This window comes from Prorops nasuta, unplaced genomic scaffold (genome assembly GCF_024137725.1).
Source record: "Prorops nasuta isolate Cenicafe-Biocafe unplaced genomic scaffold, Cenicafe_Pnas_1.2 PNAS00067, whole genome shotgun sequence".
NCBI classification, from domain to species: domain Eukaryota; kingdom Metazoa; phylum Arthropoda; class Insecta; order Hymenoptera; family Bethylidae; genus Prorops; species Prorops nasuta.
This window is the reverse complement of record NW_027116864.1, coordinates 34,227-156,122: the sequence shown is the minus strand read 5'-3', so window position 1 is coordinate 156,122 and position 121,896 is coordinate 34,227. Positions and strand designations below refer to the sequence as shown.

Sequence of the window (121,896 nt, the reverse complement as noted above, 5' to 3'; positions counted from 1 at the left end):
TTAGTACTTATAAGCCATTTTATTAGTCGTCGGTAAAAGCAAACACTGCTAGGATCAAAGCTTTCAGTAATTTTAATGTTTGAAAGTAAAAATATGGAAAAAGAGATACAATCAGAAGAGGATCAAGTTTCACAAAAGAGACTTATATATATAATAAAAATATTAATATATTCATAAACTAATAAATCTCACTTATTTTTTTTTTTTAACAAAAATAACGTAAATGAAAAAGCATGGAGAATAATTTGTCTAAGCTCTACTGACATGCTGAAGAGATTCAATTTGAAAACAATTGAGTTTATAATTATAATATTTTAATAAAAAATATAAGATCATTAATAAGAAATTTACTTTTAGTGATTATATAGTTTGTCGATTATTATTAATGTCTCTGCCATATACTTAATTTACTAAATGATTTAACATTTAGAGAAAGAAACTGATTTATTAAAATGATTGAAAGGGTATTGCAAATACATTATTTATAGATTAGTTTGCTAATGGCACGAATTTATCAAAAAAGGTAACCACATAAAGAGGAATATATGTGGTATAACTGACTTTTTTTCAGTCTCTGAAAGAAACAAGTCTCAGTAGGTGGCAGAGTGGTACGAGGAAAACCTTTACAGGCAATTTTGAGATGCCATTATCTCACTCCACGCTACATCTACCTACTGATTGACTTCCAATGTTACGCAATCGACTACGATGTGACTACTTCGAAAATACTCGCTTCTGAAAATCGGCCCAGCATATGATATGTTATCAATCTCATTTCTTTAATAAACTCTCTATATTTTTCTCTACATTGCTATCCCCCAAATAATGTAAATAGCATGTTTCTCAAATTTTTCATCTAATTCCACATGTGCAAAAATTACCAAGTATAGCCTGTTTTTATAAGAATTTGTTAAATTTTTATAGTACTCTATAATCATGTCTAATTATGTTAGATAAAAGGAGGGAAAGAAAAACAGACAAATTTACGGTAAAGGAGCGATATTAGTTTCTTTATTTTATTATTGTTTTTTCAAATTTTACGGCTGCTCTTTAATAAATATCATTTTCGTTATCATTAGTTAGATAGTGTAAAATTGTTGTAAGAGGTTTTTTTTTGTTAAATAAATACATTTATAAATAACGATTAAACTTCTAACTATAATATCATATACTAAGACACACATGTCTCATGTTTTTAACACACGTATACAAATGTATAAATGTGCATTTATAATAAACGAAACATTTTTAATTGAAAATGGTTCTGACTCTAATCAACTGCGGAAACATGTAGCGACACCTACAATGCTCTTCCTACCTCTTGAATACACTTTTCAGAATTGGTAGTAGATCTAAACTAAACTAGAACTTGTTGCTTTATCTGACAAGAATATATATATATATTACACGTATTCATTCCACCGTTACACGAATCGTTCGAGACAATGCTGGAAATAGAGAGAAATAGGGGAAAAGGAGTACGAGATGGCACAGAGTCGTATAGCGAAACCATATGAACTCGACGATATAAATATCCGGTTATGACAGAACCCGGAAGCTTTTGGCTTCAATTGTGAGACGTTGCCATAACGGAGAGATCGCTATATAATATCGTATAAGACTGGAATCTCGATATAATTGTTTGCTACTCCAATACCTATTGCGAATTTTCTATACCCACGCACATCTCTGGCTTGAAATAAAATTCATTGCAGATACATTATTCCTTTCCCGATACTTTAACGATTGCAACCATAAATGATTCAAGAGTTTTACGAGGTGCACGCGTTTCGATATAGTCAATATTTTAATTATAAAGATTTCTTGAATATAATAATAATGTAATAATAATAAGTAAAAAACACTACAATTCTCTCCTCCTTCCTATAATGTTTATTCCGTTTGTCTCGTCGTTTGCCTCGTTCACTAGAAAGTAGTATATATTTTAAAAAGGTTGAGCAAAGGGGAAAAAATAGTTATATATAAACTTTTTTATTCATTAATTAATATTACATGAATTTAATATTAATATAATATTGACTATCGAAACGCAAACAGCTCGTATTAATTATATGTCCGATAAAGATACAGGATAGATTTATATAGTTACAAACTCTCTCTCTCTCTTTAGTATCTGTATAGTACTTTCAAGGTTTATCTCAAAATGTAGCTCTGTTTAACGAAGCGCTGTATAACTTTCTTTAGGCGTTCCTATATTGTCTCACAAGTTGCAACAAATAGCTGGTGAAAAATCTTACTCATATTGGATTCGAGTCCCGCAACAGTTCTAATTACTACAGCAACAACTAATTATAATCAGTCAACGCCGGGTCTTTTTCTATATACCTTCCTTCCGACAAGAGGATCTTAGACCCGCGACTTGAAACATTCGAGGCGTCGGTTAGTTTACATCACTTTTTTAATTCTGGTCCTGTTGCCTTCTGCCAACGTCAGAATCAATGAATAATGCTATTGCGCGCAAAAAGTATATATCTTTATACATACATCAACTCGATGTAAATTTTTCGTGTACACACACACACACATTAAGGTAGATAATAGTTTTATTCACAGATAAATCACACATTGAATAGTCTAATTGGAAAATTCTATTGGATATTAATGAATTTTAATTTAAACGGATTAAACTTGGTATGAATTAATTAATTTTTCTTTTAATTTGGTCAGCTATTTATTTAAATGAAGAAATTTATTTTACTGGAAATATTCATGCAAAATTTATTTGAATCGAGTAATTTCTTTACCTGCCTAATCGCACTAAGAGATTGTTTATTATCAACTTGCAGTTAAACATGCATTTTTTGCATGATTAATCATATGTTTGTATCTATGTAGATTCGTAAATTATTATATATTAAAATGTAGGTAAGAGAGTATTTATACGGGTGAATGCGTTGATAATTAGATAATATCATAATGTGTGTACTCATGTGCATATATGTATATATTTTATGTGCAGAAACAGTGCCATACACACATACCCACGTAGGGGAACAGAAGGTAAATAATTAAATTCTACCTTTTTAAAGATATTGTGTGTGTGTGTGTGTGTGTGTGTTCAAAATTGATACGTATTAGTGGAAAAGGATATTTCATTGCATCATAAATATATTTTATTAATTCATAAACATTTAAATTAATTCGTAAATCAATGCCTGATTTACTTCAACTAAACAATTGAATTGCTGTTTTAAGCTAATGTAGATATCAGCAAATTAAAGATGTTTTATTAATTTCAGTAATTTTCTCGTTATAAGGTCTCGTACAAAGCACCCTTAAAATCAATACCCAATTTACTGCAACCAGTCAATCGAATTGATTTATAAGTAAATATATCATCGAGTTACACAAATATTTAATTACTTAAGTAATTGTCGTCTTATGAGACCGACTAAGAATACTCTGAAATCAGTATTCGGTTAATTTTAATTGAACAATTGAAATCTTTTAAGCTATTCGAGTTGAGCAAAAATTTTCTTTATCATCTCAACTCTTATATATTAATTTAAAACTGTACAGATCTTTTAAATGGTTAAAAGAATTCCTTGTTTTAAGTATTATATATAGGTACCTACTTGAATCTTTAAAGAAAATGTATTCAAGTTGAGTAATATTTCATTGTTTCAACTAATCTTTTGTTCTGTGTGTGTGTGTGTGTGTGTATGTGATAAAAAATACTCTTTGTCGTAATTAATGATTGGCCACTCCGGCCAGCCGTAATACGAAACACTGATCCTCTTATGTAATTTCATCTTGAATTTTACACGCGTCCAGATTAAGCTAATTAACTAATAAATAATGCTAATTAAGAGTAATTACGTCACCCTGCGTGAATCTTTTATCACAACTTTTTCTAGCGATTATCCATTGTTTCTTAAAATTTCGCTGGGTATAAATTTAGCCTTGTGACTAGTCTTGCCGAAAATCATAATCAAAAGAAAATAAAGCGTATGAAGAGATAATAGTCCGACGAAATAATTCGTCGCTTGTATCTTTAAATTAATTTTCACGATTGGAATTCCGCGTGCTACCTCATAGAGAACTTACACAAATTACGCTAACCCGTGTGTATATATACAAAAGAGGTCGTCAGCTAGTAAAAAGATACGTTTAATTTGTGCTCGCAGGCCCTCTATTTTTATGTTTACAGATATTATGCTAAAGTTAAAATGAACATTTCAACTGTTGAACGGAGCAGAGTAATTATTCGATCAATGAAGCTCATTTTATTCAAGTGAATTCTTTCTATTTTTCTTCAATATTCCAGTAGTCTTTAAATCTTAAAGTTTGCACAAGACTTTTAAGGTGTATATATACTCTATTTTCTTAAGCAGCGAGAGAAAGAGAGTGTAACCTTAGCTACGACTAATTCAGACTTGATGAACCAAGATAATTCGTTCAAGCTGCTAATTAATTCCTAAAATTTTCCAGTCCCTCGATCCCCCTGTTCATATAAAACTGTCTTAAAGCAAGAGTCAATTGATATTTTCTGTCAGACTTCTGAATTTACGTAAGAATTACCCGATAAGCATGTTTGTAAACCGCGTCTATTATGTTTCAACCAACTAATTTCTTTCTCTCATCCTTAACATTAACGACTCTTATTAAATATTCTTATAATTATTGTTAAAATTATTTTTTATTTATATTTTAAATACTAATTTCACCGCGTCTCTTTTATATACACATAAAATCATGTAGACAAACCGTTATATATATATATCTATATGTATCTATCAACGTTCTAGCATCATCCATATACTATACATGTTTTCAAAGCTTAAAACGTTCTCGTCTAGTTTGATAAGAATAAACGTGCTAAAGCAAACATTGAAAAAAAAAAAAAAAAAAAAAAAAAAATAGAACAAAGTCAAAATTGCATTGAGTCCAGCTGTATATGATATCCAGGATTCAGGACGACAAGGTGTCACCGACTGCTCGTCATCGATAAGCTTACTCGTTGAAAAATTATTGCGCGTGTAATACCCACACATGTAACTGATTATTATTAAATTATTCAACGGATTGCATGCTTCTTTGAAAATACGGCAATACAAAAATTCAAATTGGATCGTAGCCTGACATAAACAAACTGACGCATGTTAATATACAGAGAAAACGTGACGTAAGGGAGCTACGACCAATAGCGTGCGTTAATGTTCAGTATAAAAAAAGAAGGTATAAATATTTAAAAGATATGGAAAAGGATTTTAGAGAGCGCGTTACGGTAAAGACACGGGATGAAATAATCGAGAGAGAAAAAAGTGATGAATTTTCAGAAGAAAGAGAAGAAAATGACGAGGGTAGTTTCTTAATGATTAAGATTTAAGATTGATTGGAGTCGGGATGAATGTTTTCAGTGGCGAACGGTGCGACGTGTATTATCGGCGCTTGCGTCGGATTGGCATGCGTACGCGGTACACAGTGCTAAGTACCAGTATATAGGAAGGCAGCCAGGCTACCGGTCCGTCACATCTCGCGCCTTTCCGATCCTGCAGACTGCGTTCTTCCTTGCTCCCTCACGAAACGAACATCATTCTTTCGGTGTGTGCTCCGCAAGCTGTCCAACCCTCTCAACATCTTTAACTGCATATAGCTTTCAGTAAGAGACTCGTCGAATCATTTCCATGCACGACCAACGAAAATACCTACTTTCTAATGCGTATAATCTCCTTAGAAATAATTTGTGTACTATATATATACATATATATATATATATATATATGTATGTTGTCGATTGTTCCTCAGGGAGCAGCAGTGAACATTTTCATTGGATCGGCCGTCTGCGAAAATTGTTTGAAATTAAAGAAGAATGGTCATCAGGATGGGCAGTCCTCTACTACTCGTGGCTATGTTGGTTTTGCTCCCGGTAATCCTAGCTAACCCCGTCTTGCATAATATCGCCAAGAGAAATGCACTGGATAACGACGCCGATTACATCAACAGGAATGACGAGGATCAGGCAAGTGGAATTTTCTATGTTATTTCGATCTATCGTTTATTTCCTTTGGTATTTTCTCCCTATATACATGCATATATGTCCTGCAGCTTTGCTCAATCACGTAATTAATTTATTATCGCAAATATAAAGAGACAATTTTCATTGTGCGTTATATGTTTGCTTTCAATAATAATGTAATACAATTATTTCTTGGAACGAACGGTCGTTGTGTACACATTTAAAAAAACCAAGCACATATGTATCAGTATTTTTTTAAAATATGCCATTGTTATTACGGGCGTAGATATACATATATCCATTCGCGAAACACTCTTCTGAAATAGAGTAAACCATTTTCTCGTACCTGCTTTAATTGCAAAGAGTGAAATAAAAATAGTATGGCTGAATACAAGTTGAGAGTCCGTAATTACACATTTCAAGACTATATAGTCTCTTGATATAGCGAGCATTCCGAAATCGTTAAATGTCCGATAAAAGTTGTTAATTAAATTAGATGATTCTACGAACGATTCGTTTAGCAGAGAAAATCTTTAATTACACGCTCAATCGCCGAGCTGATTCAAGGACATATTAAACTTATTTCAAGCAGAAAAAATCAATCGAGTTATTTAGTATTAGGAGATAATAAAATTAATATTCCATCGAGCACAGTAGCTCGGTCGAACGATTAATCGACACTACCTTATGATTATCAGTATACAAATTACTCGAGCAAAGCATGGCTCTTATCATTGTTCGTGAATCTGTTGCGAAACTTTGAAAATTTAACTTGACTAATCTAAGATGTAAGATGTGGGGGTGAGAGAGAGAGAGAGAGAGAGCATGGATCCAGTAGAGTTCTAGATACACGTATATAACAAGCAAATACAGAAGTGTCAGCTCTCTGCTGACACTTTCTATTTCAATAACGTTATCTCAATTCTGTTGGTTGGTGCGACAAGCGTTGAAATCTCTAAAAGGAAACGTCACTGGAAACGGCGTACTTCACCAAACCCAGCAAATTCTATAAAGCAACAGTTTTGCCAACGAAAAGCTCGAAGAAGCGCTCATAAAGACGCAATATCCGCTCCTTCTTATACGCTTAAATTTCCTGAACTAGCCAAAAAAAAAAAGAAACATTTACCATCACATTATAGATATAGCAAATAAGAATAATAGATCTCGATTGAATGAGGATTAAATGGATCGATCGAACATGGGGCTAAGAAGATTTGAAGCATTTTATCGAGGCAGTCGCGCGATTACCCTTCCGTAACTTTGATGGAACGCGTCTATTGTTATAATCGAATAGAATGGAAATTTGAAAATGCGCGTGTGTCGTCGAAGGGTCGTGGAAGCCAGCGTTACGGCCTGGGCTATTTGTCGGTCGTTCAATAATTGGAGAAGAAATAAACGATGGAATAGTTTCACCTTCTCTCCTGATTGGTATCGGTAGTCTCGTTTGTTTCTTTTCTTTCCGTCCCCTCGTCGTTCTATTTCCATCGAGACCACTGAAATCGCTTTTGCGGATGATTGTACGTCGCGACAAAGTAATAGTTTAGTAACGCGTCGTTGGCGTCCGACTCTCGCTCGACCGTGACTACTACTTGTTGCGCGTATATATCCAGGTTTCTCTTCCTTGATCATAGCCAGGGCAGCAGTATTAATAATTGTCGCAGCAACAGCAATAACAATGCGTATCAAGCACAATTGCCATGGCAACGCGTTATGCAGTGTATGTGTATACAATGCATACATACTCCAGCCATTTATTCAGTTTACACAGGACGATTAACACGCACGCACCCTCTTGCCCATTCGCTCCTACTTTCCCTCGAAACTTTCATTTCAGCCATAATTTGATAGACCCCCCTGTCATCCAGGGTACGTGACTCGATCGTGTCACGAGCATTGGTCGAATATATATAGTATTCCGAAAAGAGGCATGCAGCCACGTTTGCTCGCTCGCTATATATTTATTCGAATTTTTAAGGAGGATCCAGCATCGCACGTGCAATGGAAAAATTCCAATTTCACTCGATCGCTTCCTCTCCTCGGGACTATAGCTGTGTGTGCCCACTAACAATTTACAGCTCGGCTAATCGAGTGTCTCGTTGCTGAAGAAAAAATAGAGATGGAATATCGCGGGCGCGTTGTTGATAAGAATTGGCTTTTCCGTGCTCTAGATCGTTGATTGTAGTTTGTTACTGCAGGTTACTACGCAACGTTTCAGTGAAACTGGCGTTGATCGAACAAATTGATGTAATGGCCGGGAGGAGAAGAGATGAACCGTGTGCTAAAACGATACAAACGAACGTGCTCGCGTAAATGTGAGTGAAATAATAAAGAATATGCCAAGTAGGCTAGCTCCGTCTCTTCCAATGAACCCCATGACGCCTTCTTTTCTGTAATTGGAACGGTTCTCTCATGAATTTCACGCGCACGCTTCATCATCCCTTCGACGAAAGATATCTTCGTATATACAAAATAGACATTTATATACCTTGATATTTTATCGTCGCGTTAATATATATGCCCATATAGCTTTTCTATACAGATTTTGTTACACACACACGCACATTTGTGTGAATATTTGCACGAATTCAAATGGACCGCTGAAAAAAAAAATTATATCAAGGGAAGAGAGGGAGGGAGAGAGAGAGAGAGAGAGGGGGGAGGGTGATAAATGTTGGGAGTCACGTAGGTGCGTTCGTAGGCAGATGAGATTTGCGTATAAATCCACATACTAATATAAATGGATTATTCGTCAACACGTAAATCCTTGGGCCGACCCATTATAAATATATATGTCTATATATATGTATATATACCCATCGCGTTTAACGCTCATCCTACACGATTTAATTTTGACGCGTTCTATTGGCTTCTTCGTGCCTATAGACGCAGAAAAAACGTCAATCTATCCATTGCAGACATAAATTAAAAAAAGGTTCATTGTAAAAATATGAATAATGAGGAGTTTGGATTATCCCGGACGCGTTCGAAGAATCTACGAAGATGCGTACTGCTGTCGATGATGATCAATTTATGTGTTGATGACACTAATGACAATGACAGACCTGCAGGGGGCTGAATCGTTTAATTAGGTTACTGCTGTGTGATATACAAAGCACGGTAATTAACGACGGTTGCGTTAAACGCAGTGCCTCCAAGTCATCCCCATACGTATATGTAGATATATATATATATATATATTTACAATGCTCTTTCAATTATAACTCGACTCTTTGGACTTTTCGTCGATCGCATCTTCGGTAATTGATATTATCGAAGAGAAATAATATTTTATCGTAACGCATGCACACATTTGAAGGATTCGTACCTGTATTATTATGCGGTATCTCATCTATAATTCTGCCAGGAAATTCTTGTCACCGTCAGATCTCTGAATTTTAATGAATTTCTTGAAAATAGTTGCTTTAATTTGAAGATAGTAAATGAGCTTGGATGCGATTAATTGACACGCATTTCTCCCGCTCGCTATAATTAAGCGGGGGCGGGGACTCTCTTTGCGAACAGGAAGCAAAGTAGAAAACGAGCTTGACGTAGAATAAAGTGTCTTTGGAAACTAGAAACTATCGAAGCAATTGGTACGAGCCGTCCTTCCTTCTGGTATTAGCTTACGCGCTATTACTGCGTCAAGCTGGATGCTTAATCAGACTAATCGAAAAAGGACAAGAAATAAACGTGCAAATTTCGCAGTTTTCCATTGCACACTGGACGCGCGCGCGGACTTTTGGAAAATCGCTCGAGGGCAATTTGCTCGAGCACGCCGGTGCAAACACTCTGCAAGTTTTTCCTTCGGTATACCGAAAACCTGTTATGGCGAATCCAGTTGAAAGCGATTACTTTGGAAAGTGGAAAATGAAGTATTTGATAGGCTTTCGGCTGAGTAATCATGACCAGCGCGTGCTGGTGTGTTGATGGTGTGCTGCGCCAACCCAACCATACAATTCCGCAATTCGCGAGAGTAATTTATTTTGGCCCTTGATAAATACTCGGTTCTCGACCTCCTACAATATATATATATATATATATACAACTTTTAAAACCTCGTTAAATATACGCTCGCTTAAACGAAAGCTCTAGCCAAGTTTAAGAGCACCGCGCGAGACTCGATCGACGATCCGCAACGTCTAACAATAAACACAGTTATATATTATATACCTCAAGTGGCAACCTTGTCCCAGCAATATCTCAAGACTTGCGAGAAAATTCATTTCGTCAGCTGCTTGGCTTCATAATCGACAGGAAGCTCTCTCTCTCTCTCTCTCTCTCTCTACGCAATAGTAAAACGGAAACCAAGCAGTAATTACATCCTAATGTACCGAAATAACTAGCAATATTTCACGAACGTTATAACGATCGAACACAGAACGCAGAGGGAAAACAGTTTTCCGGAATATTGTGTTAATTCTAGCGTGAAAATCGTAAGAAAGAATTTATCGAAACACGAGTGAATTGACCTCGTTTCAAAGCGCTCCATTAATATATACAAGCTGCTTCCGGAATGCTTCTTTCCTTCCACACATATGTATATTATCATTTATTCAGCAGCAGTGTTAAGCAATTTGAGCAATTAGTGCGTAGATTAGACCGAGAAGAAGGGAATTTTTTGTTGCCAATAAGAGTGTCTGCACGCTCTATATATATAGGAATAAATGCGAAATCGTGCTTCGAAATTAACGAGCTGCCTCTTATATTTATCTTCTTTTCAACTTTGCATTTAAACTTGACGCTAGTGTTCTTCTACGAGAGATGGGGGACTATCTCTAAGGATACTTCCCACGCACCCAGTTGAAAAATTCACAAGCTCCTGCGAGAAAGAAGCGTGCAATAAACGCGTCCAGCTACGCCAAAGCTCTTTTGTGTCAAAGCTCTATTAACCGAGCTGTAAGACTGGTTTTGTCTTTATACATATATATAGACTCGTGTTTTTCTCGTTTCTGCCCTCAGCTATGTATATATATATATACATATAGCCACGCATATTCGCTTATAATGCTCTCGATATTACAATTTCAACTGCTGCTATGCACGCTACGTATTTTCATCCTAATTTTCTCAATTCTTTATTCCTTCCTGCATGCCAGCAATCTTGCCTCTCCAATCATCGGTCAATTCTCCTTTCTTCCCTTTATCTTTCAACTCGACGTAATTCTTTTGAGATTGGAAGAAAAGGCTCTGCTATAGATTCCAAATGCATGGTTATTCCTTAAATTATTAACCATGATATATTAGCGATTTTCACAAATATTTAACAATCATAATATTACACCGTTATTATTATTGTTTATTCAAATAAATTTGGTATACAATTGATACTGAAGAGATGACTCATGGGTTACTCGATGAAATTGCACAAGAGTTTTCTCAACCATTGATTTTCTCTGGAAATGAATATATATATATATATATATATATATATAAGAGAAAAGGTGTAGTTATATATATACTTGTGGAATATAAAGGTGGAATAATAGTTGTTGTTTCGCGTTAAAGCGGACGCCCTGGCGAAACATTGTGAATCGAGCGAAATATCGAGGGAAAATTGAGCGTCAGTTTTAAAACAATGAGGGTAATTCGTGAGAAACGTTGAATATCGCAATTAAACCGGAGCTCGGCACTGTCGTTTGAAATTTCGCGCCAACGCTTTCTGTACGTCCTCTCTACCCGGCTCTCCCCCACCCCCTACACCAACGCACTTTTCTACTCCTCTAGAAATATGTATGTACATGTCTACGTGTCAGAAATTTCTCAAATCCCACTGGGGAAAAAGCTCTGCGCGCTTTAATCCAGCCCCGATAGTGGCGTTCAAACATTCGTCCGTCCATAGAATCAATTCATTCTTCAATAGCGTTTTTAAATGTTTATTCCCAATACGCCACCTTTATAAGCTTTGAAATTTTAAACGGTCTCCAATAGCAAACACTCGCATACCGCACTTTTATTACTCGCGTACGGATGCATTTACGAAAAATCACTTTTCTTTTATTTATTGCGTAATAAATTTTCGCTTTTTCATGACAGATTAAAAACGACTCGATTTATATATATATATATATATATATATATATAGGATTTCGTCTTGCGGGACGTGAAATGTGATTTACTCTCGAGAAGGAGCACTGCAGCATTTTTGTCGGATTTATGCTCGAGCGTTACCACATAACGGGAAATTGATTCGTGTGCGGTCCGGCCCCAACTCGCCTCTCTATACTTTCTCTACAGCTAAATGTATATGTATATATACGCTCGCGTTGTAGCCAAACTACACTAAACACGAATCAAATTCCCGCAGTTTACCATTGGAAGCTGATGCAGGACGCGCTTAAAAAACCTATATTAAAATAAATATTAAACGTCAGAGAGTTGGAAGAATAAGGCGAAAATAAAAGTGGCGAAAAAGGCTGCTTCGCTTATTCGTCAAGAACTCAATAATAAGGGAAGCCTGCATGCTTTTCCTCTACTTTTCGTCCATCCGATTTGACTAAATGGACCATTTAGAAGTGCATGCATCTCTCTCGCGTCAGGAAAGATTTACTCGCGATAAGTCGATCAAAGCGAAAGAGAATAAAATTGCAGGATTAATTAAGGCGCGATTCAAAATTCTATAGAATATATGTATATAGGTTTTGAGCTATATATTTCCCTGTGAATCCTATATACGCGTTCGGTATATGCGATAAGAGAAGAGAATATCTGCACAAGCAAGGGATTTGGCGGTCTATAATACTTATACGCGTCCATTTCTGCACCGAGATATAACGTTACATTGATTTCTCGCTTCTCTTTGAACGGAGCTTAATTAAATTTGGATTTCGGCTAAAAGGGCCAATCCCCCACGCGCGGGCCGACGTGCTTTCGCCGCCATTAGAAATCGCGCTGCCTCACTCGTCTTTCGTTCTCGCATGGTATACATCACCGTCACTTAAATCCCTACAGCTCCTGGATCAATCAGACATTTCACCTTTCTCCAACCGAAAAATCGCGACCGAAGCAATTTATCGTGCACGCTCTCTGCAGATTCATAGGATTTTGCGCGCGGCGGGCGGCGGGCGGCCAAAGTTTATTTAGCTTCGTTCGGTCGTCATTTCTTTTTCACGATTTTTCAATTATCTCGGCCAGCTATAGAGTCAACAGCAAAGTCCATGTTTATTATGTGCCTTTACGCACAGCCGAGCAGTAATTGCAACGGTATATATACTATAAAAATTATTCTTCCTTCCGTTGGGAAATTTCTCTCGGTTTTTTTTTTTTTTTTTCGTTCTTTCCAAACAAGCACTTGGACATTGATGGATATTCATGAATTTTTCATCCTGAGACAACGAGTATAACATTGTTGCAAAAAAGCCAATGCTGGGGGCATGCGTGTATGTATTATATATATATTTATAGAGACAGAGGGTCTCTCGAAAACGTTTCGAGTTGGAAAGATTTGCTTGGAAAGTAGACTCTCTCTTCTGCTAGCTCCTTCCTCTTTGAAACACCAATACAAGGAAACTGTCTTATTACCCAGCGAAGATGTTGTAAAATCGCTAAACTTATGCTCCAAGGGAAGCTATATATACCTCTGCCAATTTACTCGCGAGGTTTGATCGACTGGCTAAATTGGTTTATAGCGCGAACAATTTATCATCTTCCTCTATTCATTATTTATAAGACTATACACACACACGCACACACAAATATATATATAAAGGTAATTTGAAAAAGTGACCGATTCATTTCGTCAGAGTCATCGAACTCGATCAATTTGGAAATACGTCGACGGAAAACTCCCTTATCAGCCGCTTTAGCCTCTGTAATAAACGATGCTTCCCCAAACACGGATACGACAGAATCCTCATCGAATCCCCAATCTTATCAGGCTAAAAGTAAGATCGTTGAGGAAGAAAAACGTGGTAGATTCTATCTCTCTCTCTCTCTCTCTCTCTCTCGAGAGAGAGAGAGAGAGAGAGAGAGAGAGAGATATACAGGGTGTATAACCGAAGACGCAACAGAAATCGAAAATAAAAATTCATTTATCTCTGTAAATATAAGAGGGATTAATTTTTTGTATATAACATGTTTAGAGTTCCTTTACATTTACTATAAAAACTGTTCTATACAAAAAATTAATACCTCTTATATTTACAGAGATAAATGAATTTTTATGTTGGACCTCGGGTGCACCTTCGGTGATACACCCTGTATATAGCATAAATCTTACTATTGCAGCGCTTGGAACAAGACGCGATAAGCCTCGCGGACTAATCGATTCCGATCTTAATTACAGCTGTTAATTATAAAATCAATTTAAAATTATTGAAAAGCTGTCATTATTCTTCTCTGCATGCAATTGTTTCTCGCTGTTTTCAATATTTCCCAAATTGTACCTATACCTCGATTTATCTGTTAATTAAATCTCGGGGAATGGCACCTGTGGTTACCACTTGAGCTTCGTTCAATGTTTAAATAGCTCTTTAATACGATTATTCCGCTTTTAGCTCGCATTAATTCAACCTGATAAAACCTATATTATTGTTTTTATCTCACAATATGCGCGCATTTTTCAGAAATTCCCGCGTTATTGTTGCACATTTGCCAGTTACTATATATATAGTTACACGGTGCCCTCGTTTTGCTAAGGAGAAACGCGGGCAACGCGACGGAATAATAAAAGGCACGTATCTATACTATATCGCTACAATAAGATGGTAAAATGAGATTTTCTCCCGACTTGTCATTATTTTTATCGCTGGCATATCGCACCTTGTGCTATCGCATGCAGCAAAGATGCTTTATATCCTATATATACATATAGCACATTCTCGCGAAATTATTCCAATGAGTTTATCGTTAAATACAAAGAGGCTTTTATCCGTGTATTTCTTGCAGCAGGGCGAATCATCAACGCACAATCTTCTCTGCACCACATTATTCTCTCTTAAACTCTGTGCAGACTATTTTTAAATATCAAGTATTTACTCTAACACGCTGTAAGCTCGATATTTCAAAAGTTTTATTAATGAAACGAGAGAGGCGAGTAAACATTGGAATGACAATCCTCCGTAAAGTTGATCTCATTTCAACAACGAGATATATATATATATATATATATATAGTTTGCTGCATACTAGATGTATTCTACGTTTTGCTTCATCATTCGTTTATCTCTGCTTCGAACAGTTTACTCGAAATTAATACTGTTTCTGCAACATAGTCGAGATATAACTTTTCCGCGTTAGAGAAACTGCTCTTGTTATAATTAAAAATATATATGTATAATAATTGAAGATTTTCAGGTCGCGCGCTGTCATCAAGTATATATATATATATATATGCATGGGAATAAAATGAAAATTTGCCTCTTCAGATTTTCATGGAAAACTCCCAGACTAGCAAGGACAAGAGGGCAGCTTTGTTGTTGGACAGACTGATGGTGGAGCTTCAGAAAGCCGTGGATGGAAACGACAAAAATCTTAATAGCAGAAGACCAAGTACGCTATCGCTGGGATCGAACGAAGCATCGTTCGTAAGTGAATGTTTTCATTACTTTTATTCAATCTTACAATTAGTTCCGATCAATGGTTATACAAATTTAAATACCATATACATATATAGGTATAGCTCTCTGATCGAATCAGTTTGTGTGTTCCATTGATTAAAATTCAACTACTCGTTCGTTATGACGCAGGAAGATTGTAGATTTTGTTGGATTAAATTAGATTACGTACTCCACTTATAGTTGGAGCTGCGTAAAGGGAAAGGGAAACTTTTAGTACATGTGAACTTTTTAATTAGCTTATGTTGATGATAGGAGAGGATAAAATTCATCGGAGGTCAAATGTCATTTTTCAGCCAAAGGATCTTCAACGACGTGGCCAACCAAAGAACAAAAATTACTGGCGTTGCTACTTCAACGCTGTCTCGTGCTTCAAAAGGAAGTGATAACGATTCTGGACACTCTCACCCCTTCCCATTTCGCACAGTTATAATATCACACACTATATATAATTATATCGGCAATAGTGAATTCATCACACACACATCCCTAATTCGATCTTGAGAAAACCTCCTATAAAAAAGAATCAAATACCGATCTACTGGCACTTTCCAGCGACAACTCTATTTCAGGCATTGACACCCCGAGTCTTCTCGCAAACATCTTCTCCTTTATCTGGATTATTATAAATTTTAAACCCAATACCTGATCAATTTGTTTCTCTCTTCTTGTGTTTTCTGTTTCTTTTCTTTTAATAAGACAAAAATCACTTATTAAGGCAATATAACTTATTATTACTAAATAAGTCGGTACATGAATAATCCATCATTTTTTACTACTATGTATCATATATTTCTGTATTTTATGCAATGGGAATGGCCATTATTTGAAAAAGAAAAAAAATTATCAATATATGCATTAAAAATGCGTTTATATTAAATTCAGTATTATTATCCCCTGCATGTAATTAAATAAAATTATTGTTCCCCGGAGCATTGTACGATCAAAACATAACAGGACAAAATCATAATGCTACAAGAAAATATATATATATTTCATATTTCTCAAAATTTAACTTTTCAATCGTAGACGACATTCGTCAAAATTTCTATTATTTTACATCTCGTTTACTAAAAAACCATTGTTAAGTATCGTTGCATATAAAAAAAAGCATTTTTTTTTAACACGCTCTAATATCACCTATTTTTGTATTTCGGTATTCCAACAATTACGTATATAGCTTCTGTTTTGACTAGCATTCCTGAAGAAAAGGTTAAAACGGTTTAAAAAGCTTTGTTTGCTATTCCAATTGCAAGTATTTACAACGCTACAATCCGCGCTGCAACCATTTCAACCATTAAATTAACTGATTACAACGCAAGCTCGTTGATGAATATCTCTTGTAGATCGGTTCTGTAGTTTCTTTGGTTTCTTTAATAAACTTTACCATTGAATAAATCAAGTAAAATAATAACGTTTAGTAAAAATGGATAATGAGGATATTACTCCAGGTGATGAGCAATTTAGTGTTTTATTGGAAAGCTGCTTGCTAGCAGAAATTCAACGCATGGAAGAGGAGAAAGCAGGTGATATTCATAACAACATTAATAATTTTAGTTGTATTTAATTGAATATTTAACTGTTTTAATAAATTGTCAGAGGAAAATCGGGAACTAGCAGAACTGAGGGAAAAATCACAGGAAGAATTAAACGAACGAAAGAAATTAAGAGAAATGAAACACGATGAAATTAATTCATTACAAGTTTTAACGACTACTCTTTCACGGTAATTACGGAAAATCATGTATTGTGAGAAATATTAATTTAATTATCGCTATTATTGTTACAATTAAAGACTACACAGAGATATTAACCGAATTAACCATCAGATAGAATTAGTGAGGAATAAAACCGACCCTGAAACTCAACTGGAAATGCTAAGAATAACTAGGTTTCATGAAATGGGTGACAAATTTGACAAAGTGTGGGAGAGTTACAAGGTAGGTGCCATAATAGCAAAGATCTTAAATCATTTTTAATTTGAATACTTTATCTCTTATGTTTATTATCCTTTGTTAACTGGGTAGAAAAGATATGAGGAAATACCAGAATTTGTAATGATGAAAGAATCTGAAATAGAGTTGACAAAAATTCGTATTCAATATCAAATTCTAAAGTATAAATGGGAGGAAGAACAGAAAAGAAAAAGACTGAAGAATCAAATCGATTGGAAGAGAACTTGTATAGCGATTGTAGAGTTTGCTCAATCAATGTTAAAGCGAGAACATGATCAAAAAGAGTACGAAGAAGTAAAGAAGCAATACTATGAGGCTGAAATCGAACTACAACAGATTATTAAAAAAGTTTGTTGCATTCTTGTTTGTTTTCTGTATTATAAATATAATAAGAATTTTTATTAAATAATTTACATTTATATGTGTATATGAAATTATAAAGAAACACTTTGCGCTTCCAGGCTGAATCCATGAAAAAATTGCTTATACAAGAGGAAGAAGCAAAAAATGAAGAAGCCATATTTAAGAAACCATTACCATCAGTGAGCTTGAGCCAATTTAAGAAACGACGCGTTAGTGTTGATCAAGCCACTAAATTTGAAGGTATTTAATAATAAATATACTATGAACCAAAATGTTTTTACTATTAATAATTCTTTCACTTTAGACGTGATATCATTAAACTCCACGCTCCTTCAACAAATGTGCTCGAAAGAGACAGATTCAGTAATATCATCCTCTACGATAGAAAAGATTAAAGAGTCTGAGATGGCTATAGATGTTGAAGGCTCTAGTAGCCCACAGTCTACTATTGTGCTAGAAAAGACTGTTGCTACAACTGAAACCATCAATAACGTTGAAACAAATGTAGATGCGAATATTGGTGTCAAGAATAATGATGAAAGGGAAAAAACTGTCCCACTGATTAAAAGCAATTTTGCAGTTGAAGATAATAATTTAATTACTAATATAATACTTAATCAAAGTGATACAAATATAGCAAAGATTAATAATAAGACTGCTTATGTTTCAAATTTTGCTGATAGATCTGTCAGTGAAAATATCACATTTATTAGTCAAGAAGCACTTGGCACAAAGAATAGTGATTCTGTAATAATAAATGAAAGAAATGACTTTCACGATAGTTGCAGCGAGAGCTCAGAATTTTCTTTGAATATGAATGTAAAAGCTAAGAAACAGCAATCCAGCAGTCAAGAGCAACTATCGCAAACTTACAGCAACAAAGAAAATGAAAATACTGTAGAAGTTTTGCATTTACCTAAAGTTAAAGAAATTAAAAGTGTTAAAATCAATGTGTTCCCTGTACAGTGTAACTTCGATAATAGTAGTCTCTTCAGTGGCTGCTTTTCAAGTAACTATGAATTTTGTGAAAGCGAAATTTCCATGGATTTAGAAGATAATCAATTAATGTTAAAAGGTAAAAATTACATTTTCAATTTCTATCAAGTTCTATAAATTTCTGTTTTATTATATATTACATAATTGCATCAATGCAAAAATAACGATTACTGTAGATGAAGAAACATCAAAGTGCCCATCAAATATATCCTCCATTGATGATATCTCTGATAATGTTCAACACAATTTTAAGAATATTAGCAAAGCTATGGACACAAATAACAGTGATATAAGTGTTTCAAATTTGTCAGGTAATTCTTAGTTTTCAAATTTATTTTACACTCTCACCAAAAAGTTATTCAATAATATTTTTACTGTTACCATTTTCAGAAAAGTTTAACAAACATAATTTGTTTTAAGTTACAAAAGAAATAATTTTTGTTTATATGTATTTACTACTCAATAGTTGTTTCTTAAACAATATTTTATAATACAGTATATGGTTTTAACAATATAAAATATAATTCAATATAGTTACAAAGATGTTTCTTTTATTCTATCAATAAAAACTCTAGTCGCCATTAGTAGAATCGTTTAACGGTTCCATGGCTTTGGAACACCTGTCAAGGCATATTATCAGCTCGCAATGATTCGTGTGTGGAAACATATCAATTGCTACTGCTTTTACAGGTACAAAAGGTTCTCCAATGTATTGTTTTGAGGCTGGCCTTGCAAAGTCTACCAAATTTCTCATCGCCGCACGAGGGTTACAAGAAATATAGACAATTCTGTTTACTTTTTTCATATTTCGTAGTGTTGATAAAGCTTTTTGATCTACAATTGAGAACATGTTCTCTAATTAAAAAATAATAAGAAATTTAAAAACTAAAGGAATTTTCAACATACGCAAGCCAGCTCTCGGAGGATCTACGACTGCAATAATAGAAGACTTGGTAGCTCTGTGAATAACTGCTGATAAAATATCTTCTGCTTTACCAAGAAGGAATTCGCAATTTTCTATCTGATTTTCAATCGCATTTTGTCTGGCATCTTGGATAGCATCTGATACCACTTCGAGACCCAGAACTTCTCCACAGTACTAAAAAAAATTATTCCAGGGTCACTATATAACATCTATAATCAATAAATCTTACAGTTTATTAGCGAACAAACTTTTGAAAAGCTGAGGCCAATTGTTCCTGTGCCACAGCAAATATCCAAGACTGTTGTGTCCATGGTTGGTTCTGCTAACTCAATGGCTGCTTTATACAAAACTTCAGCACCTAATGTATTGATTTGAAAAAATGCCAGGGGAGATATACGAAATTTCATTCCTAAAAGCACCTCTTCAATAAATTTTGCTCCACTTATATGTTCTATATTACTTTCACTTGACCCATTAGTACTTCTGTATTGAAAAGAAAAAATATATTGAATTGTGCATAATACATTCTCAACTGTGCATTGTAAGAAGTTTTTAACAGAATTACTTTTTATCTAAAGTATGAAGATACAGAGAAGTAACTTTTGCTTCAATACCCTTTCCATTTTCAAAAAAATGTTGAAGGTCAAATTTTAGCTTGTTCAAAACCTCGCTATTTAAATTTTGAGCGGATATACCTAATATTAACATTAGATGACCTCCACGTGTAGACCTTGCAGTAATCTGGCGCCAATGTCCGCTATGGTCTACTGGATTATAAGCTTTTAATTCATAATTTTGTACAAATCCTTCAAAAATCTATTAAAAAACATCTGATTTCAATTATCATAAAAAAATTTTAAATGAAATGTTACTCATATGGCAAAAAACTTTACTTTTACTGCTTCCTTCATACATTTTGGAATATGACAAAGATGATCTATTGGACCCACAGCTGTACATCCAGCTGCGTAACTAGATAAACGAAAACCAATTATAATTTTATCACCTTTCACATTATACCCTGCATTGAAAATATATCCATGATAAAATTGATTAAAAATAATTAATATAAGACATTTAAAATTCAAAATTACCAATTGTAAATTCACATTTATTTCTGTATTCTTGTGTGGCATCTGAGTGAAGTATAGGTTTTAACTCGCAAGGTAGGCCGTCATATTCCTTTGTTTGAGTTTCTAACCATTTTGATAAATCTTTATTTTCATTAAAAATTTGTAGACCAATCTTTCTTAGAATTAACTTCATTTCATTTTGTTTTTGCTCTAACTGTAATTCAGGAAATATTTATTCAAGTAATTAAAATAGTGTTTTAATAATAAACAATCTTACTTGATTTATATATGATACATTGCACAAAGGAATAGTAGAAATTTGAACTCTTTCTGATGGAGACAATCCTTCCTCATTTGTATCAGTCTTTTGACGCTTATTTGCAGTCTCTTCCTCTATTTTTCTTTTTAGGAATGGATCAGCTGCTGGCTTAGCTGGCTATAAAATTTGGATTATCAAAAACAAGTTATATAAATATTAATAAAAAAAAACCCAGTAATAAGACACTGGCAAGTACAGAAAAAAAACTTAAACCATTCCAAAGATAATACTGCATATACTGGAAACAACCTAAATTAAAAAAGATACAAAAGAATTAAGATTTACCTGCGCTCTAAGTGTTTTACTTTTCCATTGAATTCCATTAAGTACGGATATCGCTCGCAGTTTATTTTCTTCATTTCGAAAACACAAGTACAAAATATTGCAACCTTTCTTTAGAGGTTTTATTTTACAAGATTTCAGATCTAATTTTTCATTTATAAACCTCTTTAATTCTCCAACTCCATAATACTTAGGTAGACCTCTTACTTCTATTTTATACTTTTCTGATGTAAAGTCATCTCTATCCAGATATGCATAAGGATCATCATTCTTTTTAACTGTTTCATCACTTGACACTGGTTCGGGCTCTACCTTATTCATTTTTATTAAATACAATAAGGATAAGTATTCGGATGTTTAAAAACTTTTCTAGTACGTCCGGTACTGAGTATAAAACCACACGTTAACCTGTAACTCTTGTTCCTACCTCCTACTTCCCAGACTTCCCACTTCCCAGCAGTGATGCCAGAACTCAGAAGGTAGACCGTCGGTCTGGCATCACTGCTTCCCAGAGTTCCCAGTTCCCACACTTCCCACTGCTTCCCACCCACTAGTGATGCTCAAATCTTCAAACTATATCGATATTTCGTATCGATACGTATAGCGCAGCATAACATCGATACGTGAAAAATATCGAGCTCCTTGTATCGATATTTCGATATTCATCGATACTTATAGAATATGTCATGTATGTAGTATAATAATAATATACGCACAGTTGATTTTGTTATTACATGTAATTAACTATATAAAGTGAATTTTTAAACAAATTCAATACAAATGGTATGTTAAATTTTCAGTTTTTTCTTTGTAAATTGTTTTAAGTGCTACTATGTATAAATAAAAGCTATTATATCTATATTTATTTTTTCCTTACTTTTAATTAATTCTTCAAATTTCACAAAATATAATATATGATAATTATTATACAACTATATAACATAACGTAATATTAAGACAGCTAGCAAATGATGTCACCTATAGATGCTTAATTAATATACCAATAGTTGACGTAACCTATAACAAAACTGACAAAAGTAAATGAAGAATTCTTAATATTTACTGTAAAATTTATAGTTTGTGAACTAATATGTAGTTTATATTAGCTTTCTTTAACTTAATAGATGAATAATTATCAAGTTAACCTTAGGCTACTGCATGAAGTATGAAAGAGCGGTAGAGTACAAATCATCACAGATTTCATGTTACGTCCTGTAGGCTCAGGCTTACTCCAGTATCTATAAAAATTATTGTACAATTGAGATACAGTACATATGATATATGATAATTAATATCACTAACACAGCTTACCTAATTAAGTAAGATACAAAATCTTGACATTGCTAACTTATAATTTCCAGTCTTCCAAATGTAGCGACCCTAAGAATAACAGCTGCTGTAAATGTGTACCATTTAAGCGGTTCCTACTTTCCGTTACTATCCTCCCAGCTTTCGAAAATAATCGTTCGCAAGGAACAGATGATGCAATTGTTGCTAAGTATTTTCTCCCTAATTTATTCAACGCAGAGTTATTCATTTTCCAATAATTTATGGGACAAGCATCTATTTGTATTGGAGGTTGGTTTAAGTAGACCCTTAAATCTTCTGGTATATTATTAAAATTATCTTTCCCTTTTGATTTTATTTCATGCACTAATGTTTCATGATAATACCAAAAATGATTAGTATTCATATTAATATCTGAATAATTTTCATAATTTTCATCATTTGAAACTGAATCATTTAAAATGGTTGCTAATTTATTTGTGATATTAGTACAAGCAATTTGGTCCATAAAATGAATTGACTTGAACCTGGGATCAAGAATTGTTGCACAAGCCAAAATAAACTCTTTTTCAATATTGCAAAATCTCAGTTCAAATTGTTGAATTAGCTGTTCTTTCATCTTATTTCCTGCTGCTGTTGTAGGATTTAACTGATTTAATTTCTTTTTTAATGTACTTATTATTGGTATGACTTTGCTAGCCGTTAAGTAGAATTCACCACATATTATTTTAGTTGCTTCTTTAAACGGCTTTAAAAGTTCTATAAATTCCTTTAATATTTGTAATTCTGTAGCAGTAACCATAACTGGAGCAGCAGGAAATCTAAGAAGTATTGATCCAACTTTATCAGACAATTCTATAAATCTTTCTAGCATGTCGTGGGTCGAATTCCACCTTGTATCAACAGACTGTATTAGTTTCAAATTTGATACAGCTCGTAAAGAATCCATTGCAGTTACAGATTTTTTAAAATAAGTAACAATAGATTTAATTTTTTTGCATATCAAATGTATTTCATCACATTCTAATATTTTTGAGGGTACTAAATGAAGGCTATGTGCAAAACAAGAAAGATGCTTATCTGCACCAAATGCATCCTTTATAGCCTTTTTTATGTTTGCCCCATTATCAGAGACGATGCATATAATACTATTAAAACATATTTTCCACTGATCTACAGTATTCAAAAGCCACGCTTCAAGGTTTTCAGAACTATGCTTATCATTCAGTTCAGTTACTCCTAATGCCACTGATTTATGTTTGTCATCATATATGTAATGACATGTTAACCCTAAATAACTTTTAACATTTAATAGATCGGTCCAGATGTCAGTTGTAAGCGATAAATATTCAGTCTGATGGAGATATAATTTTATTTTCTCTGATAAAATTTCATACTTCTGTTCGAGAAGCCTCGTTAGTGTACTTCTGCTAGGAATTCTATACAAAGGACATAGCAATCTGATAAATGCTTGAAAGCCTTCCTTTGCTACGGTTAAGTATGGCATATTGTCTTTTGCAATCATGAATAACAATGAGTTTGTTATTTCTGTTTCTTTGTTACCTCCAGCTAGAATAATATTATATATAATAATGATTGATGTTATACACATATATAGTGTTCATTTCGCTGAATGAAAATTAAAAGCTTTTGTCATTTTTACTTTACCTTGATATGAATTCTGCTTGTACAATGACATGTCTATTCTTGGTTGTTTTCTTAAATATGGACTTTCCATTACGGATAAGGAATCTGATGATATAGTGGCGCTCGATGAAGATGAAATTAAATTATTTAAACAATCAGGTTCATCAAGATTTTCTAAGCCAACTTCATATTCAGTCTGTAATTTTAAAATGAGTGAATAAACATGTGATATTAGAAGAAATGGAATGCAAAATAATGTAGATCATTTTTACCATTGTTATATTTCTTTTCAATGATGGTTTTTTATTAATAACAGAATCAGGGTTCAAGTCCAAATCTGGGTGGTATCTTGTTAAATGAGTTTTTAAATTGGTTGTGTTCCCACTTCTTTTTACTTCTACTTGACATATCTTGCATTTTCCTCCAGTAGCTGTTTTTATAAAATACTTCCATACAAGGCTCGGCACTATAAGTTAATATAATGTTTGGAGAACACTACTTATACGATAAATCAACTTTACTAAATATATAAATATAAAAAGAAAAGGAAAGAATAGTAATGATAAATAATGGAAAGGATTTGCACATACTGATGAGGGGAATTCTAGTACTTCTGAGATTAAATTAATTCTTGTGAAAAACATTAATTAAAAGGTCCTGAAAAATGTGTTATAAAAATATATAATTAAAATTGCTTACAATAAAATCGTGTTAAACATTTACGCTTAAACATAATATTAATTTTTAATTGTTAACTAAAAAAGAGACTTATACCTTCAATTTTGTTTAATCAGATTTCAACGAATTTTTATACCGTTAATTCTTAATTTTAAATTGTGGTAGTTGTGAAGGAAATTAAATTTTCTTCGCATGCTTCGATTATGCATTCATATAGTTTTACCAAGAAAGTTCAGAGTGAATTGAGCTTAATTAGTACAAATGCAGTTTCGCGCAAGTCAGTATATCGAAATTCGATATCGACATCTAAGTATCGATAAACCGATATATCGTGCAACGTAAACTTGATACAAAATATCGAAATATCAATGTAAAAATATCGATATTTCGATATATCGATATAATATGGACATCACTACCACCCACGTGTGCGCTGCGTTTTTTATCATTCAGATTACTTCAGATTCGCGATCTCAAGTAAATTCAGATGGCAGCACAGCGATGTAATACTAACATGGCGGAATCAATAGGGATAATAAAAAATTTAAAAAGATCTTTCATAGAAAGACAAGCAATATTAAATGCTAAGCATATTATTTCTTGTGGATTATTATCATATTGTGAAAAATGTGTTATAATACAAGCACAAATACGAAAACTGTCCATATGTCACTATACAATCTATAGAAGTATATGTATATCCCACAAAAAACAGACTTCGCCTGTATAAAAAGGCGGCAAGTACATAAACCATTTAGCATAAATAATATAGTAAAATTATCCAATTAAAAAAAGTAGTGAAATCCAAATATTAGGCAAGTTTATTTTTTCACCTTAGCAAAAGTTAAATTTTTGAAAAAAAAGGAACAACAAAGTTACTTGCCGGGCCCGTAATGTCCATGCACAGTGAGAAATAGAATCGCTGTGTTTCGGCTAACTTCACTCTGTATTTTAACATGACATTTGCTATACTACGCTATAGCTGAATCTCACACACGATTCAATTTCCCACTGTGCATGGACATTACGGGCCCGGCAAGTAACTTTGTTGTTCCTTTTTTTTCAAAAATTTAACTTTTGCTAAGGTGAAAAAATAAACTTGCCTAATATTTGGATTTCACTACTTTTTTTAATTGGATAATTTTACTATATTATTTATGCTAAATGGTTTATGTACTTGCCGCCTTTTTATACAGGCGAAGTCTGTTTTTTGTGGGACTTCATAACGTTTTGTAAGAGTATAATATTTAAAAAATTAAATAATTCTTTTAATTTTTCTACAGAATTTAAAGAAAATTTCCATACTTCTCGTTTTTTGAAACAGCAGAGCTTAACTAATAAAATAATATATATTAATATTGAAAAAATATCACAGTCAACGCATTGAGTTTATTGATATTTGTAATGCATTCTGCATAAATGAACTTCATAATTAATGCCCCGGCTACTTGTTTAATGTTTTCAGTTTCACTATAATAAAAGTTTGATTAAATTTTTCATAATCAATAAACATACTTTCAACATATAAAAATAATTAAGTAAAATGTATGTTTTAATTAATTTACATTTTCTGTTTATCAACATTTGACTTTTACCACCATCTGACCTTGCCAGACTTCACTAGTTTCATCAACTACTTGAGTTGATACTGGGGCAAGACTAGACAAGCAATTCGCAAAGCTTTGAATAAGCTACAATCAAGCATATATTCAAAGCTGACTATGTCGTTTTGCATACCACGTTTCTTTTTAGCACCAGTTACTATCACATTTATGCTGCTAATTCTTGACAAAGGTGATATAGGAGATATATTAGCGAGTCGTCCTTATAACATTTCCTGTGCCAGAGTCCTCAAATGTTCGTTTCGCTAATTTCTATACACTGTTGAAACTGGTCGGATTTCTGGTGCTGCAAAATGGAGTGGAAACCATTAATTTTTGGACTGAGTTTCAATTGAGAATAAACGTGCATTTTTTCATGCATACCAATGACTAGTATACTGCCTTTGGCCTAGAATACTAGCATAGGTAACAGAGGAAAACAATCAACAGTTATTAACTCAATTTTACAGAATTTCATCCAATGAATCTCATCCTTAAATTATGGCTGAGCAATGGATGACGATTATCGGAATATTGGCTTATTCTTACTTTGCCAATCTTTCAATGCTTTCATCCTTGCCTGTTTCAAATACCAGAATGCAGGAATGAAAAGCCCAATGTTTGATTCAACTCCAATAGTCAGTATGTGAGCGAACCTTCTTCCTTGGTTTTCTAATTCAATTGTACCAAATGTATTTAAGTCAAAGCACAAGTATTACTATTTGCTATAATAAACTTGCACAGTGACTGTAAAATACTAAATGATAACACTATGCGTAAGCCTAAAATCAAATTCATCATTTAACAATCTTAATCTTCAAAGAAAATAAATATTTGAAGGAACATGAAACATCTCAGTTACTTACCAGTATTTGATTTTGCCCCATCTCCATTTTCTTTATTGCTTGTTGACCTAACTTCTGTAATATTTGGTTGTCTTCGCATCTTTTGTAAACATCTACTATCGTATAATTTGTTCAAATCCAAATACTGGTCAACTTGTATTTTACGTAAATAAAGATTTTTTGGAATGTTTCATATCTTTCAAATTAGCATTGCCATAATTTAATCTGAAATATTTGTTTATATATATATGATATAACCTATCGGATAATTACAATCAATATCAGTTTAAAGAAAACAAAAAGCAAAACATGCATTTGATTAATGATTTCAATACCTGAAAGTTTAGCATATGATTATTAAGTACCTTAACAATTTCTTTCAATTAATATCCTCCTGATAATGACCGATGCACATTACTGTTGAAAGTATATTTCTCATTGGCACAGACTTGTAAATATTAATTTTATTTAATCCAGTCAGCTCTATCCTCATCAATGAATATGAAAATATTCTGTCTTAATTTATCTGCAAAAAGAAATACCACAAAGTACCACAAAGTATATACTACATCCTGTATTGTAAAATATAATATTATACTTATCTAATTCGCGAATCCTTCAGTCACTGTTAATTGAATTATTTGTGATTGTAGAAATTAACAGATGCAATATCGCAACACGATGAATAACCTCACTGCATTAAAATAAAAATAACCTCACATTACAATTTACACAGTTCAATATAGTCGCCGAATTGACAGTTCACAACCATACATAGTTTGATCGTTGAGTATATTATGTTGGAAGCGTTGTGAAAATGACGTCATTTTTCTTAGCGACCAACTTCAGCCCGAGACATACACTCTGGCTGGAGAAGAAGAAGATGACGGAAAGAAATTAAATTCGTTATATATATAGCTAACAGATTATGAGATCTCTGGATTGCGTGAACCAATTTTGATGTTTATGGGCTCAAATAAAAGCTTGTTCTAATCCATTTCAAGAAAAGCTTTACTGAAATCATGACAGTGTTTCATTGACGGAAAAAAATCGATTTAAAAATTGAGACGGCCAATCTTGCTGTATAAGATACAGTAGTGCCTGGACGGCGGTATAGACACGTCTATACCTACTTTTATGTACTTGCCGTCGAGACACTACCGTGTCTCTTGATCAGTAGAGGGAGAATTTTCTCGGAAAAATCCCTAGGCCAAAATTTGCTCGTTTGACATTTCTGTTTGAATAAACGTATATGTCAGTTAATTCGTAATTTGTATGCAAATAGCAAACATTAGTAAAGATATTGCCGAATAAGATTGTAGTCTGCATTCTGGTTTTAAAATTTTCTATGTATCACAAAGTAAAGAATTTAAATTGTTTTTTGCTTGTTGTGTATGATTAATTACCCAAGAGCATCATATAGTATATTCAATCCATCTAAAAATAAGTTTTTTTTTATTTTGTAGTTTTAAATGGTACATTTTGAACAAATTGAATTTTTGTTTTGGGTATTTCCTACCTGTTTATATCTAATTAAGGGGATCTACCACTGACGAAAAATTTAATTCAAGTTTATCTCCGAAAATAGTAAAAATATGAAATTTTTAGTATAGGTTGCATTTACTCGTTTAACAGTACTTAAGAGCGCTACAGGCTCAGAAACTCATTAAAAGCATTTTTTTTATGAAAATTATAAACAATAATATTTTGGAAAATATTAATAATATTGAAAAAAGGGCGCTGTAGCGCCCTCAAGAAGAGTTCTATGAGTAATTTAAAACCAAACAGAAGTAAATACGTCCAAAAATGTCAAAGGCTCTTTTGAAAAACTAATGCAGCTATTCGAATATAAAAATTGCCTGTTTTACCGACCGAGAAGAGTCGTCACGCGTTAGACAAAGACACGTATTATAAGTTCTCCCGCTTTAGTAGGGCTATAATTGCTCTGAAGTACTGTTAAACGAGTAAATGCAACCTATACTAAAAATTTCATATTTTTATTATTTTCGGAGATAAAGTTGAATTAAATTTTTCGTCGGTCGTGGATCCCCTTAAGTTTAAATGTGTCCTTTGTACTATCTACAGATCCCTTGTGAACAATTTTGTACGCGGCTTGTTTCCTATAAGAACGAGGTTTTTTTATGCCAAGTAGGTAATCCGAGTTCGTTAAATACTGTGTTTTATTTGTAAATTGCCCTCGCCAATACATGTTTCATATTAATTTCTGTCCAACCGATCCATACTTTCCTTATACAATTCTATGTACACAGTAGGAAATTTAATCGTGTGTGTGGTTCGGCTAGCACCACTCCACACTTTAACGTATAAACTGATATACTACACTATAGCTGAACTACACCCGAAACAATTTCTTGTTGGGTACTATGAATTTATTGCTGAAGGGAAGAAGAATAAATGCACGAAATATTTTCATTTAAACAATGTCCATTATATTATATATATATTTAATCCCACATACACACGGCACGTTGTGAACCTTCTCTTAAATATTAATGTAGCAATTAATAGCTAATAATAATAGTAGTAGTAATAATAATAATAATAATAATAATAATGGTAATGGTAATAATAATCATGATAGCTGTTTTGCTTTCATCGTAATAATTTTAATTAATTATCACGATGTTTATGATAATGATGATGATGGAGATGATAATAATAATAATAATAGTAATAATATTAGTAAAAGTAGTAGCAGTAATAGTAGTAGTAGTAGCAGTAATATAAAATAATAATCATATATATATATATATATATATGATAATAAGTAAACAATAATAAACATAATAACGTGAACTTATAAATTATATGTATATTTATGTATATATATATACTCATTATAATTATATGTAATATATGAATATGATATATATATATATATATATATATATGTATATATATAATAAATCATATAGTAATAATCATTGTTTTATAATATATATTTTATATGTACAGAGGGGTACAATATTATTATTTTTTATCAGCGTAATATTTATAATCGCAATGTTATATTTATTTTTGTCTGTATACATTCACAGTTAATTATAGATTACCGGCTCTTACTTGCACCAATTACAGTTAATAATTTCTCGTATCCCAAATTTCTGTAAGAACTAAACAGAGATTATCCCTTTTACATGATAAAACATCCCCGTTATCGTGCTCAGTTTTCGTACAGAAAAGAGCCAAGCTGATCGATTATTCGAGAAAAGCGTCGTTAAAACAATTCGAACTAATTGGAATAATCGACTGCAGTTTTTCTCGAAAATCACCCTAATACTCTGGTAGTCGTTTTGCTTTATTTTACAAAACATCCATTATAGTCTGGCCTCATTTGGAAAGAGAGTCGTGCGTTCTCCAAAAATTTCAATAAGCTTTCCATTTTTAGTTTGAATTAACCAATCTCAATTTGAAAATTATTTCTTCTCGTTCTTCTCCGGTAATATTGTAAGATTCTCAGCTTCAGACTCGCACGGCTCTTTCACCAGCAGTAAGCGTATCATAAATATTCTGTACAACATTATAATTACTTTAAATCATTATGCATCTTAAATATCCTTATCGTTACTGTTATTATCGGTAGTGTAAAATTGAAACTTTTACGTACTCTTATGTAGATTAGATTATTGCCTGCCCACTTGCGCGCATGCAGACCTTTTTATATTTATTTATCATTTTTTTTTGTTCCTTTAATCGATACATGTTCGTATAATTTAGTATGTCGCTATACGTATTCAGTTATGATTAGTAAGAATATGTAAAATTGGTATTTCATCTTATTTTTCTGTTTGCTTGTTTAATTCAATTAATCTCATTAAGCATCCACATAATTATTTAATATACATGGAATTGAAAGTGACTTATTTATTGCTTGTTATATTGCAAATTTTTTATCGCAAGCTGCGCCAAACCGTTGAATGTTCAGCTACTCCCTCGCGCGTCCCATTTTCTCGTATGTATCCCAATACTTCCATACGTTAAATTATAGAAATTTCGTATTTTTCGCTTTCCTGACTTTAGGTAGTTTATTATTTTCGTTTATATGTACGTGTGTGTGTGTGTGTGTGTGTGTGTGTGCCAATGCAAATGTCAAGTCATAAACTCCTATACGCTATTATAGAGTAATGGGTTCTTCAAGTATTTGGCGGATTTATGACGCGTTATTCGAACTGTAGTGTGTGTGTGTGTGTAGCGGACAACAAAACTGCTTTATTTCTACTAACGATGTCTCTTGTAAATGACGCGTATCATAAAATAGAAAGTCATATTAACGACAAAATTTAATACAGATTTCTGCGCTAATAATAATTGTCTGCATCTCTCTCGAGCTAAATTACTATCTCTATTATTTTTTTTTTTTCTTTATTTCTAGCATCACTCAGAACTCTTACTTATAACAATTTTAAATTGACTCGTGTATTATCACCTTTCATTGAATGATATCTTTTCTCGTTTTAAATCGTAAGGAAAGAAGATTAGTTGCTTCTACAAAAATAAGCTCATTATTATTGCAGCTTATATCTTTTAACATAAATTACAAGTATATTAATGTGTACTATACCAAAGAAAGTATAATAGTTTTTGAGCCGCCAAGTAAAATCCATTTTCAATCAGCGTATTAAGAAACTAAGATCTTATATAGATCAAGCTGATATGTCAATTTAAAAATCTATGATAATTGAGTAATTTAGCTCTCGAGAAACTGCACAAGGAAAGCTTTTAAACGAGTCAAAGAATCCTAAGAGATTTGTACACACAGTCTTATTAAAATATGTATCTAGATTCTTCTCTACATCGACGGTATAAGATTATTAGAGCCGTGATCGTGGCTTAAAGCTTATAAGCGAGTTAAAGAAAAATCTCAAGTTTTATTTGTATTTATACGAAAAGAGAACATTTTACACGTTAGCATTCTGATGCGACTCAGCTTTTGATTGATTTAGTAATACTTGTAATATGCAATTTTTAAATATTTGCTGCAGCATGGACCTTTTAAATAGAGTAACTTTTTTCTTTTTAATTAGCGTAATCGTTATCTAATAACTTATGTTATATAAAAACTTACTGAAGAGTAGGGACATGAATTTTACTAAATTATTATAATATAATAGAATGTGTAGTAATCCTTTGGTTTAAAAGAACGACCGCTGAACAGTTGATTTCATAGTCGTGAGATGTTGTATAGGTAACAGAAAAATAACATATGTAAACTGTTGAATAGAAATTCCTTAAACCATCAGTATTTTATCGCTTTTATAAAATAAATGTAACACACATTAAAGGAGTGACACCTTGAGAGGCGATATTTTCACTATCAATTATACTTTTATAAAACGCGGGGAGTTTCTCTCCTACAAAATATGTACAAAATCGAATTAATGATAAAATTTGAGTGAAAATATAGAAAGAAAATATTTGAATTGCTGGAAAGAAATTTAGTAGTGTCACTTGATATAAGCTTGCAGGACGTGATTAGTTAACAAAATGCTATTAGATACTTTATGCATTATTTGTTCCTCTCGGGAAGAATTAACAATTGTTAATTATACGTGTACCTGCGTATCTGAACGTGTGCATGTGTGTAAATTACATTATTATATAGCTACAATAGTTATACATATTCATTTTGTGTGTGTGTGTGTGTGTGAGAGAGAGCGCATCTGCGATCGCGCGCCTGCCTGTAAATGTCTGCATGTGCATATAATATAGATCTATATGTACATCCATATCGCACGGAGTAAGTTTTTCCTTATACGCATATCTAATCCCCGTAAAATCGTTAGGTTCTGCCTATGGTTTCGATTAGAAGATTGTGATTATGTTTCGCTACATCTGCTGTTCTTTTAGAGAAACACTTTGTTTCTCCGAAATAAATGATTGAAAAATTGTCCAATTTAGCAAGACCTCTCCTAATATTGGCAGTTAATTTTATAAGTAAACACTGGCATTAACGAAACGAGCCTAACGACTTTGTCGGGTCTCTTCACGATCAAAAAACTTAATAATATATATACCGAGATTATCTATTATCCTTCTTAAATCAGATCGATCAAACAATAACATACGCTTTTTCTTTTAGACCGTGTAATGAACGACTGCGATTAGTATCAATATGAATAATATGTATAATTAGCATGAATAACTGATATTGAATTGATGAAAAATTAAAGACTTTTACATGTCGTTTTCAATTTTACATTCTTGCATGCGTACAAAGCACGTTTCTATATCTTTGCTCATTGTTTGCTTTCCTTTGTACAATAGTTTAAGGAAGCCTGCAATTCAATTGGTTTTACATCCTACGATGTAATAAAGATGCCAATTAAATAAATATGACTAATGCATTCATTTGTATAACCGTCGGATTTTAACAACATTCCGAATTTGTTGTTTGTAACGTGCGGTTTAAAATGAAATTTTAATAATTGTGTCTATCTAACCAGCAATTACTCTTGCTCGCGCGCATCATACCATTTATATATCGCGAAGAAGCAACGGGGGCTTCGTGTCTCTTTAAACATTTTACTTATTCATTTCAATCGTCATTTTATCCATATAAACTCGTAGGATGAACAGAATTATGCCTTTTCTTATCAGAAGCGGTACAATATTGAAATTAAAGAAACTAGTTTTACGTGAAATGTCTGTGTGTATATAGCAGTTAGGTCAATGCTTTCCCGAGTAAGTTTCATGGATATTTACGTTTATTTCGTTACTCGTAAAATTATAATAAAGACTATTGTTTTGAAAAAATGTTCTCGCGTGTATAACAATATTCATTTGTGCGTACGTAACTCCATTTTTAATCGTGTAAATAGCGAGTAAGTATGACCGTAAAATAATTTTATTCGTCGAAACAATGGAAAAGCTTTTTGCGAAAAGTAATGCTTGCTTTATGACAATAGATACGAATCGCAAACAACTTTAACAATATTTTATCCCGTACAGAGGGAGGCACCCGAAAGATTTATATTAAATGCCTCGTTAAAAGCAGTTTTTCTTCTTTTTTTTTCACAAGAATGACTAAACGCATCCGAAGCTTGGTAATGTCAATAAATTTGCAGACGTTCGAACAATCGTTCAAACTCCAATTGCATAAGCTGTTTCTTCAATCTTCTCTAGTCCAGGGAAATTGCATTTTTAATTCGGCATTACATATACTCGTATAGTGCTGTTAGATTTGCGTAGTGAGGTATTTAATGAGAGATTTATTAGATATCAATAATATACTTAATTTTAGTTAAGTAGAAGCTGCTGCTGCATAACTGACTGACTGACTGGCATACGTTCAATTTAGTAATAACGCTTCGTCTTAGACTAATATTCGATATTGCTTGCTTTTTTTTAATGTTATGTCAAATGATTGAACGATGTAGGAATTTTCAACATTATATCGCGGTGAAAATGTGGAAGTACATGATCAGAGTTGCAAAATCCCGTTATAGTATAATAACTCGAATAAGTATTATCGGACCCTTTCGCATACTGATTTATTTATACGTCTACTAATTATATGTATATGAGAGAAAAGTACACGTGTATACATATTCCGTCAAGTCTTACTCAATTGCCTTTAATATTGCCAATGCACTTAATTTTATTGAATTTTAATAAGGTGTAATTACATTATTATTATGAGACAATTGATTCGTGTTTTTAAAAAATGGACATGGTGAGATAAAATATTAGGCATAATCGTTCGAATTTATCCATGTGTATGTGCGATGCTGTTGTTACGTCTGAAAATTTTTATATTTCTTAGTAAATTCTGATCGTCGTATAACGCTTCCATGTGTGGAATAATAATGTAAAATAATTAATATCCCCCGTAGACTCTTTATAACACGAAATATCTCTCATTTTACTACTCTCTCTCTCTCTCTCTCTCTCTCTCTCTCTCTCTCTCTCTAATCCTTCCCTTCTTCGACAAACAAGCACACACACGCACAAATACGCATGCAGCACGCACACACGAGCACGCACACACATATCTTTCTTTCTCCCTTATCTGTGTTATACGTTTCAATTTCAAATATTGTATTTATTATTTATTTATACGTGTGTGTTTAGTATATTTATATATTTATAATAGCGCGTGAAGCGGTCGAACTCGACAATGAGCGATCGTTTCGTACCTCCTTTTGCTTTTCTCTTATTGAAATAATTAACTCATTCTTCTCCGCGTGAATTCATATTTCACGTTTAATGTTTTTTTTCTTGAGTTTTGTAAAAAAAGTAGAGTAAACGCAGAGAGCTTGAAAGCTCCATTCATGGCAAGCTCGTTCCAACCACGCCTCGCGCATCCTGCTTCTCTCACGATCGGTCTTGATCCAAAAATTACAATACAATAGTAGTATATTAGCTTTAAAACATCAATCATTATATATATATACAAATGCATAAAACAATGTCTTAATATCTCTGTTATCTCTTCATAATCCTTGTATTTCGTCTTAATTGCTATGTATAGCCATAATATATTTCTTGTTTTCTTACTCATTCAATATGTATATTTATATATATATATAATTTATATATATATATATATATATTTTTTTTTATATGCTAGTTGTAGATATAGACGTAATATTTCAATTTTTATTTATTTTTTATATTTATAAATATAAACGCGTGGACTGTACTCATATATTTTTGTTTCCTTCCGTTTTCTCTCTCTCCCTCCCTCCCTCCCTCTCTCTCTCTGTCTGTCTGTCTCCTTCTCTTCCTCTCTTCACTCGCTCTACCTCTATACGTCTCTTGCATCTTACGTCGGCGTTTTCCTAAACTTTAATCTTCATCTCACTTTATTATTATTCTGCCAATATTTAACTATGGTTTCTTTGTATTTAATAATAATTGATCGAATTACTTCCTCAATATATATGTACATTTACATATAGCTAATCTCATCGGAGGATGTGTGTGTGTGTGTGTGTATATATTCCGGAGAACCATTGGCAAGATGGTAAAAGTCAAATGGTTTTCCAGTGCTCGTTACAATTCACGCAGTATCAAACGTAAGCTAACTACTACTGAACGGCAATGTTTTGCATCTCGCTGGCCTGAGAATCGTCTGATTCGACAAGGAGCAACGCTCCGTCTCGGATCGAGCGTATTGCCTTTCCAAAAGATTGTTCTCTTTTTTACGCGAGGAAATGTTTATAACATAGGTAATCCCGTTGGAGTGCGCGGGAGGGATTGCCTAAGGATCGAGTATGGAGCGATGAATGTCGATTATGGAGAGGGACAAGCATGTCCCGTTCTTGTAGCGCCCGCGAGTTTGCTTCCCGATCATCCGCATCCACGGTGGGCCGAAAAATTTCCTCGGATCGCGCTTCTTTTCCCCCATAGATGTATACGTTGGAGCCACACCGAGCGTTATTATCATGCTAAGAGCGCGTGATCGCCTCTCTCTTACTTTTCCTCCATTGCCCCATACCTTGCCTTTTCCAGTCTTAACTTAAATCTATATGATGAATCGCGTTATATTTTACATTCTTTTGAGCTGGTGTTATATCCTTAGTGTAATGTTCACTTTTGTAAAGATCATCACCGGTGCGCGTTATTCGATCCATCTCTTTTCTTTCCTCTTATTTATTATATGTACCGCGATTGATACGTGTCGCTCCTTAATTTCGTGCTGTAACTGGTTACTTTAATTCAGCTGGTGCAGGCTATTTAGCTTTCTCAGCTATGTTGATGCACCGATCGTGTGTAATTCTTATCGAAATATAACGAAATAAAAGCGAGAACATCAGGATGGTGAAAACTTTTGAAACGGTATACAGAACTATAATTGCCAATTTTTTTCTTGTTGCTATATAATTAATGTACTCGCGCGCGAGTACTCTTTCACAAGACTGCTCTACCTAGCAAATGTCACGCGACATTTTCTTTCTTTTGCAATTGCCAGGGTTTTCTGGTAACCACGATTGGTCCGGTGCAGGGAATTTTTGTCTTGTCTTTCAAAGTGGAGCGAAACAGTTGCTACTTGTTCAGTTCCAAAGAAGGGAGAGAGAGAGAGAGAGAGAGAGAGATTGCATAAACACAAGCCTATATGTATACCTTTTACCCAGCTCTTATATCTCATCTCCAAGATTTTCTTCTTTCCCTCCCTCTCTCTCTCTCTCTTTCACGTATATATTATATTGTAGAATAAAATAATCTCGCATCCTTTATACGCACCAACCTAAGGAGACAAGGTGTATCGATTAGCTACGCTGTTTTACGTGCTTGTAATTTTTCTTATTACTCGCCGTTACATTTTTGTGGTCGTGTTAAAATATTGCTAACCTTCGTAAGAATTGACTCATTTTCCAACGTGCACGTCCACGCACGCATTAAAAAACAAAACGGCCGCTGTTCGACACAACACGCGTCCCAAATTTAAACACATCTTTTTTATTTACCCTGTGTTGTTGAATACAATAATAACCGTACTATAATTGTCGTACATATATCCGTTCTTTATAGTAATAATTTATCGCACGATGATATTCATTAGCAAATTTAATATTAATAATAGTTTAATAACGAACAGTTTAATTAGCGTAATAACAAAAGGCGAATATCTGGTCGAACGAGTCGTGTAGATTAACAAATGGATTTGCTTTTCTTGTGGAAGCAGATACGGCGAAGAACAGTTAGACACAGATTGCGAAGCACTGCGTAAGATTAGTACCTCTCGTGACCGGTATTACACGGAAAATTATTGAAAATTCAGCAAGAAGACATCTGTACTTTAATCGGATTGCTCGATTATGCGTAGGAGTGATTAACTTGACCCTTCCAATAAAATGTTTCCGATGAAAATATAATGTTATACTACACGAGGTCGATTTTCTCTTTATCGCTCCATCTGCCGTTTTTATCTCGGCACGAACTTATCCTAAAACAATTGGAGAAATCATCGCGTTAGAAGAGTATGTATCTATACGCGTCCCATTCTTTTTCTTCCTTTGATTCTCAAACTTGACATTTTTTCTTGAAGAAAACAAGGTAATTATATATACTGTACTGTACTGTACCGACTTCCTCCTCCTCCTCCTCCTCCTCTGTAAAAATTACATTTAACAGTTGGTTCTCACGTTTGCGTCTTTCCTTTCTGGGTCTTGTGAGATTTTAAAAAGAGTGTACAATGCTAACGTAGCCGTGTGCGTATGGCTAAGAAGTGTAACTCTTCCCTATTTACTTATCCCTCTCGACACGAATTGTATTCCTCTCCCTCATTCGTATATATAGCATTCACACACGCAGGCACTCGCACAGGCAAATTCACATCCCCTTCGATCCTACTCAAGAAAAATTCTTTCCGCACATCCAAACCTCTCCGCCACTTCCTCATGACACATCCAATTATATACCATGTCATTATACGAGTTTCCAGTTTTCTTCAAATATCGGCGCAAAACCAGCATTTCACTGGTCACCCACCAATCAACTCTGTCATTGACTAATGCTCCTAGTGTAAACTGCGGACGAACGATGTATATATATATATATATTTATTTCTTTATATATATATTTATTTATGCACGTACGTTTCTTGTATGTATAATTAATTAATAGTTTAGTGTGTACATTATTTCTCCGTGTATGATTTCGAATCACGTGGTTCATCTGCGGTGTTTATTACACACACAAACACACACACGCACGCACAAATATATATATATATAAATATGTATAAATGTGCGTGTGCGTGAGCGTATGTATGTATACATATACGTACGAATTTCGCTCGATGCAATATGTGTGTCGATGTGTTTGTTTGCGTGTGGCTTTAAAGAATCAATACACGTACAACGTACGTGAACCTTGTCAAGATTTTTTCATTGGTTCTATATACGCATTGTAATAATTGAATCGATAATTTATTAGCGTGTAAGATGTATGGTATGGTGGGTTAATGTAAATAGTTGATCGAGAAGCTATAGGTTGCCGACTATTCGACGGACATCTTTCGGCGTAAGTCGGGCCATAATTTCAACGGTATTTTCGATCAGACGCGAAAACGAGCAAATCGGCTTATTAGATCGGAGACTGTTTCAGCCACACACACAAGGAAGAATTTACACGCGCTCCACTAGCGCTGCGACCTCCCACTCGATGATCTCCACTGATTTGAAAAAGCTCCTTCTTCTCCTTGCTATTTCGCACACATTCTCTTCTATCTACTGTTTAAGGCCAGCCCTTCGGCTCTATCCCCCCCCCTCCCTCCCCCCAACCAACCTTCTTTACCCTCGGCCACTCGTATAGCTTCTATCAAAACTCTTACTTATGCGGATTTAGCAAAGTTTGCGTGGCTGACTCTCCTTTCCTCGCTTCGCTATCTTTCTTGTAGGCTCGCAAACATCGCGCAGTGCAAAAGAAGAATAGAAATGGTGTTCTTTTTGGGCCCGCTATGTACGGCGCAGCGGTGGAACAAGAGGAAAGGTACTTTGCCAGTTTCTAGCTTAACTTATTGCCATTCAAACCCGAGGAGCACTGTGTCCTTCCGCATACGTTGTAGCCTTCGCGAAACAAAGAAAAGCCGAATCCTTTCAGCTAACGCCTAAACTGCCTCTAAACTCTCTTCTCGAGCGATCCCTTCAATCTCCCGCTCTTTTTTTTCTTGTTTTTTTTTTGTTTTTAATCAACCGCTCCTTTGTTTTCCCCTTCCCCCGACTAAATTATATTGCTTTTTTGCTAGTCTATCCTCATAAAAATCTCTCCGCCATCTTTTCTCTTCTCTTCTCGCGCCTGATCTCGAAAGCCGAGGAAAAAAGGCTCTACCCTAATATAAGTGCATTATGCGCTTGTATCGGTGAACAATGCACCGTCATTGAATTAGTTAATTATAATTGCCATAATAATCGTATAATAATAATATTCGTATCTGAATTGGTATCTTTCCTGCTTCCATTTTTATCTTAGATCCTATGGTCATACATTATTGTTTGTTCAGTGTTTGTGTGTGACTATGTTTGTGTGTGAGCGCGCGGTCGCGCGTATGTAAATATCTGTTATAATTGTTCGATTTTTGTCTGTGTTTTTATATATTTATATACATGTATATATTCATACACGTACATATATTTATCTTTTCTATACGGAATATATAATACGTACCTATGTATTTATTCATATATGTACGCATGTATCATATATATATATATATATATATATATATATATATAAATAAATAAATAAATAAATATATATATATATATATATATATACGTGAGAGCGCGCGTGTGTGTGTGTGTGTGTGTTCATATATACATGTATATTTATATATATATTATATCTAGATATATTTATGCTCATTTATTTATTTATTCTTTTATTATTTGTATAGCCTAGACTTAACCGCTTAATTATTTAGCAAATCATAATATTAAGTTAATTCATTATTATATTATTATTCTTTTATTAATATCGGAGAACGGGCTGGCGTCAATACGCAGTTTCGGTCGCAGCTAGTCTAAAGTGCGCAGCTTGTATATTTTATTCATCTTTTTTCTTCTATCTAGCCTTCTTCTCCATGCATTTTCAACTTTTTACGAACTTTGTCTCGTATGCAGCTCTTTTCTAAGACCAGGCATACTCCGTTAAAGCTGGCTTCCTGCGCCCCCACTTCCAACTCCCCACCTTCTCTAACCGTATATCGCATCAGTGTTACCTTTATCGAGCCTCTATTTACTTATATTCTATCATTCGTGTCATTTCGTCGTTTGAACGCTCCGCTGATTCTGCCTGGTACTCGAAAAATCGATCAACCTTTCTCCAGCATTTCACCCCTAACTCTTATTAGCCCGTTCTCTTGCGCCTTTAGAATTCTCTCGTGCCCACAACTTTAGTACGGAGAGTATCCTACGTGATCGGTTCCTGCAAGGCTGCCACAATGCTCGTTGTAACGTCAGTTGACCGTGCTGCGCTCTGCCCTCTCGTCCATCCTACATATAGACAGAAAACGGAAGAGATATACTATATGCGCACACGTGACCATTCCATCTGGATAAATCGTTCGTCTCGCTCTTGGCGTATTATATGTGAAAGAGACGCGTGTGACTAACATGAAATAATATTTATAAAAAAGACTCACCTGTTATTAGGTCTTAACAAGGCTCAATGGTAGCCGTTGGTGAACGCCGCTGGTATCAGAGGACCCTGCGAACAGTCGATACCAGTTATTAAAATGAATTTGTCAATTAATATTTAACAATGTCCATATTAAAGAAAAATAATACACGTACGCGTATCGATTGAACGACGATTAACATTCGATCATATGGCGTATAGTAGATCATAAATCAACATATATGATTAATAATGCAAAAGAGAATACCGCAATAGCAATGGACCAGTTGTTACACATGCACCTTTATGTGATACGCCATGTTCGATAATTAAATTCAATGTGTCGAGTAAAACTCTTACAAAGGTTATATGTATAGGTATATGTGAAAGGTTCTCGTAGGACGATGGGATAGACTTACGGGACTATAGTTGAGCGGGGCGCGAGAAACGGCGATTGCGGGGAAAGGAGTGGTTGGGGGTTGTGGGCTGGCTGCAGCCTGGACGTAGCTAGCGACTGCTGACGATTCCGCGGCGGCGGCTGCTGCTGCGGCTGCTGCACTCGAACTGTACATATCGATAGGCCCTGGCGAATTGGCAGCGGGGAAAGAACGACCCTGCGGCCCACCGTGACCTCCTGCTGCATGCGGCGACGCTGGTGGAAATCCGGCCTGGGCTGCTTGATAGTTGTTCATCACTGCAAACAAGTCCACTCTGAGCGTCGACCTTCTCAATCTCCATGCATTAATCAATTTTCACACAAACAGTCCAAAAATATCTCCAATCCAAATCAATTAAATATTTCTGCATCCTGTCGCAACAAATATTCCGTAGAATATTAAACGCAACATTTATTGCTTCAATTATACATTTCTGAGAGTGAGAAATGTATAATCGAGCCGACAAATTTTCCGTGCAATATATTCTACGGAATATTTGTTTGCGACGGAATAGAGAAATACTCGATTTATTCCAAGATAGTTTTTTCTCAATGTCCTATATATGCATGTGTACGTTACTCTAAATGAGATATCGATAAACTGCGCACAATAATATATACATTTTTCGAGTACGTAAAATGAATGAAAATTTTGCTTCTGCTTTACCTCTACTTGTACCAAATATCGTATAAATATCGATCTCTGGAGCCGCACCGTAATAATTATGCGGGACTACGAGTCTCATGACGATCCCTCCCGATTTCAAAGAATTTCTACATCGATGCTACGATTATTCCATGTATATATAAATATAATCGCTTAAGAGCGCCGCAGCAGATAGGTGCGATTTACCGATGACTAAATGCAGTATAGGTATATAATACTTTTATCTGACAAAGCACGAAAAGAAAGGGGTATTGTTGTATTTGAAGGAAGTACATTTTTGACGTGTTATATTACATTTGAAAGAAAGTCAGCGCTCGGATTTATGGTTAGCACGATAGGGGTAGAATAAGAAGAGAGTGGGGTATAAGAGCTAGCGAGCGAGGGCAGTGAGAGAAGACGAAGGAGTAGTTGCGGGGTGCTATAGCTATAGGAGAGGGTCGGAGGTAGGGCCTTCCGTGCACGGGAGGAGGAAGCGAGGTACGCTAAGAATTCGAAACTCGCTCGGCGAAGAGAAGAAAAGGAGGCGAGGAAGTATGACAAACCGAAAGTGCTCGGCGCACAATCTAAAAACCCATTCAGCTTTTAAACTCTTGACAATGGCGGCCGGCTACAAAGTTTTCTGCCGTTCCTGCAGGAGGAGGAGAGTGAAGGTCGTATAGGTGGGGATGGGGTAGGTGGATGTTGGATGGTTCAGAGGGGGCGGCACGATTCAAAAGTTTGATTTATTTGAGAGGAGATTGCGAACGGCACGGGGCGCGTTGTGTGCGCCAAGAGGATCCGAGCAGATTGTGGATGGGGAAAGGGAGTAAAAAATAAAAGAGAAGAGTTGCCCGTCTCTCCACCACCACCAGTGCCGCCGCCACCCCCCGTCGTATTTCGCTGCCGGCATCTCGGCGCCCCACATGTGTGACACTTTCCAGTCCCCCCTCCTCCTTTTTCCTACCTTCCATACCGAACCCCCGTCTCCTTTCTTCCTTCGCTACCCCCCTCCCTCCCCCACTTCCCGCACACACTATCTCGATCACCAAGCTTCATATAGGGTTGCAGCATGGTTCCTCTCTTCCCGCTCGAGCGATGCATCTCGATCTCGACTCTCAAGCTTCTCAACGTGTCTTCCAGAAATTAGACGACGCGCGTTCTGGCTCGAAGCTATGCAAGAAGCTGCGCGGCGACCGACGTCGCGACGATATATCGACGAAAGTTCGAGAGAGAGAGTTTCCTCGTCCAAAGCTGCGTACCCCAAACCGAAATTCTCGAGGAGAGAAGGAAATAAGAAAAGCGGTACTCGCGCGCGCGTCTTATCGGAGGAGAGAAAATAAATGAGCGCGAGTCCGACAACTTAATTGTGCTTTTTCAAACTTTCAGCGCCGTGGCATCTATTGTACCTTCGAACCTAACTTAAATATATTAATTATTAGGAGAAATGTACCAAGAAACACAGTATTTATAAACCCACACGATTCTCTCTACTCCGAAGAACCTGTATAATATGATTGAAGAGAGAATGGGGGAGAGTTTATGCAACGAGTATTATTATAGTTCAGAAGGCGTGAAAGTTGAAGAGACATACCAGAGAGGGCTTGCGTAAGCAAGGGCGTGTTGTTGTTAGGCGTAAGCTGTCCGTTGGTAAGGTCCACTGAAACATAAAAATCTCATCACAACTAATTCGCACTGAGACAAACGAGCAAGATTACTTTTCATCGTTAAATTCTTGTTATTCGTTATTATTCTCGCTGTTAATGAAAATGATAACGGAAATATTCAAAAGCAACATAAATATAAACTTATGATAACCCGTGACTTTTCCAATGTGTTGCTCCAAGCTTTATCGACAGATTTGACCATTTTTAGCTGCTCGCTATCGAAAGCTTCTAAGATTTAGCCGAGGCAGCTAAAGTGGTTTACCGGAAATGGGGCTGATTGCCAATATCGACCTGTCCAAATCTGAATAAATATTAATAACAATATACTTGCCGATCATTCGGACAGGATCGTTTCGTTGGTAAATTATATCAATTGCTCGCGCAGTTTTCCGACCTTTTTATTGCATTATCTCGACGAAGCGTCTATATTGGCTATTTTTATCGGTAACTCGAAAATGATGTTAGACTTTAAGGATATATAATATGTGTGTCGGCTATTCGAGCATGGAACAAACGATCGATGACTGCTGGAGTGGTAGTCGAGAGCGTAGCACTTGTAGCATCGAAATGCAATTCGCCCTAATATCCATTTCCAAACGTGGGGACCAGCAAAGCAGGAACGTATATGAATCGAGGTAAATTATGAGGAATGAGCACGTATGGGTAAAGGACAAATAAAGTGTGTGTTGTCAAGTGCATATATATATATATATAGAGAGAGAGAGAGAGAGAGAGAGAGATAAAAGAGCCCTGAATAGATGATGGAAAGTGGAAAAAGACAGAGAGAAAGTGAGAATGCCATACTTGGACGATTATCCAGTTAATATATATAATTATCGACCTTTTACGTTTTTCTTGTAAAGCAGTTTGCTGGATTTGTTGGACTGGAGTGTCGGTATTCTCACGCCCGGAGCCACGATATAGTTTACCAGCGGGATCCCTGGCATCAATAATAAATAGGAGCAGAGCTTAAAACTGCATTATAGAGCAAGGGGAGACTGATTTCGAGTCGCGATCGAGGCTTAACGTTTATTCGAAATAATGCAATGCACTATTGAAAATATATGCGATCCAGCGGATATATGCAGCTGCGCTAATACTTGTTGTTGTAAATGCTCTAATTTCCAATGAACACAAAACTCGGCACCAAGTTTTTATACCCTGTGCGTATATACTTGAAGAAATTGTGTAAACCAGTTCCAAAAGCATATGAGATATTTCTTACTCAGGGTAATGTGAAATCATTGATTTTTCCATTAATTCAATTACATGAAAAAAGCTATTGGTTTAAATAAAAAGACATTGATACTTGTTTGATTGCTCATCAAAAATATAAATAGAAGGAAGGTGTATGCGTGTGTATATAAATGGAATAGATTTATTAGTGCTTATAAGCGATGAGAAATAAATAAACGATTCGGAAAATTCGTTTATTCCAGGAGTGGAGTTTTAGCAGTGGCAACGAAGCTAACGATAGCGGTGCTTGAACGAAAATGAAAGGTAGCTAGATGAAGATCTCATAAAAAGTTTAACGCTGCCCGCCAGCCTTTTCGCATGACAGTCTCTCATTCTGCGGGAAATTCTCACGTGGGGAACATCATACAAAAGGTTTTCAAAGGAAGGGCGAAGAGGGGGATGTACACGGGGATACTGCAGCCGTCAGGAGTAAAAGCGGATTATACTCGGTAACTTTTACTGCAGGACCGACAAAGCCGCTGCACAATGCGCGTCAAATGGCAAAATTGCTTTCGTTTCGTAAAATCGTAAAGGAATGCTCGCGCCCGAAACCGAATGGATGGAGGAATCTCCGTGATCTGGAAATGTAAACTCGCGCAGGGAGACAAACCAAGGGCAACTATATAAATTATATCCAAGGATCTTGCTTGAGAATTATGTGCAGGATTATCGGAATGAGTTGAACCAATAAAATTGGAGAAAAGTCGCAAATGGACCCGTATATATGTATGTGCATGTATAATTAATAAATTTAGGATAATATTTTGGCCAAGAGAGCTGCTTTACTGTAAAAGAAGCAAGAGAGTGAGAGTGAGAGAGAGAGAGAGAGAGAGAGAGAGAGAGAGAGAGAGAATATAAAGCCTATTTTCTATACATATACTGCATATATAGTTTGGAGGGATTTTATTTTAAAGCAAAGTTCCTATTTCACAGATATTTCGGAGATTAAACGAATAGAGGTAGGTTATACATGTGAAACGGATTATCCAGGAGATTTATCTTTAGAAATTCGCGTATATATGACGGACAACCAGTTGGGGAAATGGAACGTGTTTCTGATATGTCGTTAACGCGAGTGCGAAGGATAAAGCATCGACTCAGTTGAAACGGATTCGATGCGTTTTCACGTAGGAATCTCGTTTCGGCTGCATAACCACGCCGCTGATAACACGGATACTGCGTGGATAGGGAAGAGGCTTCGATGAACCATAAATCTTCTATCTACGTGATTTGTATGGGGCATCACGGCGTTTAATGGTGTGGTTTGTCTCTACCGTCCTTCGATCATACCGGAACTTCGGACCAACGACTGCGTTCGGCTACAATGCTTTTGCGCGACTGCTGCTCGACTTTTACAACTTTCTCCTTAAAAACGACAAACATGGATACTACGTCTCCTTTATATCCGAAAAAGGGCCAAGATATAAAACTAATCGTACAAACAGCTTTACCACCCATAAAATCATATCGAAAAGCTTCGATCCCTGTGCGATCTTCTCGTTAATTGTCATTTCTATTAGATAAATCCATGCATTCGGCAAATTATTGCACGTTGAGATGTGCTCGTAAACGGCGATCACTTCCGGCTTGTGGGTGTGTGTGTGTGTGTGTACACCGCATTGGTACACTGCACTGATAGTCCTTCAACTTGTATACCCCTTGTACGATTTGCGCATTTCCATGTGCATGGATAATAGATAAGCGTTCTCACATATATGCATGTATATATATATATATATAATACTCATATTGGGGTTTATATACAAGTACAGACACACACTCGCACGCACACACATGATAGAAGAGAAAGATCCTTGCTACTAAGATTCGCCCTCTACCGAAACAGCGGACGCATAGGGATCTAGGCCAAGAGTTCATCTATTTTGAGTGTATCGCAAGCTGACGTAAACGCGATCGAAACCTGGGATAAAGGATTCTGAAGTACAGTTGTAGATTCAAACGCGAACGAGTCAAAATAACGCAAGATAGAGAGAGGTTTTGCCTCCTATCATATCCATAATATGTAATTTGCTTTTCACGAATATCACCCCCGATATAGTCGTATTGCCACTTTGAATTATAGCGATCGTTAGTATAAAAAAGAGAATTAGATCGAGGATCGCCTGAAAATCAAAAAATAGTAGCATTCTGCATCCGCAAAATTGATCAAAATTTATCGCTATTACCGATGCTAGTAAAACCGTTTTATTGCTTCTTGAAACATTAGTATATTCAACTGCTATATCTAGAAATACCTATATTGATCCTGAGTTTACATTATTAACGGATTCTAGAAAATATACTGTTTAAATAAAATGTCTAAAATATACCAAGCGTAGGATATACTTCTTATTTTTAAACTATCTCCAAACTAGATACAGGGCTTTAACGAGGTTTAAGGAAAAAGTTTTATAAGCCTTATTATTTCAAACCTATTATTAGGTTTTCAAATCATACCAATTCCCTCGAAAAATTAGGGATACGCGATTGAAAATTAGAAAGTTTTGCAAAACTTATGCTGTTTTGTCATCGTTAAAATAATTGTGTGAAAAATTGAAGCAACACATTGGACGAATCACGCTACAGAATGGTAAAGATGGTGGTTCTATGGTGAACTGTTCAATAGTTAATAAATTAATGTAGCTTTGGATATTAGAAATAGTTATAAAAAGCTATTAGTGATCACACATGTCCTAGACTACCAACATGATATTAAATATACAATATGTATAATATACAGGTACATATATATATATATATATAGGAATTTTTGGAAATTATAGGTAGATCCGAGCGTATCAGTACTTGTATAATCGATACCATCTATTCTACGTACGCGAAAATCTCTTAATTTGCTATTCTAAACAGCGCTCTAATACTATACGTAGCTTCACTGGCACACATGTACGTGTTGTAATTGAGATAATTAGATTAGAAGTAAGTTCGATAAAATTTAAAGTGCTAATCGCAGGTACAATAGATATTCATCAACGTGAAACAAACATTGGCAGAAAATCAGATAATAAATCTGCATTAAACACACAAACGGGCGGGCGCAACGCCCAAAAAAGGGTACCACTCTCATACTAACTACGATACTAAACTACTGTTCTATTCTCTGTACATACTATTACCTATGCTTGCTACGTTGAAGTTACGAATGACAGACCACGTCTGGTCGCAACTTCTACGAGCGTTTTCGTACACTACAGATTTCTATGACCATGAAAATTAACTAAAACAGTATTTAAACAATGTTAATTGTATATACCTAAAATAAATACTCTCTTTACGTTTCCTCGAAAATTTCTATTTCAATTTCAACAGCCAATCAAGACTGTCATCTCTCATTAAGAACTTTGGGTCATTGGGTTAATCACAACGTTAATAAAACGGAGAAGTGTGATTGTGCAATAATTATACTAATTGAACATTCTCTCAATCTTGATAGCTGTTAAATCAATTTCTAAAAACATTAAATATTACGGTTATTTCAATAACTTATCTTTCACTACTCATTTTTTTAATCACATATACGTACTATTCTCATATTTTTAGTACGACTTGACTAAACTAACTAAATTCTTTACCAAAATGAAACGATAACTTACACAGTTTTAACTTTAAACAACAATTTCAATGTTTTTACTTTGTCTTTTTTTTTTCTTCAATCTTTACTATAGATATGCTTAATACTTGCAAACAATCGTTTAATCATGCAACTGATCAATTGCCTGGATCGTTTCATCACGGAAAACTACGCAGTAACTATGGCTAATTTAACGATAAAACCATTTTATGACGATGTTCTAAAAAACAGTAGGTTAGGTAGATGGTAGATTACTCGCCCCTATGTAACTGCATCTTCGGCTCTTCGTCATTGGTCTCGCCAATAGTCTCGTTCTGGATGTTTCTCTTCCTCATGTGTAATACTCGATTCGAACAATATATTTGTAACTAAAGACCCATAACCGTATGCAGCATACATGTAAATCTACTAATATTCAATTATGAGTGTATCAGATTTTTTTCAAAAAATTAATATTAATGATGTAAACATGTGCGTGTGTGTTTGGGTGACAGGCTTAATCTATTCAATGATAAATAAATTGATTATTTTCATAAGTAATAATATTATTATATGGAAGAGAGTTTACCTGTATGTAAGCAGGCTATAGGTCAATCGCGATTAAAGATGTTTATACGAAATCAGAATAAATTTTCACTAGAATACAGCACAACCATTAAGCTTTTATCATTAGTATCTATACTACTTTTAAACACGTTGATGAACTCGGTAAAGTTATAGGAATATTTCCGAGCAGAATTAATCCAAGTTAATTCTAGTGAAAATTAATGTTAGGTTCGAGTACTCACACGAATAATAAAGTGGAAGTTTTGGATATTGCTATTTACTATGAGCTAGGCAGTCATTCAACACCAGTACGAGATACGGGGAATAGATATGTAGTATTTATAAAGTGTATACAGCGTTTAGTCTCTTGTTAAATTACTTGTAAACTATTCTAATAACTATGAAGGAAATACATATGAGATATAAATAGAGTATGAAAAACTAAACGAAATATCTGCATTACCATATGAGAGACACAAAATTTAATAATTAAATGTTTAGAAAACATGATGAAACGGTATAATAGAGAATACTTGTCTCTATTGCGTACTCTTTAGAGCAGTGTGCCTGCAATAACAAGTTTTCTACTACTTTCATTTCCTCAAAAACCTAGCACGACGATGAAGATGCTGCAAATTTAACATATCCGCGATGATTCGCTCAGTAACACAATTATTAAAAGCAAATACCTAGCTGCGACGCAATAATATGCCAGAGGTTAGGGGCCGGGTATATAGTGCGTTAATGAACTAACGTTTAGAGCAAGATTTACAAATGGAGGAAAACATTAAACACAGTAGTCTGCACTTAAGAGAAGAAATTGCAAAATTTTTATTTTAATATAAATATATTTATCAAATTGAATTAGGTAAATACATGTTTCACTTGTTTTATATCCATGTCTTATGAAGTTTGCATTACTGAGTTTATACGCTGTTATATTTAAATTTATGCGTGTAGTCCCAGTTGAAAAAATTTTATTTACGTATGAATTATTAAACATGCATATAAGCTTTCAATTGTTTATTCGCTAATGAATTTAATGGATAAAAGCGTATTGGATGGTGGTATTCTTCTGTAACGAATAACTATATTGCCCAATAATTGATCAAATATGATAAACGAATGCCAAAACTTTACAAATAATAATCTGATTAACTGATGAACGATTTTGTTGCGAAAGAACAATGAGGGCGCCTAGCTAATAATTTAATATTCGTAGAAAATCGTACCCCTAAGCATTCCATAAGAATATAATGTGTCTGTTTTAAATATTAAACAAACCAATAAATATATAATATATATATATATATACTATTTTAACATTAACAATTGCACTATATAAGTATAGGTATATATGGCTAAACGTCTAATTTCAAACAATTGCAAAGTGATTGATTTGAATGACAGGATCGAAATGAGAGTGTATCGTTATTTGTTGAAAGTTAAAAGGGAGAAGCGTTATGTTATTTGGAAAAACATGTAATGAAAAGTAAATTAAAAAAGAAAGCTACAGGGCACGTTGTAAGTTATTGCTGCAGCAGTTGGATCAACGTGTGCGAGACTAATGTTTGTTTGTCAAGGTAAAATTGAATGAAAAGGAAAAAAAGTGAATTTAATAATAAGCTAGACTTTAGTTTAATTTGAATCGAAAAGAAATATCCACGCGAATGTTCTGTAGTTTGCGTGATACGTATGCGCGCACGTGTGAGTGATGGCAGGCAATCTCGATGCGGTTAGGAATTCACGTGACTGTATGTATGGAGCTGGGTATGTACTACGTACTACGGATTACGGTTACCATCAACACGAGCGAGAACACGAGAACTTGGTGGAACAACCTGGCACTTTGGGGTTGAAGCTTACCGGTGCAACCCCCGCTGGGGCTCACAGACACTCGGCCCACCCTTGGCCCCATTGCGCGGTACACGACCGCTCCTACCCAACAAGAGACATCACCGATCTTATTGTATATAGGCTGAATTTCCAATAATCTTAACAAAGTATTATTATTTGCTTATTTATGCATCTATATTCTCGGTGCTAAATTAATTAAACTTGATCAACGTTGCACGAAAGCTTGGCAACAAAATTTTAACGAATATTCGTTGAAATTTAACGCGGTATACAAAAGTTTGAATTAACCGAGCACTGTAATATCACTTGTGATTATATATATATATATATATATATTTATAGAATATTTATCGTGTACTGATTGTGTTGAGCGACATCCAGCTCATAGTATCCATTTGTCTCTCCCTTTTTCATGATTATTTATTAATTGTTAAGTGACGGTTAACGCGAAGCCTCGAAGGAGTTGAGCAAATGCAGACCTAGCCATAAGTATAGGCTGGTCTTTTTTAGATGCATACATTGATATAGCCATTATCAGCCACTCTTAAACTCAGCACGATATATATATTTGAAGAAAATTGCAGCTCCTTTTAAACGAATCTTTTGAGTGGTATCATTTATTTATTACAGACATTTATATTATTTATAATTCTTATTCATTATAATAATAGAACTTCAGCAAATTGTTACATTATATCAGTAAATATGTACGCACGTGTAAATAAACTTTTTCTGTCATTTTGTTCGAGAGTGATCTCTAATGGACATTAAGTATCATTACATTTTCGAGTAGCCATGAAATCGTTTACACAACTCTCATGCCTGCAGCATTTCTTTATTCACTTTTTATCTCATCGTCTCTCGTTGACATCCTAATTATCGGTCCAGACCCTTTACCGATCGCTCTGCACTTTCAAATAGCCTTTGTATAATTATTTATAAGAGGCATAAAGCAGATATACAAGTTTAGGAGTAAAACAAATCAATGAAGCTTTCGAATATAATTATTACACTTATTGACTTATTTCACTAAAAACATCTGCGTGTAGCGCACCCCTTTAATAGAAAAACTTAATGGGTATTATTTTTTATCCTCTTAAACCGTTTTGAATTATCAATAAAATTGACATATTCCACGTGGATTCTTAATAATCACGTAAATTGAGAGTGAAGCACAAAAAACTGTCCTCCATTCCGCGCAATGTTACATCATGGACGGTATAATTGCTATTTTTATAGTTTTATCCAAATCTTTTTGTTGCTCAATTTTTTCCCGACAATAATAATCATTTCACTCGTTTTCAATAATGCTTGCAAATTGTAACTTTTTAATAGCAAAAGTATATAGTCTGCAGCGTATGCATATAAATGCAGAGCCGATCAGTAAACCTCTATTTCGTGTCGGGCAACATATATTATTTAAACATACGTGCAATCACAGCGATGTAACAACAATCTTACCAATAGTAACATTACAACTATAGTTCGATAACGTTAGCTTTACCGTTAACACGTTGCAAATTAATTTGGCATTGAAAAGTTTTTATTCCTATCTGTTATATTTGATAAAGTCTCAACGGTGAAAATACTAAAATGCTCAAAGGCGTGCAGCTTGTGCTTTTCTCGAAAATGCCTGCATCGCGTATTTATTATGGAACCCGGTAATACTAACGTGAACGAACTGTAATCAGGCATCAAATTATTATTAATATCATTCAAGCACTGTTTCGCATCGGCTTTCGCTTCCCGCGGTTTAATAGTTCAATCCGCATTTCGGTATTCGTGAAACTTACTTATTATACGAGCTCGTAATTGTTTCTCTAACAAATTAATATATTATGCAAACGAGTAACCCATGATTTGTTCTCGTGTGTGTGTGTGTGTGTGTGTGTGTCGTGAATCTTTCTCTCTTCGCACAACTATATACCATAGATGAAAGACTATTCAACATTTGCTGTTCGTTTATTCGTAAATTATCTCATGGCCTGTTAATCGACAGGGGTTACATTGCATTGCCTAACTATTTTTTTCTCTCCTTTTTTTTTTCTTCCAAGAGCAGCAATGTCATCAGCGTTTAGAGAGAGCGTACACAATAACAATTGATAACGTTAGCGCAGCCACGTACATACTATCTATAAGTACTTGGGCAAATTGGGGAAAAGCAAGGATAATCTTTCGTGTATGAATCGTATTAGTTATATAGAAAAAAACAGACGAAGAAACAAAAGGGAACAAGTTTTCTTATTTGAGAATTAGCTATTAATCACTGGAGAAGGAAAACCGTGATTTAGATTTAATTGACGAGAAAAAGGCTTAAACATTTCGAAATAAGAGGCATGGTAGTGTAGCTGGGAGTTATGGAAGATTAAAAATAAGAAAGGTTTTAATTACCTTTGCTTTTTACAGGCTGATATTTTGTCGACGATGAAAAAATTGTGAGTATGGGTATATATGGATGGGGGCTAGGTAATAGGGATAGTGGGTAAGGATAGGTGGATAATGTAGAGGTGTGACGGGTAGAACGAGACAAAAAGCACAATTTTTTCGAATAGCCTCCAGGCGCTTTGTTTCAATGTGGTAATCTCAAGCTCTACAAGGATCGGTACTCTCTTATTCTTGTTTTAGTTTCGCCTAAACTGGCATATGCCTTACTCTCTACGCTTAGCAGTATTTAATTTGCTCTGGATAAGAGACAATGGAGCGATGACGTCAGCAACCTGCCTATACCTTTTTTGGCTGGCTTGTGTCTCGATATTAAACTGACCTTTTTTTGATTAACGTACATTTATGGAAAGGCAGAGAATAGTAGTAGGAAGAAGACGAAGGAATTCATTTTTAGCAGAAAATTCTCTCGGCTTCCTTAAATGATCTTTAATGAAACAGCAGTCGCCAAACTATGCACTTTATGACTTTATTACGTTTGCTTGTCAGTTTATAATCTACCGACCTGTCTTTTTCACAGTGATAAACGACAGAATACGACGTAAAGTCTCAAAATTCTTTCTCAGAATAATTTCAAGTGAGTTTATCTACGTGATATCAAGTAACTTTTAAATTTGCTCATTATTTCATACTTTTCAATTTAGTATGCTACATATAGGTATAGTATTCCTTCGTCTCTCTTGTAGCAAGAAAAATATTTCCAACGTCCCAGTTTTCACTGATGCTGCTCTATCGTATAATGAAACGTTAAATACATTTCTTTAATTATGAGGTAATGGCAGGATGCTTTAGTTCGAACACCCAGAAACGCCTATCGTTATGTCTATACGATCTACACTAAGTGTTTTCGATTAAGGTGTTTAGCTTAGAGTTTACATAGAACATGACTACAGTTTAAACACTACAAAGAACAATTTCTACTTGAGAGAGAGAGAGAGAGAGAGGGAGAGAGATAGGGCGGGCGGTTTGAGGGTGGGAAGATAAGGAAAGACAGAAATAGAAAATAAAGGAAAGAGAATAAAGAGAGGATAGCTTATGGTAAATCATTAGGAAGATAAAAGATTCGAGGAGTTTTAATGTTTCTTATAAAGAAGGTAACGCGCGAAGTAGTTTACGACTAGAATCAAATAATTGATATTCGCTTCTCTTTACATAAATCCATCCTTGAATTACTTCCATGTAATGAATGCTCTTGAATTACTTTTGACTTTAAATTTTATATACCCTATATATATATTTTTTATTAACTATACATATAGTCACTTGCTCTTTACCTATTTCCTTGCTTCCCAATATATTTGCATTGAAGTAGTAATACGAACAATCTAGCAATTGCTTTTTCTTACTTCACTACTATGGAAGAAACACATACCATTGCTTGTTGACAAAGGCTTCCGTTGATTCATCAAGAAAGTCTTATTCGGTGCATTTTTTGAAAACCAATTCCAAACTTTTGAAATTTCATAAAGGGCATTGTTTTATATAAATTTTTTGCACACTGACATTTTTTAATTGAACAAAAGGTACGAAAAACTGTTTGCTTTATTAATCATAAAAATTTCTTGATAAGTTCTTCTCTAACTTGTACTTGGGCATCCTAGACTTGGACACGCATTTCCCTCTAATTCTATCTGATGTCTTTGAAAAATAATTGTGCAGCCACATAAACTGTAGCGCGCGCGTAGGTTTTTCGATAAGAAAAGATGAAGGACAAAATTGGAAGAAGAGAAAAAGATAGAATCTTACATGGAAGTTATTCGCGAGTTTTTTCGAGTATGCTTTGCGCGTGAAAAAAAAGTCAATATGTGATATATGTACCTATTTCGCTAATTTCTCTCTTCTTCAAGAATTTTCCTCTATGCATTTTACAGCTATTTTAAATTATCCTTTATATTCACTTATTTTCACAAAATTTGAAATGACTTAGATGGCTTATCATCGTATGCATAATGTCTTTTTTTCTGCGGTTTTTTGTTAGTGCATTGTGTGGTTGTGTGGAAGATTCTTGCCTTCGCGTTCAATTGTATTTTTCTGGTATTTGGCAGTATCTAATGGAAGGGGGGTAGAGGCAGGCGGCGCTTTGCTTGACGAAGAACCACAGAGTTTGCCAGCCATGCGTCTGTGAACATTTTTGCAACTTCCGATAAGGAGGTTCACGTGAAAAATAAAAGCAATTATTTTCATCAGAGCGCTCTCCTATATCATGTTTGCGAAAACAATGAATTTCATTTGCATTCGTTTCATCATTGTTGAAATAAGAGTGATATCTCCCGCTCTTTTAATGGAAAAGAAAGGTTAAACAGTAATAATAAGAATTTTAAATAAATATGTATGTATATATAATTCATAATGTTAATATATTAGAAAGAATAAGTAATTTAATTGTTTCAGTTCTGGATTCCTAATATCGTATACGTTACATGGTGAGAAAAAAACCATTTAAATCTAAGGATAATAATAATAATGAAAATAAATTTTACTTTTAAAAATATGGTAGATCTTAATAAGGAATATACAGAACTCAAGCTTGTGTTCACTGCCTTAATTAATATTTGGTGTTTTCTTTGACTTGCTTTTCCTCCTAATTATACGAAGGATATGCACATATGTACGTACTATAACGTCTTTACCAATGTCTCTATTTTTTGTGGTTATATCCTTTAACATACAACATCAGCTTTAAAAATATGTTGCGTGATAAAGTATCGTTTTATGAATTTTATTATTTTAATAAAAGTATTTGTGTGTATGTATATCACATGTATAATAGTTATTTGTATATATTTCTTTGATGATTACAGGATGACATGCTTTTATTTATTCACAAAAACGATAAACCCTCGGAAAATTTGTTGTGATTATCGTTGAGACACATAATACACACAATACATACGCTCCTAGTAGTAATAAAAACAGATTCACTGATAGATTTATACTGGAAGAATGTAAAATTGAATTTTTGTTGTTGTTTAAATCTGACAGTAGTTCTGCTCCATTGGCTTCTAGGGTCGTAAAAAGTCACTTTAGGTACAAACGCGCATATGTACAAGATGTTTCGAATGTACATTTTCATTTAGATAAATTGCAGGATGTAGTGTATTGAGCTTGACATGCAAATATTTTCAGAACTTCTGCTTCAATCAATTCCGACTATATTTTAAAGAAACTCCGTGAGTGAATGAGTTTATATTTTCTCTAAAAAATTAACAGGCGCAACCGTCGTATGTTGTACTTTTTTGTTATAAAACGAAGGGCCGACGCCCCATATATTTAGCCCTTTCATAAAAGACATATGTATATTGAAACAAGTGTTGAGAAAAAAAGAATTGCGCAAAATAGTACGAAAAATATAAGTATAAATAATATATACATATATATATATATATATATATATGTATATATTACAAGTACAAAATTACAAAATGAAAATTTAAATTATTTCCAATGAAAATTGAATCGATACATTTCATGCCTTCATAATTAATAAGTATTAATGCAAGCGTTGTAGGCTACGTGTAATTAGTTAATTTTGTAGCAGAGATCTCATTGGTCGAACATTAATGTAGAAATGAAAAATCTGTCACGTTTCAAATTGATGTAGTATGATAGAATTTATAGAATTAATCCGATGCTCGCTAAAGAATTGCTCTTGTGGAAAAATGGTTCATCGTAATTTCAGAACTACGTTCCGGAATAAATGAAATTCAAATTGTTTCCTCGTTGCGCTTTATTTCGAACGACATTTGTGCTGCGCCAGGGGGAATGCGGGAGAGGAACAAAGAGAAAGAGAATGAAAAAAAAGAAGGTCGTGAGGAGTGGGGGAGATGGACTAGGCGGAGGAATCGAATGCGACGCGTGAAACAAAAGCTAAATAAAAAAAAAAAAAAAAAAAAAAGAGAGAGTCAACAGCGAGCCGAACCCCATGGTCAAATGCGTCGACAGGTAATGATGCATGTGCATCGGGAGAGCGTGCTGAGGTCCCTGGAAAAAGCGAATGGATTGAGTGGAACGTCAAATGGTCACATCTTTCCAATGCTAAAAGAATAATGTCAGTGCTTACACGGATCCGAGCTTCGCTAAAAAGATTAGGCACCATTTTCATCAGCGCCGCTGAATCTAATAATAAATTTATCGAGGTATGTGGCAGGAAGGGGAGAAGGGGTGGGGGAAGAAAGGATAGAACTGAAATCTGATATCGGAATAAGGATCGTTCGAGTCTAATTACGTTTGTACTTAAGGATAATAAGCGTACTAATGGAATCGTTTGTGAAATGGATTTTCTATGCAGAGCCGGATTAAACCAAATTGGTGCTTACGCGTCTCTCAAAGCGCGTAAGAAAATTCGAGTTGCCTGGAAAAAATATAGAGGGGGGTGTGCTCGCGCGCGCGCTCTTGTGTATATGTGTACGAGTGTGTGTGAGAGAGAGAAAGAGAGAGAGAGAGAGAGAATTTGAGTAGAGAAGCCGCGGTGTACAGTTGGCTTGGCTGGTGAACTAGCGGCGGCTGGATTGGGGTGGAGGAAGCTCTACAATAAAGCCACCGCGCGCTCCTTCCATGGTAACAGTAACCGACGATTTATTGCATGGAGCAACGAGCGCGCACGGTAACACGTTACGGTAATGACTGTGAAATACGACGGTGCCTGCCGTGCAACTGCCTCCCCCCCCCCCCCCCTCTCACCCCGTCTCTTCCATCAACCCCCCTTCGAACGCGCGTATCCCGCTCTGTAAAATAATCCTCCACGGAAAGATGCTACTTCCATTCACTGCTTACACGTTAATTAGCTCTACGCAATCCCGTTAATCGCCTCAGCATTTCTTACAGGAACGCTGCGCACATTTTTTTAATATATATCTTACATTACGTTATTTTAGGCATATCCCAAAATTGGGTTACGCTGTGAGAATAAAAGAACCCTGGATCCCTGATGAGATCTCGGCCAGACTGCATACTTACATGAGAAAGCAAATTTTCCGCAAACATGATAATGAGAGAAGTGGAAATTTTGCAGAATAGTTCCATCAGGACAAGATCAAATCCGTATGCTCGTTTTCCAGGACAATCACTCGTGGAGGGTAAAATAAATCAAAAGAGACGAACGTTTGAAAGAACAATTGTGTATTCGTAATATTCACGTAAAACAGACAATAAATAGATAACAAAAGTTTATATTTAAATGTACAATTTCTGTTCTTGTTTCATTCCAGCAATCTGGAACGTTCATGCCGGTCCACCCACTCGTAACTTACCACAGAGCCAAGAATCATATTGCACGGTGTGACATATCATGATAACTTAATTAACAAGTACGGTTCTTTGAAATTTTGCACGCGGTCGCACGCTTTTTAATCCCTTCGCGAACACTCGAGCCCGATTTAACGTTTCGTCAAGACAGCTAGAATAGCGAAACGGACCTTTCATTTCAGATAACGATGAAATTTCGCGCCAATAACGTTACAGTAGCAATCGAAATTTGTCAATCTTCTCAATTACGATTGTGTTGCTCGCTATTATATATTTTTGTCAATGGATATATAGGAGGTTTGATTCGAGTGTGGTGTAATCACGGGAGGAAGAGAGTAAATGTGAGGGGGTGGGGGGCTGTAAGAAATACACTGCCAATAAAATTGATTGTCAATTAATATAAGCAAAGGTAGAGGATCTAGTGAAAATTAGGACGGATCGATATGATAGAAGAAAAAGAAAAAAAAAAGAGGGGGGCGGGAAAGGGGAGGGTGTAGCGTGGACAGTCGTCTCGAAATTCTCACCGAATTCAATAATGAAGCTAGAGGCAAAAAATAACCTATCTTACTTGTATACTTTAAAAGAACGAGGACTCGTTATCACGATTATTATTGTTCAACGAGTTTTCGTCGTTACGTAGTCTACTCAAGCGATATTATACTGATATAAGGGGTATATAGTATATTTTATAGATGTAGGTAAAAACGGCGCTTCTCGTTATTTGTCGCAAAAAGACGCAAACGAAAAGGATATGACCAGGAGTGCACTACGCAATTGCAATTTCTTTTCTCGCGAATGAATTTATTTAAGCAGTTTGATTTTCCCTCGCATTACGAATAACGAGAACCGCGAAGCACGAGAGATACGTGCCAAGTCTCATTGGCGATTCGATTCTGTAGTAAAATCCTGCTAGAAATAAACTGATTATCCGAAAAGATAACGCACTTTTGATTTCCGCTCTTCAAGATTAGCGCACAGTATAGCGAAATATTTGGAATCGTGCCCCGTCGACGACTATTTATACCGAGAGTCTACTTGAATATAATCTCTATTAGTCGCTATATGCCAGGTAATTTGTTAGATTCGCGATTACCGATAGGAAGAAGAAGAAGAAGAAGGACTCGCGGTGACTCGGCTGTATACCATCGCATCTTTTCGACACACCCGATCTTTCTTTTTTGCCTTAATGACGTACATATAGTATATATCCGCACGATTCTTTTTCGGATTCTTTTGGCTTTTCTGGGGCTCATTGCTCGGGAATGATTCTGTACTCTGTGGAGTAGCTGTGTAGCGATGAATCTCCGGCAGATAAGGGCGGTAGTCCCAAGGCACCTGAAAGTACCACCAACCCCCTAAGTCCCTAGTCTTAATATATACTCTCTCGTTGTTGTTTCTTTCTCATCGAGCGTAATTGTGTTAAATGATTTAACACAATTATACGATTCGAGAAAAGTCTTGTCAAAAGTTACACTCGAGCACTACGTGTCATGTCATCACACTACTATGCCAAACTATAGTCAACTAGTGCAAGGTGAAGCCGGTGTTTTATACCAAACAAACTGCATGCCCGGTGCCCCGTTTGCCCAGCCTTCATTCTCTTATGCCGTTTCGCCAATAGTGCTTTATTAGTCTTTAAAATAATATTAAATAAATAACGGTGCCAACAGAAGCGCTTCAAGGATATTTTCGTTTTGCACCTGAGAAAATATCGTAGTATAGAAATAATTGATAGGAAAAGTAATTATCGTTCCTATATAGTGCGAGATATTTAATTACCGCGAATGTGCAATTTAATAAGTAAGTAGTAGAGAATTTGGAAATAATAAATTTAACTTTGGACGCTGCTCTAGATGTATTGTCAATAATCCGCAGTACCGTTGAAAGGAGAAAAAATATTTTTATTCGATAAGCGATACGTTAAATCGCGCATAAATATGGTATACCCTCTTATGATATCGAGGGTATTGCCAAGAAATGTTTTTCGGACATTGGGAATATGGACGTTTCGCAGGGTTTCGTCTACGGCTATCCATCATTATGGCGGTGCCTTCCTTTTCTTACGACCATGCCTCGTGAACCATTTGTAATAAGAGACGCAGTAAAGCGGAGTATAATTGCTAATATAATGAATGGGTTTAATTCAAACACGTTAAGTAGCAGGTCACAGGAGGGTATGGGGGAGTGATTTGGGATGTGTCACTTTACGTTTCTCCAAATCGTCGTAGGAAAGCTGCACACAAGCGATCGATGCAGGAATAAGATAAAAGCAATATTTTCAGGAATAAATCAACGTCCGAAAAACATTATTCATTGTTCATATAAGCATACCCCACCCCAAATAATCGAACGTTCTTCCAAGTGGCAAATGGTTCGCGAAAAAACACTGCGTAATAGTTCACGGAAAACAAACTCTTCTTCTTAAATTTATTCGCTCATCTACATTCCTATTGCTGGGCTTTTAGGGCACCGGGTGTATAGTTTGTGCGGTGTTAAGTTGGTATTAGAAGATTTGTTAAAAATATAAATGACATGCTTGGAGGAGTTTTTGTCACATTTCTACCGTTGATGTTATTGCTCGTGCAAGCTTACGAGGTAAAGAAATATTTTAAAAAAAGGTATATTAGCAGAGCAGCAATGGCAAAAGAACAGTAAACTCATAATCTAATGTTACTTTCTGTACGATATGGAAGTAAAGACAAATGGAAAACTAACAGCAAGAGCGCCAAAGCAACTATACGTGTAAGGTTATTATCGTTCGGGAATTTTTAATAAATGAAGATAATGTAAATTTTCTTTAATGTCGATTCTTAACGATCTCATAATTGCATTTCATCTATCGTCAACAGTTATTTCGTGCTTGAAATGTACCAAACATAAATACGAAATGAGGAAGGTAAAAAAACTGAGATTATACAAAAATAAAGTACAGACGTGAATGTTATTCAGTTGGGATCTAGGGCACGCCATTTTCTCCAAGTGCTTTATGTGTATGTATTATTTTTTCTTATATATATATATATATGTGTGTGTGTGTAGGAAGACTGACGGAACGGTCCATCGTAAAATTCGGTTGGAGGCTTGCCAAATAAGAGCTTTCAGACTTTTGCTCGTAGCCACTTGTGGCCTATCGATGATTTGCGATTTTCATTTCGAGTTGAAATCGAATATGAAGAACGCTTGAATCGGCCAAAAGAAAGAAAATAAAAACGGACCTGCCTATGGGTAATTAGCCGTTTCTACCATGATTTTGCAGTAGTGCCCTCCCGAGCTTGCGTGATTGTAAACATTTTGTATTAACGGTTTAATAGCGACCCGGACAATGAGCTTCTCTCACATTGCTGCCAATCAATATTTCCCTCCGTTATCCCTACCTCGTACGAGCACTCTGATAATTATTTATCCTACTCCGCATCCACGCAATGGCACAAGGCCCTTTAAATTGCACGGTCCCGATCTTCGCGTTAACTAAATTTTATTTTACTAGTCCTCCCCCTCCCTCTCCCTACCAAACTTCAACCCCACTTATTATCATTCTAATAGTATTCGAAACTTGGTTAATGCATTTTATTAATGAATATGTATATATAATCGAATAAAAGTATGTAGAAAAATGATATAGAATTTTTCATAACAATAAGTGTTTGTTTTGTTACGAAACCATTATTGCCTGTTTGTCGTATGGATAAGGAGTGGGTTAAGGCGTTAAATTGCACAAAAACATTATAGTTCTTTTTCTGTACTTAAACCTTAAATTGAGAGACGAGATTAAAACTTGGTTTCTTTACATACGCTCTAAAATTTGTTTGCATTTCCATAGGTACTGATGCGAACGACTCCCGAATTTACAGCAATACAAATCTTTAACCTTTCCCTACTCCACAAGGCAACGATGCTTTTATAAAACTCGCTGTTCAGTAGAATCTCATTATGAATGACTCTTATTATATCGCTATTATTTTTTTTTTTTATCATTTTAAGTAATGCTTCCGCATAGGGTTAAACGTGATCAGTTTAAATAGTTGGCTAGACGAGACTCTCGTAAATACGTTTGGGAACAGAGCATCGAATGATAATAACTATACAAGTGTAGTTTTCTCGAGGTGCGCATTTCAATCCCTCCCCCCCCCCCCTCTCTCTCTTTCTCTCTCACTATCTCTCTCGGTTGGTATATATTTAGGCGAGAAAAACATTCTCGCGCAAATATCGAACCGAAAAGTTGGAGGGAGGAAGATTTTGAAGAGAATCGGTAGACATAGGGGGCAGGTGCATGGGTATAGAGACGAAGATCAACCCGAAGCGTAAGAGCGGAACGTGTATAATTGGCCACCGATAGGAGAGGAGGAGAGTGTTTCACGCTCGTTTCTTTATGCAGAAAAAGTGTTTCTAGCAGGTATTCGATATTGGCTTTTGCGCCAGGATCGATTCTGTGAGGTTTCGGGTTTTTAAACGCACCATATATACTATATATAGAATTTTCATTAGACCGTATATATACTATATAGCGTTGCGCACACGAAAAGTATCCCCGTGTCTCCTGCATGGTGGCATCGGAGTTTCGTCATGATTAGAGACGGATGCGACAGCAGAGCAGCAGCACGGTTAGTGAGCAGCGATGGGTTAAAGTGTGCGCACAATTCGAATGATCATCAATCGAGTTAGTTCACAGAGGCATGGCGTTGTAAAGGTCTAAATTGGGATGGTAAAAGAGAGGCGTCGGAGTGGGCGGATTGTGATGGGGCGTGTGCTGCGCCTGTATTAGGTTTAAGTTCAGGTTCAAGGGCGCGATGTGGGCCGCATTATGGTGGTTAAGGTGGTTAAGGCTAAGGTGGTTACCTGTCGGATAGGGTAGTCCAAAACTAGGATACCCAGAATAGCCGCGGTTTGCCGCGTAAGCTGCGTACGCTGCTGGGAAACCTGCGAACAAATCATTCACGCAACATTAATCAAACGTTACTTCCCTCTAGGAGCAATACGCTGCCTAAACCATTCTAGGCTCTAGACCAATCTTAATTTATTTTATACATCTATCTATTATACTTGATAAGTAATAGTTGTCTGCTTTTCTTACATTGTATACAGCTATTAGGTGTCAGCGTGCAGTTTTTGTACTCACCATCTGGTAATGCTCCCAGTGACCACATAAAATCTACAAGGAAAAATAAATTCGTTAATTACTTCTCTCCGCTTATCAGCGAGGTCTTAATTATTCATTAACTATGACGTTGATTCTTCTCCCATTTCTCAATTTCAAGAGTATATTGGTTTTCATCGAAATCTCTGCAACTACGTAAGCACGAAGAAAAGTATTGGTCGCGCGTGAGACATTATATCGGTTTGGACTTGAAGTTTCCTCCAAAAACCAATAGCCTTTTAATCTTCGCTTATTTCACTCGTCTATTTATGCTCTAAATAAAGCTATTGTTTCCAATATCTTTCCTCGGGCAGGCAAAGGATTGCATAGACATTGAATATATTTACATGGAGGTAAGTTAAAAATGAAGCGAAGCGTTGCAGAAATTCGATGGATTGTGCGAGTTGATCATATCGGACGACTAGGTTCAAACGATAAATGGGATAAATTAAGAGGAATAGAAGCTTCCTAGGTTAGACAGAAATAGACAGAAAGATAGAGAGTGAGATAGAGAGAAAAATGAAGATTGAAGAAGAAAGAAAGTAATTAACAAATAAAAGAGGCATCCATGAAATTTCATAATTCGTTACTAATTCAAAAGACCACACAACTAAGACTCTGACTATGTATGTGTTTATACCGTATCGACTATATAGCGCACCGACTAAACTGTGTAATAAAGATACTAGTAACTACGCGCTGCCGAGGTGTTTTCAATCTACGACAAAATAAACCCTCCTATGATCTATGGTTATTGTAGCCTTAAAGGTACTGGTTAATTAGAGTTACAATTCAATAGTATTTGCTAGGCTGGCTATGTAGCTTATTATAAGTGACTAAATACCAGCAATGTGCCAACCAAATATATATATATATATATATATATATACTATACTATGGCGTATAGTGAATAACTTTTTCTCAAAGCTCTATCGGAGCTTGCCCGAGGAATCACCTAGGGGACTCGACATATTTTCCAGAATCGACAATCTTTCCAGTCGACTCTTTATCTCAAGCTTATAGTATATTGGAAATTACGTACACAAGGCATTCACTACAATGAATGGCACAGAGCTGATACTACTACCACATTTAAATCGACGATACAATATTTAAAGAAAACACTGACCACAATACTACACTACTGTCTGACTATTCTAGAGTCCATATCGACGTTGCTCTCACAATATACGCAGATGGAAAAAGTATGAGCATTTATTCTAGCCATTAATATACACTGATACATAATATGGATTAATATTTTTGATTTTCGTACCTAATGTCTCTCTACACAGGGCTGGTTATTGCTAAGTAAATTCAGAGAACTTTCGATCTTGTTGTTCTCTCTTTCTCTCACACTTTCTCTATTATTCGCTCTCAATTTAAAGATAGATTAAGAAGAGCATGGTTCTTCGAACATTACATGCAATTTATTGAATCATCGTTAAAACCAATTAATTAATATTTCACTGATAAGTGTATCGATGCGCATTAACTTTGAACAATCAATTATAGTATACATTTGCAAATCTATAGATTTGCATGTGTGTAGATATACGTTTGGAAATGGGTGCGTTTTTTTGGCACTGTAGCTTCATTCGTTATAATAGATAGACATTGTGTGTGTGTGTGTGTGTACATTATTGTTGTGTCTATTAATATATGCTATAAATGTGCATGTACTTTCTCAGATGCAACAAATCGATTTCATGTAGTAGAGCAGACATTTACGTACGACATTAACATTAATTGTCTTTTACAGCTCGAGGCGAACGTGATGTTCACCTCGGTCGAGTTTACGATCGCTGTCGGTCGATTAACATTTACGTCTCATCAAGAACTTGTCAGCATAGTGTGGAGAAAATATTTCTTTTTAAAATGCTTAATATGTGCTTGCTTTCTCTACTTTCTCATTTGATATTTAAGAAATTAAAAAAACACAGGAAGAAAAATCACGAGGATTTGTGTGATCGGTTAGAGACTTTGGAATTGGCGGAAGAGAGCAATCGACTAAAATGATTTGCTAGGAATAAATGCTTTTTTGTCAAGGCTAATTATACATTTTGCTCATCGACGCCTAATCAAACTCTGGTCTAAAAAAGCATTAAGGCATCGACAAAAGGAAACCTCGTGTGTTAAGATCTGGTCTACTTACGAAACTGACAGTGTTGAGCCTCTCGGGCACAGTACGTACTTTCTAGGACACACGTCTCACGCATTAATATTAAGGTATATAACCACTATGTAGCTTAAAAGTGTTGAATACTATGTACCGAATATAAGTAAGGTACAGAATTGGTATAAGGTATAGGTAAAGATAGGTATGCGCATATAGAGTTAGTATACATATACCCTATAGATATAATAATTATATACGGGACTATTTAGTAATGTAACATAACTATATATAACGTAGCTTGTTAAAAAGTAGGTACAATGTAATAGGTTTCAGATTAAAAGCCGTTGAAAATGCGACTACTTCGTGAAATATGCTTTTTAAAGTTGTGTATCTAATGTTCATTTGGAAAATACATTTGAAAAATACGAGCACGGTAAACTAATGGAGATTTAATAGAAAATACGCGATGGACGCAAGAACATTTGAGCCTTATCATTTTTATAGATACTAGAGGCTCCGATCATTTTCCACGAAGCAGCGCCTAGAGTATATTCTAAGCTAACGTTATTATATAATAACTTCTCCAAAAATTCTAAAATCCACTAGAGATATCAGCATTAGGAACGTACCTATATGGTAATATAAGTTTGTCAAAATTAGTCACTCTAACTAATCGAACCTAGATCTCCTAAATCTTAATAGTTTCTAAGGTCTTTAACAACACAAATATTTACCTAATAGTTACCTAGATATAAATAGATATAAATATAATATGTAAATATAAATATATGTTTCGATATGTATATAATTTATAAGTCTATCACAAAAAACTATAAGGTGTAATAATGCGGCTTTCATAAAATAACAATTTCAACATATATATCAAATACTATGGAGTTACCAAATACGCAGATCAATTTACTGGTGATACGTATAAACCAAAAGATGATTCACGTATACTATTTTCATATATATATATATAGACATATATGTATATACGAATAGTAACCCTTCAGGGATTAAGTAAATTGAAACTATGATGTATTATAGTTGTATTTCTTGACAATGCTTACGAATATCATTATTTTCTAAGAGTGATTATTAACGTCATTGTTATCAACGTTGCTGTGGAGATGGACACTCTTCCGTTATTATTCTTTACGAATTTTATCAACGTAATTGTTGTCACTTTGATTATTATGAAATTTCATGAAGTTATGTGCGAAAAATATGTTGAAAGGCGCGACGTATGAGAGAGGTAGCAGTATGTACCAGGCAAATAATACCAATTTGCTGCAAAACTCTCGACGCGCTCCCTAAATTACCACACCACCGCTTGCTGCTCTTCGCCTGTACCTACACCTACGCCTTCGTCCGGCGTATCAATTTCTCATTGGAAACACAAAACGTGCCGCTACCTTGGAAGCGATTTTCACTCAATTTTCCTACTCCCATTGAAAAAGGAGAGAGCGATCCATTTGGGTTTGCCAAAGGAAATAGTGATGTTTGCGATGACCTTCCGAGGGAAACTATGGGAGCATGTATGCATATAACTCCCCTGGGATTATAAAGTTTGGTCGGTCGTCGTGTATCGTTATAGCCCGATGAATGTGCAATTTCGTTGAGAGCGTTCACTACTACTTTTCTATCTAAAATCATCGCTAAGATCTACCAAGAATTGACAGAGTTCTCACCCGCACGAGAGGCTACAACTACAAAGAGGAATTATCCTTTTCTTTCGGCCGTGAAAGACTCGTGACGGCATGACCGACCATCGGCCTCTGGCTTGACAGGCAAGCCCTGGCACTCTCTTGCCGGAAGCCTCACGGTATTAAGTTCCATAGGATTTTAATTGAAGTGCTTTTAGCGGTAATTGTGATAGACGCTGCGTTTAATTATCGGATATATTAGTCGGTCGACTGACATCGTAAAACTGAATTAGACCTTTACTTTCCGAATTGGCATCTCTTTTCTCAAGTCCTTTCTTCCATTTGTCTTCTCTTTCTTTCTTTCTTTCTTTATTTATTTATTTATTTTTTTTCGGCCGTCTTGTTTTGCCCTGATTTACGCGATAATTCCTCGTTACAAAAACCTATATTATTCTCGTGCAAGACGTAACTTTCCGATGAGCATTTTCGGTTCGATTCCTCTGAGAAATTTGAACACATCATTATTGTCCTAGACAGATTTGCAAAACTACTACCCAGTCTTTATAGCAATAATTGTCCAATTTATCACTACGTGAATTTTCGCTAGAGAAATATGAGGTCCCGTTGGGTCTAGTAAATTTCTTTCGAAATCGCTAATATTTCCATGAATTCTACAATACTTTCCGTTGTAACTATAATCACAGTTGTTCCGAACCGCCCTAACAATGCAACGGGTCAATCGATAATTGCTATCCGCGAGTTGACATTTCTTTTTACAATGCTCCTCGCGATATTTGCATCACAATCTCGAATACCAATGTTTTTGCTTCGGCTTTTCTCGCAATTAAAACACTTGGATAGAATATAAATGAAGGGAACGAATGCTGGAATGTAACGAATTAATTTAGCGATATGCGCGATTATAATGAAATTGGAGATAATTGCTCGCGCAATGAACGGAATTTTATAACGAAGAGATAATATCTTGCCTATACACATTTGTATTAGAATAGTATATAAGGATTTTCCTTTTAGTAACGCTACCATTGGTAAAAAGATAAATATATCTATATGTGTGTTGGAGAGAAAATCGTAAACATCTCCGTGTATATATATATATATATATAAGAGGAACTCTGCAGGTCAGACTGATAGGGAGTATAGCAGTGCTATAGTTGTGAAAATCGATAAAACGAGTACATTCCCAAAAGAATATTTCAGCCATGGTAAGTATGTAGCTTCGAAGAGGGATGGGTTCCGAGAGTTCTCTTATCGATATAGATATCTAATAGAAATTGGTAGAAATAAAAGAGAGAAGAGAATAGAGAAACGGATAGAGAGAGATATGCTACGACTTGACGATGACGATGACGATGATGAGGAAAAGGAGAAGGAGGATGATTTTACTGGGGCCTTGAGAGAGGAGCGAGTATCGTTGGTCATAGACCGATGGCAGGTATGGGGTGATAAACGGTGCTCATGTCCAATCCTTGAACACCGAGGAGATCGCTCATGGAGTAGGTGAGGCTAGCGGCACGGGAGGCAGCCGCAGCGGCGATCGGATGGGGCCTGTAGGAGGCAGCAGCTGCGGCCGCGGCTGCGGCTGCTATGGCCCGCTTCACGTCGTAGACGGCCGCTGTGGTGGCGGCCGCAGCGGCGGCCGGTGCAGCCGCACCCGCGGCAGCGGCGAACTGATAGCTGGCGGCCGCGCCTGGAGCTCCGCTCGCGGTGGCCACTATCGGCGCGAGCAAGTGGTGGTGGTGGTGGTGGTGGTGAGGGTTCCCGGCGTTTACCGCTGCGGCTGCATGTGCTGCCGCAGCTGCGGCCGAGGGGAGGGGGTATGGCGCGTAACGGTACGTAGTGGGGCTAGGTGTCGCGACCATCACCAACTCACCATATGCGCCTCTGTTGGCCGCTCGCGTCTTTGCCAAGTTCGCTGGGAGCATCACTTCCTTTGGCTGTGCCTTCTTGCACTCCACCTTGAACACCCAACAAATCACATGTGTCAAAAATATCATTCCTTCATCTGCTTGGCTTCTGCATGCAAATCCCGCTTCGTTTATCTCCTAATATCTACAACTCATGTGTAACCTTATAAATTTTATTTTATATAATTGGAGAAACGGGAATTTTCCAGAGAGTGCTTCCCAATTTAAATGCATAACTTACTGCATCTGTGCAAGTGATTTTTTATGGATCATACAGCATTACGTGACTTAAAGCGACTTCTTTTGGACGTACTTTAGTCAATTGGATGACTAAAAGATGTCTACGAGACAACTTTCAGTGGAGTGTGTTGTATGGGTAGCAAATAGGTATCGAGGTTTGGCAAGGTGGCATCTTAAGCATTTATCGATCAAAATCTAGCTGTAATGATGGAATTATCGAGGCCTGGTGCAGAATGACGAGCTGCGGTTGCACAAGAGAGGCATATTTCTAATATAGTACCTGCCTTTTTCTACAGGAGCGAGCATCATTCGTCTCTGGCTGTGTGTTCACGTGCTCTAGCGCGTGCGTGTCAAATGCAAATAACGGTAGCAGCCCTTCTCAATTATCCGGAAAATTAATTCCGCTCGACGCCGTGTTCACGACGAAAAGCGGAAAGCAAATACAGTTTGATGCCACCTTTGCGGGTACGTAGGTAAGGGGGTACACACTTTACTTAGGAACGGCCGCTTTGTTGGCCAACCAACAACTCACCATTTTGTTGTTGATCTCGTGGAAATGAATCTCGCAGACTTTGTCCACCACGTCCTCGCTCTGAAACGTGACAAAGCCAAAGCCTGAAACAGAAAGGAAAATCGTTGCTTAAAGATCGGATTCTGCAAATTAGATAGTACCTAGTACGTGACTATTACTCGTAAAATTTCCTTCGAATCTACCATCTAGCGGGATTTAATTTCAATCGTTAATTAAGCCGATCGAGGGAGCATTCCTCTTCGCCTTTATTAAATTAATCAATGTAAAGTGTATTGTTAAGCTATCGGGTATATACCATTAAAAAGTTTTCATTTGGCTAGCCGATTGTAATCTCTCTCTCGTTTCTCTCTTTCCTTCTTTCCTGTTTTTTTTTTTTTTTTTTTTTTTTTACATTGTTCAGCTTGAATGCGTGGCCTAAGAGCATCGCTTAATAAAATCAATTTCTATCGCAGATGGAAAAAGCACGGAGGAAAAACGGCGGAGAGATGAAGAAAGAGAGGAGCCGTAACTTAATCAAGCATCAAGAGTTATTAAAAACTTTGCATTGTTCTCCAAGCGATTTTAATCTCGTCCTCTGCTCGCTGGGTTTCTCCGACGCCACTAATTCAAGCTCGAATTATCCAGCGAGCGGGAGTTATGCGACGAATCCGCGTGCGATGTCGTTTAAGATAACGAGGAGTAAGTGCTTCCGTGCTAAAGCAGCTTCACTCTAAAACTGCGATAGGTGGCTCATAATTAAGCTCGTATAATGGTAACTGGGATATCGCAGGGTAAGCGCAATTCTTTTTGCTACACCTGCCTCTTCTGCCACCCGTCATCTTCTTCTACTTGATTCGTCAAAATTATTACTTTGTATATATTACAAGCTTAGCTTTTGAATTTAATAGATATAAGTGTTTTGTTTCTCTTCCACGGTTAGTATATATATATATATATATAATCTTTAAGCTTCTTAATAGTTGGACGGCTCTTGCAGTTGCAGGTTTCACCAGTAGGATTCTTTGCATTCATTGCACTTGTCTCGACCCTGCCATAAAAAGTTTTCTCTCTACATAGTCTCTTGGTGGCATTCTTTTATTTTATTATTAAACTTGACCAACTTTATACTATAGAAAGCGTGTTTTATTTGCAATTTTACAGATAAGTAAAAAAGAAGCAAACGCCTATATATTTCCTTGGTGATAGCGAAATGCTTCATTGGCCATGCGGGGTTAAGGGATTTAGTCTTTTTATCATTTTTTTATGGTGTCAAAAGCGAGAAAGAATGGCCTAGAGATATGGCCAGTATAGGTGGCGTGGTCAGCATTCTTCTGAGATATCGATAAATTTCAAAAGACCAAGTGACCAAGCTAGCTCGCATTTTCATAAGGAAATTTATTCCCCTTGTGGGATCATGGGGAGCTGAAAAGCCCTATTTTCGCGCAGTGGCCAGAGTAAAAGTGGATAAATGCCCTGTTATCGCGGCTGCGTGGGTCAACCAAGGAGGAAGCAGGGAAAAAGTGCGTCATCAGCTGTCCCTTGAACACCGGATGCGCTTCTTTCTAGAAAAATCGCATCGAAATTTTCCATTTTCTTTCTTCCCTAAAAATTCTTTCCTTTTCCCCAAAAAATCCGAGTCGAGTTATTTGAAAGTGCGATAAAGCCCAACTGCGTATATGACGCACACAGTATATATATATATATATATATATACAGATGTGTACCTGAATTTTAGGGAAACTCTATGCAGATATCTGCATGAATTCCGTTTACAATAATAATAACATAGGATTATGATGTTATATAGTTCTGAAATGTAGAAAGAACCGCGAGAGGGCAGCTTCGCTGGAATGATTGTTTTTATTTAGTTGAACGTGATAAGCAGCTGCTTCTTCTTATACTGTTTTATATATATATATATATATATATATTATCATCCAGCTACCCGCCCCCGTTCCCTACAAAGCTCACACTTGCACGCTCTCTCCTCGGTGCTCGAGAGTATAATGCGACCCCGCCATTGTACCAGCGAGCATGTTAACGTTTAAAAGCCACGCTGCTCGTAAGCGCGTTTCAGAATTTTCCTCTGCATAGAGAGTGGTAAAAGGTTTCTTTCAAAAGGCATGCCAGCAGAACGATTTGAAACTTGTAAATGGATACGGCTTAGACCTCTGCACCCCTCTTGTCTTCCTTTTTCATTTCTGCTCATTTTTCTTAAAATGCGCCGCCGCCGCCGGCTCGGCTTGGCTCGGCTCGGCTTGACTCGACTCGGTTGGGCTAAAATATGCTGTATCTATATATGGTTCCTCAACTTCTCCAACTATATATATGTATATAGGGATGAATGAGGGAGACTGTAAAAAAGACTGTATGGAATTATAATAATTGCAGTACTAATCGAGACGAATGGCCTGGATATTATTATATTAGGCTGGGCTATTTCGATTAATTGGAGAGGAAAACAAGCATCGATTACAGTCCCCAGTATCAGCATCACGATCAGCTACACGCAAGCCAGTTTGTACCCCATTTCTCTCCTCGCCTTACTATCACTCGAAACTACCTAAGCCCTGAGAAACGCAAATGATGCTCCAAGTTTCCCCATCAGCGATTCAAGCGTCTCGATAACAATACTTGCTGCCGACCCTGCACGCACTTTACTCGGAGCCGTGAAGCGAGACACGCCCGTGATTCTCTACTCTGATTATATTAGATATCAATGTAGGTTACGCTGATAGAAGACGAGCCTGCCGAGTATCTGATTCATAATTAGTTTAACCTTTTATATTTTATTAACGCGTCCATAGGAATCCATTTATCACCCTATAATATTATGTAATATTTGACACACTTGTTATTTCTCGATACGATATGTATATATTCATTTCAAATGTATATAATATAAATTTTTGAATTTCATCTTTAATATTGTGTATATAAATATATATGTATATATATCGGGAGTTTCGTATTTTAGTCTCTAGTCTTTGGCTTGATCTAGCGGATTGCGTGTCCACGTAGATTATTCCATGTTGCATATCTTTTAAGTTGGTATTCATTGCTAAATTATTATGTGCATAAACTTTCTGATTTTAAAGCCTGTAAAATTATGAAACTTTGAGATACCGAGGCTGAGATTTCGTTGAAACGAGTATATTTAAATTTATATGTTTAAAGGATTATATTTTGCAATTATTGCAATAAAGTATTTGTAATTCAAGCTGCGAGCATCCTACGAAGACGGTTAATCGATTGTCGCCTGTGTTAGTGATATTAGCCTCGGCGGTCGTTAATAGCCTAATCGCATGATCACCAAGTTCTGGCACATTCTCTCCTTCTCTCTCTCTCTCTCTCTCTCTCTCTCTCTCTCTCTCTCTCTGCCTTTCCTCGCCATACTCTCGCTACTTCGCTAGTCGCACCGGATTGCCGGAACGGATGGTCTAACTCCAGTTCTGCTTCCACGGAGATTAATGTTAAGAAACTTTACGATAATTTCCCATTAAACATCCCAGGAAAGCAATATTCCAAATACTCTCTACCAGCAAATAATATTTTCCTCTATTGTTCGAGTTGTTCAACGTTAATTACCAAAGGATAGCGTATTTCATTGCAGTTTCCCTGGAATTATTAATGATTCGACTGTAACCTATAGCTTTTTTGCGTACCAAGGTATTTCAATATAAACATCGTAATCGATTGATCGCGCGGAACAATTGTAATAATGTTGACTCGGAGTGTTATATAGGGTTTATTGATATACACACACGCCGACAAAGTTATTCCCTGACAATGTTACTCGATTGCACTTGCCCCGGAGTTTTCGTACAAGTTCAAATGACATGTTATTGGTGTAAGACTCCTTTAAAAAAAATACGTATTATCTGTGGGAAAGAAAGAAATTTTGCAGAGAGGAGGAGGAGGCGGCACGCTAAGCTCGGTGCTTCGTTCATACGTCAGTTTGATGATACAAGCATCGCTGATTAAATGCACTGATCGCACTATCAGGTACTTTCGGTACACTCACTTCCTTGCCAACGGTTCAGCCAGGATTACCGGAACGAGCAAACAGACTATGCTACTGCGCTAAATTTCCACGATGATTAATGCGAAGAAGGCTGGCGTTAACTTCTCATTAAGCAGCAGTGTGCAAGTACCTTGGTATCAATTTCGTAAACGACCTATTAAAGTATTTGGATCGATACAGGGGGATAAAGCCCATGACGAAAGTCTTCCCGTCAATATTCTAATGCACCAAATTCATCCAATTTATCTTCATGGCACACTTTGTTTAAGCCACACCTTGAAATTTACGTGCAATTCATGGCACTGAACCGTCGAGTAAGCTCATAGGTTTACTGCAGGCTACGAACAATAAAAGCGACACGCGTTATACTTGTGCGGATTAGGCCACATATACATAAATGTACATATATTTTCCCCAATTACTTTTAGCCTTAACTGTAACAAGGAAAAGCAGAATGGTTTTTCATTCTTTCGAAATGTTAATCCTGTTATATAAGCGCGCGCGTTGAAAACTGTTAATGTAAACTTAATAAAGTTACGCCTAATAACATTGGATGGAATCAATTTGCTATTATCGCAATATGTAATGCTGATGCATTTTCCATTATTTCATTGGAATTTCATTAAGTCTGATCAAGCGATATTTGACAAAATAAAAGTGATTTTCTTTAATACAATTACCGTAATGCAGAACAGATCTATCAAATGTATTTACATTTATTACTGGAATTATAGTGACAGAGCCCAGTGCAAAGATCGTCGAGACACTTTTGGCTTTTAGCTGCTCGCAATTCGACCTTTCAGCATGACATCGATCAGCGAATTCGGAATACTAGGAATAAAACCTCTAAGGACTCTCCGTGCCACCGCGATACCTGAATAATTTATCCGCAAGAACCATCAGAGACGTACCCACTCGACCTTCTATATCTACATACTGAAATGTAACGTCGTCAGCTGATATTTCTATACTGTCGCGGGTTGACAGAGCTTCTGCCTGCTTTTATTGATCACTTTCCTCGGCTTTAACTCTTAAATTATATTTTCCCTCGACTCCACCCATATCTATATACTCTATGCTACACATACCGAAATAACATCGCGATGAATCTAAAAGTTATTGGCAAACTTTACAATCTTCCTTTTATTTTATTCCATTAAGTATCACTCGATAAGAAAATTATATTTCCACTTTTGTAACAGAATTTACCCTCATCGAGATTTTAATACTTCAGTTTCCTTATCGCAATGCAGCGGAGGTATATGAGTATGATTACTATCGACATTGAATAAAAATCCTTCCATCTTGATAAAGACTGTATAAGTGTATAGAGAGTATGTAAGTATAACTTTGGTGGTTAGAACGAATTAGATTAGATAGAACTGCTGCAGCTGTATAAGCTTCTTCGCTTTATGAATCCATCCAAGTGACACTGAAAATCCAATCTTCCCCTCTAACGATCGTGCGAAGCATGAAAAAGAATTCGCGAGTAGGTTGTAATCTCCATCGTTAAAACTGACTTTCGTTAACATCTTGAAATCTTCGAGAATTTATTGAATAAATTAAAATAGATTTTCTCATCTCTACACTCCCTTTACCATACTTAAAATACATCAGATTAAAAATTGCAACAATTGCTCTGACAAATTTATTATATGAAGTAAATTGATAGCTTAAGGGTTTAATTAACTTTTTTTATCCTCTCGATTCCTTCCTCTCGTTTTTTTTTCGGTAGAATGAGTTATTAGCGTCGTAAATCAAATGATTTGTCAAGCGAATCGGCTTTACACTGCTGGATAATATCTTTTAAAACTGATATCTGCGAAGCGCTCATAATTAACTTTTCTGCCCGAATAGCCACTCGGTGAGCCACGTTGGTAGAGACGATTAATTATAAGTTCCCGACGGCTGACACTTCGAAGAGTCGAGCTTTCTTCGAAGCGTTATAAAGGATGCCACACCTATCTATAACAGAGGCCTCCAACTTTCTTGAAAATATGATTTCCTTATTACAGTTTTGCTTGTTATTTGCTTTAAAGTTACTTGATTAATGGCCCATAAAATTCATTCTGATACTAACTTTCCTATTAGATATTTAACGTCAAAGTTTAAAATCACAATATGATTTCTTATTTGCTCAAGTATTAAATTAATTGTTCCGATATGAAAGATCGAAATACAGTGATTTCTCCGGAAGAAGCGAGCAGTCTAGCCTTAAACAGCGAGCTCGTTCGAGTTCAGATTTTGAGTAAATAACATAGTAGGGGTATATGTGTCGATAGTACAATAAATACCGGAGAATCACCGTGACAATTTTTGTATAAAGACAGCTTGTGTAAATCTCTCTTTTACCAGAAATGCAGGGAAATAATAATCGGGAAGCTTGAAGGAAGAGAGATAAGCGCGATAGGAGGATTTTGAAAATGATGGTGAAAAAATGAGAAGAAAGAGAGATCGCAAGGAAGGGAAAAAGTAGGTAGCAGAGCGGAAATAAATTTTCATTTCTGTACTTTGAAGCATTGGTCGTTTGGCCTTAGCGCGGGCGCGTTGAAGGCTCGAAAAGCTTGGCAGACCGATGGCGTTTTTTCGTTGAAAATCGCAAGTGGGATACAACGGACGAACTATTACTGGGCATAACGGCGCCATAAGATATAATTGAACGGATCCCCTCTCTATCACACACAGGTATATAGTCACCATTTGGAGAGGAGTACGGGCCAAAGCGTTCAACTCTCATTTCGGGGGATGAAGCTACCATTCCTAGTCTGATAGATCATGCTCGACAACCGTAGGCTCACTCTCTCTCTCTCTCTCTCTCTCTCTCTCTCTCTCTCTCTCTACTAGCTACTATCCAGCCTGGATCGCCAACATCCAAAAATGCTACGGTGTATCGCATTTGTCAGATGGAGTCTGCTGGGAAGGGCTCCATTTCGTATGTAAGCCGTGCCTCTACTCGCTTCTGCCCAAGAAAATGTGGCAATTTATTATCGCCCCAAAAAACTGGCTTTGCTCTTCAGGAAAGCTTAAGCACCATGCCAAGAGCTTGAAAAAAATCTCTCAGTTTCTTTCTCTGAAATATTTGAGGCTCGCGAATAGATTTTTCCTGGAGTACATAAATATTGGCATAAACGGTTTGGCCTTCTCAAAGTCAACCGTTTTATCTCTGACCCATCTTCTTATATTATATTATAGGGCGCGGAGAAGAATAAGACGATTAATCATACTAGTACTATACGCGCGCGTAACGTGTATACCATCGTATATATACATATTATATATTCGGAACAATTAAGAAATCCGAAAGAAAAAGAAAGCAGTATGAAAAACAAGTGAAAATATATTCAGTTTTGATTACGCTATTAATCTCCCCTCGTTTAAACAGGAGGTTTCGAAAACAATGGAATTCATCTAGCCAAACTAATTTAAAAAGTGCGTTTTCGTGTTCGTTGGAATTGATTATCTTTCGCGCTTTGAAAATAGTTGGTTTTGCTGAAAAGCTCTACCTCGCGAGAGAGGAAGCGGTGGTAAAGTGAAAGAAGCGGAGAGAGGAGGAAGAGGAGGTACGGGAGAGCTAGGGTGGGGGTGTTGAGAGGCGAGCTTGAAAATTTGGAAGGAGCTTCGGGGAGCATGCAAAAGAGGTCGGAGACGTCTCTAGGGTCGAGGGAATTTTCAGGAATGCTTCCTTGTTCGTTGTCCTTTTCCATTGTAGCTCCTTGATTATGAGCAATAATGAGAGAGCCTCCCTTAATCAAGGCAGAGGACACCGACGATTTCGACTCTTGAGCGCGCGCGGCTTCTCAATTCGCAGGCTTGCCGAAATAATGAGTCTCGCAATCAGCGTCTGGGGAAATGTTTACGCTGCAATTACTACCGCCCAGTTCCCTCTCCCTCTCCCTCTCTTGCCAATGAATGAGCTCTGCCTCTTGTTCAAAACACTCGATAAGTACTCTCTTACTTACACAACATGCGGTACCTTATTGCACAATTTGAACATTCTTTCGATTAGTCCAACGCAAACGCTTACTTTAATTAATGCTCTCGTACGTCTTATATTACCACAGCGGTTTATAAAGTGCAAAAACTCGAATAATACCCTTGATGAGACTCTGAGGACGAAACTATTATCATTATCATTTAAACATTGCGAAATTTTATATCCAATTAAATCAAAACACGGTATAGTCTAAAAGTAAATTTTCACAACTGCACTTTTAGACCATTATGTTTACCTAAAATAAGTGGTTTAATCGTATTATGAACGGTGCCAGCACTCAAAAGTTTCTATAAATTAACGTACTGTATTAATAGTTTTAACAATGAAGCTTCGATCGAAAGACGAGAAGCAGTTTGTTATAGGTCACCATAACCAGTATTAGAATACAAATGGTCGTTCAAACTTATCTATAAAGAACAAAAGAAATAGAAATAGACCTTTAAGTCCTTGTTGGAAAACTTTTAAAAGGGTCACAGGGTGATTTATTCAACGTCAGGTATGAGATATTTCATCACTAGCTCCTGGACTATTTTGCTTGCGAGAAATATATCGGCCCCCTTACGTTATGCGCACATTACGTATGACCTTTGTAAAGAAAGCTTTCTAGCCTTCGCACGATAATTTATTTAAATATGTACACTATCATTTTGCCACTGTTAGCCAATATTTTCCGTGACTTATGTTGCGTGGATAAAAGTGTAAGAATGCGAAAACTCTCAAATATTTTCCTTCTATCCCTATATTGCTCGGTATAGTACTACTTGTACAGATCAGATTTGTGTCCCATTTGCAGGATATCTTGGTACTGTGTGCAATATGCACGTTCTTGTGGCATCTCAAGATTGGTGTTTCGGCTCGCCAACCCCTTCATCTCTCACCCTTTACCACCTCGCTCTGCTCTTAGTTTCATTTTGCCTTTCGCTCGAGCTACAGGGGTTTTATCACCAAAGCATATTACACGAATCTCATGAAGTAAAAAACTTGGGAGTTTTCACGAACGAATCGCTAGTCGAACGTTGTACCGCATAACTCGATTACAACCGTAAGGGAAGGGGTGTAGATATGTGGTACAGGATGTGAACAAGTGTGCGCGTGCCTAGATATAAAAGTTCCGTTTGTGCAAAAGCTGAAGGCAGGAGAGAAATAAACGAAATAAGAGACGAAACGAGGGAAAAGAGAGATGGGCACTCGGTTCAATTATCGGTTTGCGGTACAGAGGATTTCCTTTGCCCTCATCCCCCCTCTTGCCTTCTTACTTTCTCTCATCCTTCGTTGATTTGACAAGAAATAAAGTGGACCTCGTATAACTTTACGAAAAATACCTTTTACACTATTTTGTGTAATCGGTTCGATAAAAGATCAGACGGGATGTAGGCATATATACTATACACTTTACAACAGGTATTTCAACTAGCTGTAAAAAAGTTGCATCGCACAGAAATATAAAATTTAAGTCGAAAACTACCGTAGATTCGAAAGACAATGTAAAAGGATGAATTAAACCGAAATGGAGGATTAATAAGAAAATGAAAGTTGGAGGCTGTCATTTGGCAGCGATGTAGGACGCGAAACGTCAATTATTTCAAACTGGAATGCGCAAAGAGTTAGGTATATATATATATATATATATAGATAAGCTCTGTGAGTTATTCGGGGAACAAAGAGTCGGTTGGAAGATTGGAAGATAGGTGGTGTGAGATAAGAGGAAAAATTGGTAATGACTTTGAGAAAGGAGACGGGAAAGATACGTCATACGCGCGAGAAATCACAAGGAGAGGCGATTGCTACGTCTATGGAAGGATTTCGAACGTAATAGAGGCGGATACTCCAGCGGTACCCATTACTCTCGTTACGGGGCTGAGGCTGAGGTTTATGGTGCAGATGGTTATAGTCCGTGATAACGGTTTATGCCCCACATTGTTGCTCGCAGAGCTTTCCTGAACCGACTGGTGTTGCAAGATCAATCCCCTCCTCCCACTAGCATGCTTTTAAACCTCCGCACCTTGACGTCTCACCCAGGCCCTGGCTGCTTCACCCCCCCCCCCTTTCTCGACACTCTCATTTCTCACTGAACAGCGAAGCCCCCACCCCACATCTGGATACTCATCGTCATTTTTCTACGGTCGAGGTCTTGCTTCAGCTACGATACTTCTGCGAGCGTTCTGTTTTTATTGGTTACAATAAAACTGAAAGTTACCACCGTTGTTTGCTATAAGCCAAGTATCATGCGTTCTCTACCTCTCATGCAATTACACAGATACCATTTCCTTAGTTTATTACTTGCAGACCATCTGCAAGTTATTGTCAAGGAGTTGGGATGTATGTGCGTGAATGAAATAGTAGCTAGCTACGTATCTCGTTATTTTTATAAATACTGCAGCTCTGCCTCTCAAAAGTTACAAACAGCTCTTCCTACACATATATAGCGGTGCGAAGAAGAGTCATGCATCTGTGTACCTACGAGGAATAAATCAATATTTCCCTTTAATTATCGCTCAATAGAATTCCACAATAGGGATCTATAGCATATATATTACTAGGTAATATAATGTTATATGCTATAGTACAGCGGCACATATCGTACATGGTAAATAGAACAAAGAGCAGGGGTTGGGGATATTTGTGGAAACAACGTTTCGGGCGCCACTGATTATTAATTACGCCGCGGTAATCCCACAGAACAGATTAGAGCGCATAAATCGTAGTTGACGCGACACTCCCGTGCCCGTACCGTGCTGCTCCTTTTTTGTCCCCCATGAAGGGATTAGAAAGACTGTACTACCGTTTGCCCAAATAAACTGGTCACGTACCTTAGGCGCTTGTCGAGATTTCTTAGTTCGATAATACTCCATCGTAAAGATTTCAATTAACGAAGAGATCTTCTCGCTTATCGACCTTTAAATCCGACGTTTTAAGAACGTCAAACACGTTCGCAATTAAGCAGATACAGGGGATTCATCAAAGTGTTTTATTACCAAGTACTTAGCAATGTTTATTCTATGAAAAAAAAATTTCAAACTATTTCTTAAATAGTCTCGCAGAGCATTAACGATAAATCGATCATCATAGCAAAATCATATATTCACACATGTCACAAATGTCAATTGATGAACTTCATCCCCGATTGAATTGAATAAAGTTTGCCAAAGAGAAACCTTATAATGTTGCTACTCCGTAACTGCAGTATTATAAAGCATGACAAGTTATACATAAATTTTCATAAATTTTGCTATTATAGACCAATAGCGCTTCTTGGGAACATCTTCATAGTGACATTGCGGTACGGGGGTGTAAGGCGACATTACATTAGGCTATAGTAGCCACAGTAATCTCAGCTATGTGTATCCATTTAGCCGCGGGCATATAGTACGGCCTATCCAGAGTAATCCAAGCTTAATTGCCAGCCGAATCAATGCCGTACCCCTCTGTAGCAGTACCACCTATTCACTACCCTTAGGGCTCGTACTTATTACGCATTGTACGTCCGCGTTGTACATATCGATTAAATCCACGACTGACCGATTTGAACCGGGATTTAACCATCTGCCACATAACCATTATACCAGGAGCACCTGCAGCAGCAGCTATACCCACACCCCATACTATTGCCTTCACCACTATCACCGGACACCGCTATCACCTCTCGATATATTCGCATAATACTTTTTTTCCTTACCGCAATTAACATGTACTCTACTTTTTTCTTTCAACTTGCATCATTTTCGAATCATACGATCAGCAGCTTGTAACACGCTCTCTTTTTATTCAGGGGGAAATAGACAAATTTAATTAGCCAACTTATTCGTTTACACTATTTCCATATATATTTACAAATTTATCTACAATACAGTTAAACTTCGCCTTTCCCCTTCTACCCGCCTACTTAGGGACACAAAAGGCTAGATTTCGAGAGCTGCTACTTAAAACTCAATTTTCTTTTACCTTACCACGACAGGTAATGCTCGCATTAAAAATCTTTACTGGCCAGGGGGAATTTCTATCTATACACGCCCCTGGAGCGTGTTAGGCGCCAGGCCCCACTAGGGCCGCCCCTGACTGGACTTAATCGTTCGAAATACAATAACTAGGTTACTATTTTTCCGTGTTACCTGTCCATCGTTCTCAACCCGGCGAGAATCTTCAGGCTCAGGATCGTCTGAGCTGACAAATTTGGCAGTACAATATCAACTCTGAGACTTAATTTACGTATTTCTCTTTTGCCTACTAAGTTACGAGATGCTACAATACGTCATGCTCCCGAGTAGGCTAATCCTTTTCTTTATATTTTTCGGCCTCGTTTACTTACTCGCAACAAAGAAACGTTGACCCGACCGCGCACTGCTTATTTTCTACGACTCCCCCGGCCGGTTACACATGGCTGGGTGGAGTATACGCGCGCGAAAAATAACCTAAACAGATACCTGTAGTGTGACGCTCAAATCCGCAGCTAATTCCAATCCGCAATGTTACCGTCGGCTTGCCGGGTAGGCTTCCAGGCGTCCCTTTTGCCTTCCTTTTCGTTCTCTTACCGTATTCCCTGGCAATCACTTTCTTTGCCTTGCTCTACGTCTTTTTTGGTATGCACTCGTCAAGCCGTTTTCTAGGAGTGTCTCCCGCTATACGAGCTTTACGAGGAATCCGCAGGCGGCGTTACTAGGCTATCGCCGCGGCGCTGCTCGCCTCTCAACACGGCGGGTTATTTAAATACAACTTATTAACGTGTGGACTCCCGTAGAATCCACAAGGTTACAAGCTATAAACTGCAATCCCCGTCACTCTTCTTAACATAATTTATACGTCAGACTAGCATCAATTGTAACATACCTATTAACTGTAACATTCAAATTTGTAACTCGGTCCGTTAATGAAATTTAAAACCGTTAGTAACTTTCTTTAATACAACGAGACGCTGTAGTTGCAATAGTTTAAAGCTGCCAATGCTATGTTACTGTTTGCAGAAATGGGAAAATAAGTTTTCTTCACTCATTTATAAATATCTTGCTTGTTCTTTAATCTCGAATTACTCGCTTACTATAGTGTAAACGTCAAAATTCGAAACATGACTGAAATGGTCATTTATTTGAGTAAATTTTGCAATATCGATCGATTTTTAAATAAAAAATTAAACTGGCGAAATTTTACTACGTATAGTATTGTCAAATTTTTAGGCTCAAATAGAAACTTGTTCGAAAGCATTTTAAGAAATGCTTTACCTAAATTGTGGGAATGAATCATTTGCAGAGATAAATCGGTTTGAAAATTGGGACGGCCAAACTTGCCGCAAAAAAGAATAGGGCCTCGACGGCTGTATAGACATGTCTTTATCTACTTTTATATGTGTACTTGCCGTTGAGACATTACCGTGTTTCTTGATAGGTTATTTCATTTGTAACAAGTAAATTGGTATCGTTTGTAACGTGTTGGTTGATCAGGAAAATGGTAAATGCTTCTATTACTCCAAAAATAACTCGTTGTATATTGCAAAAAGTACTGTTCTGAGAAATTAAATATTCAAATATTACAAGAAATAAGAATATTTTGCATAAAAAGAGTACTATTTTTATAAAGAAGTTAATCGATGTTATTTTGTAAATTTACAAATAAATTTCATTTCATAATATATGGTATACGCCTTTACATAACATACTCGGTTTACCGAAGCACCTTTCACCTATTTTTGTATCCATATACTTTAGGAATTACGGGTACGTTACAATTGCGCAAATCGGTGTAGTGTCACAATTGAAACCTACTTGGTTTCGAATGTAACAAATTACACATGGTACTATATTGGTCATTTGCGTATTTCGAGTCTTTAAAATATAATTTAAATAAAAATGACTTGCGTTGTAGATATATGTCGTAAGTATCACCATCTTATTTTTGAGATTTTTAACATGAGTAGGATTCACTGAGAAAGATAAACCTTTATTCCGTTGTAATTGATTCCGGTCTTTTCTACATGTAAGCTAAAGAATTTACATTGTGTTCGTATTTGAGTCGCTAATATGTTCAAAATTACTCTCAATTAATTGGTTTGAATTATTGCATTCCTGCAATATATCGTATTTAACGAAAACGAGCATAATTGTTGAGTGAATATTTGTGACTTTGCCACTAAATATCGAAAAATATTTTATTTCTTCAAAGAACATTTTAACGATTTCGAGTTGGGATAATAAAGTTGACAGTTATTCATTATAATACTGAAGGCAGCAAAGACTGTCGTGCAGCAAATATGTATAATAAAGAACTGATGAAAAAAAGGACGGACGAGTGAAAAGAAAGAAAGGGTCAGGCTTTTAGAATTTAATCTTAGATGCTACGTCTTTCACAGCAAGTCGACAATGTTCGCACGCTATGGGATACGCGGTTTTACCGCTCGTAAAGCGCGAAGAATGAATGAAGAAAAGTGTTGGTACAGTGAAACTCTGTGCATTTATGGGCTTCACGTATCCAGCTCTTTATCGTTCCAGCTTTGTCGCTTTTCGTGGCTACTAATTTACGGTAAAACTTGCGGAATGAAGAACTGCCTATAAAAGCAAACCAAGCATCGTTTCATTTACTAAATTAAAGAAGTAAAAAGAAATAAACTGCAAACTTTGCATATTTTTCTAGTGCTTCGTATATAAAGCCAAAAGCGTTTGTACGTAAATAGTTTTATCACTAAGGATCTTATATATATATATATATTATAGGAACGCGTTGAATAGAGAATAAATCGAAGGTGAAGAATTGACCGTATCGCGATTGAAAATAAGTTTGAATTGCGATGGAGGTGAGAGAGGAGGGGGTGTATATTTTTACTGGCGGTCTCTGCACTGTGCAGGGAGTTTGGTGGGGATGAAGTCTATTGGCGTCAATCGATCTGGCATTGGTAGCGCAAAAGGTGGGTGTAGCAGGGCTCGGAGTCATTGGGAGGCACTTTCAATTAACCCTCTACGGCTAGTGACGAACGAAACGAAATTCCACCCGTTTCTTGCCGCACCTTGACAAATGGCTCTCCACTAATCAGCGGGATGGGGTAAAACGCTGCTGCGTTCGTTACGAATACCACGCAATATTGCCCGCATAGCTCGCATTCGGAATCAGTTCGATTTCCAGTGCGCTCCATCGCTATCGCATCACGCTTGAATTACATCGATATGGTGACGATATCCTGTACCTACTATCAGTAGTGCACCCAACACTTTTACACGAATTACCAACAGTACTCCATTGATAATTAGCGACATTTCTCCCGTGCAACGCGTCGCGTCAAGTGATTGAGTGTTTGTTGTTTACGAAGCATCAAAACTAAAATGAATATACCTATGTATAAATATACATATATTTACTTTAGTAAATAATACCTTTTCCCAAATCAAACCTATGGTAAATTACTTGGCGCTAATCCGGTGATTACATGCAGTGTTTCTCTTTCTCGGATTTTAAATGGATCATCAAAATGTGATTGGATTGTACGAGTTACGGGATCTTTTCTTCTTCCCTTTTTTATATAATTCTGTATTCACCAGAGAGAGAGAGAGAGTTTTATTGTATACCTATATGTATATATACAAATAATCTCTTACAACATAATGTTTATCGTCAAATCTTTGACTCTTTGGCTCACGTATACGTAACTAAAAAGAAATGTCAATTCACACTAAACCAGTCATAACAATCATCAATTTGACTGATTTTCTGCGGTTTATATTCCAATTACCGTTCTTCATAAAAGTTTCGTTATTAAATGTTATTAAATTATTGTATAATTACATTTTAGCGGCTGTTCGACAATATTTCCCGAATGCAGGAAGAACGAAAATCGGTAAATGTCAGTTTTAATCAATTGTGAGCTTTTTTAAATACTACTAAATAACAAAGTTATTTTTTTAAAAAGAATGATTTAATCTTTATCAGAGATAACTCTGTTCATTTATAAGTCAATGATTGCATTTATAACCAAAAATTGGGCTTTTGTTTTGCTTGAATATTTATTTTTAGTGTCATTTCATAAAGGTGATAAGTAGGTCGAGTCGGTTATATAGTTTCATACTTCGGTGCTCTAGAAATGGGAAGTATATGTAATGTAAACGTGTATAGTGTATATTGTATCACGGTAGATTGTGTCGAGATTCTCATTTAGCGCACAACGAAATGTCAGAGATTAAATGTCAGCCACGTCTATTGCGGCTAAGCTATTCCTCGCTTTGGGAATATTTGTCTCTTTGGACCGGAACCAGGTTCAGGAATGGATGAGCTGAAAACCTGAAGAGTCCTCTCTCTCTCTCTCTCTCTCTCTCTCTCTACTCCTATATATACCCTTAAAATAAGTATTAACGGTAACACGAACCAAATTTATATTACACATTTCTCATATAAGAAAGAGCCTCTACTTCCCCTTATAAACCAAGTTTAAACATTCTTTATTTAGACAGTGGAAATAAGATTACATTTTAAAGTGCAAAAATCATTTTACATCAAGCCTTTTATATAATTCAAAAGAAAGATATTTTGATCATATAAACCTTTGTGGTTAAGTAATTGACAGAAATACACCTTCCACTATATTATCTTTGAAAAAGACAATATATTATATAAAATGCAAATGTATAATTAATTAGGAAGCAGCAAGAGGTTTGAGCAGCGAGCTGTCATGTCTCGGATATATGCAGGAAAGTGAATAAAAGTTTAAGCAGCACGTCAGCATAAAGAGGAATGAGTATGTATATAGATGTAAGTATATCTGAACGAACACGAGAATCAGAATGTAGTTGAAGATAGAAATTAGGTGATATTTGGACTTGAGTCTGATGGTATTTCTGTTTTAGCGCAGTAGAATGGACGATGAAGGTGGTAGTATAAGGTCCGATCGTGTTTCCTGACCATGGCATCTCCAGATCCTGGGATTATGCGGGGCTGACACGAGAAATGACTATAGCTAGGACTCGCCGGAACGTGAACCGACACGAGAGACACTTAAACCAATGGTACACGGCACTAAATCCTACGGGATCCCAGCTCTACTCCCAAAAACCCCAAAATCCTTGCCGAGGACTATGGAAGTTTCCTATATACGTAACGTACCAAACTGTTGTTTAAGTGGCTTAAAATAAGTACTGTCGAAAGTCCAGTCCAGCTCTGAGTTAATTACACTGTTTGTTCTCCTCCATTGGGGTATAAAATCCTTGAGTGCACCCTGAATAGTAACGGTCCATGTTGAGATAACTAACAAGAGAGCGCAATGCTTTAAATCAAATGTTTTACATAAATGAAGAAACGTTTATGATGGTAAACATTTTACAGTTTCGCGTGAATAACCGATAGGAAACAATTGTAATATAGATCGTAAAAAATACGATTGCTAGTATAAAAATAAATGTAGGGCCCTCTATGAATCCAATCAAATTATTAAGATATAAATATAATAGTTGGATAAAAAATGTAGATTCCCCAGGTTGTAAATAAATCAACGAGTTATTATAACTTTAGAATTTATCTTGGGGAAAAATTCGGAATATTTTAGAGGGAATTGATGGAGGAGTGAATTCTTTTGTTTGAAGTTGGATTTCAGGAAGAGTAGCAACTGTTGCAGAGCGAGGAAAGAACATAAACTCTCTGCGTTATTCGATGAATGCAGCAGTATATGGGCGTCTAAAGTCTAATAGAAACTCGGTGTATCCTTCGGTAGCCACAGAGAAGTTCACAGCGCATCTGGTACTCTCTATCAGGAAAGCAGGAAAGCAGGAAAGCATAGTTGTACACTCTTACTCGAGCGATGTAGCCCCTCGCACCAACAAGTACGACTGTGCTATACTATGGACGAGCTACATTTCTGACGCGTTCCAACCTATCGCCTCCGAACTATCGCAACTCTGCAGCGCGAGTTTTGAATTCCCCGCAGACGCCTCTACCTTTCACGAAAATCTCAGATCCGCTTCAGCGTAAATCCCAGCCTGGGAAGAAGAACGGGTGACACTTGAAATTTCTGAAGGATTCGTTGCCGAGGCACGAGGAAAATGGGTTAAGGGCGCTTCACCGAGTCGCCACGAGATAGTTCTTGTTACGTCACCAGCCCAGCACTAACGATATATCTATATAGCGTCATAGGTGCTGCCTCCTTCAGCTTTCCAATTATACAAACTATATTGCTTTCAAAACCCACAAGTTTTATTATTTTCCCAAAAATTAACTAAACCCACGATTCGTGCTCTCGTCGAGCCTCATAATCTAGCAAACTTATGCGCTACCGTTTTCGGACTTGACACTTCAACAAAATACCAGGGATTAAAATATATTTGTTTTAATTCTACGTTTCAATGTTTTCACAAGCCTTGTACAACATTTATTTTCACAATTAGCCATCGTTAAGGCGTGCAACTAGCATTGACTGGAATTTACTCAAGCCCTCGATGCGTGAGCGTGAGTGCCTTTATGCAAATCACTCGATGTGTTGTGATATACACAGGGCGATACTGTCGGGGATTCGTGCAACATGTACGTATGTATCTGTTGTTCCTTTGCGCTCCCTAACTCACGTGACCATGAACACACGTCGCACCGCAAATTCCTCTCTTTATCGAGACAGACCGGCTGCAATTCTCTAATCGTAAACTCTTACTCGCGCTTTCCATGCTAAAATTATTTTCCATTACATTATAGTATTCTTATAGATTAGGATTGAAATATTACACCAATTCTCCCGCAGCTTTCTTCACCCAGGATAGATAAACATTTCCTACATACATACATATATATATCACTGAAAAGGCATTTCCAATCATCGTTTAAGCATTTGCAAAGCCCCCTCCCCCCTCCCCCAGTTTTATCGAACATCGGTCAATTTGCAAAATTGATTCTCGTCGATTCTTCATTATTTTCAGTTTGATAAAGTATTTTAGAACTCATATATATATGCTATATGGCTAGTTTACTTTTAATTAATAGACAGTTTGACAGCTCAGTGCGTTGCTCGGCTAGGAAGCGAAGTGGGTTAAGCAAGTTATTACTAGATGATTGTGGAGCTGGATGAATTAACACCCCGCTGCCAAGGAATGACGTGCACTAATCAGAAACGTTCTCTCAAATTGTACAATGGAGTGGCACAGATTCGCCTATTTAGTGTCCCTAAAGTCCGTCAAATGAAACGATGTCTGCATCGTGCGAGAGAGGGTTGGTAATCAGAGCTTGTATCAAAGGCCAATCTCGCGCCATTTAATATGTTTGCGGCGCGAAGGATAAACGCGAGCAACTTACAGCCATGTTTAATACATAAATTAGAAGCGAGGAATATACCACGTACATGCAGTCATCCGTTGTAGTACGTCAAGCACATTCTTAGTTTATGTCACGCTGGAGGAAATCAAGAAAATGCTGAAATGGATGAACGACGATTAAGCGACATTACTGATACAAGTCGGTCGAGACTCGAGGCTGAAAAATGGTGAAAATTGAAAAAGTTGTTTTTTACACTTTACTATAGACATTATACACGTGAGATTGACGGAGCATACCATTTGAGCGAGACGCGTATAAATGTATATCTAACGCGTGAGAAATTGCCATTGTGTGTCAGGCGTGTGATCGCTAATCCGGACATATACGAGGATAAGACGGTACTGTTAGTAGTTGCTGTAATCCCTGAAATACTCCGTCGCGCCTGCCAAAAAGGATGAAGGACCAATAAAATAGGAGACCATGCAGTAACGTGTCTGTAACTTCACCAAATCTGTACTACGCGTATATAATATATATATATAACGTATGACTGTCGTAAATCTCCACATAGATTTATACATATATCTAGCCAATAGCCAGAAGGCTGATAATAAATCGAAATCTTGACACGATCGATTCCGGTATGGTATATGTCAAGGTCTTGAAGATGGTAGTGACAAGCCATGATGCCGGAGGTTTCGTTAGAGAGATAGATATTTTTCCGAAGGATAAACAGGGATGGAGGTCACTTCCGTATCACGTCAAGAATGAAAGAAAAAAGTGTGAAAATGGAGGGTGAGCTGGGAGAAGCCGAGGAAGCCCGAGGGGGTGGAGGCGGTAGAAAAGCTTTGGTCGACTCTCTCGCATCAACGAGCGAAAAAAAAAAAAAGAACGGCTAGAAAGGGAAACTGCTGAGCTGAGAATTCTCCCAAGCGAAACGCGCGAGATAACCATGTAACACTGCCGTGGCTGCCTCCTTTTTTCTTCTTCGGCAGGAAGTGACGAGGGTAAAGAGGAAGAGCGAGACCTTCGGGGAACACCAACACCTTGTGCGTAGCTCCTTTCCTCACTGTTTTCGGAAATTGGACCAGTCTTGAGGAAAAACGTCCCCCCCCCCCCCCTCCTCTCCTCGCGCACCGCTATCATCTCTCTGCGAGAGTCGGCTGCCATTCGCTAACGACAAGAAATGGAAGATTTTCCACGAGGCTTTTTCTAAATCTCTAGAGCTTCTTATCGGATCAAAGGTGATTTTCTTAAATATACAAAAAAAAACTAGGTGAAATATATCACGCGAGCTATAGGCCATGTATACGTTCGAAAGAAATCTTACTCTATTAACGAATTTCTCCTCCTCGTTATAGGAGGCGAAAAAAACTATCTAAAAAATTACGCGTAATCTATTACCTTATTTTTTCGCATAAGGCTGCTATTACAGTATGACTGATGGTTTCACCATGGAGCGTAACGAGTAAATATATATATATATATATATATTATTAGCTTAATTAGAATTCTTAGGACATTCATCGGAATGTTGTTTATGTTAATCGATAAGTTCCTATATAAGAAGCAACGTGTTATGAATATTACAAAAGGCGTTGCCTTAAGATTTTACCAGGGAAGAGTAGATTCTAAAACCTTAAATACGCTTGCAATCTCGGTGCATCTTTGAGCCACCGCGTCTCGTAACAAAGTTTATGTCGCTATGCTCCAACGTGATATCATATTTAGCCTCGACGTATAGCAGATGGTCACAAATCATGTAGCCAGTGTAAAACTTACGAGCTGCTGCAGGGAGACTTTCAGCGTGATGTGATACGACTCGCACATCCATCCTACTAGCTAGAAGCAATTTTCCTTTTGCTTGAATAATGCATCATTTATCATTGCTTTAATTTCCCTCTCAGAAAGGCTTCTCCTCTAAGGAAATACCTTTACAAATGAGCATTTCTGCGAAATCATCGAATCGATAGTTATAAATTTTTTAAACCTGACTGGGACATTTGCTTTCTGACGTTCAGCACGAAACGGAATAACAAATAAATCCTACAGTAGCACAATTCTTCTTGGCCGCGCCTTTACCTATCAAGATATACCTCTATACATAGCACGCAACTGAGCACCGGTGATATGCTATATCAGTGTAAAGGAACAACGCGCGAAGGCGTGCTGCCCAAGATTAAAAACGATTTTACGATAGTAGACTATCAACTATCAATGTAGCCAATGAATAAGAACATTTCTACAAAATTAATTCATCTATCTAAGAAATTTTTTCTATTTAAACGGATGTCGTAACTTACAGTACTATGGATTCGAATGACTCTCGGAGCATTGATAAAATATTTACCTGCAAATAAAAATGGAATTAGTTTGTTAATTTTCGATAGCAATACGTACTTAGCAATTATTTAACAATATTTAAAAGAAAATGACGAAAGGAAACTATATATATCTTTAATCTAGCGATTATTTTCAACTTTGAAAAGTATCAATCAAAGAAGAATATAATAAATTAAGCAAGTTGTATAAGAATGATCAAACAGCTGTGTTTGTACAGTTTCTGCGTGCATTAAAACTGCAAAACTATATGTTCAATTATTTATTTTATACTATATTGACTGGCAATCGGATCTTCAACTTTTCACTCAATAATAATTAAGTTCTAACAAAGCACAGTAGATTTTTAAAAATAATCTTATCACATCAGTATGCGTTTCAGCTTTGAAGGAGATGATCATAATCCGATAACGCTAAAGGGCTATCTCCGTCATTTAGTATGATTAAACTCGACAGATTAGTCTGGATACGCCATCTATATGGCTCTCCCGTTTGCTTTGCGACCCGTTTCTGTTCTTCAATGAGATTTCAGCCGCACCTGCTTTCCTGCTTTTTGTTTATTGTCCTCAAATGATCATCCTTATAACCTTAAAAATATCCCCCCCCCCCTTAAAGCCTACTGCTATCTATCAGCCCTTATAAATTTGTTTCATCGATATAAAGCTTGGAGACGAATGACATTTAATCTTCTAAAACTCTGTTGATAACGCATTAAAAAGAAACTCGACGTACTTTGTGAGAAAGGATGAATTTGACGAAATGGAATATATGTTACGAGAATCCAGCCTCGATATTCGGAGACAGACTCTAGATTCATCAAAACTCCTAAGCTATGCTGGTAGTCTCGATTAACCTACCTTTACGCGTGAGTAAAGTTCGAGGGCTAAGCATTAACTCGAGAAAAAACGAAACTGTTGCATTTTTTATATGGTAAACTTTTAAAATATTACATTAATCCTGTGATATTTGATCATTGTTGTTATTCAAGCAGATAAAGGTATACGTGAAGTAAAAGAAAGAAGCTCGCGCTCCAACAGCAGAATTAATTTAATAGCACACATTTTCAAATTAAATTCTAATTACGCGAGGAAAGTAATCAATCGAGATTTGATTAAAAACTAACAAACGGGATTTTTATTTATTTGCAGTCTTATTTACGTGCATAAAATATGTATAGAGAAAATCTGCATCTATGTGAGATTACGCCTCCAGCTATATGAGCTTCGGGCGACAATTTAAAGCTTTAATCGAGAATGAAGACGGATGAGCCGTAACGATTACTGTGCCACTGGAGAATTAGAGATAACGAAACTGCCGTGGTGTTTGATATATCTATTATATCCTTCAACTATTGTCTCCGTAATAATTTTGTCCCTACGTTATTATAATTGATCAATTATAGCGTTATAGAATACGCGAAAACTAAACTTTAGCAGGTACTGTTACAGCATGCAAAAAAAGGGCGTTGTTTGCGAAGGATTACGTTGAGTCTGAAAATATATAATAGATCTCATTGTGGAAATAATTCATATGTTAGCTGAAACGATTTAAACTTTTAACATACACGTAAGTTCGTATATTGTGCCAAGAAATAAGGGGGCCTAAAAGTATTTTGGATTAATATTTGACTATTACAGTACCTTCGAGCTAGTCTCGGTGTGTGAATTTTAAGTATTGTGCGAGGACGAGATACACAATGAGTAGGGCACGAATTAAGATATCTGTTGGTAATTGTATCTAAGCATTATGCAATATTAGCTTAGCCGGCTTAGAGAAGGAACTCTATGGGCTAACTCCATTATTGGCGTTACGTCGTCTTTAATCTTTACCACCGAAGCACTGTGTAGGAATTTCGAGAAATTCTGAACGAGCAGGGAAGCCTCGTGGACGTCTCAATCCTTTTGGCCCATAGTATCGGCAAGAGAATTTTTAAGGAACCGTGGATCAATCGAAAGGAAATTATTTTTCTCTCAGAAGATTGCCTCGATCAAATAAGTTAATTGAAAATTTCCCAGAATCAAGGAATTCGTGAATCTTTCCTCATCACTGTTTAATTCCCAATTTGCTTTATTTATTCACAAGAAAATTGTAACCCACTGCTCAAATAGAACGATACCGTTACATCCTATAATTCAGGACTTGCAATTACCGTGGAAATTAATCGAGAAATAATCGCTAATTGATTAAGCTTTAAGCCGTGGCTCTCTATTGTGGACGACCAAATGCTCTTTTCGTGTAACTGTAATTTTCATCATTGATTTTAATTCTAACTCGCCAATCCACGGTCTATAGATTCGGACCCGTTGATAATATTGATTTCCATAGAAGTCTTTCAATGCATCACCGTAATAAATCTTTAATAGCCTTTGTAGAGCTACTGGGGCTGGAATTTTCGAATACCTCCTAAACTTTTATTTCTCTCGATTTAAACCCTGTTTTATGACTTTAATGCAAAGTCAAGAAATGATTTGCAGTGAGGAGCTACTGAAATTCAGCCCGTGTGAACCTATCGTGGAGATATATATATATATATATATATATATATTGTTTTAGAATAAGGGGGGCCTACTGGTTTTTCTAACAGTCACACAATGTTATATAAACACCGAAATAATAAATTACGCGAATTATGTAACGCACGGTGAGAGCAGAAACTTTATTCGGAATACCAGAAAAGTCATCGTTTTCAATTCGTATAGGCATTTTATTGATATGCGGTGATTTTACAGAATCGATAGAAATATTTTTTGTTTAAAATCGGCAAGATTAATAAGACATGCAGTGATGATAAAAAAAAGGAAGGATCCGAATGGATTTTTTAAAAAAATCACCCTTTTTTGTTACTTCCGTTGATTCCTGAAGATATTAGCGGCAATTTATAATGATTAGGCAGTGTAAGGCTAATGAATGATGACGCTTGGCACAAGAATTGATACAGTGCCGCCAGGGTATTACGGATGTGTATGAGTATGGCCACAGAATGGCGAGGATGATTAAACTTGACTAATGCGCTATTGATAATAAAGATAACCTAGATAAGCATCTGAGAGCATCATCGTATTAATCGCCAGGTGGCACGTGATGGATGCGATAGCGCTCCAGAAGGTTCAAGTACATAGCCAGCATACGGGCACTAATTACAATGCCGATAGGGTACGTCTTACATATACCTATATCAGGAAACGTGTTATTAATCGCCAATTACTCATCCTGGCCCAATCTAATCCAACGATGAAACTCGAAAGTCATTGGCGAAAGTTTGGGCGTGGTGATAGGATAACGGCCATGCGCGATAACTTTAGACTTCCATTAGGAGGTCGGCCAGTTAGAAATTGAATCGCATTCAATTCCTCGAAATACAGGAAGCTCTATGAGCCATCAGACCTGATTACATGCAAGAACCTTCATAAACCTTTCTACTTTCTACACACATATATGTAATTGCATAATTTATCACTTGTATCCCATAAGCTGATTATTTCATTAGATATAAATCATACGCGAATTTTTTAATTCCATATATTAACCTAACGGGTTATTATCTTGATAATTTTAATGAAACTGCAGTACGGTGGAATGATATTGGAGGTTCTCTCCTGTTCTATATATATATATATATACGTTCATTTGTCGATAGCCAATTTTGTATGCTGAAAAAATCAATTGCGTGTATATTTGGACGTTCGGTGAATGCGAGTAATAGAGTAACTGGGTGTAGGTGTATGAGAGGGGGAGGGGCTTCGTTGATTGGTAGTGGTAATTAACGTCCTTAGTTGATCCACTGGTTCGATGCGTTGCACCAACACGGCTATCGTCGAGCAACATAGATCACTGCTGAAAGCTACACCGTAGATGCAGAGCAGTCCGACAGAAACAGCGAGCACAAGGAAACTGTGATGTGATCTGACGACCAAGTAGAGGACAAGATTAGCATACTGTTGTGGCCCTGATCATACGGGAAACTAGGCTGTATTTTCGATACATCTTGCGCGTACACTAGGAATCTATCGAATCTTATGTTTAAATGAAGAAAAGACTTGCTTGCGTAACCTGCAGCACATTGATCAGGATATTTCTTTTCCGTTCGACTCAGACGCTGCTATAATTTTTTCAAAACCGAAGCACTTGATATAACAGTTTATAGCACGCAGAAACTGGTGTTTGTTTTTGTTAATGACTTTGTTATAAATGATACTGAGCAATCTGGTTTAATGCCAGCTTTCTGGCATATTAATGATGTACCTAAGAGTCGATACGAGCTATTTCGAAGGCCGTAAAAGGGATACAGAAGCCTCGTAATGTCCATGGTAGTTACGAGCATAGCTTAAGCTAGTAACCATATATGGGCGAATCAGCGATACTTTAACGAGCGTCCCTACGAAAGTAGCTAAGCTTAAGATAACCCAAACTGTGACTGATAAAAACGACGGAAGTGTGATTTTCAAGTTATTCCAACAGTCGAGTCCCTTGTATAAAATTTTCATACACTACATATATACAGTTAATCGAATCTCTATCTCGTATCATTTTTCACGAGGAAATATTGGAGAAGAAGTATTTGCATGTAGTTTATATTGTTTAAAAATAAATATAAAAATTGCAATATAGAATCTTCGATAGAACTTCCCATTGATGCATTGTTGATTTCGCAGCACGCTTTATACAAGATTCCAGCGTTATTCCTGCAATGCTTCGGCTTTTCTTGCATCGATAAGAATTTTAAATTGTGCTGTATAAATCCCTCGTTAAACGCCGTTATTTGAATTCTGCGGCTTGAGTAAAAAAATTACAGCAGACAGAAAGGTTATCATTGTTCGTTGCTTCTACAGATTGTTCGTTCAATACACATGATGAATTCTGAATAACAAACAGTTGTTGTTATAGGGCATACTTCATACATTCCGCACAGCGAACAAGATATTTCTTAAAAATCAGCTATGAGAAGTACAGAAAGTATTGACTTCTTCCACCAAATTACTGCAATTTAGAAAACTTTTACTGTATTCGTAATATGCTTGTTTTCTCTTTACTTCTCACAGCATAATAGTTTCTTGACGGATGAATAAGTAAAATGTATTTGGACAGCAGAATCCGTCATCGTTATGGGCAAGTGATTAAGGTCAATGTTTTCTGAACCCAAGCGAAGAAACAGGAGCTAACAAATTTTTAAATATATATGTGTGCGTGCACGTGTACTGTGTAAACTGTACCATATTTAAAACTATAAATTAAAAGTTATTAAGACAGTTGTCGCGCTAAAATCTCTCGTCGTTAATATTCCAGGTGTAAAACTTTTTTCCAGAGCCCGTGGCCTGCTGATAACGCAAGAAACTTTGATCACATGCACGTAACCATTAAAAGAGGCTCGTGTAAATATTATTTTCACCCAGAAATACAAATTAATGTTTTTAAAATAATGAATGATGCAAACTATTAACCTGTAAAAAGTTGAAAGATTTGTGCAGTATTTCGATGGGGAAGGATTGGGTTTTGCATGAAAATCTATGGATATGAACCGAATACTGTGTGCACATATACAAGGGGAAAGATGAATCGCACGTTTATGACGACATTGGTGTAATCCTTGGACCGGTGGCTCGCTGATGATCTGAACGAGGTCTATGGTGCGCTTGTGTAGAGCTTGTAAACAAGTGAAACAGCAACCACATTGTTGCATCTATACATCAGCAACAATTGCGTATGGGCATTGGCATCAGCACCGTTCGTCACAATGAATGTAATAGCACGGACAAATACTGTTCGACGCAGCAGCAACAAAACCCTTGTAATTTTTACACCTGCATCACACAGTTAGGTTACAATAATCCCCGCATTGAGATCATCCCTGGCAAAGGTAGATACGCTAGTTCATCCTTTGGGGTAGGACTCACCCTAACCAGTATTTAACCAGCAACGTTAAATCGTGCGAAAAGATAGGGACTATATCGACCTAGCCCCAAGACAGTAACGCCTTTACTCCCCATTAACTAATAATTTCCCATTAAGCTGTCAATTTTAGTTTCCTGATTTATCATGCGTTATATTTCTGCCTCGAGCCTTTGGCACAATATCGCTTTTCTTTGGATTCGTCAATATTTTATATCGCCAGTTTTTTATAAGATAAAATTTGAAAGTTAATCAGATATATCCGTAGGGGAGAAACGCATTAACGGTGCCCTCGTCAAATCTGCTATCAGCTTGTACGATGAAGCACGAAATTCTGAAGTTGTCCAATGTGTCGGCATGCCTAATGTTACGTTCCAGCCGTATACGAGTCAATGACGCCAGATCGATCGATCACGTTTAACTGACCGGCAAAGTAGCTGAATTCACTGGCCAAATCCCTTCGGGATTGAGCAGCCATCGTCACATCGACTCCCTGACATCCGTTATACATTACATACGCACATCGACTACTTTACCCTTTAACAATTTCTCTTTCCTTCTTGCAAGAGCTTATTTATTCTTCGTTTATTACTTTTGCTGCTGGAAAAAAAGTTTTCTCTTTCCTATCGAATAACCCTAATAGTAATTTAATTAGAATTTCGATATTTTGAGGGAATGCTAAATTTAATTGCTATAAATAGTGATAATACACGCTAAGAGGTGATAAACGTATTATTTTAATCAATATAAATCTCTCTGGCATTAATAAATAATTGATTTAAACTTGACTACGGATCAAAGCTGCAATTAGGTTTATTAACAATTATTGCTATTGAATATCTGTAATTACGAAATGCATATGATTAGTCGCTCGCAATCTGCGTTATTTCTGTAGTGATTACTATTCGCCACAATCGATACACCACTTTATTATTCTCTACGCTTCCTACTTAAATTCTCTATCAATCACTCAATCTATGCATATGCTTGTTCATTTCATTTTCACCTAATATTGGTATAACGATAAGCTTCGATCGTATTAAAAATTAATAAAAATGTTTCATCTTGAATGAAGTGGACAAGTAAAGAAAACCAATGCCAAGAGCCCGCAAGGACTTTTAGTTTAAGCGATTCATGCATAATGCACTCTGCATATCAATGGTCACATATAGATACAGAGAGGAGCATATTATATCGATAATTTTATGATGCGACAGTCTTTTCCGATTAATATATATATACAGTTGGAACGCTTCTTTATTTAGCGGAGTTTGAGATATAAATTTAAATATAGTTTCTGGCAATTTAATAGCGTCGATTAACAGGAAGTAATTTTGGCGGATGAACGTAACATATACTGGTACTAGCTACGTACATGCAAGCAGAAAAGGCGTATGAGATATCAAGACGCGCGAGGCGAAGAGAGACGCAGTTTAAGTTTAACGTTATTTACGAACGTGCGTGCGATAACAGGTGCATGTAATTTGAAGCTGCATGTGCAACACGTTGCTAACGCAACACGTACACGCTCCGCAATTGACTGCGCTAGATGCAAGAAATATAAGCGGCAGATGTGCTATATAGTAAACATCCACTGCTAATAAGAAAATCTATGCAGAAAATAAGACGAAGCTTTCGCCGGAACATGAAAAATTTAATGAATCAACATTATTGTATGGATTTTATTGCAGAGTCTTAAGCACCGAGCATTTAGACTTTATTGTATCGCTGTAATTATCTTCCCATAAATTAAGTAAGAAGATTAAAAACGTCTTTTAAATGACTATCATGTATTTTGCGCAAACTTTTACGTAGTTTGCGTAGCTGACGGGAGTTTTGGAACGATGTAATCTATTATGTTGTAATTTAAGCCGTTCCAACCTTTGATTAAGAAATTCTTTCCATTCCCCTAATGAGTTCGGCTAGCCACGCAACGAGAAGAAAACTAAACGTTCACATTAATTGTACCAAAGAGAAGAGCATCCCTCTACCGTTCCCCATTATTCTTTGCTCCTTTTCTTGTCTTCTAGCGCTGTTATGATTTTCCAAAGCTGCGCAAATTATATAAATATGCATAAAAGATGCTAGGTTTCAACGTTGACGTGAAAAATGACTAAAATATCGTGGTTCAAGAATAATGTGCGAGTAACGCGGAGAGGGAGGGGGTCCGTGAAATAAAAGGATAAAACCGATTCTACTATTGGTAGCACGTAAGTCGATAAGTCTTCCCTCTTTCGGAAGAGAATGTATATAGATAAGCTTAAAGGCAGAACTATCAATTATTGAAGAATTTCCTATTGAAATATTAATTACGAAGGTAAGATTGAAAGCATACGAGCCGATTCCGTAAGGAATTTACGATAGCTGCGCAATAAGCCTTCTTGGTATCGTCAATACTACCTATTATCATGCGAGCGTCTAATTCAATTTGGCCAAACATTAAATCATCGATTACTTTTCCTGAATTCTACTTCTTTGCCTATTCGAATAATATATAAAATGCTGTTTGAAGAATCCTCGTCCATATCGCGGCTTCCAACGTGATCGCCTTATGATTCGGCAAGGGCGTATGTACGGGACTCGAGAGGTATATACTATATACATATGCTGCATGCGCGTATATGTGTACAGGCGCAATGGTAATAAGAAAACACGAAAAGGAAAAGCTAAATGAAGGAGTTTCGCTTCATGGAGAATCCATGCTCGAGCTTGGTTGGTGGGTTGGGTGGGGTCGGTGGGGATCGGCGAATTGTTTTAATAATGCGGCTGTGGAGCGAAGAACGGTGGCTGAATCCGGTAATTGACTTGGAAACTCGCGCTGGTACAGTAGACTGAAAAAGAAGAGGGGACAGGACGAAGGAAGGGGAGTGGGAGGGTAAAAGGAGCGGAAGAGATGAGGGGAGTGGGAAGAAAAGGTTGAGGGAAAGAAAAAGGAAAAGGAGTTGTTAGCTGAGCGACGATCGAGGAAGAAGCGGGGGGGGGGGGGGAGGGGGAGGGGGGGGGGGGTGGAGGCCGATACAGCGTTGGTGTTAGGGCGAGAGAAATATTTAAATTCCTTCATTATTCGTCCAAAGAATCGCTAATGCTAGATGGAGCTCCGGTCAGAGCATTATTATTATTATTATTTTACTATTTCAGCGAGAGAGAGAGAGAGAGAGAACCCGCGCGCGCGTTCAGCCCTTGAGAAGCACATAATCTGGCGAGATGACTACGTTCAGGGAGAATAGATTGGAATCAGCGAAGCGTTTTCCGTAGCGGGGAAAATGGCGTGGGTCCTCCTCTGGTTCCACTATAGCGCTTGCATTAGGCTACATCTGTCTAGCTCGGTGCTCGAGAAAACCAGGTTACGACAAGAGTAGTTGGCTCACTCTGCGCAAAGGCATGGCAAATTGTTGCCGTTAATTGAACGAATCTTGGCTCCTTATCTCTCAGACACATCTGTTGCAGCCTCTTCTCCCATTTTCAACGCTTCTGTCCTACCGCGATCCGAGCGCAGGTATATATTTATATACGCAGATATATCGCCATAAGTATAGCACAATAACATTCTAATGCGTCATTTAATAGCGTTATTAGATCCTTAAATGAGTGACATTTGTAGTGGCCGAGCGAGCTTTGTAGACAATTTCTGCTTGCGTTACTTACCGGATGGTTGAATCGCTGCTGGACGTTAGTAAACGAGCTTTGTCACATTAGCACGGATGTGCTTCCGTTTCAGATACTCCCGCCATTACTACCTATATATACCGCCCCTTTGGTGTAAAGCCTCGTGTAAATTGATAGCGCAAAAGTCAAAGCGTGGATAAGCTGCATGGCGGTTCGATTTTCACACATATCCACTGTGGATTCCTATACATCGTCTTACGCTTTATGGATGTTACATACATCGATCCTCTTATTTATTATTACAGAGATGGCAAACTTTGAAATTATTTCAGAGTAACTAACTCATCGTCGGACAAATATAAGCACGAGACATAATGCACCCCATAAATATATTTTTGGAAATTTTTTAATCAATAAGCGTTTGGTTCGTTGGACACTGTTTTAAAAATCAGTCGAAAAGTAGTAGTAAGATTGGTAAAAACGTGGAAGAAATCTGTACTTGAACTTTTGGTTAAGTAGAGGGAAAAATTGGATTACAATTCTCAGCGTTGAAATTATAGCAATTACTGGAGTTTCGAGTTTAGAAAGGAGGAAGTTTTTGATTTTACATTATACCTAACTTTGGAACATTAAGTTGGCAAAGTGATGCGGGTAGTACAAAGTAACGGGAGCATCAAGCATTTGCGAACAGGTCTACATATTAGAGAAAACAATCGGTATATAGAGGCAGACAAAGATATTCAACGTGTAACACCGCATACGGGTAATCAGAGACTATCGCGGGTAGTTCGGGGACGTCAGGAGTTGTTGGCGGGGAGGGGGGGGGGGTTGATTGAAAAATAATAGTAGCAGCTACTACCTACATACTAACCGAATAGAATTAGAAGGGAAAGAAGAGAAGAGTATATATATATATATGTCTTGATTGCGATCGATGAAAACCTATTACCGACGAAATCCAACGTGAACGCGACAAATTAAAGAATTAATTGTATAAATCCGTTGACCCACGTGTGGTGGAGGCTAAAAGGGTGAGGGGAGAGCAGCTCCATAGAGAAGCGATAGTCGTGAGCATCCAGAGGCCGGATCTAGGGGAAGTAATCCCTTTTCGAATTTCCACGGACGCTCTGGTCCGCAAATTGCCGTACAAACCGTCGGAAATCGTTCACGAAGCGTTAATAATGCAATTTAATTTTAATAACGGGAGCGACAGTGAAGCATCGTCCTGAATAGGTTGGAAGATGGGCCACGAACACGTTTCGAATATGGCTAAAAAAATAATCTACTGGAAATATGACGAGCCACGAAGAGGAATCCGGTGAGAACGCTCATTGGAGGAAACGATATATCGATAATCGATCCAATCATGTTCATGCAATGTATTATATTTCCAAAACTATGTTATGTACGAAATATATCGCTGATGTAATTGCCATAATATATTTATCCAATGGAATTATTTTTGTACAAGCACGATATTTCTTTGTCGAGATATACTTGTGTAGCTCCATCGACTTCTCGTCAACGATGCTATATATATATGTATATATTTGCTTCGTGTCGAGATTGATACTCTTCCAAGGACAATAAAAATTATAATAAAGAAATACATGATTGCGGCAAATTGAATTTGAGTATAAGGATTGTGTTGGTCGGTGGAAGATGGAGCTTCGCCATCTGGCACGAGTATTAATTAATTTAAACGCGAATGTGACGCGGCAGTGCCGCGCCGTCCGAAGGACTATATATATTATATATATATATATATATATGTTTAGGAGGGTTCGCGCGCGACAAGAGCGAAAATTAATGTGAGCCAAGCTCAAAGCTAGGCTTTCCGAATGGTTTGTGGCGAAGTATATGAGAGAAGGAGTGAGAGCCGCGGATGAGCATGCATGCAGAGTCGAGCACTAAGCAGTATTGTGCCGTGTGCGAGCTAAAAGCATAGGCAGGCAGGGTGGCAGGAGGAGTCCGCCGATCGTCGGTAATCAAACAGCATGATGCGGGAGTTACGAGGGGGCTCGGAAGATGCGCGCAGGTCAAACGGCTAAGGGGTTAATTGAGTTAATTTGCCTAATTAGTCGGGATAATTAAGGCCGTGAATTCAATGGAGGAAAAGCCAGTCCTCTTGTGCAGACTTTCGGGAATATAGCCGCAACCTTCTATACGTCAACGTGTAAACGTGGTTTCCGTGGCTGTATTTGAAATACGAATGGAAACCGCTGTACTTGGGGAGTAGCAATGCTTCGGGAATGTTAATTTGCTCAACGTTAATTTAGATTCTACAAAATGTTCAATGCTTATTGTCTTAATGAAGCTTTATTTTCTTTGTAAGCGGTTCTCCACTGTAGGGGCAAAATATCTTCTTGACCTCTTTCGAGACGTTTCCTTGGCTGCAATATTGTATCAGGGATTGCTGGACGACCGATGTTGAAGAGAGGGAAAATTATCAAAAGAATCGTTACGCGTTCCCTCGTCCACCCGTTCAATTTTCTTTCAACTTGAATGATAAATATTAAAAAATGTAGAACAAACGGAGTAAATTTATGCTATTGGCAAAACACCCGTTTACAGAAATATTGGATTTTTGGGAAATTTTGAATGCGCGTGTATGTTTAACGATGAGCCTAGTAGGAGGAAGGCAGAATATGTATTTAATATGCAAATTGGAGAAATGGGATTGTACCGCGTGGAACGTGGCGTGTGATATTTTGAAGCCGACCACTATGAGGATTATATCCTTGCAGCTTACCTATATCAGTTTTATGCAAATCAACGTACGTGCGTGAGGGCATCGAGTGTGTTTAATGTCCTTTGTTTTTGACAATTCGATATAGGTGACATTACCATTATTCTCTTTACACTGTGTATGTATAGGTATATGGGTATACCTTCTATTTTTGCATTGGCAAATTGCTTGATTTTTGCGATTAAGCATTCATTGTCGATTCGTTAATACGTACGATTGGCAGATCTGCATGAAAGGCCAGTTAGACAGTCGGTGATTAATTTGGTGAATTGGCAAACGTAAGCCGAGGATCTCGAGGGATAAGATTTAGCTGGGGCAACATCTCTCGTGTGCGCACCATGTCGTTACGAAGCTCAATGTGATTTTCTTAGTAATAAAAGGTTTTTATTTAGCAGTATGAGAAATCCTATAACGTTCGTTAAAGATCGTAAAGCCGATATGCGTGGAGCTCGTTCACTCGTTGAATTATGCACTTGGAATTTACGACCCCAGTAACCGTAGCGAAAGTTCTTTCTGGAGTAGTCAAGTTTTACTCTTAACCGACGCGACCATGCTTCATTCGCTTAGCAAGAATAGTTCCCTTTGCGCAAACAATGTCGCTTTTTACGGGAGAGAGAGAGAGAGAGAGAATGTATGAAATTCAGCTTCCTGAATTCAAACTCATTGCGTGTCATTGACTCTCGTACTACCCACTCCATCCCTTCTTTTCTCCTTCGATAAAACAATTTTTTCATTGGCCCCCAAAGACAAAGATCTATTGACGTACCAAAGTGCTTCAATGATACTCGCAAAGCAAATTATTATGCACGAGTCAAAGACTATAAATATTTTTCTTTTTGTAAAACAACGTTAACGTATAATTATCCTAAAATACAAAAAAGAATTACAAAGTTTTGTATTAACACATAATTGTAATTCGATTTATTATTAGATTTATATTTATACTATTTTTTATAGAAGAAACTCATTTCATCTCATTTCCTCTGCTATATTATCCGGTTGTCTTTAAAAGCATATCTTCAAGTAGTATAAACTAAAATTCGTAGAGAAACACTTTTTCAACATATCCCAAGTTTATTTTCGACGCTTCGTACAAATTTGAGTTCGTGTAAAGGATGTGGAAGATGTTATAATAAATCTTGCAAATATTTATTGACAAGTTCCCTGTGCTACGAATATAGCTTCTGCATTAATTTATTGAAACAACAAACAATTATGCAAAGCTTTATGCATGTTTTCTCGGTACTTCGAAACTATCAAATCTATTCGTATTTCTCATGGCAACACGAGATTTAAGAGCAAAGAAAAACAATGATCACGGACTAGTCTGAAACTTCAAGTGCGATAAAAGAAAAGTTAGAAGCAAAAGGGCAAGCTCGTATGCATAAAATATACCGTATGCACAAGATAAATAAACTTGTTTATACTCTGCTTTCGTTTAAATATGTATGGTTGAAAACTTTTTGCGAAAATCTACATTTATTTATAAATCATAAACGTTATCTAAATGTTTCCTTAAAGTGGGCAACACGTATTGCCATGCAAAAATACCATGGTAATTATTTCTTTAACAATGGGTATATATCGGTATAATCCCATTATAATATTACAAATTCATGCCCTGATATCATTGACTTATGTCGGAAAGTATAGGAACCAAATCGTATGAAAGATCAAGTTGTGTGAAAATGTCGAATCTTCGCCGAGAAACAGGATATTTGTTTAAGAAGGATCATTCATCTATGTCGTGAAATGGACAATTTATTTCGGAATACACGCAATAGCCTATTGTACCAGTCACGCACACACAAAAACGACATCAACGACCCTTTTCAGTGTGAATGGTAATAATCGACAGACGCGCCGCTGTATACCGATTAAAGAATTTCATGTCGACCAACCAAGGCTAAAACGAATCATTATGTCTCGACAAAAGGTAAATGTGTAATTATAATGACGTGAAGATGTACTCTGTATATCAATATAATTTATGATAAACTAATGTAGCTAGAAAGATTAAATAATAATAAATCATTCTCTCATGGATTACAGAGTCTAAATGGTTAATTTTCCATTGATTCTAAAGAGATAGATAGAGCAAAAGTAAAGGTATTTTCATGTGGAAGTATGCAAGAATAAAATTTGTTATGAAATCTTATTGTCATTAAACTCTAACATGGACAAGCAGAGTGAAAAGAAAGATGCTAATACATTGGCATTGGTTAGGGAATAGCAAGGGAACGCTGTTGGATTTTAGAGCTGTTCCTGTGGGACCTAGGTTGAAATTAACTTCATTTGCCAGGTGCACGCACGTACTTCTATGGATTTAATATCTGGCCCTTCGAGACCAATTCGTTCGAATCTCGTAGGCTTCTGGTATTTAATGAGTGCAGTGAAACGTCGACAAATTACCTATTTTCACAGATGTTACGTTCATCCAGCGACGCTCGTAATTCCAGAACGTCTACTCCCGTCCGTCTGTTCCTTGTATTATGCTTCCAGCAAGACCCATAAAGTAGAATCGAGTGTAATTAAAGTGTTTCGTTAATTTCAAGAACCGCACAATTGGCTGTACTTAAAATGCGTGTCAATTAATTGTATAGGGCTACATAACTTTTGCTTAAAATAAAATTAAGTTTTACGTGCCTAAAGCTTTTTTCTTTCTTTCCTTACTTTCCTCAAATATCAATTACCTTAACTGATCTCTGCATATCCTTTAAAGTTATATCTCTTTCATTAAATTTTTCATAAAACATCGGAAAATAGTATATACGACAATTTGCATGCTAAAATTTTCATCTTGTATACCTACATATTCTACTTATACGTAAATTAATTGTACAGAGTAAACAAAGATTTTAGCCTAGAAGCAGCTGAGAGTTGGATTTTTCCAATAAGAGACGCTGCTCTTACGTTGACTACATGCACTAAATTGTATTTTTTCTTGTCCCCATTGTTGCTTCCTCCACCCTGTTATTGCGCATCAGTCTAGTAATCCAGGAATAATGAACAGTCAGCTGTCACTCCCAATACCCTCTTTTATACAGCAAATATTATTCCAAACGAGTTTGCCCGACTTCTGTTTCATCTTACTAAAGATGAATGAAAATTAAAATGTAGCTGATAAAAATCATTATACGAGGTACTACAGCTAACAGTACTTTAATAAAGTTCATCTTAATAAATCGTAGAAAGGAGAAAGTTCTTCCTATTACAGATTAAATGGTTTTCTTCGCTAGCTCTTTGATTACATTGAAAAATTTAACGTCTACCCCATTTGTAATAAAAACCACCGGCTATTAAATTATATTATAGGTATACATACATTGTATATACATATATTTATAATATTGAAATTTTTGAAGCGGCTTTAAACAACCTGGGCGTACAATGTACAAGTTTACTGATAATAAGCTTCAAACGATTTTCAGTACGGTTTTGAAAATAACAGTTCGACAGTAACAAAGAGGATTAACTTCATTAAATAGCTTAAATTCACCTGTAATACACGAGGTGAATTCCGTTTGAAAATAGCAGAGAGCGGCTATAAATATAAAAACTATGGTAAAGTCCGGATCGAGTGCAGGCATAGCACAATTACACCATAAAGCAGGGAGTATTGGAAAATCCGCTTCCGCAGGATGGAGTATTCTAAGCGAGGAATGATTGAACAGCTATCGCATATTGCTCTCGTCGATCGAGGCGAAGCCTCGTCAGAACCTGTTAGGCACTACTCGAGACTACTCAGGAGGTTGTCATCGCGCTGAAACGAGGTGAACGAGTGATCGATCTACTTCCTGTCTCGGGAATGCATCCCATCTTCGAGCAGCGGTGCTGCTTTAGCAGCTATTTTCTAAGCTAGCAGTTCCGCAATCGAAAATCTAATCCAAGCCGCCTTCGATTAATAGGATAAGCGTGCAACTTTTAATGAAGCTATCTTCTTGCTTTAATCACTCTTAAAAAGTTTATCCAATAAGAGCACATATATTATACATATATATATCTCTTATAGAAAGCGAGCATTTGTTACATTTTTTAATGCGGTAAGCTGATCGTCTAAATAAATGCAGTACTATATATATTCGTTGATATTGTATAGAAATTGAAAAATCGTCATATAAATGAATTATAAAGTAATATGTAGCTATGTCTGAGGTTTTTAATTGTTACTTTATGCAGAGATCTACAGGTTGGACATTTCGCGAATCATGCAGAGTAGAGATTTAGCAGGGATATCGTATATATATAGTGGATGGATGTGGTTTCTGCTAATAATTCCTCTCGCTAACTCGTATGGTCGGGTTAAAAATCGGGATACCGATAGGGATGCGAATACGAATGCGAAAAGAATAACGTTGGAAGGAAAGATGAGTGCGCGGGTGAGTATCGCGTGTTGCTCTCTTTCTATTCGCTGCGGTATAGCCTCGGTCTCAACAAATGGCAACCTGTCCCTCTTGTTACTTGACACAAATATGAATTCAGCACACTTTTTAATTCTGTTTTAATCTCCGAGTTATTGCTACTACAGATCCCGTGCTGCACTTTCCCCCATTCATTTCGCATTACAAATTCTCCATCTACATGACCTGGTAGCTCGAGTCAATGTGAATAATATGGCTCCTCCGTAGTTCCGTACTGCAGGCCATGAGGTCAACGAATAATAATACAGTTTTTTTTCCACAAATACAACTGGGCTACCGTATATACATATATGTATAAAAACCCGCATCATGCTATATCCATGTTTATTGCGCTATTGAATTTAAAGAATGTATAGAGCGAAACCTCTAATCTTACTTGATACTTTCTTCAAAACTTTAACTGGAATCATTCGATTTTTAAGATATCTCCTATATTTTCTTGACCTATTTCTCATTAAATTTGAAACAGTTCTCTTCCGAGTAATGTCTTATAAACTCTCTATCTCATAAAGGGGATATAACGTGCGTAAAGAGACACGATAAGGAGGTATCAGTGGAAAATGACGGTTTCGCGACAGACAATTCATAATTGGAAGATTTGGCATCAGCTGGTGAATACATCGGATAGATAAGATTGATTAATTATCTTAATCGTCAGAAGAATATTTCACAAGTCTAACAAAGTTTATTTTTATGCCGAGAAACTACGTAAATTGTAGTGATAAACCAAATATAAGATCATTTCTAAAGTCGTTAAGGAGTTATGGTGAGACTTTACGCGCGTAGCCAACCAATCAATGCTTTATCTAATGAACCTTGGAATAGGTGAAAATTTTGAGTTTCTTGTCGCATTTCCGACTTTTGCTAGTGAACACAAAAGCTATTTTAACACAACATAATATTTAGAGTTTTTCCTAAAGCAGTGTCATCCCTTTGAGGTTACGCTTATGCAGTTTGTCGTGCTTTAGAAGCACAAACTGAAATTCTGACTCATGTCTTTTGATTGATTATCCGTCATCGATGTGAGATGTTTACATCTTTAAAGTTTCAGCCTTATCATGAATAATGCACATGCCATATCCCCTCAAAAATCGTCTTTTTAACGGAATTATTTAGCAACTGTTTATTTTTAAACGTAAGTTTTATCAATAGAGAATTTAGAAACCTACTGTTTATGATTTATTTTCTTAAACAATAATATGTATATTATTAATCTTTGGTTTTTAGCCAAATCTCATCATGTTTGCTTCATATCCAATTTATTTATCCTAATAATTGACATACTCGGATGAGATATTTGGGCTTTGCAAAGTGGATTTTAGGAAAACGATCTGGTACGTGAACTTAATGATAGCACTTATGTTTATTATAAGTGCTTAGCTGTTAAGTTTACGTTTGCCCATCATGGTGTAGTATATGCTGGCGAAATATTTGTCGGTCAATATTTTAGTATCTTCGCCGTGAATGATGTGCACCATTTGCTTCGCGGTTATACCTCGTGGTCGATTCAGCGAATTGCTTCAGGTGAAGCAAAGAAGCTCGATAGAGAACTGCCGTAGGACCTTCTTCCGGTGGATCGATTCATTGGATATCTGGAAAGCTCGATTCAAAGCTTGCAAGTGCAGACTATTGAAGATTGTAGAGGGTTGAATGGTAGACTAAAATGTCTAGAGTCAAGGTTGCCAATTCTGTTCAACTGTACCTTTCACTAATGAAAGCCTCAGTGATTCTGGTCTATATTTATACACGTATAGAAAGGAACCACCAGAGAGATTCGTATTGTAACTAAATTTTGAAATTTCTCCTTTTCTTTGAACAATTCTTTATGGTCTAATAATTGAAATAAAATTTCTTGGCAAAGCTATAGCTTTTAATCAATATTACTATAACAATTACTATACGAATTGCTAAAGAGTTGCAAATATTTTTCTCAAGGATTCTTATAAATAATTTATATAAATATCTAGTAATACTTTGATATAAATATTTTGTTATCTAAATAACTTGCAAGCAGTTTTTTACCTTTGTACGAATTTTTGCTCAGAGTTTTTATACGCGGCACGTATAATGGGGTGGCGATGTCGATCCCCCCTCTCGCAGGGTGAAAGGGTTTTTCCCCTTGGCCGTTACTCGCCAAAGTCCAGGCATGAACGAAAGGTTATCGCCTAGCACATAGCGATAAATCGAACACGGGGCGACATAATTTAAAAAAAACGATATTTGTATAACCGTATACAAATGGAAAAGTGTGTTTCTGGGATGACCGTGCCTGGGAGGTTATACACAGTATAATAAAGCGTACTTGTACAACAGAGAAAAGTGTAAGAAGGAAAGGAAATACGTCGAAAGGCGCAAGCACGAAGGGTGCAACGGAAGTAAAGAAGTTAGTGATAGAAGAGTGTATAAAAGGCTTGTGCAGAGGGAGATGGAGAGAAAGAAAGAAGCTCACACACACACACAAGAGCTGTGACGTCTAAAGTCGACGTCGATGACAGTCGAAGAGGAGCACTTGGCAAATGACGGTAGAGCGAGAAGGACATCCCGACGAGGAATTAAGCCCGTTGCAGCACCAGCATTAAAAGGATAAGGTTACATTTACTAAAATAACATTAACCAGTGTATGGATGAGTCATTGCAAATAGCCAGTGTGCTATAAAGAAAATTACGGTAATAGTAGTAACGACGCATACAGACACCTAGAAGAATAAACCAATCACTTAAATATATTTAAATAAAGTTGAAAACGCTACTAAGCTATATACACATATACAAATATGTCGTCGTCTAACTTTTCTGCATTCTTTTTCGCATTATCTCGTGCAACCCCCTTTTTCTCTTTCATCATTCTCTCGTCGAAATTCATTCGTCGCACCAAATCTCTTTTTTCTTCGAGTTCTGCAGCTTTGATAAGGGAAGCTGCACTGCACGCAGTTATACTATAAAAAAGATTCGTGAGACAGGTTCGCCATTGGGTTGTAGCATATAGGCAACCGAATTCAATCGCGCGAAAAACTTTCTTCCTCTTCCTCCTCTTTTCTTTCCTCTCCGACGATGAAACCTACTCAGGCTGGCAAGAGGCCTGGAATTACGGGAAACTCGTTTACGTCTACGAAATCGTGGATTATTCGATAAACGGAACAGATTCCAGAATAAAATTGCGATACAGCAATTATGTGTACGTGTGTGCGCGGTCGTCACGGAAGGATCGAGAGCGTGGTGAGTGTACGGAAAGCTTGGGGGAGAAAGCCCGCGCGCGCGCGGGAGAGACAGAGAGAGAGAGAGAGAGAGGGAGCTGAGAAGGGGAGGAGTAAAGGGCGGAAAAGTGGAAGAGATTATATTGCTACATTCGTGTACGACGAGGCGGAACAAAGCAAAGCCGCAGTAGAAAAACACTAGTCCGGAAACGTCTAGAAAGAGGATTGGGTAGATTTTTAGGGAAGCATGTCTTTCAAGAAGATTAAAAGATTCTGACAAATAGATATTGTAGCCTCGAAAATCTCCTCCTTTCACCGATTATCTTGCTTACATTTACTCATTTTTCTTTAAAAGTACCAGCCGAAAGAAATTTAATTTATGCCCGGTTATTATTAGTACGAGCACTCAGGGAGAAGAGAAGGCGCGCGCACACACACACGTATACAGAGGCTTCTTAAAAATGTAGGATGTATTAAAAGAAAAAGGAGAGAATTTTCATCGAGCGCAATGAAGGAGAATCGTGAAAATCTTGAAAGTACGTGGAGGTGCTGTACTGGAGAGATTCAATCGAGCGCCAAATGTAGGTAGGTACGTTGCAGTTTGTAAAATAGTCAGTGGAATGATTCCAAGTATATATATATATATATATATATATACGTATATATAGGTGTAGCGTTGAGAGAGTATAATAAGAGAGAGGGGGTTGAAGGGACGAGGCGTGACGTTCGCGTTTCAATATTTCAAAATCTCTGCATGGCTCTTATTCGAGGAGGAAAACCGAGAGCGCGGCGAGCTTCTCATAGTTTGGAGTATCCAGTGCAGAGACGGCTCGTCAAGCACATGTGACAATTGGAGCGTGTCGATGCCCCATAATGGTATGGAAAGAACGTATTTCCTTATACAACTTATACTCGTGTCAGCATTCCTTTTTACCGAGACCAACAACAGCGACAACAATGACAAGGACGTCGAGATTACATTTTGCATGGGAGGATTCGTAAAAGTTTTGCTAGTGGTAGCGGTGCATCGCGCTTTATCAATGATAAAGGCTCCATGATTCACCGGTAGATCCGGATTTAAAGGAAATTGCAGATACGAGTAGCTATATATATACCTCCACTGAGAATCGTAGATATTGGATCGGCAAAACTTAACTCCTTCTCCATTGGATACGCCATGGACAAGTTTACCATAGCGTGTGGGGAAATTAGAATAAGGTTAGAATATTTTAGCAGTTACATTAGAATATCTTGCGTTTGGAAACAAGCATGGGATAGCGCGGGGGCAAAACTTATGGGAGGGCCGGACTGTAATTTAAATATATAGGTTCACGCGAGTCGAATATGCGCGCTATTTCGAATACCTTCTCGTTCTCGCTCTCGCATCCAAGCGCAAATTGAAACGTCGTTTTTGCGGCTATAGTAAAATAACATTCATATATATACAAAAGTTTTAGCGCGCCTCTGGATATGAGAGTAGGATCGAGTTAGAAGGTAAATTGAACGTTTTATGGGTCTAGATGTACATAATAATAATATACGATTGGTCGTGTCCGTTTGAAATTTCGATGGGAGAGGGTTAAAATGTCCGAAGGGTGCTTCGACCGAAGGATAAAATCTATGGAATATAAAGAGTATAACGCGCGCGCGATTACGGGAGAAAAGATGGAACGGAAAGTTTTTGGAGGAGGGGAGGGTCGCGCGCGCTTGTGTGTGTGTGTGTGTGTGTAGGTGGATGAAGCATCGCAAGGGTCCACTGCGATTGGAAGAATAAATCGAGCAATTCCGGTAATCCTGGATGAGAGAGTCCAAGGGTAGAGAAGCGACTTGCGAGTTGAATCCGCGACTGATGGCACACGTTCGGTAAAATTCGATGGAGGTTTCGCTCCTGCGAGTACGTACAGTTGTGCATGTGATCCCTTACGTAACATCCTTTACCCGGAAGCATTTATCGTTGAGAAGTTTCCAGGCCATACCTCGACGAGTTCCTCGAAGGAGTTTACAAAAGTTGCAGTAACGGGCGAAAGGCGCGGCGCGGCGCGGCACGGTGGCCACCCCCCGCTTCCTCCTTGCCCAACTCTCCCCATACCCATATACACAGGATACTCGTACGCGCGCGCTTACCGCCCTTACCGGCTGCAGCTCCTCTCCTCGCTTGGCATTGCTACACTCTTCCCGAAAAAAGCGAAGCTTCGATTTTTCCTGCTCGACTAGAGCCCGTCCGAGAGGAAACAACTTCCCTCCTATAAAGAATTTTTCATAAAAGACACGATATTTTTACGAGGGCTCCTATCCAGATCGCGCGCACGCTACGCGCCTAACTTTTTCATACGTTACTACCGACTGAAAAATTTAACGTTACACCGAAACGCCCTGTCGGTCGAGACAGGTGCTTCGCAAACTTTCTAATACTAACTTTATACCCTACATATACTACCTTCTAAGTAAACTCTCTATCGACTATGGTATATGCCTTTGGAAAATCCTACAAACAGCTAGCAGCAGAACCATTTCATATACGAGCCTCTGAAATTTATGCATGCGCGCCTAAACTATAAATGTTAATGTTATTGGCAGTTTCAATGCTAACCTCAACATTTTCCATTTGAGAGATAAGAACTCTTCGTATATCAAAGATTCAATCGACTCGAGCGTGTATCGTCGTGAATCAAGGTAGAAAAATTTTTAACTTTTGAATGTAAGAGTTATGGCCAGGGAGAGAGAGAGAGAGAGAGAGAGAGAGAGAGAGGAGAGAGAGGACCAAGAAAGTTTTGGCCTGAAGGTATAATTGTATGGGGGGGTCCGAGAGGTGGAGTGAGACACAAGGCATATGAGAGAGAAGCGATTGGTATGGGGTCGTTAGAAATAAAAGAGGATCAATCTGGAGCTTTCACTCGACTGCTGTGCCCATTGACTCGCGGAGCGTAGCGGTAAGGCAGCATGATCTTGGAAGTTGGCTTATGTAGAGGCGTATGGCGCACGTAGAAAGGAAACGGAGCAGCAGACAGAGTGCGCCAACTATTTGGGTTTCAGTCCTGAAACTTTATAGGCGGGAACTATTCTCAAGCCGCATCGCGCAATGGCCCGAGCCCTCTGCATACGTACCGAAGTTGAACATTACGGTTTACCGACCGGCAGCGACTTGTCCAGGCAGCAAAGGCCGCGAAGACGATCCCATCGGGATTACGTCAAACTAGCATAACACTTCCGTCCCCAGGGACCAAACTTTCCCTCGGGACTTTGTCAACTTCTCTTCTCTCCCCCGGCTGGAGGAAAACTACCTTACCAAGTAATTATATCTTACCTACAAAGGGTAGAATTCGACCGTTTTACATCATCGCCCCACGCTGCAGATATTTTCCAAGAACCTGCATTTACATTAATTATACATAACACGTACTATACAATAGTCTCGCGTCGTCCTTTTTCTGATAGAAATACGTTATAAAAGTAACACAATGAGCGTATCGATAGATATATAAATATATATATATATATATATATATGTATATTAAATTTATATGGACGGGTAAAAAGTATCGAAACGAGTGGTGATATATTTTTACCGTTGTCAGTTTCCAGGCAGCGTAATCCGTTGTGAAAGCAGGCGAGCGCGTACAGGATTCAATAACTGATCGAAATCAGTCTCTTTGACGCGTGTCCGTATACGCTCCATCATGGAATTTGTCTTTATTGAAAAATCAGCAGGTTGACGAATATCAAGTTCTCTTTTCACTCACTTCGGTAAAGGTAAAATGTATACGGATATATAAATGTTCGTGTATATTGCGTATATGTAGAGGTGTAATAAGGAACGATTGAAGAAATAAGTCTTATAGCATGTACGCTATCTATATATCGTATAAGTATTATAGGTACATAATATTAAATGTCTGGTACTAGTACAATGGTATATTTGATTCGGAAGGTGTGCTTAAGCGCTTAGAATGCGGGTGGTGCACGTGTGGGTGTGGACGAGAGGAGAATCCACCAAGCGTTTCTTACTTCCGTTGTACATGGTCTCCATCCCTGCCTTACGGGGTCTCACGAAAGGGAAAATCCTTTGGGCAGCGAAGCTTGGATAATCGCACTGCAAGCTATATTCGCGCGCTTCCACTACCACATAGAGCCTAGACTCGCTTTGCTGCAGCTGCAGTTGCCCATCCACGTGGAAATCATAGCTCGCTACGGGAGCCATCGAGACTCGAAATTGTCCGGAAATGCCAAGCGTAGTGTCCTCCACGGACTCTTTTTTCCTCCACTGCACCATCAAGCTCCCCCAGGAATTTTAAACTACCAAAAACTCTTTCAATGATCGATTGAATTCTCTCTCTCTCTCTCTCTCTCTCTCTCTCTCTAATTCGCTATCCGCACTTGTTCTCGCGTCTTTTAACCGCTCTGCAGATTCAACCTAATTTCGTGCCACTTTCTAAGAAAAACACAGACAGAAGATAATTTACTGCTTTTTTAGAAAAGATACAACAAAATTATGCAGGAAACTCGTTGAAATTTATATATATATATATTGTTTCGCTTTCTCTCTGCTTTTTTTACTATAATAATCTCAATTAACACGTATCGTTAAACGAAGGGTCTGATGTTTCGACGATAACATAAGTACGTTTGCTGAAAGTCTAGCTACACGTATAACCTTACGAAGTCGGATACTGTAAGAGAAGTTCCATGTTGTGGAGTCTGATGGGGAGAGAGGAGAATTCAAGTTTTGAACTCCGTTGACTAGTTGGCTAGAGATTGTATTGAATGTCAGTGTGTGAGAGATTACGCGCGGCTTAGAAATTTCTCCTCCTTCCCCATCCACCGTTTCGTTAAACTACATCCTTCCGAATCAATAATTGAGAGTTTCTTTCCCTTTCCCTCTTTATTATATCCTTTTTTGTATATATATATATATATATATATGTATTGTAGCACTCTTTAAAATTACTTTTAATGTAATTTAAAGGGTTATAAGTATGATTTAAAAAATGATTGACTTGTGTTTCGTTAAAAAGATTCTTTTATTTTACTTAAATCGTAAAATGTTATATTTTCAATCAAACATAAGAATGAATCAAATTTCAGACTTAGTCTATTCTTTTACATTCAATGTCTATACTTATCTAACTTTTCCACTCTGGTCTGTTCTGAAATAGCTTTTTTACGTTGCAACATATACATATAGTGTATATATATATATATATATAAAATTTGATAAATATATAGGCACAACATTTGCATATTGCAATTAGCCTTTGCTATCTGTGCGTTTTAGTTGCGCACTAGCGTCATCTTCTCTTCCATTCTGTCAGATGGCCGAAACGAGAATCCGAGGGGATAGGTAAACCTCTATGGCATTGAAGAGAGCCAGCTTTCATATCCCATTTGGCCCTATTTTTCATAAGCGATATTAGAATCTATCACCGAGACCTGGCAGTCATCGCGAAGGGACGAGATAGGAGGTTTGAGGGAGACGTTAGAAAGAGATGTCGAATGCCGATAAAAAAGATAGAAAGACTTCCGATTATCGGTCGGGCAGGGACCCGGATCGCGAACGATTATCGACCCTATTCAAGCACTGACGTGAATGGATACGGGCTTGAACAGTCCCCTTGCCCCTCACCGTCTCGCGTCCTTGTCATCCTCTTGCCGAGCGAGATACTAAGAGGATGAGTGGCGAGGGGGAAGAGGGAGAGCCGCGAGGGAGAGAAAATCGACTTGCTCCATATATTACGCGGTCGAGCTGATATTTCATTCATCGCGTATCTCCATCTACCTTCTTGTTTGTCTCTAATCCCGCTCACCCTTTTTCCAGATACCTATCAAGAAATAGTGTCTGATTACTTCGATATACCATGCACGTACGTCTAGTCTATAAAATTTCTATAAAAAAAAAATCCTTCTTTACGCTCAGTGAGTTTCCCTACAATAAGTAACGTTCAACATAAACATTGTTTCGCAGAAAGGAAAAATAAATAAGAGGAAAATAACATTATTTTTATAATTATCAGTGTGTGCATTTAAATCTGCGATGGTCCATTATATTTTCTCAGAAAATAAATTCGGCTTTAATCAAAGTATCGGATGTAATTAGATAGAATATTTATGTAAGACGGACTGGAAGATAACTTAATTATTAAGATTTAATGTGTGCATGTGAGTAATTACGGCTTCAAGATCGAGTACGACTTTTCTTTATTTTCATATTTGTGAAAAAAAGAATACGTCATATTGTGACGCTATAAAGCATTGTTATGCGTGGGGCATGATTGACTAAAGCCCAAAGATGTTACAAATTTATGGGTAACCACAGGCAGAATCATCGTCTGATAAGAAGAGTACTAAAATTCTCGTTTCGCATAGGGTGTATTTTATATCTACTCCCAAAATGACTCGGCTGACCGAATACGCGTTCTCAGTTTTTTTACCGTCAATGTTTATTTTTCTGTCATACTCGATTGATGTTTTTCAACAGTCACTGAGAGCATATAGCTTTCAAACAGAAATCCTACTACTTGTGCTTAATTAATCGGAGGGCGCCTGTTGGAATATTCTTCAACCCTTTAAAAAACTATAGATCAGTATAAAGTAATGAGAATTCATTATATATCCCTGACAGCACGCGATATTCAAGGGTCTTCTTCGGCATGTTTATTGAACTTGTGGATATCCTCAGAGCGTTCTAAGGATGTCCCGAGGATATTTGTGCTATTGGGGATACCGTTCTTCTAATATTCTACATATTACTCCTTTCGAGTAAATGCTTTTCATAGCAATGTGTAGTGTTCTTCCGTACCCTGACAGTTCAATAGTTATACCCTTGCTATAAGGTAAACAAATAACTTAAATCGTAAAGAGATAACTCTTGTTCACGAAATGTAGCTATAATATTTAGTACAATTTAAGCCGGTACAATTCAAATGAATTTCTTTATTAATTTTTGGCATGTTTCCAGTTTCGTTTGCCTTATTGAAATTAATTAGGGTATGGATTTCTAGAAATATTTCACTATGACGTCATCCATGACACAAATTACCGTAATTACTAATTACAGTTTCAACTAGCTCGTCAATTACCTCGGCTACGTACAATCAGGAAAATGTGTCTATTATTGACTCGTCAAACACGGTACAGTATCGTCTATATTTTCAACTGTATTGCCAATATGGGTTAATTGCGCAAAGTTATAATGTTCAAAATACGTCCTGCATTATGATTTATACGTATGATACAGTTCCGCGCTGATTTCTACTATTTAGAATTAATTGTACGCGTTGCAAGTAATAGTTCTATTTAGCACATATAAAGAAAATTATAAAATGATAATAAGACTTACCTCTGTGCCTGTTGGTCTGTTTGTCAAACATCAGCATTGCATCCTCAATCTGAAATAAAATAGAATCTCATTTTAGATTAAATAATGATAAATGATCTGATAAACTTTTCAAATATATTTACTGCTCTTACTAAATTTATTCTATCAGATTTATACCAAGACCTATATAAAATACCGTGAAGAAATTTAAATGAGATCTTGCGTTTGGTTAAAGTCGTATATTAAAGTATTCTGTTGCAATGCTGAATGGAATATTACGGGAACTGCTACGAATTCAAAATAATCTACTCTATTTCGTGATATTAAAAAAAAAGGTAAAAAGTGACGGAATACAATAATATGATCAAAATTATATTATAACGATAAGCTTTACTAGGGTACAACAAAATTTTTCCATAAAAAAACACACGATACGTATAATGATAAATCATTACATTTCAAGTTGTATCTGACGATGAGTATTGTATCCACTATGATAGATACATTTAAATTTGACGTGTATTGGGAAAACTCCTGTTTATATATAATTATAGTATTAAATTTTGCGTAAAAACTATATATGAATATACATCTTAATTAAATAGGAATTTAAACGAGAAAAATAATATATTGTTGCAAAAATCTGTTCGAAGCTTTATAATTAACTGCGCCGTGCAAAAAACTTGGATCGGCATTTAATAAACTACAAACATAACGAATAGGGTGAAAGATAGATTATTGTAACTTAATCTAAAATTTAACGAGAGTAATTTAAAATAAAACAGAATGTCATTACGTATAAGGTAATTAGAGAAAGCATCGAGTGATTTGCTTAATTTTACCTTCGATTATAAGTTTCATCATTTAATCTTATAAATCGACGGTTTATCCCTTGAATAAGCGTTTTTATCAAATATTATAGCAGTACTGTCGGCCTCTATTTATATTGTTGTAAAATTTTATTTCGTGGGGGGTGGTGGATCATAACAAATTCACTTATTTGCTGATAAATTTTATTTTACTCCGCTATGCTTTCCTTACAAAAAGATCCGCTTAAAACTAAACTGCTACCTACAAATTTGGATTGATTCGCATAGTCTATCCAAAACTTGTTAACATTTTCTTCTAGTGTACACTGCAATCATAATAATTCATATTATTGTCTACTGACTAAGACACCTCCGTGCTTAGGATTTGTGGTGCCCTGCGCCTTCAACCAATACGGCCACAAATGTGTAACAGAATTGTGCTCGAGATTACCACTCAGGTCATTACCTGTCTCTCCATATAACCACTACCTTCAATTACCAAGGTATATACAGTGCAGCCTCAGGAAGAATCCCTAGCCGTAAGTTGTCAATGTTCGGCTCTCAGTCACCATTGATTGGCTTATGGCAAACCATAAACCTAACACGAACCTTCAAATAACCAAATCTTAACGTAACGCAATGATTTATTTCCTTCTTAACATGTTCTCACACATTCGCAAGCCGCCTTTGCATTATAAACTTAAATCTTTTCTAAACTTAAATTAATTTTAACTTAATTAACGATTTTTAACGTACAATTGTCTTTCTTAAGAAAGTAAAATCGATCGTGGTAAGCTCGTTTATAAGAATAAGGGCGGTGGTGCGATAATGGTTTTCAAAGGTCGAGGCTAGAGTCGTCAGCGGGAAAAGTCAGTAGTTGACTTTTGCAGGAGCATGAATCGGGCGAAATGACGAAGAGATTCGGGCGTGTATCCTTGCGGATACTACGTATGTGTCGTAAAGCACAGCTGGCCTCCGAGATTTACGCGAAGCATGCTGCCGCGGAAGGCGATGCTTTGTCGGAATTGTAGGGCGTTGCGAGGGTAGTCGGAAGGCCAAAGTGCGACCGAGATTGTGAAAGAGGAGCACAGAGCCGTCAGCAAGAGAAAGCTGGATGGGCAAACGGGATTTATAGGACATTGGAAACAATAGGGATTTACCTTTACCCCTTTGCTTTTTGAATCTCATATAGCGACATTAAAGTATACCGCGAGTTTTCAACGATAAACCTATATTAATTCCTCCATCTCGATAATTTCCCATATGTCAAATTTTCCTCCCACTCTTTAACCATAAAAGAACCGAGTCCGTTACGTCGTTACCTACATTCAGGGTGTATTAATATTATTGAAAAGTTTGAACACGTTATTGACATTGCATAGACACCATTGGCGCTCTGATAATTTATAGTAACTGAAAGCTATTGAAGAATATATGCACTCTATGCGAGACATCAATTATTTAATACAAGTCGCGAGATTGTGCAGCATCTATATAACGTATCCTTTTCATTGAGAAGTAGATGAAGATCGATA

At 36.7% G+C, this 121,896-nt stretch overlaps 6 protein-coding genes across 11 annotated transcripts; 2 read left to right on the top strand and 4 right to left on the bottom strand.

Moving 5' to 3' along the window:
* Positions 1-5,478: 5,478 nt before the first annotated feature.
* LOC136784720 (uncharacterized) lies at positions 5,479-16,359 on the top strand. The gene is made up of 4 exons (XM_066745591.1): positions 5,479-5,623; positions 5,770-5,983; positions 15,342-15,500; positions 15,827-16,359. The coding sequence occupies exons 2-4, from the start codon at positions 5,834-5,836 to the stop codon at positions 15,914-15,916; spliced, it is 399 nt and encodes a 132-aa protein (XP_066601688.1). The 5' UTR covers positions 5,479-5,623; positions 5,770-5,833; the 3' UTR covers positions 15,917-16,359.
* A 424-nt stretch (positions 16,360-16,783) lies between these two features.
* On the top strand, positions 16,784-19,348 carry LOC136784718 (putative leucine-rich repeat-containing protein DDB_G0290503). 3 transcript variants are annotated; one of them, XM_066745588.1, is made up of 8 exons: positions 16,784-17,056; positions 17,130-17,256; positions 17,326-17,470; positions 17,558-17,833; positions 17,947-18,088; positions 18,153-18,923; positions 19,021-19,155; positions 19,235-19,348. In XM_066745588.1, exons 1-8 carry the CDS (start codon positions 16,957-16,959, stop codon positions 19,261-19,263), a joined length of 1,725 nt encoding a protein of 574 aa, XP_066601685.1. In that variant the 5' UTR covers positions 16,784-16,956; the 3' UTR covers positions 19,264-19,348. The 3 variants fall into 3 exon arrangements, with proteins under 3 accessions (XP_066601685.1, XP_066601687.1, XP_066601686.1); XM_066745590.1 differs by lacking the exon at positions 16,784-17,056 and having other exon boundaries at positions 17,131-17,256; positions 17,563-17,833; XM_066745589.1 differs by lacking the exon at positions 16,784-17,056 and having other exon boundaries at positions 17,139-17,256; positions 17,360-17,470.
* On the bottom strand, positions 19,162-21,937 carry LOC136784717 (tRNA (uracil-5-)-methyltransferase homolog A-like). The gene is made up of 8 exons (XM_066745587.1): positions 21,447-21,937; positions 21,120-21,278; positions 20,864-21,056; positions 20,663-20,790; positions 20,335-20,585; positions 20,018-20,252; positions 19,751-19,943; positions 19,162-19,678 (listed from the first exon to the last, which is right to left on the bottom strand). The coding sequence occupies exons 1-8, from the start codon at positions 21,762-21,764 to the stop codon at positions 19,416-19,418; spliced, it is 1,740 nt and encodes a 579-aa protein (XP_066601684.1). The 5' UTR covers positions 21,765-21,937; the 3' UTR covers positions 19,162-19,415.
* Positions 21,938-21,998: 61 nt separating this feature from the next.
* LOC136784733 (zinc finger BED domain-containing protein 4-like) lies at positions 21,999-25,275 on the bottom strand. Of its 2 annotated transcripts, XR_010824448.1 has the most exons (6): positions 25,152-25,275; positions 24,650-24,843; positions 24,399-24,573; positions 22,755-24,299; positions 22,589-22,681; positions 21,999-22,460 (listed from the first exon to the last, which is right to left on the bottom strand). XR_010824448.1 is itself a non-coding variant. In XM_066745613.1 (5 exons), the coding sequence occupies exons 2-4, from the start codon at positions 24,650-24,652 to the stop codon at positions 22,792-22,794; spliced, it is 1,686 nt and encodes a 561-aa protein (XP_066601710.1). In that variant the 5' UTR covers positions 24,653-24,843; positions 25,152-25,275; the 3' UTR covers positions 21,999-22,681; positions 22,755-22,791. The 2 variants fall into 2 exon arrangements, 1 of the variants encoding a protein (XP_066601710.1); XM_066745613.1 differs by having other exon boundaries at positions 21,999-22,681.
* Positions 25,276-39,754: 14,479 nt separating this feature from the next.
* On the bottom strand, positions 39,755-119,617 carry LOC136784726 (RNA-binding protein Musashi homolog Rbp6-like). Of its 3 annotated transcripts, XM_066745600.1 has the most exons (11): positions 119,574-119,617; positions 70,846-70,928; positions 70,040-70,124; positions 64,360-64,392; positions 64,080-64,160; positions 47,739-47,756; positions 45,178-45,252; positions 44,257-44,322; positions 42,003-42,277; positions 41,609-41,673; positions 39,755-41,459 (listed from the first exon to the last, which is right to left on the bottom strand). In XM_066745600.1, exons 1-10 carry the CDS (start codon positions 119,608-119,610, stop codon positions 41,632-41,634), a joined length of 795 nt encoding a protein of 264 aa, XP_066601697.1. In that variant the 5' UTR covers positions 119,611-119,617; the 3' UTR covers positions 39,755-41,459; positions 41,609-41,631. The 3 variants fall into 3 exon arrangements, with proteins under 3 accessions (XP_066601697.1, XP_066601696.1, XP_066601698.1); XM_066745599.1 differs by lacking the exons at positions 45,178-45,252; positions 47,739-47,756 and having other exon boundaries at positions 64,315-64,392; XM_066745601.1 differs by lacking the exons at positions 45,178-45,252; positions 47,739-47,756.
* On the bottom strand, positions 68,694-70,028 carry LOC136784728 (transcription factor Maf-like). The gene has a single exon (XM_066745602.1). The coding sequence runs from the start codon at positions 70,026-70,028 to the stop codon at positions 69,585-69,587; it is 444 nt and encodes a 147-aa protein (XP_066601699.1). The 3' UTR covers positions 68,694-69,584.
* Positions 119,618-121,896: the final 2,279 nt, after the last annotated feature.

Bases quoted from the DNA above. Each gene is read 5' to 3' on its own strand.
- LOC136784720 (XM_066745591.1), top strand. From the start codon at position 5,834: ATGGTCATCAGGATGGGCAGTCCTCTACTACTCGTGGCTATGTTGGTT. The intron at 5,984-15,341 runs GCAAGTGGAATT...TTGCCTCTTCAG, and splicing joins ACAGGAATGACGAGGATCAG to ATTTTCATGGAAAACTCCCA. The intron at 15,501-15,826 runs GTAAGTGAATGT...GTCATTTTTCAG, and splicing joins GATCGAACGAAGCATCGTTC to CCAAAGGATCTTCAACGACG.
- LOC136784718 (XM_066745588.1), top strand. From the start codon at position 16,957: ATGGATAATGAGGATATTACTCCAGGTGATGAGCAATTTAGTGTTTTA. The intron at 17,057-17,129 runs GTGATATTCATA...ATAAATTGTCAG, and splicing joins CATGGAAGAGGAGAAAGCAG to AGGAAAATCGGGAACTAGCA. The intron at 18,089-18,152 runs GTATTTAATAAT...CTTTCACTTTAG, and splicing joins TCAAGCCACTAAATTTGAAG to ACGTGATATCATTAAACTCC.
- LOC136784717 (XM_066745587.1), bottom strand. From the start codon at position 21,764: ATGAATAAGGTAGAGCCCGAACCAGTGTCAAGTGATGAAACAGTTAAA. The intron at 21,057-21,119 runs GTAAGATTGTTT...CCTGAATTACAG, and splicing joins ATGTATCATATATAAATCAA to TTAGAGCAAAAACAAAATGA. The intron at 19,679-19,750 runs GTATGTTGAAAA...TCTCAATTGTAG, and splicing joins TCCTCCGAGAGCTGGCTTGC to ATCAAAAAGCTTTATCAACA.
- LOC136784733 (XM_066745613.1), bottom strand. The intron at 24,300-24,398 runs GTAAAGTAAAAA...ATATTATTCTAG, and splicing joins CAAGCAGAATTCATATCAAG to CTGGAGGTAACAAAGAAACA.
- LOC136784728 (XM_066745602.1), bottom strand. From the start codon at position 70,028: ATGGTCGCGACACCTAGCCCCACTACGTACCGTTACGCGCCATACCCC.
- LOC136784726 (XM_066745600.1), bottom strand. From the start codon at position 119,610: ATGCTGATGTTTGACAAACAGACCAACAGGCACAGAG. The intron at 70,125-70,845 runs GTGAGTTGTTGG...TGGGTGTTCAAG, and splicing joins ACGAGATCAACAACAAAATG to GTGGAGTGCAAGAAGGCACA. The intron at 64,161-64,359 runs GTGAGTACAAAA...ATTTGTTCGCAG, and splicing joins ACTGGGAGCATTACCAGATG to GTTTCCCAGCAGCGTACGCA.